This window comes from Rattus norvegicus, chromosome 17, assembly GCF_021556685.1.
Source record: "Rattus norvegicus strain SHRSP/BbbUtx chromosome 17, alternate assembly SHRSP_T2T, whole genome shotgun sequence".
NCBI classification, from domain to species: domain Eukaryota; kingdom Metazoa; phylum Chordata; class Mammalia; order Rodentia; family Muridae; genus Rattus; species Rattus norvegicus.
This window is the reverse complement of record NC_141550.1, coordinates 73,533,016-73,663,551: the sequence shown is the minus strand read 5'-3', so window position 1 is coordinate 73,663,551 and position 130,536 is coordinate 73,533,016. Positions and strand designations below refer to the sequence as shown.

At 46.0% G+C, this 130,536-nt stretch overlaps 3 protein-coding genes, 1 long non-coding RNA gene and 1 pseudogene across 27 annotated transcripts; 2 read left to right on the top strand and 3 right to left on the bottom strand.

The window, feature by feature from the left end:
* Window positions 1-11,860: 11,860 nt before the first annotated feature.
* Window positions 11,861-12,639, bottom strand: Arpc5l-ps2 (actin related protein 2/3 complex, subunit 5-like, pseudogene 2; annotated as a pseudogene).
* Window positions 12,640-17,362: 4,723 nt separating this feature from the next.
* On the top strand, window positions 17,363-47,032 carry Il15ra (interleukin 15 receptor subunit alpha). Of its 2 annotated transcripts, NM_001100801.1 has the most exon segments (7): window positions 17,750-17,952; window positions 30,942-31,136; window positions 32,567-32,659; window positions 35,929-36,126; window positions 36,584-36,616; window positions 44,101-44,176; window positions 46,189-47,032. In NM_001100801.1, coding segments are annotated over 7 exon segments (834 nt in total). In that variant the 5' UTR covers window positions 17,750-17,849; the 3' UTR covers window positions 46,325-47,032.
* Window positions 47,033-61,990: 14,958 nt separating this feature from the next.
* On the bottom strand, window positions 61,991-100,199 carry Fbh1 (F-box DNA helicase 1). Of its 18 annotated transcripts, none has more exons than XM_087590224.1 (23): window positions 99,815-100,184; window positions 95,318-95,457; window positions 89,953-89,993; window positions 88,888-89,043; window positions 86,235-86,824; window positions 83,228-83,358; window positions 83,001-83,136; window positions 82,004-82,194; window positions 79,628-79,720; window positions 78,701-78,795; window positions 76,812-76,980; window positions 75,969-76,191; window positions 75,200-75,287; window positions 75,019-75,105; window positions 74,276-74,412; window positions 71,921-72,020; window positions 71,707-71,828; window positions 70,022-70,097; window positions 69,437-69,634; window positions 68,829-68,954; window positions 67,538-67,644; window positions 63,006-63,137; window positions 61,996-62,430 (listed from the first exon to the last, which is right to left on the bottom strand). In XM_087590224.1, exons 5-23 carry the CDS (start codon window positions 86,757-86,759, stop codon window positions 62,260-62,262), a joined length of 2,907 nt encoding a protein of 968 aa, XP_087446350.1. In that variant the 5' UTR covers window positions 86,760-86,824; window positions 88,888-89,043; window positions 89,953-89,993; window positions 95,318-95,457; window positions 99,815-100,184; the 3' UTR covers window positions 61,996-62,259.
* A 952-nt stretch (window positions 100,200-101,151) lies between these two features.
* Window positions 101,152-117,583, top strand: Ankrd16 (ankyrin repeat domain 16). 5 transcript variants are annotated; one of them, XM_087590772.1, is made up of 9 exons: window positions 101,152-101,594; window positions 102,597-102,817; window positions 104,636-104,678; window positions 107,217-107,325; window positions 108,008-108,169; window positions 109,987-110,065; window positions 112,251-112,479; window positions 114,323-114,398; window positions 115,678-117,583. In XM_087590772.1, the coding sequence occupies exons 1-7, from the start codon at window positions 101,254-101,256 to the stop codon at window positions 112,406-112,408; spliced, it is 1,113 nt and encodes a 370-aa protein (XP_087446898.1). In that variant the 5' UTR covers window positions 101,152-101,253; the 3' UTR covers window positions 112,409-112,479; window positions 114,323-114,398; window positions 115,678-117,583.
* Window positions 117,584-120,944: 3,361 nt separating this feature from the next.
* LOC120097862 (uncharacterized) lies at window positions 120,945-124,956 on the bottom strand. Of its 2 annotated transcripts, none has more exons than XR_015641809.1 (4): window positions 123,701-124,956; window positions 123,172-123,590; window positions 122,212-122,457; window positions 120,945-121,977 (listed from the first exon to the last, which is right to left on the bottom strand). It is a non-coding gene; the product is annotated as an uncharacterized LOC120097862 (long non-coding RNA). The 2 variants fall into 2 exon arrangements; XR_015641808.1 differs by having other exon boundaries at window positions 122,401-122,457; window positions 123,701-123,860.
* Window positions 124,957-130,536: the final 5,580 nt, after the last annotated feature.

Here is a 130,536-nt window from a genome sequence, read left to right as displayed (position 1 = left end):
TCTATGCCCTTCCCTCCAAAACTGAGCTAGAGCTCACCTCTCCTCCCTGCGTTATCTCTGCTGATGGAAAGCATAACTTAAGACAAAGGCAAGGCATGGTTTGGAGACTCATGTGAGCATCCCGGCCAGACTCAGGTGTGGCGAGATGTGGGAATTATCAAGCATGAGATGTTAAGCAATGGAAAACAAACCCTTATGACACAAACTTCTATGGCGCCCTACGTCCACTCTTCCCTTCTTTCCATCGGTAATAAAAGCTCTGTGTTTCAGAAGAACACATCTCATTGGTGTTCTAGGTAGCTCATATCGCCAACGTGGCACAACATAGAGACGTCTGGGATGAGGGAACCTCAGTTAAAGACTCCCCTTGATCAGAAGGTCCTCCCTGATGATTAATACGAGAAGGCCCAGCCCACTGTGAATAGCGCCACCCATTGGCAGGAGGACTTGGGTTATATAAGCAAACAGGCTGAGCACGAGCCTCTGAGTAAGCCAAGAAGCAGTGCTCTTCCATGACTTCCGCTTCAGTTTCTGCTTGATTTTCCTCGATGATAGATTGTGACCTAGAAGTAGAAGCTGAAGTAAACCATTTCTTACCCATAGTTCCATTGGTCACAATGAAACAGAAACAGAAAGCTAATGACGTTTCCCAGCCTCCTTTGCAGCTACACGTGGCCGGGTCATTAAGTTTTGAATGAGATAGGAGCAGAAGCAGTGCACACGATGTTCCGGGTGTGTCTTGAAGAGAATGTAAGCTGCGTTTCCTGTCTTACTCTTCTTAACAGCAGGCACATGCATGGCCTTGTGGTGGGAGCTAGAACTCCCAACGACAGGAAGCCCATTTTAAGTTTGACAAGGAGACAAAGTTGAAGAAGTCTAGACATTTGTCTGATGCCGGGGAGGAGTTGCAACATGGCTGATTGTATTGGACTGTACTTTGGTCAGAAAAGCCACCTCAGTTGAGGTCACTATGACTTTTACCTTGTTAGGATGAAATGAACGGTCACTAACACCTGTACAATTGTCAGCTATACATATACCCTCTTCCCGTACCAAAATTTTTCTTATGGTAATGTTAGCATCAAAATATTTTATGAGAGAGAGAGGGGGAGAGGGAGAAGGAGAAAGAAGTAGAGAGGAGGGAGAGGGAGAGGAAGGGAGAGGGAGGGAGAGGGAGAGGGAGAAAGACTAGAGAGGAGGGAGAGGGAGAGGAAGGGAGAGGGAGGGAGAGGGAGAGGGAGAGGGGGAGGGGGAGGGGGAGAGGGAGAGGGAGAAAAAAGTAGAGAGGAGGGAGAGGGAGAGGAAGGGAGAGGGAGGGAGAGGGAGAGGGAGAAAGAAGTAGAGAGGAGGGAGAGGGAGAGGAAGGGAGAGGGAGGGAGAGGGAGAGGGGGAGGGGGAGGGGGAGAGGGAGAGGGAGAGGGAGAGGGAGAGGGAGAGGGAGAGGGAGAGGGAGAGGGAGAGGGAGAGGGAGAGGGAGAGGGAGAGGGAGAGGGAGAGGGAGAGAATTAACATTTGATGAAGCACTGACTCAAGTAACTAACTACTTGTTTTGTGTTGCCTGGCTCTCTACCTGAGAGTTTCCCCTCCAGCAGATAAGTTCCTGAGACGAGATGCATGAGTTGCTATGGAGACGTTCCCATTGAATGGGGTTTCCGGCTAAGTCACGAATGGGAACGTGAAAGTTACTGGGATTTCTAAAGCCCTTCCTTCCTCTTACTCCCATTCTGTTCTTCAGGGGTGAAGGATAACATGCATTTCCTCTTCGACTGTAATATTAAGGATTTGGATTTTTTTAGTCCGGTCCCTTACCCATATATCAAAAAACGTATAGAAAGGGGCCAGTGAGATGGATCAGTGGACAAGGGTGCTCGATGCCAAGATTGATGACTGAATTCAATCCCTGGAAACCACATGTTTAGAAATAGAGACCTGGGGTTGGGGATTTAGCTCAGTGGTAGAGCACTTGCCTAGCAAACGCAAGGCCCTGGGTTCGGTCCCCAGCTCCGAAAAAAAGAAAAAGAAAAAGAAAAAAAAAGAAATAAAGACCTGACTTCATTAACTTATCCTATGAACTCCACATGCAGACCATTGTACAGGTTTTTTTCCCCAACACTTACATACTACAGGCAGAACTTGGGGAAACAAGCTTCATAAAGCTAAATTGGTCTTTGGAGAAACCTAACACTACTGGTGACCTAGAAGAGGAAAAAAACCTACAAATTTGACGATTTTGTTATTGAGACAGTGTCTCACCATGTAGCCCTAGCTAGTCTCGAGCTTGCAATCTCCCTACTTCCCGGCATTTCAGATATGCATTGGCTTACCCGGCTGTAAACTTGTTTTTCTTGGGCCTTGAACTTCCTATGTATGGAAGAATATCCTTGAACTACTGGTCCTCCTGTCTCTACCTCATGAGTGCTGGGATCAGAGGCACACATCACCACACTCCAGTTACACAGTGTTGGAAATAAGTCACAGGGCCTAGTGGAGGTTAGGCAAGCACTCTGACAAATCAGACTTTAAAAAAAAAAATCTGATGGGGCTGGGGATTTAGCTCAGTGGTAGAGCGCTTACCTAGGAAGCGCAAGGCCCTGGGTTCGGTCCCCAGCTCCGAAAAAAAAAAGAACCAAAAAAAAAAAAAAAAATCTGAGACAGACACCAGTATACACCAGTATATTAGGAAACTCTCGAATCTTCCCTCTTTTCTTCCCCTCCAGAATTGCAACTAGAGTTGTAAGTTCTGCCCCCTGTGCTGAGCAAACAGCCCAGATAAACCTGAACTCTAGTGGTAAATATAGATGAGGAGAACCTCTGTCCCACATACATCAAGATGGTGGTTTGGGAACACTACATGTAGAAACTGTACATCCATAGCTGGGGTGACAGGATGATGGGTGACATTCTGTACTCTAGCTAACAAATGAAGGAACTGGACTGTGTGCACGTCCCTTGTAACCACCTACGCATGAACTGGGGAACTTAAAATCCCTAGATGTTAATCTGCTAGGTTGAAAAATCACCCCGCCTCCAGTATGACCAGGAAGGTGGGGAAGCAAGGAACAACAGAACTCATTTCCTTCCTACCCACTCATGGCCCTACTGCAATGGGGCAGCGGAAAGATGCAGAGGGAGTGGTTTGGGTCACAGCTTCTGTCTTCTTGATGTTTTGTGATTTGTGGAGGAGAGGCAGTTCTAATCCCCGAGTTTCTGTGAAACCGAGGTGCCTGAGAACATAGAACTGTCTAGCCGTGTTTTGAGACCAACCAGCCCTGCAGACTGGATGCAGGAAAAAAAGGGAGAATTAAAGACATCCCTCTGAATGTTCCTTTAATAAATGTGGTCCAAACAAGATCCAAGCATTCCTACCGGCCCAAATTTTGAGGGATGGTTAGCTGAGGGCAGGAGCAGGCATAGCTCTGGGGGTGGGGGGAGTGCTGAGGGATTCTGTCACAGGCCCACAGCAAAGTGAGTCTCCAGGTGGGCACTGTCCCAGGAATCAAGTGGACACACAGACTTCAGGCTGCTGCCCGCTACACTCCCTTTCCATCATAGGACATCTTTGACCCTGAGGTCAAATTTTAAACCAAATTCTAATTGAGTTAATAATTAATCTAGGAAATCACTGAAGTGGATAAAGGAAATAAGCATGGGGTGAAAAGAGTTCAAACCGAGTGCTTAGAATCAGACATCAATGACTATGACTCTGAACGATGATTCTTACCCTAGGTTCTGAGGCCAGTTTGTTCCCTCCTTGTCTTAGAAAAAAAAAAGATATTTTTGCTCCACAAAGGACACATATGGGAGTCATGGCTACGTCCTTTCCTCTCCAACAATTCCCATCCCTGAAGATCTCTTGGGGTTGACAAGAACCATCTACTATAATTCTGTATTAGTTACTGTGATCAAACACTCAACAGGAAGCAACTTAAGGGAAGAAGGGCTTGTCTGGGATGGCTGCCCTAAGGAATGCAGCCCATCCTGGCAGGAGAGGTATGACAAGCGATGCAAAAGGAACAGGTCACATCTAAAATCCAGAAGCAGAAATAGATGAGTTGGTGGTGGTCAGTTTGCCCATGAAATGGCACCACCCACATTCGGGGTGCCCCCCCCCAGAAGCATCTTCATAGACCCACATGGAGATGCGTTTCCATGGTGATCCTAAATCCAATCAGGTGGGCGATCATGATCATGGTTAACAATTACAAATTCAAAGAAATCCTAAAAGGCACATGATGGGAGACATTGGCTACAAGGAGACCCCATCATATTACCTCAGAGTAGGTACAAATGTCCATACGTATTTGGTGGTCCACTTGGGGGAAATACCTGTCACCACACTCTTAAGATCAAGCAAGGCTATACGATTTGACTTAGACAAAAAAAAAAAATATGATAGTAGCATGCACATATGCATTCCCCAAGCTGAAGCTTAAAGAGACAGCACCTGCCTCACCAACTACTCTTTCTGTTTCCTTGCTTGGTAAGTTTAAAGATAAGGTTGGTTTTTTTTTTCTATCAGTGTATCAGGGTGCAAAGACCAATTAGAATATACTCTTAGCCAATATTTGATACAATATAGCTCGAATACAAGACACATTTGTGTGGTTACAAACCATAAAGAAGTGAGAAGTCTTTGTTACTGAAGCCCGCCTGTTGTTTGACTGACACAGACTTCTGGACCCAGGTGGAAAGAAGAGCTGCTTCTCCCTTCTTGCTGGCTTAGCTGGCCTAGTGTTAGAAGGCGCTAGGTAGGCTGTGGGGGAGAATTCTCAACAACAGTCTTACTCAGTTATGAATCCTGTATGTCATACTACTGACCTGGTAGGCAAGATATGTCCACTGGTTCAACAGGGGTATGATTACTATGGGATGACCAACTACTTTATGATCATATTTGAAGCCTGTTCCACTCAGCTCATGCCTGGTACAGTAAACTTGATCAGAAGTCAGAGACCAGGAAGGTCAAAGGCTCTACTGGAGAAGCATCTGCTGCTGTTTTGCCAAATGGACAGGATGTCCAGTCGAATTGCCTTCTGATTATTTATGTTTTACCTATAGAATTCTATTTGGTCACCTTTGGTCATAGAAGCTTCCTTCTGCCGTGACAAGTAGTTATGGTAGAGACATAACTAATCGAAGCTCTGGTGATCAGACAATGTTGAGCTGGGTGGTGGGGGTACAGATCTTTACTTTCAGCACTTGGGAGGCAGAGGCAGGAAGAACTCTGTGAGTTTGAGGCCAGCTTGCTGTGTAGAGTAAATTCCAGGATGGTCACAGTTACATAGTGAAATCCATCAAGAGAGTGAAAGACAGAGACAGAGACAGACAGGGAGGGAGACAGAGACAGAGAGTCAGAGACACAGAGACAGAGACAGAGACAGAGATACAGAGACAGACAGAGAGACAGAGAGACAGAGACAGTGAGAGATGAGATAGGCATACAGGTAGATACAGAGATGCTGTTAAATGTTCAGCTGTACATGTTATCCCACCTCCTCCAAGGTTCATGTAAGAGCAAAGAACAGATGAAGGAAGAATATAAAGGCCAGAGGATGGAGTTGGGTAGGGTTGAGGAACACTTTCTTCTTACCAGCGTTACAACACTGGAGAAAACCTCTCTCCCTCCTCCAGCGATCAATAGCTGTCTGTAAATGCTCAGAGAGCCCCTTACCTCTATGATGGAGTGTTGGCGGGTCCTTTGCAGGTTATGAACATGTATGTAATCACAGCTTCTGAATGCAACACACACACACACACATGTACGCACATGCACACACATGCACACACATACACACATACACACATACACATGTACACACACTCACATACACACACATGTACGCACACATACATATACATACACACATACACATGTACACACACTCACATGCATACACACACATGAATGCACATGCACACACATGCACACACATACACACATACACATACACACATACACATGTACACACACTCACATGCATACACACATGTATGCACATGCACACACATGCACACACACACACACACACACACTCACATACACACACAAACACAATGTGGAAATACAAGGGGAACTATCTGTAGTGAGAAAAGGGATCAGTGGTAGAGGGACAGGAGTGTAATGAGGATGAGTATGACCCAAGTGCACCCTATGTACATGTGTATCTGAGATAAGAAAAGAGACCATCAGCAGGAGGGAGAGGGGTAAAGAGGGTGCATATGACCCAAATGCATTTTATAGACATGTATTAAAATGAAACGCATCATTATGTACAATGAACATTTATATCAACTTAAAACTTTTCAAAACAAGAAATTATAGCTTCCTCATTGGATCTAGAGAAAATATGGCCCCATCCACTAGTTGGCAGGAAAGCAAAAAGTCTTGTCTAGTGTACACAACTCTATTAGGCATTGCTAGCTTTCCACTTCACAGAAATTCTTCTTCCAGATCAGCCAAATGGCTCACCAACGAAGGGACTTGCCACCAAACTTGACAACTAGAATTTGATCCCTGGGATCCATGTGGCAGGAGGAGAGAAACAGTTCCCACACATTGCCCTTTGACCTGCTTCTTCCGAGCAACATGGAGACAGCTGGGGAGAAAAACTGGCTCCTTCCACCTTCACAGTAAAAAGTCAGAGTCCACAGAGGTGGCGGTCCACAAGGCAAAGGTCCACCCCTTTGTCCAGATGCAGACGCTGATTCACCAGCCGGAGAAGAAAGGGTTTATTCACCCTTACAGCTTACAGTTCATCATGAAGGGAAGTCAGGGCAAAGGCTCAAGGCAGGAACTGATGGGGAGTCCTTGAAGTGGTACTGCTTCTTCTTTGCTTGCTCCCCATGAATCCATCACCTCTCCACCTCTCTCTCTGTCTCTCTCTGTCTGTCTGCCTCTGTCTCTCTGTCTGTCTGCCTCTGTCTCTCTGTCTGTCTGTCTCTGTCTGTCTGTCTCTGTCTCTCTGTCTCTCTGTCTCTGTCTCTCTGTCTCTCTGTCTGTCTGTCTGTCTCTCTCTCCCTCTGATTCAGTTATTTATTTTATGCATATGAATACACTAGCTGTCTTCAGACTCACCAGAAGAGGGCATCAGATCCCATTACAGATGGTTGTGAGCCACCATGTGGTTGCTGGGATTTGAACTCAGGACCTGGAAGAGCAGTCAGTGCTCTTAACCACTGAGCCGCCTCTCCAGCCCCCAGTCTACTCTCTTATAGCACCCAGGACTATCTGTGTAGGGATGATATTGCCCACAGTGAATTCAGTCCTCCCACATCAATCATCAATCAAGAAATGCTGGGCTGGAGAGATGGCTCAGTGGTTAAGAACACCCGACTGTTCTTCCAGAGGTCATGAGTTCAATTCCCAGCAACCGCATGGTGGCTCACAACCATCTGTAAAGAGATCCGATGCCCTCTTCTGGTGTATCTGAAGACAGCTACAGTGTACTTATATATAATAAAATAAATCTAAAAAAAAAAAAAAAAAAGAAATGCTTCAGAGGCTCGTACTTCCTTAGCCGAGGTTCTCTCTTCCCAGTGATTCCAGCTTTCGTCAAATTGACACAGATGAACTAGCACAAATGCCATTCAGAGGATTTAATCCTGAAACTGAGAAAAGAGTTCCTCACATGAAGGAAGTTGTGGTGGTTTAAATAAGAATGGACCCCGCAGGCTTACATATTTGAATGCTTAGTCATGGGAATGGCACTATTTGAAAGGATTGAAAGGATTAGGAAGTGTGACCTTGTCGAAGTAGGTGTGGCCTTGTCGAAGGAGGTATGGCCTTGTTGAAGGAGGTGTGGCTTTGTTGAAGGAGGTGTGGCCTTGTTGAAGGAGGTGTGGCCTTGTTGAAGGAGGTGTGGCCTTGTTGAAGGAGGTGTGACCTTGTTGAAGGAGGTGTGGCTTTATAAAAGAAGTGTGTCCTTGGGGGTTGGGTTTTGAGATTTCAAAAGTCCAAACCAGGCCCAGTGCTGCTTTTTGGCCTATGGATCAGAACTTCAGCATATGCTCCAGCCCCACACATACCACCACGTCTGTGCCATGATGATAGTGGGCTAAGCCTCTGAAACTGTAAGCAAGGCCCCGATTCAGTGCTTTCCTTTTTGAGAGTTGCCTTGATCACACTGCCTCGTCACAGCGATAGAACAGTGACTAAGGCAAAAGCACAAGAAGACGAAGCTAAAACCTGATGTGTCGGGGCTGGGGATTTAGCTCAGTGGTAGAGCGCTTACCTAGGAAGTGCAAGGCCCTGGGTTCGGTCCCCAGCTCCGAAAAAAAGAACCAAACAAACAAACAAACAAACAAACAAACCTGATGTGTCAGAGGAAGAAATGGCAAGAAGATATGAGACCCTGGTGGGAACAGCAGGAAAATAGCATGTCAAGCAGGTGACAGTGCCAGTTAAAAAGAATAAAAAAATGGAATCAAAATTAATTAAAGCAAGAACATTCTTAGAACCTCGTGATTAAAAGATATGCCTTAAAATGTGATTCAAAGACAACTTCAAATACAGCACAATTTTGAACTCATCCCGACAGTGTCTTTGTTATTTTGTCTTTTTTTTTTTTTTTTTTTTTTGGAGCTGAGGACCAAACCCAGGGCCTTGCACTTGCTAGGCAAGCGCTCTACCACTGAGCTAAATTCCCAACCCCAATAGTGTCTTCATAGTAGTTTATACTCTTTGTTGTATAGAAATGAATAATTATTCAAAAAAAAAAAAACCCTGGCCCATGCTTAGCCTCTCATGGTTTATAGCCCTCAAACAAACAAACATGGCAGTCTCTCTGTGTGTCTCTCTGTGTGTCTCTGTCTCTTTCTGTCTCTGTCTGTCTCTGTCTCTCTGTCTCTTTTTGTGTCTCTCTCTGTGTGTCTTTCTGTCAGTCTCTGTCTCTGTGTCTATCTGTCTGTCTCTCTGTCTCTGCCTCTGTCTCTCTGCCTCTGTCTGTCCGTCTCTGTCTCTGTCTCTTGTGTCTCTCTGTGTCTCTCTGTCTCTGTCTCTGTCTCTGTCTCTGTCTCTCTCTCTCTCTCTCTCTCTCCCAACATCTATAATTGTACCAGGCATGGATTTTAATTTGTGGAGTAGGCTTTAACTACAACCAGAAAGTAGTTGGTTGTTTCTTTAACCATTGTTATACCTTGAGCCTTGGGGCTATTATACCCAGCAAAACTGTTATTAAAATTGAAGGAGAAATAAAAACTTCCTATGATTAAAAACACATTAAATACATTTATAACATAAAACACCAGAAGGAATATTTTGATCTGAAGATAACGATAAACACACTCAAGAGATCACAGGAAATAAACAATACCAGAATGGTTAATCAAAAGAGGGTCAAGAAAACACCACAAAAATAACACAAATTAATGCACATCACTTGATCTCAGAATTATTTAATTCACAGTGTCTATCCCTAGCAACGGCCAACTGTAGGACAAAAAAGGAAACTTTTGAACTTTATTTTTTTTGACTCTCCCTTCTGTCCTATAGCTACCCCATCTTGTTAGTCAGTTAGCAGCTTTGAGTCTTACAAAGACCACCTCTGTAGCTTTTCTCCCAAATAAACCCCCGTCCTGCCTTAAGTCACCCACTCCCTTTTCTGATTCTTCTTCTCACTAACCTTTTACAAATATAATACACACACACACACACACACACACACACACACACACACACACACGTAGAGGGAAAGTCACTATAAAAGCATCAGAAAACGAAGCTGGTTCTCATGAGGAATTTACACAAGAGAGGTGATAGGTCTTATAAACTGGAGTGTTAGGTAGCCCTAAACCCTATTGACACATACCCTTCAACTGGAACTCTCCTTACTTTCCTAATTCAGGTTTGCATGTCAGAGGGTCCACAACCGAAAGGTATAGGCGTTCATGCCAACCTTCCAGAAGTGCATACCAGCCAACTAGGACTGTTCTCTACAGGTGTACCCTGGTTGTTGCCTGCCATTTCCTTACAATGTGTTTAATAAATGCTTTTCAATCATGATCTAAAGGGCAGTTTCATGGTTTGCCTACCTACTGCTATCATAGACTTTTGGTTCTTTTTTTTTTTTTTTTTCCCCCCGGAGCTGGGGACCGAACCCAGGGCCTTGCGCTTCCTAGGTAAGCGCTCTACCACTGAGCTAAATCCCCAGCCCCTGAGCTAAATCCCCAGCCCCTTATCATAGACTTTTAAAAATTATATAGTTCCCCAGTTCATGAGCTTGGGTTGGAGCCTATAAATTAATGCTATCGCTTAGATTGTTCTTGTATTTACATTCTGTATATTCAAGTTATAAATCATATCAAGCCATGTTTGCTAAAATAACTTATAATGTGTATCTTAGCTAGGGTTTCTATTGCTGTGTAGAGACACTGTGACCATAACAACTCTTACAAAGGGAAATATTACACTAGGACTGGCTTACAGTTCAGTGGTTTGGTCCATTATTGTCATGGCAGGAAGCGTGGTGGCACACAGGCAGACATGGTGCTGGAGAAGCCAAGAGTTCTACATCTGGATCCCAGGCAGCAGGAAGAGAGAGACCCTGAGCCTGGCTTGAGCACTTGAAACCTCAAAGCCCACCCTCAGTGACATACTTTGTCCAACATGGCCACACCCACTCCAGCACGGCCACACCCACTCCACACCTCCTAATAGTGCCACTCCCTATGATTCTATGGGGGCCATTTTCTTTTTTCTTTTTTTCTTTTTTTCGGAGCTGGGGACCGAATGGGGGCCATTTTCTTTCTTTCCTTTTTTTTTTTTTTTTCAAAACTGACATTTTATTTTCTGAAGTTTATCATGATTTTGCAAAACAGAACAAAACAAAAAGCAGGTATCAAAAACAGCAGTTTTTAGTTTCTGTCCTGGTTCTCACCTCAATCAGAGACTCTGGAATTGGCATCTTAGGGAAAGCCAGGCTGATTCCCTCTTGGCCACACAAATTTCAGGTGATTGGTTTCAGAACTACTTTGTAATAACTTTTTACAGGCACCGGTCATTTTTTGAGAACCAATTTGGTGGGGCTGGGGATTTAGCTCAATGGTAGAGCGCTTACCTAGGAAGCGCAAGGCCCTGGGTTCGGTCCCCAGCTCCAAAAAAAAAAAAAAAAAAAGAAGCTAAAAAGAGAACCAATTTGGTTTGTCCAACAAAGTAAACACTTTTCTTTTACTATGTGGCATTTTTCTTTCTTATAAAACACTGAGCTGAAACACACACTATGTATTTGGATCAGAACCACATTTTCTGAGATCCCCGTTACCTGAAGAACACTGAGGACATCATCCAGCATATGAAGTGTTACAGTGAACCCTTGCGTAAATGTCTAAGGCAGCTAACTTATTTCTGACGAAACCATCCATTCAGAGGCTGCTGGAGTCCATTCTCCGACTTGGGATAGTTTCCCCAGGCAGCCTTATTATCAGAAGGAAATGGGATGTTTGTGCCAAAGAAGCGCTTATATTGTGTAAATACATTTATATAGAGCAAGACTTCTTGCTCTGGACCCTGGTCACCACAAAGAGATTGAGAGGCCATGATAATTGCATGCACACATAACAGGAAGTGCACACTTACACTCATCATCTGGAGGCAAGAGGAAAGAAAGCTGGAAACTGGTAGTGGGGCTCACCTCCTCACTCTGGAAACACATTTTGCTTAAATAAGGGAAGTTTTGCAATGTTACTAGCTGCCAGTCATTTTTAAAAATAAAGATCACTTCCTGACCAGCAGTGAGTTAGGAAATTGGCCTCAACTTTGATCACATCTCTCGGTATTGGTTAAAAAGAAAGTAAAACCCTCAAACCAGTCAGCAGAGTTAGAAATTGCACAATCAAACTTGAATGTAAAGTACAAAATGGGATACACATTATTGACATGGTTATGAAAGGATCAAACACCCCCACTGAGACAAAATTTTCCCCGCATTACTTCAATTTTCATTAAAGGAAACTGATATGTAATTTTCTTCTTTATAGATATGAAAAAGGAAGCAAGAAGGCAAAGCTGAGGGAAACAGATGCTATCCCCAGGGCAGAGGTTCCATTTGGTTGCCTTGGTCTTTGTACCAGCATCTCCCATGCCTGCAAACAGTTTCCAGTTCCAGCTGGACTGCACGGTTTTTCTTGCAATCAAAACACGAACAATGGACCCTACTCCTCCAGGAGCAAGTGCCCTTTCATGCCATGTAGTAACATAGCACTGCTATTGTCAGATGGGTTCCCAAAGCCTTTATAAATACTTCATTAGGAGGTCCACGCCATTCTTGTTCAGAGACTGAACAGCCTTTTCAATATCATTAGCTTTAAAGGAGATAAGCAGCTTCAAGACGAGCTTTCAGAGCGGTGTGGAGGGCAGCTCTCCCGTTTCCTTGCAGGCATGAGTCTACCTCACCCTTGTCGGGCCCGGCCTGGCCATTGCTGCCATCCTCCTTATCCACAGACTTATCATCATATTCATCCACATCCACCTCTTCCGGAAGAGGACTGATGACACCGTGTTCTTCGACATCCTGGATCGGGACACGACTCCGCGGCCATTTTCATTCAAACCACCACAATGTGTACATGAATAAGAAACAAGCATGTCTTTCCTGAGGTATTTACATGCTACTAGATTTATAGTAACATGGAGTTTTTGTTTGTTTAAAGTGGCTAGTGTTTTCATTTTAATGCTCTATAATAAATATTTGTTTTCACATAAAAAGAAGATCTAATTGTAAATACACAAGTCCAAACACTGGTCCATCCAATCTTATAAAACCAATACTACCAGACATAAAAGGACAGATAGCACTAGATACTACAGAAGTAGATTATAATACCCAACTCTTATTAACAGATTATCCAGACCAAAAAAAAAAAAAAAAAAAAAAAAAAAAAAAAAAAAAAACTAATGAGTGAGCGTCAGGGTTAGCCTACACCATAGGTCAAATGGCTATCTGACATCTTCAGAACATCTTGTCCAAAAGCTGTGGGTACACACTCATCTTACTGGCCTCTGGAACTTTCTCCAAGATGGATCACAAAGAAAACACAACTAGTAACTTGGATTTCATCAGATCATAATGAACTAAAGTAAAAAGAAAAAAGTCAACAGCCAAAGAAATTGGACCGACATTTTGAGGCAACACAGCATACTTTGAGTGGTTAGCAAGTACTTGGAGAAATCAGTGATGGAGTCATATGTTTTCCTGTTCTGGGAGTATTGGCGACAGAGCCCTGGACTCTTGTGGATGCCAGTCAAGCGCTCCCCACTGGGCTACAGTCTCCAGCCCAAAGATGAAGTTCAACACTGTAAAAGCTGTGGCCTTGCTCACAAGTGCACTTCTGCCCACTGGGATCTACGGAAAGAAAATCAAGTTTAAAGAATCTTAAATTCACAAAGTGCGGTTTATAAAGATACTTTTTAAGGTTGCGTGTGTGTGTGTGTGTGTGTGTGTGTGTGTGTGTGTGTGTGTACATGTGTGCTTGCCCCTGCTAGTGCACATGTCAGAGGTTGATGCTAGACTGTCCTCTCTCAATCACTTTCCCACTTCATTTATTTGAGACACTGTGCCTCATTGAACCAGAACTTACCGTTTTAGCTACACTAGCTGGCTAGCCAGCCCCAGGGATCTACCTCCCTTTGTCTCCCAGTGCGGTCTTTACAGACGTGGGCCACACCATGCCTAGCTTTTACCTGAGTCTTGAGGATCTGAACTCAAATCTCATGTTTTTGCAGCAAACACTCTACCCAGGGAGGCATGTCCTTAGCCCTAAAGGACTCTTTTTAATGTTGAAATGACAGGGGAGGGGCAGTTATAAATTATGTTGGTTCAGTCACACTGACACTTTGGTTTTGGACTACTAGCCTGTAGGCCGAGACGATATTTCTCTTGTTTTATGCTGTACAGTTTCACATCCTAGCAGACTTCTAGCCACTGACGGTGGACCTCTCCTTCACAATCATCATCTTGAAAACTAGGAAGTTCGGGTTGGGGATTTAGCTCAGTGGTGTAGTGCTTGCCTAGCAAGCACAAGGCCCTGGGTTCAGTCATCAGCTTTGGGAGGGGGGTGGAGCACGGGGAGAGAAAATAACAAAAAGAAAACTGGAAGTGAAGTTTCAGCCTCTTAATTACTGGTTGGAAGAATGGAATCTGAGTCCTCTTTTTAGCCTTGGATGGGAACATGATGTTTTAAACTGCCCAAGACACCATAATATTACTTGCAAAGGACAAAAATATACCTTCATCCTCTCCTTTAAGAATTAAGCTGAAAAACCACTGAACTGAGAACGGGACCCCTGTTGAAGGAATCAGAGAAAGGACTGGAAGAGCTTGAAGGGACTTGAGACCCCTTATGAACAACAATGCCAAGCAACCAGAGCTTCCAGGGACTAAGCCACTACCTAAAGACTATACATGGACTGACCCTGGACTCTGACCTCATAGGTAGCAATGAATATCCTAGTAAGAGCACCAGTAGAAGGGGAAGCCCTTGGTCCTGCCAAGACTGAACCCCCAGTGAACGTGATTGTTGGGGGGAGGGCAGTAATTGGGGGAGGATAGGGAGGGGAACACCCATATCGAAGGGGAGGGGGAGGGGCTAGGGGGATGTTGGCCCGGAAACTGGGAAAGGGAATAACATTCGAAATGTAAATAAGAAATACTCAAGTTAATAAAGAAAAAAAGGGGAGGAAAAAAAAAAGAATTAAGCTGCGATGGGCTTAACTCTTAAATCACCCAGGCAGGAGACCACCCCTCAGTAAGCTATGTGTTCCAGAAAGTTTAAGGCGTGCTATAAAGCCTACACATCATCAGCTCGGTCTCTGGCCATTGCTCATAGTCACCCTGTGAGGGAGTTTTCCTCTTCAATGGCCTCTTTGGCCCTGTGAGGGTGCTTCTATGGAAACAGTGTCTTTGGTCACTGTCCAGTCTCAATCCTTGACAGTCACTCACACTACTCTACACTAATTGTCACTGATTTCTGCTCTCCTCTGAATCCATTCCATAAGGGTCACAGGATCCTGAAAGCAGTAACAGGGAAAACTCTACTTCATCGACTGTGGAAAGAAGTCTTTTGGCAGTGAGATAGGTGAGGGTGGCTTTGAACTCTGGATTCCCCTGCCTCCGCCCCCAAGTGCTAGGATTGCAGGCATATATCACATCACTCAGCTCAGGAGTCACTATATATTTTTCTTATGTGTTCAATAATTTGATTAGTTTTATTGGAGACGTTTGATGGTACTAAGAAATATTGTTAATTTTTTTTTCATTTTAATGTATCACCCCTACATACACGTTTAGTTGAAGCTAACCTCGAACTCCTCTGGTTCCCCAGTACTAAAATCATGGGCACGTGCTACCATGCCAGGTTTAGGCAGTATGAAGGATGAGAATTCAGGAACACATGCATGCTGGGCAAACATTCTGCCAACTGGGCTACCTCCACAGTCTTTTTTTATTTTAGATTTTTAGACAGAGCTAGAGCCAGGCTAGAAAGACAAGAAAACTTAAGGAGAAGGAGCACCTCACTCTGGAATCTGGTTAAAGCGTTTCTATCTAGGAAGCAAGACTTCCAACCCAATTGGCATTTGCTGTAAATGTTGCCGACATAGAAATATCATTCCGTCCGTGTGTGGATACATTCTAATACAGTGACAATGGCCCTGGCTTAGGGCTTGGGTGTGTGTGACTTGAGATGGAGCCCCATTCCTCCCTTGGACGTTGTGGGAGAATCTCAAAAAGACTGTTAGCTTTGCGTAGTCAAGGTGTCTTGCCTTCCTATGATCCAAACCATATTTATCAATAGGGTCCTCAACCTCTCTTGGAAGAAAATAGCTTCAACATAACTCTCTATGTGACTATTGTCAAGGCAGTGGGCTCTTAAAGAGCCCCACAACCCTCCCTGTTCTAGTATGCTTGAACTTTCTGAGCTCCTCCTTCCCTGAACCCTGAATCTAAAAACACCTTTATTACACCCAACTCTGTACCACATTGTCCAGTCCTGGCACTTTATCTACCTTGAAGCCACAAATCCCACTTAGGCTCCAAAAGATTAAGGACACTTATTGGGTTGGTGAGGGTGACACTGGAAACTAGGTTACTGTCCCTACATGTCACACACACAACCTCATGTGACCAGAGCTGGCAATGAAGTTACTCTGTAGTGAGTCTGGCTTCTGGTCCTCTTGCTTCTGCCTGCCATGGGCTGGTACTCCAGGTACGCGCACCACCATGCCTGGCTATTTCTTGGTTTTGATATTTGAAAGTGTCTGTCATAAAAGAAGTGTTTCTAAATGTGAAGCACATAGAATGTTGGCGTTCATTGTACTTATTTTTTAACACGTATGGCTGCTGATATACATTTGTCTGTGCACTGTGTGCACGCAATTCAGGGAGAAGAGGGAGGTGGATCCCCTGACATTGGAATTACAGACAGTGAGCAGTGTTGGAACCAGCTGCTTTGGAAGAGCATCCAGTACTCTTAACCCCTGAGTTACCGCCTCTCCAGGTTTTTCATTGACTATAAGAGATTGGAATGTGCAGTTTCTGACCCTCTCTCTGAATTTTTGATTGTGAGTATTTCATATTTATTGCGCCAATCTGAAAAGTTCTTAGGGAAGAGGGGCAAGTATAATGCTCACCTTTTCCTACCATGCCCTAGGGAACGGGCGACTTCAGTCACATATCACTACATTCTTTCCAAACAGAATCAGCACACGGTCTCTCAGTAGCTTCATTATGGTGCTAAATTTTATTTAGGGAAGCTACAGTGTGTCTGTCTTCCTAACGACACAACTACATATACGTGGGCATTTCTGACTGTGCACTCAAAGTTTTCCCAGGACCAGATTTGGTCCTCCACAGTGTGGGACTTAACTTAAAATTCCAATAAAGTTTAAAAAAATAAAGTAAATAAACCCACACACTTAGAAGGGGATTTCTTTCTTAGACTCTGAAAAGTTGTCTACTGCCTAAAGAAATTAAATGTGAGGTACGGAGACGAATAACTTACCTTCCTTCCTTCTTCCTCCTCTCCTTTCCCCCTCTCCTCCCTCCTCTTCTTTCCCTTCTCTATACCTTTTTCTTCTCCTCCTCCTTCCTCTTCCCCCACCTTTCCTCCTCCTTCTTTTCCTATCCCTTCTCCTCGCTTTCCCCTAGACCCCTTTTTCCACCTCAATCATTTGGCATTTTCCTTGAGTTGGAAAGGTACAGCAGGAAAAAGTCAAAGTGACCTGGGCCACTGCCAGAGCCACTGCAGGCTTGCAGCCAGGAGCAGCTGTGTAGAAGCCAGAAGCCAGGAGCAGTTTCTTGGAGTCAGACTGCAACAGGAAAGTGACCTGGGTGTAGACTGCCCATTGGCTGCCCTGGGGCGACACCTACTCAGTCACCCAGGGACGCAGAGCGCGGACAGTCAATCTCAGGGCTACCTAGAGGGAAACTCTGAAAGTTGCGAGCTGAACTGCTGAAGGTCAAAAGCCAGGACAGATCACAAGTGAATGAGGCTATTGTCAGGTGTGGGCGCGAAGCGGCAAAGTGAACCCAAAGGAGCTCGCCTCTGCAGTGAGCATTGAGGAATGAAAGGGAAGATCACCGGCTAGAACGGGTGAGAGCTCCAAGCTTCGGGGGGATAGGAGCAGCCTCAGTGGGGAGGGGGCGTCACTCCAGGCTGCCGGGGCTTCTTCCAAAGTAGGGGTGGGGATGCTGAGTCACAGATCTGTCACCACTTCGCACCTCTCTGCTATCCCGGGGGCTAAAGCAAAAGCGAAAGCGAATACTTCTGGCAAGCCTGCTGGTCCTGGAGCTGAGCTCGCCACCTCCTAGGGACCCCAGCCTTGCGTCCCGGTGGGTCACTGTGAGGGACGATCGGCTATGGCCTCGCCGCAGCTCCGGGGCTGTGGAGTCCACGCCCTCCCGATGTTGCTGCCGCTGCTGCTGCTGCTACTGCTGTTGCTCCCGCTGCGGGTGACGCCGGGTAGGGAGCGCCTTGCGCCGGAACAGGGGAGCAGTGGGGGGCCCCAACGCCCAGCTGAACTTGATTCGTGTTGGGGGGGTGCGGGGGGGGGTCATATCTTCCCGGAGTTGAGCCAGGAGTCGGGCTGGAGAGGATCGTGGCCGGTCTGGGGGATAGAGGAGGCGGGGGAGGGGGAACACGTGGAGGGAACCTGGGAGAGCGCAAATAAGAGAGTGGCCCCTGGCCCTGCTCTAGGCTGGCTCCCGGGTCAGGCGTGCAAGGGAGTCGAGCGACCCCACCGGCGTTTCGGTGACTTAGGGAGAGCAGGTCTGACAAGCTCGGCAAGACTTAAGGGACTTAAGAGAAATGTGCGCCTGTACCTCTGCCAGCCCACTCGCGCAGCTGTGGGGTGTCGCGCCGCCGTGTGGGGTTCCAGAAGGGGCCCGAGGAAAAACCACCCCTCATGACTTTCAAGTCAAAGTAAATTAGATGGACTGGGGTACCCCGGGAGAAAGAAAATGTGTGGGGCAGGCAGGTTGCGCATCTGAACGGTGGGAAACAGGTCCCAGGTTCTCAAGTGCGCTGGCAACTCAGGGCTCAGACTGTTGGAGAGGAGGGGGAACTGTGTTCCCAGGGAAGAGGGGGTGTTAAATGTTTCAGAATGTGTCGCCTAGTTCTAATCTCGATAAGAATGAGTGAGACTCCTAGTTTTGTTCTCCTAGGTCCAGAAGAAAAGAGAAAGAACAGATGGGTCTAGCAACATCCTGACCCGGGACGTTGCATCTTTTTATAATCATGAAATTCTTCAGTCTGATAAAAATCTACGTACTCAGTGTGCAGAAATGTGCGTGAAAGAACATGATTGCAAATGTGCACATGGTTTGGGGATCCAGGACAATGAAGTCATCCATGGACTTCCCTGGGAGATAGCAATTCCTTAGCCCTGAGTGTTTTTGAGCAAGATTTCCTGGTGATGGGCATCTGATTCCCAAGTCTCCTTGGGACTTGGTCATAGTTATCCCACTCAGATTTGTGCCAGGGGTTGGCTCAGTACGGGTGGTTACCGAGTTTCATTTTTCCCAAGGCTGTGATTCTTGGGTCCCCACCCTGCATCTGTAAAGCTGGGTTTTGTTGGTAAATTCCTCTTCGCTGGAGAGCAAGCTGAGAATGGTCCCAAGATGCCAGAAATCGCCTGCAGATATTTCAAATAATCTGAAAGTGAATGTAGTTTTAGTCCAGCTCAGCCTAGAGGAAGCACCTCCCTATTGCCTGAGGAAGGTCTCCCTGCAGCTCAGGTTCCACTGGCACCATCAGCTGGCACCCGAATCTTGGTTTTTAAGAACAGCCTTACTGGGTCACAACTGACTCCAGTAAAGTTGCATATATTTAAGCTGTGCAGTTCGTGGCGTTTCAGGATGAAAGTGTACACTCTTGGAACTATCGTCAAACCAAGCCAGGGATACTAAGAAGTTCCCTGTGTCCTCCAAAATCCTTCTCTCCTGCCCAAGTCTGCAACAGTTTATCCTTTTTCTTCGGATTTGTTGCACTTTCTAGTATTTTATATAAATGGAGTTATACCACATGTTGCTCTTTCTTGTATGGCTTATTTAGCTCCGTCGTTAATCATTAGTCTTTGTTTGTGTTGTAACTTGTGTCAACAGTAAATTAGCACCGAATGTAATAGTTTTGTTTTTTTTTTTAATCAGCTCTGAAGGCTGATGCAGGAGGATCTCTAGTTCCAAGCTAGTCTGGGCTATACACTAAGACCGAAAAGCATAAACAAACAAATAAATAAAGATGTGGCTGGCTACTGAGGAGATGGCTTAGTGGGTAAAAATATTTGCCACCCAGATTTGAGGACCTGAACCCATAGGAGTAGATGTACAACACAGTTTGGTGGGTTGAGAGGTGGGGCAAAGACAGGAGAATTCCAAATGAGAAGACCAGAGAGAGAGAGAGAGAGAGAGAGAGAGAGAGAGAGAGAGAGAGAGAGAGAGGCTCAAACAATATGGCAGGTGAAGAATGACTCCCTGTTCCCTTACCTCAGCCTCCTCAGTGCTGGGATTAGAGGAATGTGTGCACACCATACCCAGCTAAACTATTACTTATTATTAGAGCAATGATTCAGCATTGGTTGCCTCCTGACCGCTGGGTATTTAGGTTGTCGCAGCATAGCAGTATTTAAGAGGCAACATTTTGGGAAACTGTATTCTCTTTTCTCCTCCTCCTCCTTCTCCTCCTTCTCCTCCTCCTCCTCCTCCTCTTTCTCCTCATCCTCCTCCTGCTCCCCTCCTTCTCCTGCTCCCCTCCTCCTCCTCCTGTTCCCCTCCTTCTCTTCCTGCTCCTCTCCTTCTCCTCCTGCTCCCCTCCTCCTCCTCCTCCTGCTCCCCTCCTCCTCCTCCTTCCCTTGAGATAGGGTTTTACTGTGTAGCACTGGCTAACTAGAACTCTCTATGTAGACCAGGCTGTCCATGACAGAGATCTGTCTCCCAAGTGTATACCACTATGCCTGGCCCTGGTGGTTCTCTTTCTTATAGAATCCCTTCACCTGTGTTCTAGGAATGACATTAGTGTTATTTGTCACATAATGGTAGTAGATGTTACTGGAAGGCTTTCTCCTTGGGAGCCTTGATACTCTTCTGGGCAATGCTGTAGGGGACTTTTGGGTCTGTGGAGGAAGTGCAGTGCTAGGCTGCACAGTGGACATGTGCTCTGGGCATGTAGGGAACAAACAAGACAGGGGAGACTGAGACTGCAAGTGAGACTTCAGCTTCTGCAATAGTTCAGTGAGTGACAAGGAAGTCCTGAAGCAGAGCTGGTGTCTCCGGGAAACCGGAGCAAGCAAAGTCCTGCTGAGTTCACACAGTATGGAACGGGTTCCATTCTACAATTGTGGCCACCCAGCCATCTGACCCTTGAAGCTGATTAGGAGACCTAGTGAAGGAACTTGGGGAAGGAGGAATGGCTGAGTTCTCGGGGCAGTGAGCTGAGTGAGTACAGCCTGTATTCACTGCACCATGAGGAAGTGTGATGAGTTGGCTGGCGCTTCAGCCTGGAAGAAATATAGGTCACTGGAAGCCTAGGTGCCCTGGCTGTTTGGGCACGTCGGATTCGAGTGAGCCTCGGGAAGGCAAGAGCCACATTTTCTCTTCCCGGTGTCTTAGCATCCATCCCTTTTCAAGTGGGAGGCTCAGGGAAAGACAGTGCTGGAATGAATGCCAACCTCATGAAAGGAAGGGAGGGGCATGCTAACCTGACCACTCTTGACCTCCAGACATGAGGAGGCCAGGGATCCTTGCCCATCTTAGACTCTAAACCACCTTGATAAAGAAGCCTGATCCACAGGTTCTGGGAAACAGAAAGAGGTGTAGCCTCATGCTTCATGCTAATGATCGTTAGGACTGGCTATGTGAGAACTTTGAAAGTGGCATAACTCTAAGTTAGTCCCAGTTTCCATATACATATAATATATATATATTCATAAACTCCCAACTTAGAAATACCTGTAGTTACAAGACTTAGAATTGTCTAAGGAGTACTAGGGAACTGTGAAATACACTAACCATCTTCATGGTGCTTGAAATCTCCCAGACAAGACGAAACTTGCTTACATTAGATATCTCCCAATCCAAGTACAAACCAGACTCGGCCTCGCTTAGCTTCCAAGACCAGACAAGCCCTATCGAGTTTTGTATGGTATAGCTGTAGACTTACATTGGATGTCTAAGGAGATATCTATCCTTAGATGGTAGGTTAAAAGTTGTACTTAAGGCTGAAGGAAATGGAAAGTTACCGTTGAAATGAAATATATCGCTTCTAATGTCATTGTGAAACCATCCAGCTTTGTAAATTAAATAGCTCGCCACCACTTGCGCTGTTTGGGTTGGCTGCAGGATTTTGATAACTCTGTGCATCTAAATATCAACTGTTCCTATGTTTACCTTGAGGGCCGTTCACTATTGAAAGACTTAATACGGGCTTCCTTTTTTAGCAGAAATACAAAGTAGACAATGCAAACCCCTCTTAGTACAAAACGCTAGGGAAATGATCAGAGTGGCATAAATATCTCTTTACATTGATGGGTGGTAAAAGATAATCTTGCTGTTCAAGCCAAAAATAATAACAATTCCTTCATTGGTGTATTACAGTGTATTTAAAAGGGATGAGTGATAACAGTAACAACACAAAGGCTGGGAAAGGATATACAGAGTTGTTAAGGGTGTGTGTGTGTGTGTGTGTTTACACACACACATGCACGTGTGTTTATGCATGCATTGCCCAAGGGAGAACGTTTAGTGTCCTGCTCAATAACTCCCCGCCTTATTCTTTTGTCATAGGGTCCCTTGCTGAACCTGGAGCTAGGCTACCAGAGATCCTCTTGTCTCCCCACCCCAAGTTCTGGGGTTACAGATGCACACAATCACACCTAACATTCTTACACGCGTGAAGAGGATTTGAACTCAGACCTTCACACTTGGACAGCAAGAGCTCCTATTGTCTGAGCTATCTCTCCAGCCCTGTTCAAGGTTCTTATGCTGTAGGCGTGAGGTAATATGGTATCACTTGGTGGTAAACAGTGATACCTTAGAGCGACCGCTAAAATAATACAATAACGAAGCCGGGTATGGAGGCTCATGCCTATAATGTCAGCAAATGTGACCCCTGGTGGCTATTTATTGGTGTAGCCCATGCTCATGCAAGCAACTGTACTAAAACTCTATGTGTCATGGCTCAGCAGATAAAAACACAGTATATTCTGCCAGAAGACTTAGGTTCACTGCCATCTATAACTCCAGTTCAAGGCACCTAGTGCCCTCTTCTGCAACTACAGGCACTGTGTATGTATATGGCGGATAGATATTTGTTGTGGCAAAATACCATATACATTAAAAATTTTGTTTTTAACTGAAATGTCTTAGTCGGGGGTTTCACCTGCTGTGATGAAATGCTACAGGCAAAACGCAAGTCAAGGATGAAAGGGTTTATTCAGCTTTCACTTCCACACTACAATTCATTATCAGAGGAAGTCAGGGCAGGAACTCAAATGGGGGCAGGAACCGGAGGCAGGAGCTGAGCAGAGGCCACAAAGGCAGACGAATTACTTACAAGCTCGGTCTGCTTTCTTATAGAACCCAAGACCACCAGCCCAGACATGGCATGGTCCACAATGGGCTGAGTCCTCCCCCATCAATCACTAATTAAGTAAATACCTTACCCATGGTGGCAATGTGTCATCCTCCTGGTTCAATGTCTAGTAAGCTTGTGGCTTCACCCCTTTTTCCCAGCAACACGACAGCCCCATGTGGCACACGATAGCCCTTTCCCCCCACCAGTTCCCCCAGTGTTGGCTGTGATTGCTGAAGAAGTCACCAAGATCTGTTGTCTGATATTTTCTGAGCCACCATGTGCTCCACCTTGACCTTTTAAACTGCCTAAGAACCGACCTTGTGCACTACTGTGTGACCACTCCCTGACTGAGCTGTGCCATTCGGGCAGACCGGCCACAGCTGTTAGCATGGAAAAGGGACAAATGTGTGGGACTGTACAACCTGGACTGTGTGTGAGTCACCAGTGTGGGTTCTGATGTCCTCTAGTCAGTAAAAGCAGTATATGGTTACACTCATCTGGGTGTGCCTGGACATACCAACTGCTGTCCAATGGGCAGAAAGATCTGTACTGAGCTCACTATATGAGAATTGACTTGTTTTCCTCTAGCCTTGAATAATTTTGATGCTGGCTTTTTTTTAAAGACTCCAAATAACCCAGGACTCATTCAATTGAGGGTAGTAAGAAAGTCTGGAGGCAGGGGAGGATGCACCAAGGAGTTGGTGGACACAATAGGGCACAGTAGGTACCTGGGTGTTCATGGGATGTCTGCCCCACCATGCACTTGTAATAAACTTTTAGACTGGCAAAAAAGAAAGGAAGGAAGGAAGTTAGAGGGGGGAGGGGGGAGGGGGGGAGAGAAGAGACGAGAAGAAAAATAAAATACCTTACTAGTCTGCCTACAACCCATCTTACGGAGGTATTTTCTGAGCTGAGAGGTTACCTCCTCTCAGCTGACTTTGGCTTGTGTTGAGTTGACATAAAACATTGAGCACAATATATATTATTAAAAGACATGTAGTGAATGAAGGCCTTATTTAAAAGAAGAAGGGAATTAGAGCAAATCTCCAGGTGAAAAGAGGAAGTCCTTGGAGAGTGAATAGTATCAAAACACGTTATATACATACCTGGCCCTGTCAAAAGATAAATCAAAAATATTTTAAAAATTAAACCGTTAGCACATCTGAGAAAAGATATAGAAGACTGGCGTGCTGAAAGCTCAAGGAGAGAGGGCTCAGCTGGAAAAGGTGCTTGCTGCTAAGTCTGAGGACCTACGCTTGAATCCTGAAATCCCTCGGGTGGAGAGAAGTAACTCCTGCAAGTTGTCCTCTGACTTACACACATGCGCAGGAGCTCACTTGCGCGCGCACACACACACACACACCCATAAGCACTAAATACAATACAAAATTTAAATAGTATAAAACACTTTTTATAGAAAACCATGAAAGACTTAAATCAAGGCAGATACTTTGTTTGGGTTTTGAGAGACGTACTGTTACTAAGGTATCGATTTTTCCCTGAGCTGACCTGTAATTTTAGCAATGTTGCTGTGGGTCTCAGCAGGAAGTTGATGTTCTGGGTCTACAGTTCAGTAAAAGGCACAGAATCAGAGTCAACTTTGAAAGCAATTAACAGAGATCACACACACACTCACACACACACACTCACACACACACACAGGCACACACAGGCACACGCACACACACACCAGCTTCAAGACTTGTTAGGAGGAGAGAATGGCAAGTTGATTAAACTCTTACGTTGAAGTAATAGAATAACATGCGGGACGTACACAAGCAGGTGCTTGGTCCTGCCTGGCTCAGGATCCTGGAGAGAGGAGTGCAAGCCCAGCATAGGGGAGCTCAGCTTCCAAGGAAGGAAAGATTGAAATGACAAAGCTCACCTGACTGTGATCCTTAGGGCCCACATGATAGAAGGAGAAATCTGATTTCTGCAAGTGATTACCACACAAAAGCCACAGCTTGGATACACACACGCAAAACAAATAAACAAACAAACAAAAAAGAGGTTGAAAAAACTTAACAAAAAAGGAAGGGTTGAAATGTCAATTTAGACTTAGGGAGGAATATGCTGAGAAGTTAATATAGCACCTCCTTAGGAAACTACAGTAGTGACTTCTTGGAAGGGGAAATTGAGATGGTTTTGGGTAGCCAAGGCTAGACTCCAATTGGCTATGCAACTCAAGATACCTTTGGACTTCTGGTCCTCTTGCTTCTATCTCCTGAGTGCTAGGACCACAGGCATACATCACCATACCTGACTTTAAGGCCAGGCAGTGGTGGCAAACACCTTTAATCTCCCAGCAGAGGTAGGCAGATCTCTGTTAGTTAGCTGCCAGCCTGGTCTACATAATGAGTTCCAGGGTGGACAAAGCTACACAGAAAGACCCTGTCTCAAAAACAAAAGAAAACAAAACATACCTGACTTTAGTACAGCGGTGGCGATCAAACCTAGGGCTCTGTGCATGTTTGCCAAGCACTCAGGAGATGGATGAAGTCTGGGGTAGCAAAAGGGAAGGACTGCAGGGAGGTGTTGGGCCAGGACGTAAATGCAGGCCATGCTGAGGACAGACAATACAGGAGAATCAACGGACTGTGCACAGAGTAGAAACTAGGTCATGTTCACTTCTCTTCCTGTCAGCTCTTCTGTTTCGGTCATCCACTCATTTCATTACTCTCTTTAAGATTTATTTATTTCACATTTTATCTGTCTGTAGGTATATGTCTGTGTGAGTGTCTGCCATGGGCTGTGTACATACATACCCAAGGGAGTCAGAAGACAATGTTAGGTTCTCTGGAGCTGGAGTTCTAGGTAGTCATGAGCCACCTAGAGACTATATATTCAGGACCTCTGGAAGAGCGGCCTTTGCTCTGAACCACTGAGACAGCCGTCTTTTCAGCTCTATTTTTTTTTTAATTCCCATCCTATCAGGCAGTCTTTTCGCAAGTTTCTGATAAAAGAAGATCCTCTACTGGCCAGCAGTGAGCGTGTTCTGCAGGGCCACAGTGACTGAGTCCTTTCCCGGAAACATTCTGGAAATGTATCGACTCTTGTTGACCAGACTGGACGGCTCGCCCTGCTTTTCCCTTATAAGCCGCCTGGCTAATTCTTGCGCATCCTTGAGCTTTTTCAGGCATTGCAGTTGGATGGTGTCTTATCGCTCCCAGCTGGGTCCATCTGCTTCATCTTCTACACCCTGTACACCATGTTCCAGGAGCGCACCACATGTGGGGAAGGACCAAGCAGAGTTTATAGCAATGTCAGCCATCGGGAAGAGGATGTTCTGTGCAGAGCGCGTTGCCTCTGCAATTACAGAGATGGGAAATGCCCTGTGCGAGGAAGGGGTTCTTAGACTCCAAGCTTTCAAAACGACCCATGGCAGGGCCTGCTAGTTCTTTGGGGGAGCAAAACAAACCGTGATCTCACAGGATCCCTGCTGGCCCAAGAAAAGGCATTAAGAAACAGGCTTAGAGCAGAGGAGAAAAAGAGTAAGTCCTCTGGCCTTTTCCCTGCAGAGCTCACACGCCTCTGGAGATACTAATCCATAGCTGGCAAAAGTCCAGCCACAAATAACGTAATAGCCCTGCCACAGGTCCAAAGGTCCAGGCATTCACAGTTCAGGCTTTCTCGGAGGAGGGAACATTTTGTTAAAGAGCAGGCCCAGGTTGTTTCACTGGATTCTCCATTCTGCTCTGCCGACAATGTTCTTAAGATTATTTGAATGGTTTTTACCATGGTTCCTTTCTGCCCCATGCCATTACAACCTCCCTAAGTACTTCCCAAGCAAGGTAACATACAGCTAAGCACCCCCAAATACAGATTTCAAAGTTTGGAAACATGGAGCTGAACACAGGGAACTGACAAGCTACACACACACACACACACACACACACACACACACACACACACACACGCGCACGCACACACGCACACACGTAAATAAATAAATGTATTTTTTTAAAGTTAAAGCCCTAGAGTAGAAGTCGTTTAGGAGGTCATATGAAGAGGACTGTGTAAAAGAACTCTCTGTTTATAGGATCAATGCCATGACCTGGAAGATGGCATGGACAGGCTGCTGTTCACATTACTGTGTCGTAAACAAAGCACCATTTGCTCTACTGGACTTGTAGACCGAAGCTGTTCCCAAAGTACAGGGCTGGACCTGCAGGGCCTGTACTGGCTGGGACTCAGAAATACAGGTTCCTGGGCTCTGCCTCAGCTCCCCCAGCTCAGTAGTTCTGGGCTGGAGCCAGCTAGTTTTAACAAGCTCGTCAGATGGATGCACACAGAACTCCTGAGGATCACTGACAGAATGGACCTGAGGGGGCGGGAGTCCAGCGGTGGCGGAAGCGATCGGAGGTGGCAGCAGTGGCAGTGGCAGCAGAGCAAGGATTCCCCAGGACAGTGATGAGCTCACCCTGGGAAACAAAGCTATAGCTAAGCCTCCACATACAGAACAAGTGGAGCTAACAGCATGGGACCCTGGTCATGGAGGTTCTAAAGGTCGTGAATAGGTGGTTGATAAAAAGAGGGGCTGGTGACAAGTCAGCACTCGAAAACCACGCCTGGAGAAGTAACCAAAGGAAAATCTCCTCTGCAGCTCAAAATCTTGGCTGAACTGTCAGGGCCTCTTAGAGGTTCCTTGGAGAAGAATCCTGGTAGAGCACTTGTTTAGCATGTGCAAGGTCCTGAGATTGATGGATAGCACTGAAGAAGAGGAGGAAGAGGAGAAGGAGGAGGAGGAGGGGGAAGAGGAGGAGGAAAAGGAGGAAAAGGAGAAGGAAGAAGAGAAAGAAGGAGGAGGAAAAGGAGGAGGAAGAAAAGAAAGGAGAGGGAGGAGGAAGAGGAGGAGGAAGAGAAGGAAGAGAAGGAGGAAAAGGTGGAGGAAAAGGAGGAGGAGAAGAGAAGGAGGAGAAGGAGGAGGAAATGAAGAGGAAGAAAAAAGAGGAGGAAGAGGAGGAGGAGGAAGAGGAAGAGGTCCAAGAATAGTTAATTTTCTGTTGCAATAACAGAATACCTAAGACTCTGGGTTCCTGGAGAGTCAAAATATACTTAGCTTTTGCTGCTACAACCTGGGAGATCCTGGCATGGGCCAGTCTCCACGTATTCTAAATTATATAATGTTTTTGCAGTTATATGTGGGTTAATTATACAATGTTAAGTGGAACTACGACCTGGTTATCGCTTTCCTTCAGAAATCCGGCGTGGCATAGGAGAATGTGAACTGTATGTCAAGTTGACAAGACGAGGACTTGTGATGGATACTCCAGGTTGTCAACTTGATGACATCTGAGATCAACTAAAACCCAAGACGCTGGGCACACCAGTGAGGGAGTTCCTTGGTTGGCTCTTCTGAGCCGCACCTCTGGTGGCAGCCTACATAAAAGAACATGACAGAGGGAGTGTTTGCCATTTGTCTGCTTGACCTTGCTCTGGCTGGCAAGTTCACTTCTCGTGTTTCTGAGACATTCCTTTGCTGGTATCTTCAGGGTTCGGTTGTAGACTGAGGACCAGCACCACTCCAGGACTTCCCTGGGACTCTAGTACTAGGTGGGGATGCTGAGACATCCAGTCTCTCATGGACTGAACAACTATCTCTCTCTCAGGAGGTAGCCGTGGATGACTACGCTGAATTATTGCTAACACGCTCTCTAGTTTGAAACCTCTCCAGTGATAGGTCCTGAATGTTTTTTTTTTTTAAACCTTGACCTATGTAATGAATGCTGAGTTGAAAGAATCCTGGAGGAGAACACTTCAAAACCTAGGAGATGTGAAATGACTTGTTGATAAAAATCCCCAAGTCTGAAAGCAAAAGAGAAAGCAGTGGAGATGAAAAAGCGGTCCTGAAAACATGGGTGGATTCACAGTTAAACCATTTCAAATTCAAAAGCCGTTGAACTTTAAGTCAAAATGTTCTAAAAGGAGGTCAGGCAAGCTCCGTGCAATTGGAGACAAAGAGGAAAGATGGGGCTGGAGCGATGGTTCAGCAGGTAACAGCACTTGCTGCTCTCACCGAGGACCCAGGCTCAGTTCTTAGCATCCACATGGTGGCTCACAAGCATCTGTAACTCCAGACACCAAGTTCCAGAGGCTCCAATACCCTCTTCTAACCTTCACTGGGCATAATGCACACATGCAGCATACACACAAATGATCAGGTAAAACACTTAATACATAATACTTAATAACACTTAATACATACTTAATACACAATACTTAATTAATACTTAATACATAAAATAAAATAAAGTAAAATCCAAAAGGAATACCTGGGTAGAGAAATGGCTCAGTGGTTAAGAACACCAAGGATCTGGGTTTGATTCCCAGCACCCACAGAGCAACCCCTTTTGGAGTCCCTGGGCACCCAGGATACATGCAGTTCACATATTCAGGCAAAACGCCCATACACATAAAGGTTTGGGTTTTGTTTGTTTTGTTGTTGTTTTGAGACAGGGCCTTTCTATGTGGTCCTGGCTGTCCCAGAGCTTGCTATGTAGACCAGGCTGGCTTCTGACTCACAGAAATCCTCCTGCCTCTGCCTTCCGAATGCTAGGATTAAAAAGAAGTCAAACAACTATGGTGTTCCCCAGTAGAAATAGCCAACTTTTTGGACCCCTCATCTATTTCTAGAACCCTCAGACGTCATTTCTACAACACAGAGCTCTCCCGCAGAAGCCAGTTTTAGCTGGAGTTTTGCAGGTCCAATTCCGGCTACCATGAGAGATGACCTGTCTGGGGCAGGTTCATCTTTGGGACAGTTGGTCTTGTTCCTAGTTTCTTCTGAAAACGTGAAATAATCAGAGAAAGTGACTAGATAGAAGAAATAAAACAAGCCAGACCAAATCACCCCAGAGGGGCCAACCTCCAGCTTGTTGTTGAAGGAAAGTGTTTATCCACCCTTCAATTCCATTGTTTTAAACAATGCCTCACTATGTAGACTTAGATGGGCTGGAACTCATTAAGTAGACCAGGCTAGCCTCAAACTCACAGGGCTCTGCCTGCCTCTGCCTCCCGAGTGCTGAGATTAAAGGCTTGAGCCTCCACACCGAGCCTAACTATAATTCTTTCCATACATATCTGAGTGTCTGGTATTTCCAGGCGCTCTAAGATCAAGAATACAATGCTAAGCCAAGTAGACTTGGCCAGATATAGAGGGCAAAGTTCACAGAACCTTAGGACCCAGGTTACCAGCTGAGCAAATACAGATTTTCTTAGAAGGCAAACATGGCAGTCTGCAAAGACGGTTGGCAGAAGGCAGTCTGCTGAAAGTGTGGGTCATGAAGAAGGAGGGTCATGGAGCATCACAGAGAATCGTGGAAATTATGGGGACCCAACAGGGAAGACATCGAGAAGGGTAGATTCTGACAAAAGCCTTGTAGATTTCTTGATCCATTTTGGGGTTTTTTTCCTGTGAGAGTAGCAGGCTCCCAAGGAAGAGTAAAGTCGAGTATACTTGGCTAATAGTGATGCTGGTTGCTGGTGAAACAAGGACACTGATGTGGAGACTCTTGCTGTTAATCCAAACCACAGTGGGACATCCCTCAAACAAGCTTGATCCAAATGGAGAAAGATGAATGAATAACTTCCAGAGATCATGAGCTTAGAGACGGACGGGAAAAGGAGGGTCAAGGGAGGGTTTGCTGATGGCTCTTGGGTGTCCGGCTGCACTGAAGGGATGGAATTTAAAGGAAACTCCTAGAAGACTTTGGATGGTGGGTGTCCTTTCTCACCATACTCAAGTGTTTGTGCCTGGCTTCTACACTGTGGGGCCCCTGGGATATGCTCAACCCTAGCTACAGAGCTATTTCTTGGGCTCTCATGAGGATATCCATGAGTAAACCCGGTCTTCTCATCCCTCTCCTCTCTCACGCGCTCTGTAGGCATCACGTGCCCAACACCCATATCTATTGAACACGCAGACATCCGGGTCAAGAATTACAGTGTGAACTCCAGGGAGAGGTATGTCTGTAACTCTGGCTTCAAGCGGAAAGCAGGCACATCCACCCTGACCGAGTGCGTGATCAATAAGAACACGAATGTGGCCCACTGGACAACTCCCAACCTCAAGTGTATCAGTAAGTAGTAGCCGTCTCCACGCTGTCCGTCTCCAACTGAGGCGAGTAGAGTCAAAGTATGGGAGCTGTGGGAGCCAGAGAGATCCGTTCTGAGATCTGGAGCTAAACTAAACCAGTAGGACAGCCCTTCCTGTGACAGGAATATATGGGCAATGGGTTCTTCACCTTGGTTCATCTTCTCTCTCTGATATTTACACAAAATGGGTAACATTTTGTGTCCTCAGGCAAACCCCTCAGCCTCTCGGAACTCTGGTCACCTAGAAAATGGTCCTGATGCCAACAGTGGTTTAAGAATTAAGTGGAGAGGCTGGAGAGATGGCTGAGTGGTTAAGAGCACTGACTGCTCTTCTAGAGGTCCTGAGTTCAAATCCCAGCAACCACATGGTGGCTCACAACCATCTGTAATGGGATCCGATGCCCTCTTCTGGTGTGTCTGAAGACAGCTACAGTGTATAATAAATAAATAAATCTTTGGGGTTGGGGATTTGCTCAGTGGTAGAGCGCTTGCCTAGCAAGCGCAAGGGCCTGGGTTCGGTCCCCAGCTCCGAAAAAAAGAAAAGGAAAAAAAAATCACCCACGGCTGGAGGAAGGCCAATGTTCTTGGGATGGAAGCTGCTTGGTGATGCTTCCAGGAACACTAACCCCCATTCTGCTCCCTAGAGAAAGACAGTGTCCCAGAGTCTTCCAGGAGAGTAATGCTCAAGCAGGAATCGCATGTATGTGAGGATGTGCCCACATATGTGAGGACCAAAGGATGTTCTCTGCTGTCCCTCTCTCCATCTTGTTTTCTGACACACCGTCTCTCTCTGAACTTACTGATTGACTGGGTAGTGGGCTGTGCAGAGCGGCCTGACTCCACTCTCTGCCACCAGCACTAAGGTTGCAGACTTGGACAGTCATGATCAGAGTTTTACAAGGCACTGGGGATTAGAACCCAGATCCTTATGCTTGTAGCACAGCCGTCGCTCCCACCCTGTAATTGGAATCTCAGAACCCAGAGACTGGAAGGATCTTTAAGTAAGTCTCATCTGATCCAAAGGTTTTGCTCCACGGCCATTTTACCACCACCAGCTCCCTTCACTGTTTCCCCCTAGCTCTTGTGAGCTAAATATTTTCCCTAAATAAATGAACTCTGTTGAGCGATACTCTGTTTTCCCCATGAAAAACCAGTATGATAAAACTAACGTCACGTGTATCATTCTGTACAAAAATATTTGATGACTGACCTGTGGAAGATACTAGGAAAGCAGTTTATAGACTCAAAAGTTTACATTTGAGTTGGGAAACCAATATTCACTTCCTGTGCTTTCTAACCTGGTCCCAGGAAGCCAGAAATAAATGTGCATTGATGCATTGATTATTCATATTTGTAGCTAGTTCTGAGATTGCCCTCAGAAACCGTAAATGCCGTGTGACTCTTCTCTCTCTAGGAGACCCCTCCCTAGCTCACTACAGTCCAGTACCAACGGTAGTGACGCCAAAGGTGACCTCACAACCAGAGAGCCTCTCCCCTCCTGAAAAAGGTAGGAACCCTGGGAAAATGTGAAGAGCTATTACCTAACTCAATCCCCTAACATAGATGCCATAGCCCATTGCTGACCACTGCAACCCAGGCAACAGAACTTTGTAAGAGTCAGAACTTATAGCTGGGTGGCAGTGGCCCACCCCTTTATTTTATTTTATTTTATTTTATTTTTTGGTTCTTTTTTTCGGAGCTGGGGAGTGAACCCAGGGCCTTGCGCTTCTGCCACTGAGCCAAATCCCCAACCCTGGCACACCCCTTTAATCCCGGCACTTGGGAGGCAGAGGCAGGTGGATCTCTGAGTTTGAGGTCAGCCTGGTCTACAGAATGAGTTCTAGGACAAACAGCACTACCCAGAGAGACCCTGTCTCCAAAACTCAAAACGGAACCAAAACAGAAAGATTCAGACCTGATAGTGGCTTAGCTTTTCCTTTTAATCAAAAGTTATTTGGTATCTAGAATTCGTATGTCCATCATTCATAATGGCTTAGAGTCGACCACTAACACGTCAGACCATAGCTAGCTGTAGATACTGACCTGTATGGAGAACTGAGAAGCATCTGAGATTTGCTCTCATTATGGTTACCTCCCCCGTGGGGGGCTTTCCCACATGGCACAGGAAGGCAGATGCAGGAGCACGTGTGCATCAGTTCCTATCTCTCTGGCACCAGGCAGCAGGATGCACCAGAATGCAATCCCTGTATGTATGGTGGACTGAACTGTGCCAGAGAAAGTCACAGCGGCAGGAGCTTAAGCAGTCTTGTCACTCCCACAGTCAAGAACAGAAAGGAACGAAAGCCAGCACGTTCCTTTGCATAATCATGCTCTGCTCAAGTTCTCACCCTTAAAAGAGTCCAGGAGCGCTATGCTGCCTACGGAATGGAGCTACGGACAGTGGGACCCATCTTCCCACATCAATTAACTTAGTCAAGACAACCCCCTCCTCCGCAGACCCGTGCACGGGCCAGGGTCGAGATAGAAATACTGCATGAACATCAGCTCTCTCTCTCAGTCCCTGCCTTCCTTCTTTGCTTCCTTTCTGTCAGGGTCTCACTCTAGACCCAAGGCTAGCTTCAAGCTCACCCTCCAGAGTGCTCAGATTATATGTGCCACTGAACCCAGCTCCATGTTTCGTACTTCTCTCGGGTGTGACGTAGGCTACCCCAATGTCTTCAGCACTTGTCTCAGTACTGACATGTGAACCCTGTGCTCTCCACCCTGTGGTGCTCTCGTTTCCCACGAAGCGCTTTGCTCTCTTTATTGTCCCATTATCCCCTTTGTGGTTTCTCCTCGCTTCTTCCTTCCATTCCCCAAATATGGAAACCTCTGTTTTCAATCATTCTGACTCATTCAACTGGCCAGACCTTCCCATAGGCCGGAACTCAGTCTTCAATTCACAAGGAACTTACTGGAAAACTCCAGTTGGTCTGGGGTAAGGTCTGAGAATCAACAGCACTGGTGGTTTCCCAGATGGTCCTGAGGAATCCCAGGGTGGGACTTTTGTTCTAAGGAGGATGGAGAGGTTTCCAAATCTCATGCCACTGTAACATAGAAGGCTCTAGCTCAAAAATTAATAGTAACAAAATAGGGCTGGCACTATAGTTCTTTGGTAGAATGTTTCCCCTAGCATGCATAAGGCTCTAGGCTCAACTTCTAGTACTATTAGGAAAATAATAATAATAACAATAATGATGATGATGATGATGATGATGATGATGATAAAAACAGGGTCTCTTCTGGTGAATATGTTACATGTAAACAGAAGAAAGTGGTAGAAACTTGACTTATTTAAGATGGGAGCAATCCCCAAGTTTCTTTAGTATGAATCACGCCATGTTTACTCAAGAGACAAAAATGATCAATTTGTCTCTCTCAGCCTTTCCTCTGTGTCCCAAATATTTGTTCACATGTTCCTCACAGAGATAAACGTGTACAATCATAATCTTGGACACTAACTGGTGTGACCGCCTGCGGGTGCTTGGATGTGAGCGCTCTGCAGGGTCCGTAGTTTAGGGAGGGAGAGATAAGAACAAGTAGTACCAACAGACTGAAGGGTGTGAGCAGTTCTTACGCGGGCGAATGACTAAGGGAGTGTGGGAACAGGACACGCCCTGCCTCTGGAGCACCAGGATGCTTACCACCGCTTTACTCAGGCTGAATTTCCCAAGCTAGAGTTTGCCACAGTGGAAGATTCATTTTCAACAGGAAGGGAAAGGAGAATAGGGAACCGGCAGGCCACTTCAGTTTAGGGGCATCTGTCTGTCAGTGATGAACGAGGAAGACAGAAACCTAAACCCAGGTGCCGGGTACCCTCCCTGGGAGCGGGAACTAAATCAGAAGAGCCTCCTCAGAGAATGTCTAGGGCATTTGGGGAAGCTGGAGTAAAGCTTCTTATTTCAAAACGTCATGCCAGCATGTGAACAGTCAGGTGTGATGGTGCTCACCTTTGACCTCAGCACTCAGGAGACAGAGAGACAGGTAAATCCCTATGAGTTCGAAGACATCCTGGTCTACATAACGAGTTCCATGTCAGCCAGAGGTACTGAATAGACCCTGTTTCAAGAAACAGCAACAGAACTGAAGGGAAACCAGCATTCCATCTGCCTTTTGCAAGTACAGTTCCACTTGTGTCTTGGCATCGAGTCTTTGAGAATTTAGTATACCTTCTTCATCAGAGAACAAACATATCCGCTCTTCTTCTTCTTCTTCTTCTTCTTCTTCTTCTTCTTCTTCTTCTTCTTCTTCTTCTTCTTCTTCTTCTTCTTCTTCTTCTTCTTCTTCCTCCTCCTCCTCCTCCCCTCTTCCTCCTCCTCCTCCTCCTTCTTCTTCCTCCTCCTCCCCTCTTCCTCCTCCTCCTCCTTCTTCTTCCTCCTCCTCCCCCCCTCCCCTCCTCCTCCTCTCCCTCCCCTCCTCCTCCTCCTCCCCCCCCCCTCCTCCTCCTCCTCCTCCTCCTCCTCCTCCTCCTCCTCCTCCTCCTCCTTCTTCTTCTTCTTCTTCTTCTTCTTCTTCTTCTTCTTCTTCTTCTTCTTCTTCTTCTTCCTCTCTCTCTCTCTCTCTCTCTCTCTCTCTCTCTCTCTAATACACCACAAATAAATGACTATATTATTTGGAGTTATCACAAGTACTATTGCCCAGTGGATAGCTATGCCATCTACTTAGGGAACCATTTTCTGAAAGGTATTAGCCAGGACAGGCTCATTAAAGTGAGTCCTTGGGTCCCACCAGGCCCTAGTCTTAATTTTTATGTCTCTGTCTTGGAATTTCCTGCAGAGCCAGAAGCTTTATCTCCCAAATCAGATACCACAGTGGCCACAGAGACAGCTATTGTGCCTGGCTCCAGGCTGACACCATCCCAAGCAGCTTCTGCAGGAACTACAGGGACGGGCAGACACAAGTCCTCCCCAGCCCCATCTCTTGCAACAACAATGACCTTGGAGCCTACAGCCTCCACCTCCCTCAGGATAACAGGTTAGCTTGAGTTTTGCATGAGGACAGGCCAGTTTCCCACATACTGCTTCTGAGACCTGGGTTGGGATCTTACAGGAAGATGTCTGTATTAGCTTTGGACCACTTGTGCTCAATTTGGGACTGACAGAGTGGTCCTGTCGCCTGTTGGCTGCCATCACAGTTAACTGGTTTTTGCCATCTCCACTGTAAGGATAGCCAGAAAGGAGACCCCTCCTCTCAAATATGATGTGAATGGTAGACAGTGGCAAAAGTATTGTTCCTTTCTAAGGCATGGCCAATGCTTAGATGTGACCAAATACCTCAGCCAATTAATCTGTTTGTTTTGCTAAGACCAATTTGGTTATGTCAGCTCCAAGTCTTTTATGGTTCTAAGATACTAGCTAACCTCTCCAGATTCATGAGACCCCGATGATCTTGGGAGTTCAGCCCTGACTCAGCTCTCCTCTCTCCTCTGCAGAGATTTCTCCGCACAGTTCCGAAATGACAAAAGGTGAGTATTTTCTTTTGTTTGATGTGTTTATAACCAGGGCACTACAAAGCAGACCCAGCATGCTCATCAGCCTGGTCCAGGCCACTCTAGCACAGTCGCCAGCAGTATGCCCTTTGCCTCGCCGAAATGTCTCCGTTAGAGAGTAACTTGTAGAATACCCTAGATACTGAATTTGTTATTAGACGCTATCACTTAAGATTGGTAGCTTCTTACTGTCATACTGGTGGCGTTCAAAGCAGGGAGTTAGTACACCTTAAAAGAGCGTGATGATTCAGCTACTCATAGTTAAGCCCCATTAGGCTCCACCCACATCCAGGCATATAAGGAAACCACAGGAGCCTGCCGCTGCTAAGATAACACCGTTCAGTCAGAAGCTGCGCGGACCTCACCCAGGCTGGAGCACTGTGCGCACCATACGGAGAGATAGCCCAGATGACGCCATCTAAATGGTTTCTGTTGAAAAGAAGACACGAAAGAAGAAAAGGACAGCCACGCGGAAGCCAGGCAGGAGGAAAACAGACAGTGCTTGTGAAAGGGTGGACGGAGATCTTGGAAACGAAAGAAGAGCAGGAGAGAAGGGAGGGCTGGGGTGCAGCTCAGTGCCGATGAGCTTCCTCAACCAGTCTAAGGCTTGAGCTCCGTCTCCAGTGCCATAAGAAAGGGTCCGGGGTGCAGAGAGTACGACGCTAATACTGACGAGCTTTAAAAGCAACGAAAAGCACTGCAGAGATGCTTCAGCGGCAAAGAGTATTTTTTGCTCTTGCAGAGGACCAGAGTTCAGTTCCCGCTACTCCAGAGAGATAGATTACAACCACTTGTATCTCCAGTTCCAGGAGATACAATAGCCTCTTCTGGGGGCACCTGAATACACACACACACACATACACACACATACACTCACTCACACACACACTCACACACACAAATAAATATTTTTAAAGCAGATAATATAAAATGATTATAATTTAACATGGACAAAATTCTTTTTGCCTTCTGTTCCTAAGTTTTCCTGCCTTAGAATGGCTCACTGACTTTTTTTTTTTCCGGAGCTGGGGACCGAACCCAGGGCCTTGCGCTTGCTAGGCAAGCGCTCTACCACTGAGCTAAATCCTCAACCCCGGCTCACTGACTTTTGTGGTCCTGCTTTTACCTGCACTGAGTAACATCTGAAAGTCAAATGTAGCTTTAGATATATTAGCAGTTTGTTGGTTGTGTAAATGATAAAATGCAAAGCCAGGCCTAGAGGTGAAAGTCTGTTCTCTCAGCTACTTAGGAGGCTGAGGCAGGAGGATTGCAAGCCCAAGACCAGCCTGGACAACTTGGTGAAACCCTATATCACAGTTAAAAGTATAAAGAGGACTGGGGATGCAACTCAGTTGTAGGGTAGTTGGTTAATCCTCAGCACAAGGGGGGGGGGGAAGTAGATAGACAGACAGGTGGATGGCTAGATGATAGACAGACAGTTGGACGGATAGATAGATAGATAGATAGATAGATAGATAGATAGATAGGCAGGTGAATGATGGATGGATGGATGGACAGATAGATAGTAGATAAATAGAGATGGATGGGTGGGTGGGTAGACAGGTGGGTGGGTGGGCAACAGATGGACAGATAAACAGATAAGATAGATGGATGGATGGATAAAAGCAAGACAATTTAGAGAGTCTCTTTGAAGAATATTTTCATGGAAAAATTCACTTAATGACAAGGACATGTAAATAAAAACACATTCATGATTTAAGAACACATACGAGAATTAGCCAAACGAATTTCTCCCTACGAAACACAGCACATTGCTCTTTCCATGTGGTTTAGAATTTCTTTATTCGTTTTTCAAATTCTTAATAATTTGCACATGGTCTGAAAAATAAAATAGCTAAGCTAAGCATATGTCTGTGATCCCAGCACTCAGAAGGCCAAGCAGGAGGATGGCTGTGCGTTTAAGATCAACCTAGTTACATAGTGAGTACCACGGCCAGCCATCGTGGCTGCGTAACAATACCACAGCTCAAAAAATTAAAATAAAAAAAGATCAAAATCTGGCACAGAATGAACAGTTAAAGCTTTCACCTCTGACTTAAAGCATCTCAGGAGATAGGAGCTGGCTTCCGTGCCTCCTTCTGGCCAGGCAGTGTAAAACCAAGCACATACAGCCAGAGTGTAAGGACAGAGGGCTTGTCATTTCACGTCTCTCCACTTACCTGCTGTCCTGATTTCCTGGTTGTCACTCTGATAAAACACTCTAACCAAAGTCAGCTTGCATAGGAAAGGGCTTATCTGGCTGACGCTTCCAGCTCACCGAGCATCGCTGAGGGAAGTCAGAGCAAAAGCTCAGGCAGGAGCTTGAAGCGGCAGCCATAGAGGACTGCTGCTTGCTCCCCCACCTTCTTGCACGTGCTTAGCTAGCTTCCTTAAATTTTTTTCAAATAATTTGTTTTTCTGAAAGATTAATTTTTTATTATTTTATTTTTAATATTATATTATTTAGTTATCTTATTGCTTTTATTACTTTATTGTTGCACACCCGGGTGAGCAAGCGCTCTGGAAGTCCAGAGGCATCCAAACCTCCAGGCAATAGTGAGCTGGCAAGGTGGATGCTGGGAACCAACCTCAGATCCTCCACCAGGACCTCGTGTGTTCTTAATGATGGACTGTCTCTCCAGCCCCGTTAGCTAGCTTTCTTATACAACCAGGACCACAGCCGGGGAATAGTGCTTAAGACAGTGGGGCTGGACCTTCTACATCAATGAACGATCAAAGAAGTCCCCCATAGACACGAGCACAGGCCAACCTGATCTAGGCAATTCCTCCATTAAAGCATCTCCTCTTGGCTGACTCCAGGCTGTATCAAGTTAGCAATGAATATGAGGATACTTTAGCATGTCTTAGAAATCCTCTATATCCAAACATAAAAGACATCTTGCTCTCCTTAATGGCTACAGAACAGTATGTCTCCTATAAACCTGAGCACAGTTTGTTTAGCCACCCTCTGTTTTGGATGTATACTTACTTACTGTCTTCAGTTATCTTACCAACGGTGACCGGAGACACAGATACAAGTATATTTGATACATGTATATTTGGATGAGAAAATCTACATGTACAATTTTTTATAGAGAGTTTCAAGCAATTTACGAGCTAACACTTATTTCTCCCATTTATGCAAAGATCAAAAATTATTCTCCTCCCTTCTGAAATGCAAATCAACCAACAGTATCTAGATACCTACAAAGGACATATAATTCTGTGCAAGGGATTGCGGGCGATACTACGATTTTTAAATTTTAAACTTGGCTTCATTTATACATAAGATTTCCTTCCTTAAATGCAGTCCTGGGAACGCCTAACTGCAAGAGAAGCCAAATTTTTAGCAAAGAAATGGGTGATATTGAGTTTTCTATCGTCTGCTCATAAAGTGAATGTTGACATTAAAATCAGACTAGATTTGTAAAAGCATTTGGGACCGTGCATTTAACGTTTGCCATTTAAGTGTCATCCATCGCAGCCCACCGAGATCTCTTGTAACCAGTCATTGGTTACACGCTGCAGATGCTCACTGCCCCACTTAGACACAAGGTGCAGAGATTTTCTCCACGTGTAAGCAGTCAGCTGAGCACATCTCTGTAAGGCAATAGCAGCAAGGTTTGACCGTGGTTGTTGCTTAGTTGATTAACTGATAACCTCCTGGTACTTTGTTTTATTGTTTTGTGATAAAGATGGACCCAAAAGCACGCTAAACAAGTGCTCCACACTGAAGTGTGTCCCAAGCCTATAGTGTTTAACACAGGTTATACAGACGATTCTCACTGCTCTTTAAAAGTTTTATTTTTATGTTATGTATACTATACCTGCATGAATACAGGAAAGTGTGCCTTGCGCACACAGGAACCTGCAGGGGTCAGAGGAAAGCGTCACGTGGATCCCCTAGAGTTGGAGTCACAGGCAGTTGTGAACTACTGTGGGTATTAAGAACTGAACCTGGGTCCTTGGCAGGAGCAGTGTGTGATCTTACACACTCAACCACCTCTCCAGCCCCAGTTACCACGATTTTTAAAAGTTGTTTCGTTTAATTCAACAGAAAGCAGTCCAAAGCTGAGGCTCAGTAAATACTGAATGAATTAGCAAACGAATACCAGGACTCAAAAGATGTTAACATTTTAATAAATCATAAGAAAATGTGGTTTACATTTGCATTGTCTTAATTATCAACTGGTTCATCTGACAGCCTTTCTCGTTTATTTAGTTATTCTAATATCTCTGAGCTTCACCTCTGTCGTTATTGAAGACTCCTGATTTTATTTTAAAAATCTTTATAATTACATTTGTGCACACACAGAGAGAGAGAGAGAGAGAGAGAGAGAGAGAGAGAGGTGGGGGAGGGAGGGAGGGAGGGAGAGAGAGAGAGAGAATACTCAAGACAGTTTGTGGGAGTTGGTTCTCACCTTTCCCCAGTTCCCAGGTATCGAACTCAGGATCTCAGGATGTCGAGCTTGGCTTGGTGACAGGTGTCTTCACCTACTGAGCTAACTCACTAGCCCAAGACTCTTGATTACAGATTGCAAGTCCAGCACACCAGCTGGATAGCACTTCTGCTGCTCTCCTCAGCTTACTAGGGGTGAGAAGGTCATTTTTCCTGAATGATGCCGTCCCTTGACACAGGTTTGCTGAAGTCCATGTGCTCTGCATTGGTGGCAACTGCGCCTGTCATCAGCTACTGTCCAGTGAATATTGAACTCTTTACCAGGGATGGTCCTAAGTTGCCACGAAATACTGATTTTAAATGATATTGAGGTTGGGGGGATGGCTCAGTTGGTAAAAGCAATCGCCGGTGCAAGCATGAGGATCCCAGTTCAACTCTCAAAAGCCATGCAACGCTGGACATGGTAGCTCATGTCTGTGATCCCCGTGTTTCTAAGGGGGGATAGGAGGCAGACATGGGAGACCCCCTAGGTTTTGGGCCAGCCAGGCTGACATTTACAATGTCTCTGACCTCCATGTAATCACTGTGGTGCAGGCATGCCCATACTCGTGCAAAAGAACACACACACGCACAATCTTACATTTACAAAAATTTAAAGCCTGAGCTATAGCAACCCATTTGAACTCAGGACCTTTGGAAGAGCAGTCAGTGCTCTTCACCACTGAGCCATCTCTCCAGCCCGAATCTAACATCTCTTTAATGTATTTGTTTTTGACTCCTAAGGATAGGACCTAGGGCCTCATTACATGGTAGACACGTACTCTAACAACATCCGCAAGTCCTGAGCTCAACTCTTCTTAAGAATCTAGGACAGTAAGGGAGGAAAGTAAAAACCTCAGCCCATGATGAATGAGTGGCTGCTCTCCCTTCAGCACCTTCCTCTGATGCAGACTCACAGTCCTGTGTTCCCACAAGACTGGCCTGGTTTGCTTTGATCTGCTGAGGGCTCTGATCCCTCCCATTCACACACAGAGGTTACGTCAATATCCTGGAATGCTGGCTCTGGCTTCTCCATCTTGGTTCCAACCTATATTGTGGGCTGCTGTGGAGGTGGGAGAGTGGCTCTCATGGCCCTTGCACCATAGCCATCTGTTCTCCACCATCTCCTTCCTTTTCCTTTCTTATATCAAACTTCTATTTCTTCCTTCCCCTTCCCCCAGAAGCACAAAAGGGTGGAGAACTTGACATATGATCTGTTATTCCATTGTCTCCGGAAGTCTGGTTTTAATTTTTTGTCCAACACTGTGTGGATTAATTGGAAAGAGACTGGGGTTAGATCTCAGAATTCAAATGGTTTTGTGATTATCACTGGCCCAGGAGACTTCTTTCCTGACAATGACTCTTGTTGAAAAGCCACAGGGAAAGCATAGTGAAAGTACAATGTCCACTTACTGCTGGTAATTCCTCTTTTCCAATAAGTCGCTCCCCACCAGTAATGGCTGCTCAGCCTGACATCCAGTGTGGGGACAGATTACATGCAACCAATCTGAAAGAAAATAAAAATCAACCTGAGACCTCAAAACACCTTTCATTAATTTATTGTTTCCTAGTATTTTTGGTAACAACGTTGCCATGCTGAGTTTACTGTCTTTCTGAAACAATGTCTGCTTTCTGTGGTTTTACTGCTTCTGATACAGTGTCATTACAAATCTCTGAGGGCAAATCCTCTTGGTGAAGGTAAAGAGTTTCTACGGTCTCATCATGACTTAATACTTTGTACCCAACACCTATCAGACCGAAGAATTTTCTGTGCATATAGTTATGACTTGTTGGAAATTTCTTTTCTTTTTTTTTTTTTTTTTTTTTGGTTCTTTTTTTCGGAGCTGGGGACCGAACCCAGGGCCTTGCGCTTCCTAGGTAAGCGCTCTACCACTGAGCTAAATCCCCAGCCCCTGGAAATTTCTTAAGTGTGTTTTCAGCTAGCTTTCATTTTTTTTCAATAGATTCTCATTTAGTTTATTACGATAACATGTTTTTAAGGTTATTCGAATAGTAAATAGTTAAAAATAATCAATGTTTAACAATCCAGCATACTATATGTAGACAGATGGTCTCCAAAAGTGTCAGAGATTCACAGAACATTGCGTTTATTATAAGATCCTGTGACTATGAGACAAGTCTGCTCCTGACAGTGCCGGTTGTGTTTTATAAAAAGGAAAGAAAAGAAACACATATCTGTTTGGTAGAGGCGCATTATATACCAGCCACACGAAGGATATAGTATGGAATAGAGTTTATTTAGGATATGTGGAGGGGAGTTGAGGAAGTAGAGACAGAGAAAGGCAGGGAGTTGGGAAGAGGGGTAGAGGCTGGCTATGAGCCCCTGGAGATGGGGGAGAGGAATGGGGAGAGAAGGGACAGAGAAGGAAGAGGGGAAGAGGGCAAAGAGGGGGCACAGAGTCCCTATTTTACTGAGTCAGGCATACCTGGCTATTGACAGGTAACTATGTTGTGGAACTTAGAAGGGATGCAAACAGTACCCACATCCCACTTCAAAGAAGGTGATGACCATCTCTACCTACATGTGGAGTTGCCAACCACTGGAAATGCCATAATTTTATCTGCCTGCAGAATGATGTCAAAAAAGGACAAACGGACTTTGGGCTAGGATTTGTTGGACTGCGTGGTTGAGCATCCTAACAATAAAGACTATCGCAATAACCATGCAGTGTCAGATTAGATCACACAGAGGGCTCCTTTGACAGTCTAGCTTTAATTTTTTTGTTTATGGTTTTTAGATTTATTTGTATTGTTTTAAATTACACCGGGATGGGGTGGGAGGAGGGAATATGTGCGTGGGAGTGCAGATACCTACAGAAGCCAGAAGAGGGTACCCTATTCCCTAGAGCTGGGATTACAGATGGTTGTACTCTGTGTGTGTAGTGGGAAACAGTATGTGCTCTTAATAGCTGGCTTGAAATCACCAATAATTTACCAATTCTTGGCCATGAAGGCCTTCGTGGGAGTCAAGTGGCTCTAGCTTAGTTCTGTTCTTTTTCAGTGGCCATCCCCACATCGGTTCTCTTGGTTGCTGCAGGAATTGGGTTGGTTTTCCTGACCCGGTACATCAAATCAAGGTGAGCTGCACAGAACTGCGGGCTAAAAGAAGCTTGATCTTAATGATTCCGAGAGGCCCTCCCGAAAGAGGAGTCCCTCTCCCGACTATAAATACTCCCATTCAGTCGCTTCTGTAGCAGGGAGGAGGAGCCCTGTGAGACTGAGCCAATAGCCATTCACTTTTCCCACAGTTCTCAGAGCACGTGTTCAAAATGGTGCCATCAGGAACTGAGTCCTGTGATACAGGGGCTCCTACCAAAGGCCATGTGTATCAGCTCCTTTCGTGACACACTCATGAATATATTCTCCATGTACTCATCACACATGGTACACCTGCTTATAGACATGTTCCTGTCAGCCTTAATTCTGCATTTCTAATAGCAGAAATTACACACGTGCTCCGTCACGAGTTCCGTCCGCTTCCTGACATTTCAGTTTAAACCTTTCATTTTTCTCTAAGTATATTTTTCATTCCTTCCTTAAAAAAATAGTCCTCACATGGCATATTGGCTTTACCTTGCACTTTTATTTAGTAACAAACTGAAGGAGTTGGTAATTCCATACAGTAAACGTCTCTAGATCCTGCTTCTGGATTCTTGCTTGAGGGACATTAGCATTCTTGAACCGGAGCATGAAGTCACTAGGAATAAATAACTCACATATCAATATAAAATTATAGGACTTCATCTGGAGAGGTCATCAGTTGGCAAAATACTTGCCTAGCGTGTATGAGGCCCTGGGTTTGCCCCCAGAACTTAAAAAAAAAAAATTATATGACTGTTTGAGCCTGGTTTTGATTAAAGAAGACTCTCTGAAACACGGTGATGGATCCTGACAGAACGCTATTAATCAAAACTCCTCATAAGAATTGACAATTATTAATGCAAGATCAATTGATACAAATGTCACAAATCCCAGAAGTAATAAATCATTAAACTAAGATTAGTATATAGCCAAGAATTTTCTTAAAAATCAAAAAATGTTACATGCTAACAAGCATAGAGAGTGATTTTAAAGGATTTTCAAAATTTTTTATAACAGTGGTTTTTTATCTAATATCCTGAAATTAGAGTTATAGTTTGAAATATAATAATTACTTAATATATTTAGATATATTCTATCTTCTTAATGAATAATATATTACATTCTTTAATTAATTGGTAAATTTCATAATACAGCCAATAAACATCATAATAAAATAATATTATTAAGAATATTTCAAAGTGCCTCTCAGTGCATTTTTAAAGCAGCAGTTGTAATGTCTTGGTCATCTGGTGAATCAATTCTTTCCATGAACTGATTTTTCTTTTTCTTTTTTTTTAACAAATTGGTTGATGGGTAGATTTACCATTCCACAGACTGGCTTTTGGTGTGCTCACCTAGATTTCTGGTTTCTGTCTCACACAAAACTCTTTACTCAATCATGGCTTGAAAATGTGTTTATCCTTAAGAAGACATTATATGAGCCATGGTATCACTAACCAAGATACTTAGGGTCTAAAAGTCAAGGGAACTCCAAGACAGGCAGACACACAGACACACAGACACAGTCAGAATACAGAGCCTCCCCTGCTCTTGCTAGCAGGGGCCTTTCTATGTATTTAATGCTAAATGCTAAGAACTGTTTTTAAAGCCTTGTGGATGCCCAGCAACCTCCACCCGTGTCATCAAGCCTGGTGTAGCCACGGGCCTGTCTCCCGTCTCCGTCCCTTCTACCCATGCTGGTTTCTAGCAGAGAAGCGGCAGAGTTGGAGGGAGGGTGGGGTGGCATGGTCTGTTCCAGCATCATTGGTAAACCCTGGTGGATGGGCTGCAAGGTTGAAAATATCTAAATAGGATTAAAACTCTTCTATCTGCACATTCAGATAGTCTATGTTTTCCTAATCTCTGAACAGCACAGATCTCTGAGAGCAGGGCTGATGTTTGCTCATGTAACCCAGACAGTACTGGGCACGCGTGTTCAGTAAGAGATACGTTGACTGAAGAGTGGTCCCGTTCTCTTTTCAAAACCTGTGAATTAACTATTTTATAGGCAAGCTTCTCAGCCGCGTCGTGTTGAGGTGGAAACCATGGAAACAGTACCAATGACTGTGAGGGCCCGCAGCAAGGAGGACGAAGACCACACGACTTCAGAAACTCAGGGAGACCAGCCCACGCGCGGAGTCTGAAGGGAAGGCACAAAGGCAGTTAGTCCAGCTGCGCCTGGACACAGGAGCTGGCACCAGGAGAAAGACTATTGTAATAGTAGAAACCTCTGGTGTGATCTGTTTTACTGAGCCTCAGTGCCTCCCATATGCACACTTGGGTCCCCAGTATCCAGAAGGACACTACCCTTCCTCCTGGTGCATCACCGAGGCTAACTTCGCAGAGTACACGCAGTCTGAGCTGCCCTTGGAGTCGCATGCTCTCTATAAAAAGCCTCTAAGTCCACTCAGACATCAACTCACTTCTGTTCTGCACTCTCCTTTCTATACCCTACTCTGATTTACAGTTTACAGAGATTAGCAAGTCTTCCAAGGCCCCTGTGGCATAGGAGATTTCTGCAAAGACAGAGCAGCACTCGAGCTCCTGAAGGCTTGGCTGTTGGCTGCTTTGCACCTATTGGAAGAGAGCAGAGAAAGGCAGAAGAGATATTGAGCCAATGAACCCTTTTGTATAGGATTCATGACAAAAAGTGAACTCAGTGACCCTGTGTGTGTGTGTGTGTGTGTGTGTGAGTGTGTGTGTGTGTGTGTGTGTGTGTGTGGTGTGCGTAAAAGTGTATATGTGCATATACATTTATATTTATACTTTCTTTTCTATTATATCTACATATTGTATACGGTTTATATTTGAAAGTGCCTTGTATAGACAAAATAAAGTATCTATTTTCAGTATGGAAAGCATTAAAATTATCAACAAAGAAAAATGTTCCTCAAAGGAAAAAAGGAGAAAGAGGGGTGAAAAAGTGTCTAATGTGATTGAACTCAGTTTTCTTTCAAAAAAAAAAAAAAAAAAAAGGAGGCGTGGGAAAGGCCCGAGCTTAGAGGTAGCACAGATAGACCACAGCTTTGGTGGCATTGTTAACCAAATTTCCCAGTGAGTAGAAGCAACAGAAACTAAACAACGACAAGTCTGAGCCCAGCTAGCATTAGACACATACATACATACATACATACATACATACATACATACATACATACATACATACATACATACATCTCTCTCTCCCTTCCCTCCTGCCGTCCTCATCTCTCCCCTTCCTGCCCATCTCCTGTTTATCACAATGATTTATAAAATCATAGGACAAATTCCACATCTTTGTTCCATTTAGCATTATTATTTATCTATTGGAGAGCCATGGATAACAGAGGGCCTCACCCCTCGTAGGCAACCATCCCACCGCTAAATCATATCCCCAGTCTCCTACTTCCAAAATGTACAGATAAAAAAAATTGTAGTCTGGAGAAGTTGGAGTCGCCTGGAGCAGCCCAAAGTCAGATGGCTCAACCAACACTCCCACATGACAAAACTGGGGTGGGAAGTTAGGTAGGAGAGGAGTCAGCTGCCAGTGGACCTCCTGCATCCCTGGGTAAAGGGGAGCCGCCATAAGAATTTGTGAGGTGGGTCAAACACCTTGTTCACAAGCTACCATTCCTTGCTGGCTTCTGCCAGTCATCAGTGTCTGTGATTTCTTTCCTCAAAACTAAATGAAGCCTATCCACACAGGTCATGGGCTTCCTCACAACATGGTGGTCTCCATCTAATTAGGTTGTTTACATGGTGACCGAAACACAATAGAAATGTTCAGTCTCCTTCAAGTAGCTGGGCCAGAAATGAACCCATATAACCTTTGCTATGTACTGATTGGTCACAGCAAGGCACAAGGCAGACCAGATTCAAAGACGAGAGGGAACAAAAGGGAAAGAGGGAATTCACAGAAGTTATCTTTGGTACCAGCTGCTGTATTTGTTTTTGAAACAGGAAAGTATAATTTTCTTTTAATTCTCAGCTCTCAGTCAATGACAATAAATATGAAATGAGTGGACGAATATTATGATCTGGAGGTTAGAACCTGCTAGGCACTAAGAAGTCCGTTTTCTACATTGAGTCTGAAATGCAAAGGTACACAAAACTATGAAGGACTGGAAAATTCTGCAGCTGTCCAACCTTCACCCAAGGTGACCTTCACGGGTTACAGATCTGATTTCCACTTCCTTTTTTACCACATTTCTTTTTTTTTTTTTTTTTTTTTTTTGGTTCTTTTTTTCGGAGCTGGGGACCGAACCCAGGGCCTTGCGCTTGCTAGGCAAGCGCTCTACCACTGAGCTAAATCCCCAACCCCTTTTACCACATTTCTTGTCTCCCACCTCATTAGCCATGAGGTTGGGGGAACACGTTGGTGGCTCATTCTTTTCTATTTTGCCTTGACATCTGAATTAAACCCCTTTGCGTCTTTTCCAGCCTTTTGGATGCTAGGGAGTAATGAGAACAGCAAACAAAAGACACCGTTTTAGATGTATCTATTTCATGTCCATGAGCGTTTTGTCTGCATGTCTATCTGGGCGCTACACGTGTACCTGGTGACAGAGGCCAGAAGAGGGAGTCGGGCTCCTGAACTGGAGTTACTGGCAGTTGTGAGCTGCCATGTGTGTGCCAGGAATTTAACCCATATCTTCTGCGAGAGCACCCAGTGCTTCTCCTGCTGAGCCAGCACCAGCCCCACAGCAGTGGCGGAAGAACAACAGCAACAATAAGAACCCAAACGAATAAAAAAAATACATGTAAGAATCCCCGAGGTCCTAATTCCCCACTCTGCTCTTCCATTAAGGGTCTTTTACTTTTCCTATTACCTAAGATTGCCCCATTCCCGAAGAATGCTGGTTTTTAGGTAACTGTATTGCAGGTTGAGTTCATTTCTGAATATCTGTACTCCCTTCCGGAGTTTGGAGAATTGGACTTCCTTTTAAACCCAACACTGGAACCTCCACATTGTTGGCATACCTCACTGTCCACTGGTACCTGGCCTAGGCCTATCAGGGCATCTCACCTAGCACTCTAGGCTACTGAATAGGGAATGAATGAAATATAGCAGGATGTGCCCTGCAATGGCCTTGCTATCGGTGAACTGGCTGGGGTTGTTTGTCTCCGTCAGATGTGGTGGTTTGAATGACAGTGGCCCCCATATGGTTCTATATTTGAAAGTAGTACCAGGAGTGGGGCATTTGCCGGGACACAGCTGACCATGTTCTGTTTGTTGTTGTTGTTGTTGTTGTTGTTGTTGTTGCATTGATTTTTATTGTTGAGGAATGTGAGAGACTTTAGGACTTTTGACTAGGAAAGTAGTTGAAAGGAATCCCTAGGCCTTAACGGGTCTTTCTAGTAGGATATTGGAAGATAGCAGTGCTGGAAAGTGTGACCTGTGGAGGTCCAGCTCAAGAGGTATCAGAGGTTAACAATCTTAGCAAGTGGGCTAGAACCCATGCTTGGGGCATATTGATGAAGAGTGTAGCTGCTTTCTGCTCTTGTCCTGTTAATCTGTTTGAGGCTGAGTTGAAGCTTTGAACTAATTTCGTCAGAGGAGATTTCAAGACAGCCAAATACCGAGTTTGTCACTTGGTTATTAGTAGTCACTCTGACGCAGATCTACACGCAAAAGGAGCAAGCATGGGAAAACCAAAACATACAGTTTGAGGAGGCAAAAAAAAATAAGAGTACCAGGGATGTTGATGTTGGAGCCATGACTTGTGCATGAAGAGATAAGAAAAAAATGAGATAATGGTGTCGTCAGCTAATCCTGCAACTTATGAAAAGAAAGGCCTAACGCTCTTGATGAGCAAAAACCAAGCTTATGCAAATGTCATCAAGGATAGGGCTGGGCTCCATCCCACCCAGGCAGCAGAACTTGGCAGTTTGGACGGTGTTCCAGCTTTTACGTCATGAAGGATGCAGGAGGAAATGGGTTGTAGAATCTTCTTCTGAGGTAAAGGGAAACTACTGAGCCGGGTACGGAAGCCCAGAGAGGCCATTTCAGGGAACCGTGAAGCCTGAATTGTGTGAGAGAGCCTCAAGCTGTTGGAAGTGGCAGGACTGTGGGATGCCTGCTAAGGAGAGCAGCAGGCAGGAGTGGAACCAGCCTAGGAGAGAGAAGTGTGTTGTTGGTAGCAAAGGTGGGAAGGTGGTGTCAACTAAGCCCTTTAGCATCAGAGATGGCAGGACTAGGAGTTTGCCCTGATAGGTTGGGGTCTTGCTTTGGTCCAGTATTTCATCACTGTGCCCTCATTCCTCCCCTTTGGAACGGTAATGTACGTTCTGTGCCATTGTATGTTGGAAGAAAACAGTTTGCTTTTTGATTTTTAACAGGGGTTACAAGTGAGAGATTGCCCCTAGACTCAGAAGGGACTCTGGACTTGGAAACTATGCTGGGTGCAAAGGGTTATGGGAACTTTCAAAGTCAGACTTGGCACACTTTGCATTATAACATGGCTACAGTCTTATGGGGACTAACGAGTGGGATTTGGTGGCTTGAATGAGAATGGCCTCCAAAGGCCCATGTATTTGAATGCTTGGTCCCCGGTTGGTGTGGAACTACTTCAGAAGATTTGGGAGGTGTGGCTGTCTTAGTCAGGGTTTCTATTCCTGCACAAACATCCTGACCAAGAAGCAAGCTGTCGAGGAAAGGGTTTATTCAGCTCACACTTCCATATTGCCATTCATCACAAAGGAAGTCAGGACTGGAACTCAAGCAGGTCAGGAAGCAAGAGCTGATGTAGAGGCCATGGAGGGATGTTACTAACTGGCTTGGTTCCCCTGGCTTGCTCAGCTTGCTTTCTTATAGAACCCAGGACTACCAGCCCAGAGATGGCCCCACCCACAATGAGCTGGGCCCTCCCACCTTGATCACTAATGGAGAAAATGCCTTACAGCTGGGTCTCATGGAGGCATTTCCTCAAGGGAGGCTCCTTTCTCTGTGGTAACCCCAGCTCATGTCGAGTTGCCACACAGAACCAGCCGGCGCAGTGACCTTGTTGGAGGACCGTGTGTCTCTAGGAATGAGCTTTGAGGTTTCAAATGCTCAAAGTGGCTTCAGTGTCACACTCTTCCTACTGTCGGACCGATGGGGTGTGGAACACTCAGCTACCTCTCCAGCACCATGTCTACCCGTGTGCCATTACACAGTGGTAATGGACTAAACCTCTGAACTCTATGCTCACTCCAGTTAAATGCTTTTCTAGAATTGCCATGGTCATGGTGTCTCCTCACGACACTAGAACACTGACCAAGACGCCAGCCTATTCCCAGTTAGTTCTCTCTCGTGTTTGTGGATCAGATGTGAGCCCTCAGACACTGCTCCAGCACGTGCTGCCATGCTCCCTCCCCACCATTATGTTCATGGTCTCACTCTCTGAAACTGTAAGTTGCCTCAGTCAAGATAGAGATCATGGGTAGATGAGGAGAAACTTCCAGCATTTGGAGTCCTGAGCTCTTGAGTGTCCAAAGCCTAGGGAATGGTCCGTGCATACAAGCTTCCAGCTCGGGGCTCCAGAAGTCTCACGGTTTGAGTTCTCAAGGTGGAAGCTTATTGTTCGGAGTTAACCACCAGTGCCCTGCGTGAGGTAGCTGTTTAATCTTTCCCTTTCAACAGCAGTGGGTGGTGGCGGCAGACAGCCTTCGAGAGTTATAGCTCTTATCCAGGTCTCTGATGCTGGGACCCTCAGCCCTTCAGCAACAAACGTTAGAACTCTCAGGTCTATGGTGCCAGGATCCCCAGTCTTTTGCAACATCTAGGAAGGAAGTTTCTGAGGCCCTTAGCTCTTAAGGCATCTAGAGCACTTCCAGTGACCAGGACACACATCCTGTCAGTGGGGATCATACTAAACGGAGTAGCAGTGATAGAGGTAAAGGCGAACAGGGAAGAAATGACCACATTCAAGACTAAAAGGACAAACTGGTTGGGATATCAGCTATCAAGCCTGATAGGCAGTTAACTAGGACCCAACCAACAGGCTCAGAGCCCTGGACTTCAGGCACACACAAGTGAATTATATATTAGTTACTGCAAATTCATTCTGGGTTTGTGACTATACTTGAATACTTGTCTTCAATATTGAAAACCTAGCATATATGCCCTTGCACAAAAATGCACTCTGGGGACCACCAACCAAAGAGCATGTATGGTTGGACCTAGGTCCCCTGCACATATGTAGCAGACAATTCTTGCCTGCCTGTGGGTCCTGTGGGGCTGTCTTGTCTGGCCTCACTGGGAGACAGTATGCCTAGTCCTGCAGTGACTTGATACGGCAGGGAATATTGGTATCCAGGGGAGGCTTCTCTCTTCTCAGAGCAGGGGATGGAGGGTGGGCTGTTCGAGGGGAACTGGGAGGGCTGTGATGGGGATGTAAAGGGAATAAACAAACAAGAAAAGTGATCATTTGTGTGGCATATGAGCTCATACATCATTTGCATCTTACCCTGAGTACCTTTCACCTCATGGATTATCAGGCCATAATAAGAAACACATGTGTGGTGGTTTGAATCCAAATGGCCCCCATAGACTCATGTGTTTGAATGCTTGGCCCATAGGGCGTGGCACTATTAGGAGGTGTGGCCTTATGGGAGTGGGCGTGGCCTTGTTGAAGGAAGTGAGTCACTGTGGACGTGGGCTTTGAGATGTTATATATGCTCAATCAAGGCCCAGTGTTGCACAGTCTTTCCTTGCTGCCTATAGACCAGGATGTAGAACTCTTGGCTCTGTCCCCAGCACCATGTCTGTCTGGATGCTGCCATACTTTCTGCCATGACAATAATGGATTAAACCTCTGAAACTGCAAGTCACCCCCAATTAAATATTTTCCTTTGTAAGAGTTGCCTGGGTCATGGTGTCTCTTCACAGCAATAAAGCCCTAAGACAGCGTGTAAGGAAAAAAATTGCTTTGAAATTATGCAAACACTTGGTAGAATTAAAAACTTGAGCGTCTGGTGAGTGTGGAACAGGTACACCATCTAATATACCTGGAATTGTAACAAAGGAGTGTGTTGGGTCACACCAAAGAGGCATTTGTAAACTCACATGTCACCCAGGTTTCAGATTCCCTTAGTATGGCCAGTCCGATTGTCACCGTTTTCTGGGATTCTCCAGGAGTTCGGCACATTCAGTGTCAGAGTGGCAAGATTTTGTCTTAGAACTGTTGCTATTACTCGGCAGAGGTAACTGTCAGAGCCTCTCAACACTGAGGCTTGGGCACCAACAACTAACGACCCAGCCTGGAGCCGACCTGGTGCAGTTCAAACTCATTCGATCTTCTATTTATGGCTGTTACCTGATAAGAAGAATCCGCCTGTGTGCTACTGAGTTATATTTAAAGCGTTCCATCCCAGAGCTGGTCCCGATGGGGTAAGGGCGGGTGAGCTGGCCCCAACACTCACCAGCTGTAGCACTAGGGAGAACTGCGGGAGTGTTGAAAGGGGACTCAGGCCCAAAGCTGCAGGGTCTCCATGACACAGGGCAACAAAAGGATATCTGAGAGGAGTCCCGGTGAGGATCCAGTATTGATAATGTAGCAGAAGCCAGAGGCCTTGAACCAGACCAATGAATGACTCATTGCAATGAACATTTGCCAAGCTGGGCAAAGGGGTCACTGTGTGAGACACAGCGACACACTGCAGCTTCCACAGTGAGATGGGTCTTTTGTTCTTTGATTAAATTTTTATTTTTATTTTCTATTTTCTTTTGGGGGAAGGTTGCAGGGGCAGAGGGCAGGTATGGAGGGATAAGAGTGGGATTGAGGTATACATTGTGAAATTCATAAAGAATCAATAAAAAGCTGATTTAAAATCCCATTTTACTTAATTAAAATGATGTTTTAAAAAATGCTGCAAGGGGGGTTGGGGATTTGGCTCAGTGGTAGAGCACTTGCCTAGCAAGCGCAAGGCCCTGGGTTCGGTCCCCAGCTCCGAAAAAAAAAAAAAATGCTGCAAGGAAAAACAGAAGAGTGCTGGGAGTGTTACACACCCGTGCTCCCAGCTATAGAGGCTACAAAGGGAGACCTGTGTCACACATCCATTTGATCAGGAAATTGTAAAGCAGAAGTCTGTGCTTAATCTCTTTAGGAGGTTACTAGAAGGATTGCTCAATAACTGTTAAATAAAACTGAAACAAAATCTTAGAGGGCAAAGGTTTCGCAAGAACTCTGCACAATCAGCAGAACCCTGGGATCCCAGGTCCTCTTCTCTGGCCTCACGTGACCAGCTGCTCCCTCTGGTACATCGCCTCACAATGAATGTGGCTGCTTCTGGGCCAACGGCCAAAAGCACTAATTACAAGACAAGAATGTAATCTTCAAATCCTCTAAAAGGATCTCCATGGACACTTAATTTTTCCAGGACAAAGTGTTTCCTGCACATGGCTGCTGCTGCTTTCAGTGTTCTATGAAATCTTGGTGATTATAGAGGCAAAAATTCTGATTTCGATAGTGGCTCCACTAGATTACATTGCCATCATCCAGACTGTGATGATTAATGTGAATGTGAAAGGTTCTGCAATCACCTAGCAGATTAGTCACTGAGCACATTTGTAAGGGATTATCTAGATTAGGCTAGCCCCTGCTCCTGCCTGTGGGGGATCATCTAGGTTAGGCTAGTCTCTGGTCCTGTCTGTGAAGGATTATCTAGATTAGGTTAGCCTCTGGTGCAGCCTGTGAGGGATTGTTTTGATTAAATTGAGGTGAAGCTAAGTGTAGGATGATGTCACAGGTGAGGCAGGTACAGGATAGAAGGAGGCCTGTCATTGGAGGAGAAGAAAGGATGGGTGGGAGAGAAATTTGAAGGAAGAGGAGGAGACTAGGGGAGAGAGGAGGAGACAGGGCGGAGGAGAGGGGCTGAGAAGCCATGGCAGGACATGATGGCAGGTGATGTTAAGATTCTGCTCTGTGTATTTACAGGTTGTTATTAATGTTCTCAAGGGATGGATAGTACTGGGCATTGTATGTTTAAGTGGGCAATTATATCTTACCAATTGGATCTAAGAGTATTGTGTTGTGTGTTCTTTTATGTGAGGGTTTGAGTGTAGGAAAGTGTGCGGCTGGGATGTGTTTCCGCCAAGATAATCTAGCAGATATCTGGGCACCGCGGTACACAGCTAGCGGGGTAAAAGACACCGTTACTCATTATTATTTTTATATTTCTACAACAACAGCTAAGACTCACCACTCCCTGGTCTTGGAGCAAGCCCAGAATGATTAAGTATTCAGTGCCTTCTTCCTGGCTGCTTATAGGTCTGCCACTCTGGGTTCCCCTCCAGAATGGACTGCGCCTTCAAATTGTTAGCCAGAATAAATCTTTCTAGAATTGCGCGGGCCGGGTATTTATCACAGTGAAGAGACAATTAGTGAGAAAGGCACACAAGGGCTTTGCCCTCTGCCACCTGTACCCTCAGCAGTATTAATACACTCTCAATGACAGTAGCCACTCTCACTGGGGTGAGACGGAAGTTCAACGCAGGTTTTATCTTTCATTTCCTGGAGAGCTAAAGATGTCAACAATTTGTACTTTAATAACTGTCTATTCTATTCATTTGCCTGTGAATTTCAGTGCATTGAACATGCCTGAAATCACCAGTTCCAGAGAAGAAGGCCATGAAACACCTTGCCAGTGTTCAGTAATTGGCAGGTAGCCTAGATCTGACCAACAAGATGCAAAGTCAGCTGAGAGAAGCTTCAGGTTTTATTTCCTGGACATGGTCATGTCTGAACACAGTGCCTCATTGAACACAATGCTGCTGGGGTCACAGCCTGAAAGAAAGCAGATGTGAACAGTGACAGGGGAACCCTCAGGACTCACCCAGTGATGCTAACAGCCAGATGTCCACCTGTGATGCTATCAGCCAGGTGTCCACCTGTGATGCTAACAGCCAGACGTCCACCTGTGATGCTAACAGCCAGGTGTCCACCTGTGATGCTAACAGCCAGACGTCCACCTGTGATGCTAACAGCCAGACGTCCACCTGTGATGCTAACAGCCAGATGTCCACCTGTGATGCTAACAGCCAGACGTCCACCTGTGATGCTAACAGCCAGGTGTCCACCTGTGATGCTAACAGCCAGACGTCCACCTGTGATGCTAACAGCCAGACGTCCACCTGTGATGCTAACAGCCAGACGTCCACCTGTGATGCTAACAGCCAGACGTCCACCTGTGATGCTAACAGCCAGATGTCCACCTGTGATGCTAACAGCCAGATGTCCACCTGTGATGCTAACAGCCAGATGTCCACCTGTGATGCTAACAGCCAGATGTCCTCCAGCTGCTCCCCACTGTCCTCTGCACTCCTGAGTAAAACTGTCGCTTTTCTGTCTAACACTCTTGCGCTTGCTTTTGGGTGAGTTACAGCACACAATGCTCTGATGCTGAATTTGGAATTGCAAAGTAGGGGTGTTAGAACAGATTCTAAAAGGTGGGACCATCTGAACAGGGGAGGCAGGACAGAGAGCTTTGTGTTAGACCCCTGTGTCAGCCTGTCAGGATCCAGAGTAGGAAAGTATACATTAGAAAACAATCTTTAAAAAAAAAAACCAGAACCACTGAAAAATATGACTTCAAAAGGCAAATGAAAAACAAAGCCAAGCGTAGAGGCCATATCTGTAAGCCCAGCACTTGTGAGGCCGATGCAGGGGAACAGAACTTCAAGGGCAGCCTGGACTACACAGGGAGGCCCTGTGGGACAGAGGTGTTAAGAAGAGGCGGGAAGAGGACAGAAGGGGGGGAAAGAGTGAACAAGAGCACAGGAAGAGAGAGGAAGAGGAGAGAAGAAGAAACGGAAGTGATGGTTTTGACTCACAGCCACTGAAGACACATTGGCTACTTCTCGACCTGAAGCACTATCCCTCCCCAATCATCTTACATCCAAAAGTGCTGGAGACGAATTCAGGGACAATCTCTGTAATTAAAATATCACAGAGTAAAAGCGAGTCCCTCTGACTGCTAAGGACATCATTGCATCCTATGTGAACTAAGATGTTTGGAAAGACCCCAGAAAGGGGTACTCACGTAGTGAGGTCTGGAGGAAGTGAGCTGTAGGAACCCTGCCTGTGCGTGCTTCCTCTGTGGCCAGCTTTACCTGTACCCATTCAGTAAAACACCGAAGCCATCGGGTTCCAGTCTCAATGCAAACCACGTCCCTAAAACTCATGGGTAGATGCTGACTAGGGAAGAACCCATGAATCAGGCTTGAGGAAAAATATTCAAAGTCCCCTGTAATCCCATTAGTTGTTCCCAGAGAAAGACCAGATGCTGACCAACATAGGTAAGAAGCAGGGGTAGAAACCAGCAGTGACTATACACTGGATAATCCATAGGGGGCTTTATACCTCCACACTTACTAAGCTGCTTCTGTCCCATCATGTGATCAGGACTGCCACACAGAAGCATCGAGATGAAAAACCACATCTAAGGACGGTGTTAACCACAACTACAGTAACGCTGCCTGGGTATAATGAGCTTCCGTCAGTTTCTGTTCCAACATCTGCCCCAAACTTCAACTCTCTCTCTCTAGATGATCTTATTTCTGACTTCACCAGAAAAATAAAAATTACTAGGTGAAGCCTTGGGTGAGTCTGGCTTTGAGGCGTAATCTGGGATAGCTATTCTGATCTCTGTGGACATGGTTAATGGAAAGCCAGGCTTCTAAGGATGGGGTGGAAGTGGGGTTCCGGGTCAAGGCCTTAGAGGGGAAATTGCAGGCGCTTTGGTGTCCCAAGTAGACAGGATGTTCAGTCTCCACCAGCCTTCCCTAAAGCGGACAGAAGAGCTCCTGGAACTGTCACCGGAGCTACAGACAGGCCAGCTAGGACCAATAGACTCTTCAAACTAAACAGCCAACCTCCACAGTGAAAAATATAAAACCACGCCTACTCAGAACTGGGACAGCTCTGTCCCTTCTGTTCTCCATTTTGAGAATTCTGACCTGCCTCCAGAGCACAGACCACACAGCACCCTCAAATGAGTCCTCCTCACAGTCCTCAGGAGGAGCTGCTGAACCTGGACCCTCCTTCAGCTCTGAGGAAGTTCTCCCCCACTAGCTTGTCTGCTGTAGTGTCCTTCCAGCACTCTCCCGACCGTTCAGGTTGCACCCAGCCTATTTGCTATGCTCTTCTAAGCCTCGCTTCATGGGGTGCAGAGGCACTGTCTGTCTCATTCTCACACTCAGGTTTTAACATATGTAACTAAGGCTCCTTGCCAAAATAGTATCACCCTACCTACCTTCCTATCTTTATCTTTTTCTTTATCTTCGGAGTTTTGTCACTTTCGTTTTCTATGGCAGGGTTTTGTGTAGTCCAGGCTGGTGGCTTCAAACTTATATAGCTGAGGCTATCCTTAATCTCCAGATTCTCCTGCCTCCACCTGCCAAGCTTTGGGAGTTTAACTATGCATCACCATGTCTGGTTTCTGAAGAGAATATTTAAAAGTCTTTTTGCTGGCCGGAAGGTGTTTCTCCTGACATCTATGTAAACTTATACTGACTCCTACTTCCATTTTTTCCAGACACTGTAACTGACCGTCTGTGGGAGCTGATTCAGTTCGTTCTCGCCCAAGTTCACATATTCCCTACTGCCAGCACATGGGAAGACACTGTTACGGTTCCAGAAACCCTGGGGGGCGGGGGCAGGTGGTGGGCCTATAATCCCAGCTGCGGATTTCAGAAATGGAGGCGGGAGGGTCAGGAATACAAGGTCATTGTAAGCTGAGTTCAAGCCCAGACTGTGATTCAAGAGATCCTGTCACACAGACAGAAATAGCCCATAGAACCTCGTTTAGTAATAAAACACGGTCACTTCTCTTCTACATGAACTGATGTCTTCCCAGGTATTAAGAAACGCACCGGAGCTCCAAATGGATATAATTTCAGCCACTTTGTTGACCAGGTGACCCCTGGGATGCTTCCTAAACCCCACTGGCCACCAAGTTGTCAAAATATGAGTGTTTATCTAGGCCATTGGTGCCCAGGCTGCTTCCTAGCTAATGTTTGAAATACTTATTTATAAGAAGGGCCAGTTTCCAGTTGGCCATCACCTACCTTAGTCTGTCTTAGCATATAAACCATTTCCTCCTGCTTGAGCACATAGCCACTTGTCTTCTGGTGCTCAAGAACTGCTTCTGTTTATAAGTGACCAACAAACTGATCTTTTTGCACTCCTTGATTTGTTTGCCTTTCTTTGGTCTCACAGCACTATGCTGGCTGGTCTCACTCAACGTGACCCAGGCTAGAGTTATCTGGAAGAAAAGTACTTCAATTGAGAAAATGCCTCCCTAAAGGAAGCGTTCACTGCAAATGGTGCCATCCCTGAGCTGGTGGTCCTGAGTTCTGTAAGGAAGCAGGCTGAGCAAGCCCAGCAGCGATCGCATGGGCCTTCAATATGAGCACTCGGAGGCAGAGGTAAGCAGATCTCTGTGAGCCAGGTTGTCCTAGACAGCCAGGGCTACAGAGAAATCCTGTCTCAAAAAAAAACAAAAACAAAACAAAACAAAACAAAAACAAAAACAAAAAAGAGAACAAACGGAGCACACCAGTAAGCAGTGTTCTGTCAGGACTCTTCCTCAGCTAGCTGCCGCCTCTGTTCCTGCTTGACGTCCATGACGAAGCGTAATAGAGACGTGTAAGGCAAATACACTCGTTCCTCTCTAACTTGCTTTTGGGTCGTGGTGTTTTGTCACAGTGATATGACCCTAATCAAGATAGTGTTTGCCACCTTTGGTCAAAGGCTCCATCTCTTAAAAAAGTTCCATAATCTCCCCAAACAGTGCCACCAACTGAGGACCTTTGGTGGCTATGGAGGTTTAAACGGCAGCTCCCCCGGAGGCTCAGGTATTTGGACACTTGGTCCTGAGCTGGTGGCACTATTGCGGGAGACTATGACTGCCGGGGGAAGTCACCCACCGGACTTCGAGAGCCCAGAACCTTCATCCACCTCTTGCTCTCTCTTCCCTCAGTGTAGATGGTAATTCAAGCACCGTCTTCTGTCACAGCTGCCTGCGGCCGTGCCTTCCTTGCCATTAGGGCCCCTCCCTCTGAGCTGTAAGCCGACAAACGTCCTTCTGCCAGGAGCTATTATAGGTCATGGTGTTTTATCACGACTATAAAAAGTAATAAAGTAGCCCCTATTCTCATACTCTGGGACTTGCCTTTTTAAATGGAATTTCCATACATTCCAGCAATCTCCTTCTGGACTGTTAGGGAATATCTGGTCTTGCCTTGGTGCCCTATCCTCCTCCTGTACTGCAGTTTCCTTGGGGACACCCTCTGAACCCTGGCTTGTCCCCTCTCGTGTCACTCACTCAGACTCCAGTGCTATGGGGTGAGGTGTGTAGGTGGTAGATGAGGTAGGTAAACTTCATCCAACGGGAGTGTGAGGAGTGCAGCTCAGCTTCTAACGTGAAAAGAGCCCTCCCAGTAGCCCAGGCTGGCCTCCACCTCCTGAAGGCCGGGATTACAGGGAGACGCGAACCCAGTCTCACCTGATGTAACCAGTGACGCCCAGTCAGGGGGCCTCTTTTTGCTTTTATTTCATGTGTCTCTTTTAAGAGGCTGATGCCCACTTTTCCTCAAACTTCCTTCTCTTGAACACAGTGACAACCCCACTGTCATGGCCATTCCCTGCAATCTGCTGTCGCCCACCTCTGTAAAGCCCTTCTGCATTCTTACTCCAAGTCCTTCATCCTCCACGTTGCTTCAGACTTCTGCTCTTATTACTCCTCACTCCTGTTGAGTTCACTGAAGCCCCTCGATTTACCTGCCCCACCCACCACCTACACACTGCAAACCCCATCCTGCATTTCTAGCTCGGGGCTCTTGACAATGTAGAGCCTCATACAAATGCTTCCTGGGTGATTCTCCTTGGATTGCCGTGAGCCCAATCCCATCCAGCACTGCTCGTAGGCGTTTCCCGTGAAAGCTGCCATCACACCCGGAAGTCCAGCCTGAGACTGGGGGTCATGTTGAGATTCTATCACAGTCCTCACGGCCACCTAAGCGCTAACAACTGGCTCTACCTTCTTAACTGCAAAAGAAGTTCTCAAAATCTAGTATAGCTCGGGGTTATTTGTAGGACTTGCTAAACGCTGCCTGCTAGGATGTGAGCTCAGATTTCTGACTCTGGAGATCTGGAGTGGCTTAGAAACTACATGATGCCAGTGGTGGTCACCTGAGAACCATCTGTGCCGTGATACCTCGCCCACTATGATACCATGGGCCAGCCCCTCAGCCGTCAGATCCTGCTGACATTCTAACTCTAGCCTTTAACTTCTCTGACTTCCTTAAAATCCCATCTAAACTATAACTGGAATGACCCGAGACCCGAGGCTGAAGACCTTGGACACTGCTTGGCTGGACTTGAGGCTAACACGGTCAGTTCTCTGGGTGATGCCACGTGCTTTCGCCCACCAGGCACCAGCATCAGTGAAGTGCTCACTGGCAAACATCTCAAAGAGCAGAACAACGTATACCGATACGAACATCCGGGTGGTTCTGTAAGAACGTACCCCTATGGGTACAGTAATCAAGGAACCAATTTTCCATCTCCCCATTAGTGACTCCCTGTCCTCGTCTCCCTGACCTGCAGTGCGTTTAGTCTCCAGCCGTCTCAGCGGGAAACTCAGGAAGCCAGCTACTGTCACTTTATCCATGTCTTCTGGACATGATGCACTTTCCTGTTTATACTGTGACCCTAAATAACAAAGACCCACTATGGCTTGCTCATGTGTCACTCCTCAGCATGAGAACCACGTGGACAGTGACACATGCTGGAATAGAAAACAGGAAACAGAAACAGGAAGAGAAAGCTTAGGAAGGACAACGCTGAAGCGAGACTTCACAGTGGCACGCCACTGGGCGATGCCTGTTTAATTGAAACCATGTAATAAAAGTTTAAATACATAAAATGATTTTTTATCAAAAGAACTTCTTCCACTTCCCTGACCTGATGCATGTGGAGGACAGGCAAGTGGGAACTGGCTATCTGTAAGGAACGGAGAAATGGCAGGACCAACTCTGGCTGGTATCTTCCTCCTCAGAGAGGCTCCCATGAGCAGGAATGCAGCCTGGCATGGCTCCTTCAGCACGGGAGTCACAGCCTCAGAAGACGAGGAAGAGCAGGGCCTCGTGCCTGGGCAGCACGAGGTCTTCCACCGTGCGTTCCATGGCGCGCACCTGCTCTGGGGAGGCAGTCAGGAATGCCAAAGGCCCGATCCGCTGTTCTGCGCAGGAGTGGCACAGGTAGCCACCTTTGTTTTCCTTCCTGTTGCTCTACAAGGATGGATAAGAAAAAGAGGTAAGGGGACAACCTAAGGATAAAGATTTCCCACCAAAAAGAGCAAATTACTGTCACGTCTGCCAAGATGCTGATGCATTGAGGCTGTGACCCTCGCACTCTGTGCAAACACTGGTCACAGCACTATCACCTGGACTTAACTCTGTCCCTGTCCTTAGAGAGGAACAGATCTTCCAGGCTGAGCTAAAGACCGAGGGATGGGAGCTACTGCTGAGTGCACGCTCCATCTCCAGCACCGAGAATAAGAAAGGGATAGAGAACACAGAAAGACCGAACCAGGCCCTCCAGGTAAAAGCTCCCCTCTGTGTCTCGGCGAACCTGCACCTCCCATGCTGCAAGGCTTTAGCACACCCAGAAGTACCTGTCATTCAACCTGACTCCATCTCTGACCAAAAGGCAGACCTCACATCTGCCATGCTTCCACATAAAAAAACTCTTAGGGAAGCATTATACAAATTACTCCATTACCTTCTCATCCAGAACCTAGACAGCCACAAAACTCACAAGCAATAAAATGGGTGGAGTGAATCAGACCCTATAGTGAACGCACATAGGTGATAGGCAGTTTCCTCATGGTAAGGATGGTGTCCACAGGGATGGTGTTGTTGCACTGCCCCACACAGCAGTGGACCACTCCTGTTTTCAAGACGTTACTTGTCAGCTCTGCCTGCAAGAAATACTCCTGTGAAGGAGAGAGAGAATGAGAAGACCAGCAACACCAGCTCCAGCAGCTAGGGGCCCTCCACACCTTCAGACCCCAGAGAGCCACTGTGTAATTCCTCATTTTCTGATGCTCCCAACCCAGTACTACCGCTAAGAACTCAAGACTCCAGCTGGCTTTCTAGAGACATTGCTAGGTTTTTAAAAAACAGACTGATAAGATATGATAAAGCAAGTACCATTTATAATGACATTTCAGGACTAATTTTGACTTCACAGCCCCTATGCCCAGCTACATCTTATTATTTTAAGATAGAATCTCACTCGGGGTGGGGTTGAACTCTAAATCTTCCTGCCTCTCCCCGTTCCAAGGGCTGAAGGCACAGGCACACTTATGTGCGACCCAGAGATTCATCTGCACAAATTAGAAAGCAGGAGGGCTGAAGCTCAGGACGGTAAGAAACAGTTCCCGCCCAGTGAACACAGTTCAGCTCAGCACTCTCCGATGGGGTCCAAGGCCTGGTTCAGTCCCCAGCACCCAAGTGAAGACCAGCCCAGCCCCTCCTGTCTCCGCAGCGCCCAGCTGCCTAGCAGGGAAGGTTCTTGCAGCTTTTTTATCTGCACGTTGTCTCCATAGAAACACCGCAGCACACGGGAAGGGTAGAGCCTGGCACACAGGAGCAAGCACCCGACAGAACGTTAACCATCTCAGGTACAGGTGTCAGCGGGCCAGGGCCCTCCCTCTCAGGCTGCGTGGCTCCAGAGGAGCTCGATGCGGTGTAGACAGATTGCAGACTGCACGTGTTTGCTGACTACTAAAGTGTGACCCCACATTCTCTGGGTAACAACTAACTGCTTACTGAACTTTTCACTATCTGTGACCCCTATTTTGATTCATTTGGTTCTCTCCCTTGCAGGACTTTTCTACGTGTTACAGAAAACCAGAAGAGGTGGAAGCACTGTGATATTCCTTCCTGTCAGGCTGGCTGGTAGAGAAGCTAGGACTACAGATTAGTGAAGCATGCTGCTGGGTGTCTGTGAGGGTAATGCTAGAGACACTCAGATCCAATAGCCGGATCCATAGTATGGTATTCCTGGGGTGATATAAAGGAAGAGGTGGGGACCAGATGGAGCAAGCAGGTCACATCTGGGGCTTGACCTTCCCCTGACCGTCCCTGTATAGCTTTCTCTGCTGCCTCAGTAACAAGGGTGAGCTGCTCTGAGGCAATACACTGGTCCCATTGTGGTGAGCTGTCTGAAACTGAGCCGAGACACAACTGACTTTCTTTATTTAGTGTGTGTTGAGCATGGCACACAAGCCACAATAAAGTGACACAAACACTCAGTTCCTGCTGAGCCCCAACAACTGACAACCTAAACTCCTGAAGTCAGATTCTCGAGAAGGCCTCCCAGAGCAGCAGCACACACACGCCGTGTCTTCTCAGCTCGTAATGAGTCCACACACACGCAAGAGCATTAGGCAACGTTATGAGGAGGGAATCTGCTGACACTTTGGTCCCCTTCTTAGCTATCCAATCCTCCCAGGGCCAGGCTCTCTTACCCCCTGGGCTTCCTCTCCACCTTCACGTATTCTTTTCTCAGCTTTACTGTCTCAAGATGTCCACAAGGCAAAATCCTATCTAATTCACAGTGTGAAATGATTATTTTGCTCTATAATACTTCTCTTGGGATGCTGTGATATGCCAGAATGGTTTGTTAAAGGTCCAACCACTAATGCACAGTAATTCTGTGAGAAAAAACACATGGCAAGTTATAGAAGAGGCTGAAGAGAGGACTTGGTGGTTAAGGGCACTTGCTGTGTGATCATTTAAGAACTTGTTAAGATTCCAGCAGCCACATAACAAGATGGGGATCCTGCAAACCCCTGTAACTCCAACACTGAGGGATCCAATGCCCTCTTTTGACCTCTGCACATGGACAGGCACCTGAAGGCCCGCACACGTGCACCCTCACTAGCACACACAAATGAAGCATTGTGTGACAGGAACTTCTTGCCAATGAGATTGCTACTGTGCAATCCTGTGGGGTACTGGGTTGGAGTCAGCAAACTGTAGGTGGCAAACCCCAGACCTAGGCCTGTCCTGTAAATCAAGTTCACGAGAAGACAGACACACATATGCATGAAGTGGCTGACCCATAGCTGCTCTTATGGCTCTCAGCAGCGCTAAGCTGCTTCTCAAAGCACATGTGGCCAGCAAAATATAAACCATTTACTGTCTGGTGCTCTACAGAAAGTATGTGCTCAGGTGATCCAGGCACCACAGGAAATATGAACTAAGAAAAAGGCTCGGGTTCTAAGTTCTGATGAGAGGGCGGCCATACGCAGTGAGACAGGTCAAGGCTGGCTTTAGAAATCTACAGCTGATTCAAACTCCACAGAAAGACTCTTGGCCAAATAAACCTATCTCAGGGACAAGGAAAAGACAATGGCAATAGAAGGTAAAAGTCTGACTAAAATGCAAGCTAACCAGCCCTGTGCCAAAGGCTGTTGCCCTTTGTTATTTTAGGGCAAGAACTAACTTTTTTAAACTTATATATTTATTTTATGTATATGAATGCCCTATCGGCATGTGGATGTACATACCAGAAGAGGGCATCAGATCATACTATAGATGGTTATGAGCCACCATGTGGTTCCTGGGGATCAAATGACAGTGCTCTTAACCACTGAACCATCTCTCCAGCCCCTGTTCTGTTGTTACTGTATTCGGCACACTGGAACCAAGCCATCCTCATACCTTAGTTTTCTTTGCACAGAAACTAGACACACATGACTATGTCCAGCTTAACTGTGCTGTGCTAAGTCATATAAAGGAAGCACCTGCAAAGGCTCTCTCTCTAAGAGCTGACATTATCTTTCCCGAACACAGGAAAGGAATTCCTTTTGTCTACCTTTTAATCTAGACACAGTTTATGGGACAGGGGTTTCTCTTTTCCTCCTATGTAATTCTCATGCCTAGAAGGTGACTGGCCCACCTAAGAGATCCAGTGAACACCCAATGGTATCAGGGGACTTTTCTACACTATTAGGAACTGAGACTTCGAGTGTCCCTCAGTAACGATGGTAGCCGTCTCTAACATCGATGCCCTGGTGAGGTTCAGCGCTCTAAGGTCTTAGACTGTGGAGCACACACTACGCTGTGTACTTAAAAGAAGGTGCAGTGCAGGTGAATGGCCTCCCTGTGCAGTCTCACACTGTGGGACCAAAAAGCGTCCGGGCTAGCTCTGTGTAAACTTGACACAGTCTGAGTCGTTCTGGAAGACAGAACCTCGGACAGTTGAGAAATGCCTTCACTAGCTGGGCCTGTGGCTCAGTGCCTTGATTGATGATGGACGCAGGAAGACATGGTTCACTGTGGGCGGTGTCATCCCTGGGCTGGTGGTTCTGAGTACTGTGTGAGAGTAGACACAGGAGGCCTCATGGAGGAAGCCAGCACTCCTCCGCAGGCTCTGCATTAGCCCCTGCTCCATGCTCCTGCCCTGACTTCCCGCAGTGATGGGCTACGGTGTGGAAGTACAAGCTGAAGAGACCTGCTCCAGCCTAGGTTGGACTTGGCCGTGGTGTTTATCACCTGGCAGAGACACGAAAGGAGAAAGCACCCTGCCGGCTTTCACCTCAGTTTAAACTTCCAACTTAAATATCTTTGGTTCTGGGAAAGCTGCATGCCAGTAACTGTTAACACAAATTCACGCTTGGGAAGACTGAACTCTTTATACTTATGCCTGTGAAAAGCAGGACAGAGACAGAGATAAGGGGACGAGGAGAGGAAGTAGTCTGTGGAGGGTAAAGGTTGAGAATTACATAAAAGACTGGTATAAACCAGCTCACTTTCTTCAGTCTCCATAAGGGACTTGGCCCCACTGCCTGAACACTTGTGTTCCCCAGAAGGGTGAATTCTTTTTGGAAAGTCTACTGCTGAAGCAGCTGCCATTTCAAAAGGAGCAGAAGGGAGATGTGTAGTTACAGAAAACAAACTTGCCAGTTTTCCCACAGGGCGTGTGAATTAGCTGAGCAAATGCAGAGTTGAGAAATATATGAAAACCATTGACATTTTAAACAGACCTCTAACAGTCTGGCACAAACTCAAATTCTCCTATCACTTGTTAGAGCCTTACCTGCTCTGGTGACCTTGTCTCTACATTTAAAAAGCCAGCACCTTTTTGATTTTGTGAGACACGGTTTCTTTGTGTAACAAGCGCTGGCTGTCCTGGAACTCTCTTTGTGGACTGGGCTGGCCTCGAATTTATAGAGATCAGTCTGCCTCTGACCTGAGTGCCCGGGATTAAAGGCATGCACTACAGGATGGACTGTCTGGAGGACTCTTTAGACCTAGTGTTGATCCCTCAAACCACGAGTGGCTCAAACACGAGGGAAGCAAGTCCTGTCCCCAGTCCTCTTACCCCAGCCAGAGTCAGAATGTTCTCCAGTGATTTGGTCATTATAAGCCGCTTCTTGGCACGAGTAACAGCAACATAGAGTAAATTCCATTCATCCTCAGAAAACGACTCTAAAGAAAGGAGAACAAACAATCAAAAACCTGCCTGCAAAACTCATTTGTCATCCAAATGCTTACAACTCCCCACTAGCTTCCTTACAAACCTCTCAACATTTGCTAACTGTGTATACAAAGTTTTCCTATAAATGCCGAATTGAAAATACCAAGTAAAACCCTCAATAACGCATTACACAAAATACTTGTTTCTTTTTAGTCTTGCTACAGCAAATCTTAGATCTGTGTTAACTGCTCAATACCTGCAATAAACCCACGGGATACTAATGTGTGCAATGGAACCAATGAATACTATTGTCCCCCTTTCCTCTGGTCTGTGAGGCAGATGGTGTTCACAGAGGATATGTCACCCACCATGACCCCACTACTACTCACAGGCTGGAGCTGACTTGAGGTCTGTGCTCCTCCCACTGTCCTACAGTGTCTATCTGGACGAGTTCACTCTTGACTGGAACTGCCTCACATCATCACTTATAAGTCCACCTCCCACCTATCAGCTCCAAGCCTCAGTGCCTAGCAAACTGGGTGAGTCAATCTGTGGACAGACTAGAAGTTCCTAAGCTGTATGTACTCTGAATGGATAGGCTTTGCAATGTAGAAGTCTTATCTCAACACAACAGGTGTCCAAAAAAAGTACATAAATATTGAGAGAGCTTTTTGGTTTGGAAACTTCAAATGCTTTTATTCTGAGATTTAAAATCAAAACAAAAGCACTGCACTACAGACTTTAACGAAGAGCGTCAAGAATTCACTCAAACTAGAGATTGATAAGCAGACCCTCTGCAGGCTGGGATGCAGCGCCGGTCCATGCAGGACTCGCCTGTGAATGCCTAGCATTGCAAATAGTAACACACACAGGGGTTTTTGTCTTGGTAGTAAACGATAGTTTTGAGTCTGTGTGAGGCTAGGACACTTAGTATGTGATGATTCAGACCCAAAGCTGATGGGCATTTGTGTTCACAGGGACATCCCGACTTAATACCTATCAGCTAAGCTACCTGAAAGAAAGGCCCTGTGGAAGCCTGAATTCCCTAAACCCACAGCATTAAAAATCAGAAGTTTAGGATAAGGCATTCATTTGTTCTAGAACAGGAGACCATCTATCCTGTCCAAACCAGAGCAGTCACCTCCCAGCTACAAACAGGAGCATCCCAGGAGCTGAGCGCCCACCGTGTCCTTACCAACTCTGAAGTGAGGAAGCTGACCAAGGTTATGCCTGGCACAAGGCACTTTCACGAAATCATCCAAAACATGCACCGTGTCAAACTCTAACCCTTTGGCTTTGTGCACGGTGCCCAAAATGTACTCTAAAAAACAAACGCGGTAAGTTAGATGAGGGCTCCTCAGGGAAAGAAACTAGAGACAAAGCCTCCTTGCAGGTGTGTCCCTAGAAAAAGGAACAGGGAGAAGAGAAGGGCTGAGAAGTAGAAAATTAGCCGCAGGAACACCTAAAAGTATGCACTGGAGAGGCCAAGGTAGCTTTAACATGCCCCACACTCACTCTGCACACAGAAGACAGCGCAGCTTGTCCAAAGTTACACATGGCCATGTCAGGTCTAGGAAATTCTACTCCTTGGAAGTCGAATAGAAATAAAAAGAGCTGGTGGGAAAACAAGTGCCCTGCTTCCTTAGTTACTCATTATTCAACATGGTGCTGGGGATCAAGACCACCTTTCTCTTCCTGTCTGCCTTTCTCTTAAAGCACAGCCACTGGCGGCCACAGACGCAGACATACTTCAAGACCATCTACTCCTCCTCTTGGAGGGAAGGCAACGGCCGCTCTCCTTACCTGCAAAGTCCAAATCTTCTATGTGGCATCTCTCTATCCTTTCTACCAGTTCTGGGATCCTGACATTGTATTTTTCAACTACTGCGATCTTCGCTTCCAGCTCCTTGTCCTCTGCAGCAGTCACATACCTCTTGAAGCCACTGAAGCCTTCTTTATGCACCCATCTTCTGATGAACCTGTCTTTAATGATGAGGTCTCCTAAGGAGGAGACACATCAGGTGAAATGATCACTCACTGTGTGCCCACAATCAAGTCAGTACAGTGGCCTCTCTGTCCCTGGTTGGGCATCACAAGCCATATGCTCGAGAATCTCATCAATTTCACAGAGATTAGAAACAGTGCAGTCCAAGCAGGAGAGGCACCACAGAAGTGACAGCGTGTATGGCTGCCCAGACAGGCAAAAGAATGCAGGGGAAGAGGCTGAGAGGACCAACATCAGCAGTTAATGAGGCCACTGAGGAGGAGCGGGAAAAACCTGTCAGTACTTCTAAACACAGGCCCTAAGTGTCCCCTGAAGGGAGGAGAGCAAATCCAGGCCCTCAGTGGAAGAAGACCCTGACTCAGGCCCCGCCAACCCTCACTCACGTTTCCTCCGTTCTTCCTCTGGTTGAAGAAGAGTCCAAATGTCAATGATTCTGTCCAATCCAAATGATTTAATCCCCTGAAAAAAGTTTGCAGTGGAATTGTTGTTTTGCTTGCTTTTCATTAAAATAAGACAAATCCAGAGATAAGATCTTGAAATGGGACGATTTCTAGGAAACAGATCTCAAATATGGCCACAGCACAGAGAGCGAGCACGAACAGCCATTGCCTCAAACTCTACCACTACTGTAAGAGCCGAGCTGTGTGCTGTTTGCTCATCAATGCAGAGGCAGGCTCACAGCATCTAGAACAGACACACTGACAGCAGGGCTGGCAGGCAGACACTCACCGCTGTGTGTATGAGAAGCAGCAGGGTGTCTACTGGCCTAGCTCTTCTGTAATCTAAAACCGCTTCCCGACCGAGCCATGTTGGCCTGTCCTACCTAAGAACCTCCTGCTGGTACTGACTGTGTTGTGTCTAGCACTCGGACACCCATGCCCAGCCCAGGAGACAGCTGTGACGAGGGCTCCTTTCCTAACGAGGTCTCACCTTCGGTGAAGGTCAGATCTCATGCTAACAGTGCACACTGTAATTTACATCACGTGTGTGGTTTAGCACCATGACATGTGTCACAGGTAGAAGTGGATGTAGAAGAGGAAGAACGACACACTCCATTTCCAACAAGGATGATATTCCAAAATCACTACATCTTTCAACCATGAAAATGGCTGAACTGTGACTACTAGCTGAAATGAGAGGCGTCAGTACAGTGAACAAATAAACTGACATGCTGAGTGAAAAGAAAAGTATTTTTATGTGTACCATAACAGCAATAATTTAAACTTACACTCTTTTTTTTTTAATTTATTTATTTATTATATATAAGTACACTGTAGCTGTCTTCAGACACACCAGAAGAGGCATCTGATCTCTTTACAGATGGTTGTGAGCCACCATGTGGTTGCTGGGACTTGAACTCAGGACCTCTGGAAGAACAGTCAGTGCTCTTAACCGCTGAGCCATCTCTCCAGCCCTAAACTTACACTCTTATAAGGGCAAAGACAAAAACAACTAGCAAAAATATTTTTAGGTTCCTCTTTTGGTGCTAAAATTTCTATGCAATATTTACTTCAAAACAAAAGAAAAAGATATTTTACCTGAGTACCTAACACATAGTAGGCCCTCAAAAATTTTTCCAGAAACATCCTTTACTCATGTAACTTCCAAGTTAAACACAGCACAAACGTCATTTAATTTTAGCTGTCTGTGAGACGGGCAAGGGCATGGCACTATTTATCTGGAGATGATGGTGAGGCACACAGAGGTGGCTGCCCCGGCATTCATGTTAGCTACAGAGCCAGAGAGAGAGCCCAGGCAGCGACTCTGTGTTCTCAGGTAACTGGTGCTGCCCAACTGTGTTTACACTGACGGTCAACACAGTCAGAAGACCCCCGGGGCCAGAAGCCTCCCTTGCACAGTCAAATATAAGGAGAGTTCTCTTTCACTGCCTGGGGCACCCACAGGACTATTTCAACAGCAGAGTGTCCTGTCAGTGTGGCTCAGAGAAGAATCTAAAACCCAAAGGGTTTCCTCTGCAGGCGACCCTACTGAGGTTAGCTCTTTCCTGGCCTGGCCTCTACTGTTCCTGTGCACAGCATTCATTTACATTACCAACAAATGTACTCACGCCGATCAAATGTATCCGTGCAGGCGATTCTCCTTCTGTCACCCGGACGGCCTCGTCAAACACATTGGCATTGGTCCGAGACAGCAGAGCCACTTGTCCCTTTACATCACCTCTTATGCCACCTTGAGGAGAAAGCACAGAGTCCATGCAAATCAATGTGTAGACCATAAGTAGCTTTGGTGGGGAAAGGCAGAAGACCAACGGAGATCCTTACTCTGATGGTTCCCTCCAACCAGCGTCTTTTTCCTGACTCTCTTGCAGACATCCAAAATGGTAGCTCCCACATAGGCTATTTCCACACCAAACCTAAAGCTCTGTTGGAGAGATGACACAACAAAAGCAGTTAGCCACCTGCCCAGAGATATGTGAGCACACTTCTGTCACTGCCAACAGCGTCCAGGAGAAAGACATGGGAACCGGATAGGCAGGAGCCTAATGAGTGAAAGCTGCTGCCTCCATCAGCAGCAGCAGCTTCTCCTTTTAAAGACTTCTATTATTTTTAATGAGGGGTGTGTGTGTGTGTGTGTGTGTGTGTGTGTGTGTGTGTTAAACCACAAGGGAAGTAGACCCTCCTGGAGCTGGCGTTACAGGTGGCTGTGACCTAACACGGGCGCTGGAATTGGAACTGGGGTTTCCTGCAAGAGCAGCAAGCACTCTTCACCTCTGAGCCATCTTTCTAGCCCCGCTGTCATGATTTTCTACCTACAAACCCTGGAACGGTTTATCATCCACCACACACACCCACACCCACACCCACACCCACACAAAATCAGCATTTCCGTTCCTTCCCACTGTTTTCTGCTTCACTTGACACTGAACTTCTTGTCTCACCTATGTGACCCCTGACTTCTGTTCTCACACTCAATTCTGTCTCCCTCTGTCAGATTAACCTTGCCCAAACACTTTAACTGTTTTCTTGCGGTGAAGAGAAATGTAATACAGAGACAAGGAAATGCCCTGCTCCAAGGATCATCCACTCTCTGGACAATGTCTCTCTGCAGTGATCCTCTAACAGCAGCTGCTAACTTCATTTAAGAAAAGCTCCCCTCGCTGGAGAGATGGCTCAGTGGTAAAGAGCACTGATTGCTTTTCCAGAGGTCCTGAGTTCAAATCCCAGTTGGCTCACAACCATCTGTAATGAGATCTGATGTCCTCTTCTGGTGTGTCTGAAGACAGCGACACATCATGTTAAAGAAATCTGTAGTTGGGGATTTAGCTCAGTGGTAGAGCGCTTGCCTAGGAAGCGCAAGGCCCTGGGTTCGGTCCCCAGCTCCGGAAAAAAAAGAACCAAAAAAAAAAAAAAAAAAAAAAAAAAAGAAATCTGTAACAAAAAGAAAAAGAAAGAAAATGCCTTTTCAAGGCACATCTTGTGAGTTTTAAATTATGCAAAGGTGAAGAGAGGACAGATTTTCGTCCTTGTCTCCAAGTCCTCTTCCAAAATCAATTTATCACCTCTGCTTGTTACATGAGGATTTTTAGGCTGTGGATACAGAGCACACACAGTGCCTGTTTGACAAGCATAGGCCTTGGTTTCATTCCCCAATACCACAAAAAGAAAAATCAAAGCACTTGAAGTCAGGTGTGGTGGTGCATGCCCATAATCCTTAGCACTCAAGAGGTTGAGGCTGGAGGATTGTGGGTTCAAGGCCAATCTGGGAGGGAGACATACATACGTACCTAACACTAACACACACACACACACACACACACACACACACACACACACACACACAGGTCCTCTTTGAAAACAAAAGCCACTGTGGACAGCTGCCACGTTTCTCTGCCTTGCCCATGCTGCCCCTATCTCTCTCTCACCTACACATGCTCCTATTCTTCAACACTCAGCCCAAGACCACATTTTCTTTCTGCTGGAAAGATTCCAATCTTCCCAAATTACATTACCCATTTCTCTTCCCAAGCGTGCATAATATAAAGCAGGGTATACCTTAGTGCATGGCAGCAATGCTGCCTACTTCATCAACAACGCCTACATCTACAGCATGAACCATATCACACAGCCAACCAACAGGAGGAGAACAGGACTTTGCTGCCATAACCTATCCAGAGTGAACTGTGATCAAGCTATCTGTAAAACAAACATCCATACATGACTGGAAAAGAAGCAGCCTTATGCTCACTCCTATGTAACGCAAGGGGAGAAACGAATCGCTCTACATCACGCATCTCTGTGTGGCCGTTGCAGCAGAGGCATCTGAGTGCACCCAGTTACATCACGTATTGGTAAGGCATAACCTGGAAACCGTCCATGCCCTGCCTAAACCTGAGGAAAAGAACTCGACGAGTCTCAGCACACAGAATAGACCTACTTGACCAGGACTTCTAAAACTCTCAGTGCCCTCAAGTCAAGGTTCTGTCTGATCACACAATCCGAGGTAAGGCGGCAGAAGCTACAGGGATGTGGATGACCCATGGCTCTAGCTGTGACAATATACTATTCACTTGTTTATGGCAAATGAGATATGCCTTCCAGTCTGACACAGTCAGACCAGGAAGGGAAACAGAATGCTTGCCTATTGCTCTGGGCCTGAGGAGCAGTAGGAGCTCTTACCTGTGTGAGATAGAAGACGTGAGTGTGGGGGACTGTGAACAGGGCATTCACTGCACCTCGGAAGGTATAGATCTGTTGGTGGGGGTCTCCTACAAAGATCTTCCCGCATGGCTGAGACAGAACTATGTTCATGATAGCTGCAACCAATAGGAGGAAACGTGAGAACTGTCAGGTAACAATGCACACAGCAGATACCACACTAAAGAAACAAAACAAACTTAAACTAAGCCAGCCCAGGGCAGACAATAAAATTTTCTTTTCCTACATGGCAGGCTTTCTATAAAAGGACAAATTTTATCATGGGCATAGTAATGGTATCTGGTCCTAGGGATGCAGATTACTTTTATTCCTGGGTGATTTATTTTAAGAAAATATATAAGCAAATAAAACTTTCCGTTCTAATATTATAACGTCTCCAAAATACCTAGAAAGTTAAATTTTGAATACTGTCTATATTCTCTATCAGTCTACGAGGACCACCCTTTGTCACTCAGCACGAGGCTAGATGCTCAGCATCGTAAGAGCGACCTCGGTAAGCCCTGGAGGAAGAATGTAAATCTACCTCAGGGGCGGGAACAGACAGCCGTTGGAATTTTGGGTCTGATTTCTGAGAGACTAAGAATCATTTGCTCCTCTTCTGTATCACAAATAAGAATAACTTATTTCATATATATGTCCTCTTACATAATCATGATGCTGTTTCTATGCATTTGAGACTACTGATGTCCTGAATAGTTTATCACCTGGGGTACAGTCCTGGGCCTCATCCACAAAGATGGCGTCAAAAGAGGCAAGCAAAGGTTTGCTCAGCTGCCAGAGTTTCAAATAGCCTGGAAGAAGTTGTAACCAGGAGTCACAATCCATAAGCAAAGCAGTCCCCACAGACTCGGGAAGTGTCTAGGACACACACGGGGAACTGCCTACCGTCATGTGTCATTTGGTATGCCTCTTCTTTGCATTCCCCCAGCTTCCTCATGTTGTCCCAGAGTCGGCTTGCTTCAAGAACACCATTCTAAAAAGGAAGTGACACAGGAACCCAAAGTTTAAGACCCTGGAAGAGACAGTACCCTAAGATCACACTTCTGCTTCCACAGTGAGGTGGGAGCAAAGACATCACCCTCGAACACAGAGAGGCCCACCCCTTTCAGTGCTCTCTAGAGTTTCAACCCTGAGATCTCGAGTGCTCAGAGGGTGAGAGGCTGAGGCCCCAGCAGGCACAGCAGAGCAAAGATCAAAGACCCAACTGTATTTATAGACTTACTACTGACAATCCCTAAGTTAAGGAAGAGATTTTCTTTTACGAGCAAAATCTGTATAGAACCATAACCAAAAAAACTGAAAAGGGATTTCCAATCACTGAATAAGATCTGAGCTCTTACAACCTATGGGCGAGTCCTTTCTGCCTTCTCACCTGGTAACGGGAAAACTAAGGTGCATGATACAGTATACACTTGTCTGTATCGGAGCACAAGGGAGGCTGCTGACGCAGGAGACACAATCAGAAACCCAGTGGGGCTGTTATGAGAGTTAAGGGAGATGGATGCAGCGCTCCTTCAGGAGCAGATGCCACATGATCCCCAGTTGTCATGAAAGACACGTGTCTCGCCCACCTGTGACTTCTAGACGTGGTTCTGAGGAAATGAAAGACAAAGATCACAACAGGGCCCTCATTCCGAATACACTGGAGACTCACCAGCTTCTCACTCTGTTCAACCATGACTCTCTGTCCTTGGCTATTCTTGCACCAAATGGGCACATGATCGATAGTAAGCTCTTCATCAGCTGATGCAAAGAAGTTTTCTAATGTCTTACACACTAACTTGGCCCTTATGAATCCACCTTTTCCTTCAGCAAGGACAGAGTTGACCATGAAGGGTGTCAGCTTGAAGAGATTGAGCTTCTTCTTCAGCTGGTACCTGTCATGAACAGCACACCCCAGTGAATGACATGGCTCTTGCAGACACTGTGCTATGCACCACATCCCTCCTCCTTAACCACAGGGCGATTCCAGGCATCATATCCAGGAGAGATGGTTTCACAAGTCACATCTGAACTGGGATGGCCTGCCCTAAACTGTCATGCACTCACAAGCGACAGCCCAGAGTATATAACTAGTATACAATCAGTCACAACAGATGCTATTGGTTATGGTATGGTTCATGCTCCAAACAGTCCCTCCCCCACCCGATAAGATATGCACAGTTCTTTCTACCTTCATGTCCATAAAGACTCAGATACATGGTGGTTTCCCCATTCACCCTCCCTAGGAATGCCTAAAATCTTCAGAATTTTGACAATATTAAATCTCCATGCCTCATTCCAGAGAAACAAGAATGCCTCCTCAGTGAAATAGCTATGTGTGAACAAGTGCTTTTACAGTGAGAAGTGTGGGTCCTCTAAGCTCTTCTTCTATCTCCTGCTTGTACATGGAGAGAACAGCGGGACACTTTCTCATGCTGTGCAGGAAGTATGAGCCTAATGACGTCACATGGAAACAGTGACCAGGTGACATGACACCAGCACTTGCGATGCTCACTTCCGCCCGACGTGACTGTAGGCCATGGAGTGGAAGGTTTTGCAGATGACGTTGCTGGGGAAGACAAGCTCTGCCTGCTTGGCGATGCTCTTGTTGAAGGTGACATACAGAAACCTGCTCTGAGACCACTTCTCAGCATACTTGACCAGGGTAGACGTCTTCCCGGTGCCTGCGGAAGCCAAGAGAAAAGAGCGTGACCCTCTGATTAGGTAAACATGCACCAGGACCCCCAGTCAGGTCTTTCTGGGCACGTCCTTCCTCTGACTGAAGAGCAGAATTGATTTCAATATTGATTAAAGTCGTGTCTTGAAAGGAGTGGGAGACCTCACGTGAGATTAAGGTGGGCTGGGATCCTGGCTCTGGCCAGGCAGGAAAGGACTAGCCACTTGATCTCATGCCTTGTTCTGTTAGTTTGTAAGGACAAAGTAACCAAGGTTCCCAGGAGCAAGTACTCAGTTACAGCTGGATGTTGCTGCACTCATGGTAAACATGTCTCTGAAGCAACAACGTCATGCACTGGGGACTCAAGGATTGTTCTGATCCACTCTGAGCTCCACCCGTTCTACCTTTCCACTGCCCATCTGATCACTCAGCTAATCAACTTGTATTTCTCTAATAAATATCTCCTGAGTACTTTTCATGGTCACCAATGTGTCAAGCATTGAGAAATAATAAACAGATTACAATCTAGTTAGAAATAAACACCAATGCAGGGTGAAACCAGGCAACAAAGTGACAGTATAAAGATAGCACAGAGTATTTGAAGAAGAGGAGGAGGAGGGGGAGGAAGAGGAGGAGTAGGAACTAAAAACAAAACACTCTCATGTGTAAGTGAGAATCTGAGACCTTGACTCCTCCTTCCTAGTCTAACAGGGCTGCTTGAAGATCCCCATGAACAGGTAGACACACAGGTATTACAGAAAAGGACATGTGCTGGCTACTGTTACTGTACGGTTAACAGGTACAGTCAACTAACAGATTAGCCACATTAAGAATTCAGCAATCGGGGTTGGGGATTTAGCTCAGTGGTAGAGCGCTTGCCTAGCAAGCGCAAGGCCCTGGGTTCGGTCCCCAGCTCCGGGAAAAAAAAAAAAAAAAAAAGAATTCAGCAATCTATTTGGGATTCAAGTGTTTAAAAGGCCTTCATCAGAGAGACAGAAATGCTGAGAATCAACACAGCATGGGACAGAAAGAAAGGAGGAGAAATGGGGCAGGGAAGAGAAGGAGGCATCCTGGAGAGACAGCATCCTTTGATTCTGGTCTGCCACTTGCTTATTTAATCTAAAGTAAATCTGTCTGAACGTCAATGTCTTAAAAGATAAGACCATCTAAGCAACCTCGCAGAACACTGCACCATTGTAGGCCACTGTAGGTGTTTAATACATGTTGCTAGCCAGACACTGAAGTAGAAAAACAGCAGGAAGGGGTTATAGCTAGAGAAAGTAACACAAGCAGAAGTTCAGAGAAGACTCTAAATTATTTCTGCACACTCCAAGATCAGGCAGGACACGAGTGACTCCATGTTTAGGAAAGCAGGCTAAACCAAAAAGAGACCTCCAAGATATCACCTATAAACTAAGGAATACTGAACCCAGTTAAGCAGAGAAAACAACCTGCCTCTTCAGAAGACACTGCTGAATGAGAACGTACAACGGTAAATGAGGGACTCACCCTCCCCGACAGACTCCATAAAACAATGTCTAGAAACGACCTGCCTACATAGGAATCCAGTGCAGACAGGCAGTGGTAATGGCTGGCTGCTTTGGAGACTAACTAAAGCCATTCCATGACAGATCAAGGTCAGAGTGCTATAGAAGGGGGAGGGATGGGGACATACAGCAGAGCAGGAAGAAACAGCTACATCATGAACCTGACAGGAGCTCCCTTACCTGCAAATGCCATAATTTTTACCACCTGGAGAGGCTCCATCTTATGGTTCAGAATCAGCTGCTGTTCATGTGTTAGTTGGATAGATGTTTTCTTGCTATAATCATTACAGAAGAAAAATTAGAAAAATAGAGAGGAATTAAAAAACCAAGGGATGGCCAGTTCAAATACCAAACAAGCAAACTGAATACACAACAGTAGACCCCCAATACGCCCTCCTGAGTGGGCTGAATGTTCTGAAACTAGATTAAGATGCTACTGTACAGCTCAGTACATCTACTGAAACCACGAGACTCCAAATGGGTGAAATTTGCACAATATAAACCGTGCCTCAGGAAAGTGATCAAAGCAAACACCTCTTGTCTTCACACAAGGAGTCAAGAAAGGAAGTGAAGCCAGTGTGTTCGTGTCTGTAATCCCAACACTTAGGAGGTCGAGGCAAGAGGAGTGCAAAGTTTTTGAGTTCAAGACCAGCTTGGGCCACACACTGAGTCTTGTCTCAAAAAGGAACAGAAGGGCAAGTACACACCACACACAACACACATCCACACAGCACACACCCACACAGCACACACCCACGCACAGCACACACCCACACAGCATACCCACACAGCACACAACCACACACAACACACACCCACGCACAGCACACACCCACGCACAGCACACACCCACACAGCACACACCCCACACAGCACACACCCCACACAGCACACGCCCACACAGCACACACCCCACACAGCACACACCCCACACAGCACACAACCACACACAGCACACGCCCACACAGCACACACCCACGCACAGCACACACCCACACAGCACACACCCACACAGCACACACCCCACACAGCACACACCCCACACAGCACATACCCACACAGCACACAACCACACACGGCACACACCCACACACAGCAGATACGTACCCTGGCCAGACAGACGGCTCCTCTGTAACTTTGGTGGCCTGAGTACAGGAATTCTCCTGAAGATATAGGCAATAGAAAATGTTGTAGTGAATCCTAATGGGGGAAAAAAGCAGATTTAGAGACTTCCAAATGTAAGTCATCATCCATCTCATTTTCCCTCGATGCATTTCAACTCCTTACTATTTCCAACAAAGAATATTCCTATTACATTTCATCGAAAAAAAATGGAAAGGAAAAAATTTCAGTCTCTACAGCTGAGAAAAGCACTTCTGAGAGTCCCAGTTCAGAGAAACATGCACCATCACTATATGTAATGCCACACAAAGGAGACCAGGACATGCTTTTGAGGGAACAAGGGTACCATCTGTGGCCACAGAGACAAGCAGTCAAAACAGCAGAAGCTGCTGGAAAGCAGGCACCAATACCACTTCTGGGCATTTGAACTCTACCTAAACAACACACCCTTACTGCCAAACTAAGCCATTTGTCTGAACCTCAGCTGCTCTCCTACAGAGTTCTTATGCTGTGGCATTGGTTTCGAAGCATGAATAAAATTCCCCTTTAAAGGTTCCAAAGGAAACCATGGCTATTGAGAAAAGAACACCAAAGACAAGATGTCAGAACAGCCAAAGGAGGACAAGGATGGTGAAACCCAGTCAATAGAGGCACAAGATATAAGCCCAGTCCACCACAAACTGCAAACCACTCGTGCATTCTGAGTTCACCCTCAGCACTGAGAACACTAATTCCCCAAACAAGTGTTCTGCTGCACTCCAGAGCGGGGAGGGCTGACCTCAAAGCATTGCTCTTTTTGATGAAAAAAGATGCATTTAGTAACATTTCAGGGTCTGGACAAGCAACCAGATCAACATACCACACTACTATGAACTGAACTGGGTCCCCTTAAAATTCAAAGGCTGAATCCCTAATTCCAAGCATGACTGTTGGAAGAAAGGAAGGAAGGAGAGAATGAAGATTCAGCAGTGACAAGGCCATGGGTGTGACCCACTAGAACTCCCGACTGTAGGAGAAGAGACATCACCAGGTGCTCTGCATCCCTGTCCCCATCTCTCTCTTGTGAGGAGAAGGTGACTCACCAGAACCCAATCTTCCCTACCTTGTTCTTGGATCTCCAGCCTCTAAAAGGACAAGAAAATAAATGCCTGTCGCTTAAGCCACGTGGCCTGTGGTACTTTTACGGTGTATACACTTGCTTATGATGGCACTGCTCTTCATGTGACCATGGTCTTGGTGGGATCTTACCTGGAGCTTCTTGCCCAGGGCCTCAATGCCATGGAGAGGGCTACAACATAATCCAGCTAAGAACCTAAAAAAATCTTGGGATAAAGCAATAGCCATTGCTGGAGAACAGGGAGGGCTCTGCACTACCTTTCCAAGGAGGACAGGGTCACTGCCATGTTACTCTCAGGGCTCACTAACCCCGGGGGCCAGTCTTCTCCTGGGTTTGTGCTTCTCTCTCTAGGACTGGCTGCATGACAACTGCCTGTCTCAGCACTTCAGAGGAGAGGGCAGGCCATTCCACACATACCACCCACACTTGGGACTTTAAAGATCCTCCCCTGGTCCCCAGACAGAGCTCATAATCTTGCACTCGTCTCTCCCATATTCAATGAATGCCTGCCACACTGGGCTCTTTCCTGGTACTTATCAAATTCTTTACAACTCTGGGTCCTTACATTATCTACTCCTTCTCTTAAAATGCTTCTTCCCATATCTCCAAATGGAGGCTCCTCCTTGACATTCAGACTTCTGCAAACTCTTTGCTCATGCCATCCAAACACTGTCCCCCACATCCCGCCCAGTGCTCTACTCCACGTCTGCTACTGCACACATCATTCCCTAAGTGCTCCCTCCCACGCTTGCTTACGTACTGTTTTCTTGCACTAGGTAAGTTCCTTGATTAGTATTTCCATAGCGGACTCTCTTGTGCCTGGACAATTCCCAGCTCACTCAGTGCTAAACATGCATCCCTCTGAAAACTGACCTCCGCATATGTTATCAATGTCAGTACAACTCTGAATTAGCAACCAACACTCTAGACCTTATCACATTAAGATAGTCGGTCAGATTCCCATAATCCTATAGTCTGCTCCAAAAGTAGGCAAGGAAGAAAGGACATGTTGATGCTTTCTGAGGAAGATGCAGCCAGGTGTGAAAAAGGAAAGCATTTCCCCTTCACCTATGGCTTCAACACTGATCCGAGAAGACAGAAGCTAGGTGAAGAAATCTTAGTTGGCTGGCATAATGTTCACAAAGCGCTTGGAACTGCATTTCCACAGCCCAGTCCCTGTGGGAGAATGGAGAAGCCAGGCCTTGTGAGGTTACTGTAGCATCTCCCTTCCTACAGGATGTTACCTGTTGCTGATGTTAATCCCCTTCTCCCTCATGGCATAGAGGAGCACAGCTATGCAGTATAAGGTCTCGGTGACGTCTGGCATGGTCACTGTGGACCTGGGTCTCCTGAGGCAGAAGAGCAGGTGCTGGATGTCGTTCACACAGCTGGAGAGGAGCACCATGGCGGCCACCAAGGCCCAGACGTTAATGCCCTTCAAAGAGAGGTACAGCATAGGAGGAGAAGCCCAAACCCAGCAGCCACAGTCAGGACTACGAAGGAAACCAGTCAACATTCCCAGCTCATTTCACTGTGTATCTGTAGTAAAACCTTTAATCTCTCTGCCCCTTTCAAATTACCCAATATGTCAGTAAAAGTAGTGCCGCCTTGAGGGCTAGAGAGATGGCACTTGCTGCTCATGTAAAAGACCCTGGTTTAGTTCCCAGCACCAACATGGCAGCCACAATGGCCTGTAACTTCAGTTCCATGGGATCTCTTCTAAATTTCACAAACTCCCACACGCATGTGGTATACAAATGGATTCTTAGATACACATCCACATTAAAATATATAAGTATACATATTGGTAGGGTTGGGAGTGATGTTTTTGTTGCTATAGAGACAGGGTTTCTCTGTGTAGCTCTGACTATCCTAAAACTCAATCTGGAGGCTGGCCTTGACTCAGAGATCTACTGGCCCTGCCTCCACCTCTTGAGTGCTGGCATTGAAGGTGTGAACTACCATTGGGCTATCTTATAGAGTAAACCTATCACTCAAAGTGATCAGAGGCTAGATAACTAGTGTTCAGGAAAATTTCAGAGGTTCCTCAACAGAATGGACTAAATGTTTCTTAAAATTCCTTCCAAATGAATGAAGCTACAAATAAGGCCTCTTATTTCTACATAAGAGATTCAATCAAAAAACTTGAAAATAATCTTTAACTAATTTTAATCACTAACACAGTGAAAAATGATGGCGCCATTTCCCAGAGCACTCCTCACCACGTCTCAGTTCACATACCCCAGCAGCTGCATAGAGGTCAGGTAGTTGTTGACGCATGCACGCCTCAGCCTCCAAAAGTAGAGGGTGATCCCTCAGGCTCCATAGCACCCTCTCAGGGTCCACACTTGGGGAGCACTTGGTGGTGGCTGTGTATCTGTAAAATACTCAAGAGATGAGTCCAGAAGGAAGACAACTCTGAGAAAGGACTTTGAAAACCGTTTCCCAGACGAGAGGACAACACTCACCGTATGAGGTTCAGCACACACAAGTCCGAATCCTTTTCTATGCCGTGGCTGGAGAGAATGCCGTCCACTTTGCTGACAGCCTGCTCTTCGTTGATCAAGTACCGATGATACAGCTTCTTCCAAGGAATGAACTAAAATAACATACATGCCATGATTCTCACCGAGACTGGACTGCCAACACAGAAAACCTACCACAAGTACAAAACCTTCTAACCCAAGCACAGGAGTACTTAATCCTCCCCATCCAAATCTGGACAGACCCAGGAGAAACACGGCAGGAACCTCAGCTGGGAGACAGGACAACTGGGCCTTGGTCTTGGCTCTAACACAAATGTCCCAGGAGCTGGGGAAAGCTAGTGCTTCAGTTCCTTATCTGCAGCACCGGGTGAGCAAGTTCCAAAAGCTGTACCAACTGTAAGTCAACAATGGTCACATAACACAAAGGAAGGCATTATGGAATGATAGCGCTTCACAGTGACATTTCCACCAAGATTGATACCAGAGCAAGTAACTGCATTCATCATACGAATGCAGTTACACAAGAAAGGAAGAAAGAGAGCAGATGTGTAAGGAGATGTTGCATTTAACCAGCACTACAAACTAATGGGCCTAACAGACCATATGGATGCGCCGTCCAACAGCCGCAAACCCATACTCATCCCAAGCCACAGTACACTGGATCATTTATTGGGTTGTGAAGCAGTCACTCAATGATGGCTCAAGTTTACCATGAATCTTTGCAGTAACAACAGGAGGACACTACACATCAAGGCAGCAGGAAAGCTGAGCTACCACAACTTAAATCAGGCACTCTGCTCTAGAGGAAAGGTGTCGCCGTGTAGCCTAGGCTGGGCTTGAACTCAGAATCCTTCTACCACCACCTCCCGGGTACTGGGATACAGGCATGTATCAGTGCATCTGCCTACACAGTGGACTCTTAGAATAGTCACGGTCAAAGAGGAAATCATAAAGCACCTTAAGACAAGTAAAAACAAAGACACAATGTGGCAAAGCTTACAAGACACTGTAAAAAACAGTTACCAGCAAGCTCAGCTAAGATGCTTCTTTTTAAAACAGAAAGGAATAGAGCACTCAGTAGAGTATTGTGGTTGAGCTCATTTGCCTAGAATGTGCAAGGCACAGGTTCAATCCCTAGCACTTAAAGAAAAGACCTGAAAAGAACAGACTACTTTCATACCTTAAAGAGAAAAAAGAAGAAAAAAAGGAACTAAAGTCAAAATCAGCAGAAGAAAGGAAATTACAAAGACCAGAGCAGACATGGGCACAAAAGTGCATCTCTGTAATCAGGCTGGGCAGGCAAAAGCAGGAGGATGGACGATCTGAAGCTACCCACAGCTAGACCAACTAAGAAAAACAAAAGGACATTAAAATGAATGCCACAGAAGTGAAAGAACTATGAATGGCAAAGATGGATGAATTCCTAGAAACACACATCCTACCAAGCCTCAGCAATAGAAGCAGAGTGTCAGAAAGACATCGAGTGAAGGAACAGAATCAAAGCTCAAAACTTGCATCAGAGAGAAGCCCAGGACCAGATGGCTTCAGTGGGGAATCCTACAGAACGTTTAACGAACAATCAACACCAGCATGCCTCAGACTCTGCCAAAAGACTGCAGAGGAGGGAAAACTGCCAAATTCCTTTGTGAAGAATGTTATGGTAGTGAGGCCAGCACTGCCATAACATGAGAGTGAGACAGTGAGACACAGACGCTACAAGAACCTGCAGGCCGTGGACTGTGGCGGACTACTGAAAATACCCTGCTGTAGTCGATGACCAGAATGACATCACTATGACATCAAGCTTGGATACGGTCCCAAGAAATCTTTGTAAGCAAACCCTTCCTTCTCCCCACCCCACCATGCTCAGCCCATACAAGAGTTTGCCATTGACAGACATAGTGTAAGGAAGCAGGGCTCACACCTAAACTCATAAAGACACTGTTCTGAAATCAGGAATTAGACGCCACAATGGAAAGCTAGTGACATTTCTCCCAATGGAAAGCTAGTGACATTTCTCCCGACCTCTTTTGTACTCAGAAGAAAACTTAGCTTTCCTCTTTCAGGCTGTATGAAGCTCAGGGTATGGGTGCCTGAGATCTGAGGGAGGTTAGCGTGAAGCCTGTACTTGGCAGCTGGCAGCTGCCACTATGCTGCAAAATAACACAACAATTGTACCACAAATACTACTGATAGTGTTCGGGTCACCACGCGAAAAAGAGAAAGGAAATTCAAGAGTCATGAATGTGCCAAGAAATGTCCAAAGGATGGTCTCAAGACTAAGCTTCCCATAAACAGCATCATACCGAGAAGGCACAAACTATGACGATTATCAAGACCCAGACAAAGTAAGAGAATACGGTAATTCTACAGGGAGCAGACACCTGTCTCCCCGACAGACAGAGTCTGAGCAAAAGTACTTTTCTAGCATGATTAGGCAAAAACGGAGAAGGCAGGAGAACAGGCAGTCACTCTGCCCAGTTTGTGCACAGAAAACGCACGTATTAAGTTAGTCAAACAGGGAAACGAAAGGCATGGAAGAGAATGGGTTACTAAACCAAATGCAGTAACACAATTACTCTAAGGGAGGGAGGCATAAGATGCTGAAATGCAGAGAGGAAGTGATGGACCTCGACGAGACAGGATGAGAAGGCATGGTTGTACAGTAAGAAGTCTTGAAGAACAGGTAAGATGGTAATGTGTGTACAGTGACCTTAATCTAAGTGATTACACCACTTGGTGCCAAACACATGCAGTCTATGGTCGGGGCACAGCAAATCACGTGCTTCAGATAAAAGCAGAGATGTGAGAAGGAAGGAAGGAAGGGTTCTGGAAGACTTGGTAGGGAAACCTGGATGGCCCCAGATGCCTGGGAAGTCTGTACTTTATTCATGAAGCAAACAGAAACCGCCCTTTGCAAAGGCCCTCTCCCAGGAGTCTGCATTAAGTGAGGCTATGGTAGGCTGTGAGGACTGAGCACTTAGCTTACCAGCGGGTCATTGACTATTTCCCTCCACAGGTGGCACACCAGGCTGAGGTTCCAGTAGAGGTCCTCCACTGGCAGGAAAGCAAAGATGTGCCTCAGGACTTCACTTGGCAGCCTGCAGATGTGGCTGGGCACTTCCTGGCAAGGCAACGTTCCAAGAAGCCCATAGTATGAATCAGGCAAGGGATCAGGACCAATGTCCTCAATGTCTTGGGCAGCTTCTCCATGTACTGGAGAGCTCTGTGACAAACCATCCTCTGCTCCTTGCCTGACCTCCCTAAGCCTTGCACACGATGGGAACAAACGATGGCGTGGCGTCTTCTTAGTAACCCCATCCCACTGGCCGCTCTCTGTGGCTTCCTCCAAGGAACGAGGCCGCTTCCTGGCGGGCTGAGCAGATCCTGGTGAGCCCAGCCTCACTTCTCCATTTTCCACCTGAGGCAGAGAACAACTGCTCTCGGCAGGAAAAATCATATCATTCTCAGAGTCCTGACAGCTGTCCTGGCCAACAGAATTGCTTTTGGCCATGTCATTGGTACAATGCTGGTGGCTAGCTAGGAAGAACTCAGAAATGTATCTCTGACATCCTCGACCTGTAGAGAGAACCCAAAACAGAACAGAAGGAAAAAATTCAGTGGCCGCTGACCCACTGTAGCCCGGAGTAATACGATCTAAGTATCTATGCCAACAGAGAGGAGTGCCTGTGCTCATGGGTCACATGGCCATATAAATAGCTAGTGTAAAATAATCAGTCATATTCAGCAAGAGACAACTGCCGTGTAGTGGTCAACACTCTAGCCTGTAAGCACAGGTATGTATAAGGTCAGACGCTGCTCACCGGACACCGGAGTGGGCAGACAGACAAGAAATGGCGGCTCATATTCACATAGCAGACACAATGCAGCTCCTACAATGGGCTTGGTCCACAACAGCAATGCTCAGTTTGCATGAGCAGAAAGAAACATGCTCTATCTGGTCCAGAAGGACCTATTCTGCATCTGACCCTGCATATAAGTTTATTTTACTTTTATTTCCTATGGTGAATCTGTCGTTTTTAAAACAAAGAGCTGAAATTTTCTCACTTTATTTGCATAATCCCTTCTCTTCTTCATATGAACTTCATCAGCATTTTCTAAGGACATTTACTTTTTTTTTTCTTTTCTTTCTTTCGGAGCTGGGGACCGAACCCAGGACCTTGCGCTTGCTAGGCAAGTGCTCTACCACTGAGCTAAATCCCCAACCCCGGACATTTAGTTTTAAGAAGACTATGAAATGACACTCCCTGACCTCACCACCTTGAGGACAGGGCCCAAACAACAGTGATCTCAAACATCACTGTAGGATTTTCTTAAGAAAGTATCAATATACAACAATGTGTACAGTTCCTTTCTAAATGGTAAAGCCAAATCCTTGCTTTGAAAAGAAAGAGTGGCAGAAACCAGAATTAGCCGTTAGATGAATTAATGAACATGAAAATAATGTCACACTGGGGAGAAGAAATAGCAACTATGATTGCTTCCAGGGCAATTTAAGAGACCAGAGTTTGGATAGTTCCTAGATACCAAAGCCAGACCAGTCATACCACAGTGAAAACAGTGCAACAGAGGCCTGAGGAACTAAGAAGGCAGGTGAGAGGCTGGCTTATCCACAAGACAAGCTAAGCACCAGAGTTTGTAATTAATCTGAAACGGCCTCACAGAATGGTTACGTCAGTCCCCAAATTGAGAAATATGGATTAAACTAGATTGGATTAGGAAATTAGGTGTACTAAGAGGAAAAGGACCATCTAAAATATGTATTTACACAAGAAATTTGTCTGACATAAAGAGGGATGACAAGAAAAAAAAAATCAAACTGCTAGAAGCCGACTTTCATGTATTAATGATATCAAAATTGAAGAAATTAATAACCTGTATTTAATCATTACACATTGTATACTATAAAATTATCACACAAAACTCCATTAATAAGGACAAATACTGTGTGCCAGTCAATTCTTTACAGTAACAGGGAAACATTGTAATAGGCTCTGAGAAATAGCTGTGACAAGATCGAAGATCGCCATGTTGAAGAATATTAGCTCAATAATACATATTTTGTTGGAGAACGAAAGCCTGGATATGGAGAAGGTTAACTGAGACAGTCTAGGCATCAGGGAGTGAGGGGCACAACTGGTGAGGCACTGGGAAAAGCCCAGACTTGTAATCACAGACACTCTGGAGGCTGAGGCAGGAGGATCACAAGTTTACGGCCTGCCTCAGAAACTTCGTGAAGAGCACCATTTCAGTATGGCACAAAGAACCAGGGTGCAATTCACAGTATTCAGTACAACCACCAGAAGAGGAACACTGCAGGACGGGACATTTTAAAGGGAAATAATGACCCTGTGGATCTCCTGAGAAACTAGAAAATCATGACACCTGTAGCCTGGATGACGGCCTCCGTGTCTTTTATTACTTCATAATTAGCTCTGCTGATGACAGGCTTGCTTGAGCTCTAACATTAGAGAAAGAATTTCAATGGAAAACATACAAATAATGAATACAAGTGCCAACAGGGCAGGAAAAAATCAAGCCGTGACATTTGCAAACACTTTTATGAAACCAGAAGACATTCAAAGGCACACTAACCACAGATTTTGAAACAGAAGCCGTACCCCTATTCCGTCCTTTTGTTCTGGCTCTAGGATAGAGACCATGGTTAGGGTCTCTGTTTGTCCATCTCTGACTGAAGGGCTGAGTCGCAGCCAAATGACTCCGGGCCAGTTGCTGGCAGTCGACCACTGTAAGATGCTTCCGCTTAAACCGTCTCACTGTTTTGTAGGGAGAAGAAATGGGAGTGCGTTAGTTCTTCCCAAACACAGAGGTAGCCAGTGAACTATACTCAAATTACAGAAAATACCAAGGACTGAATTGAAGATCACCACAACCACCGTTCTTTCCCCTGTGAAATGACTGCGTTAGTCCAATGTCTAAGCATATCTTTCAGAATTTAAGAACATTTATGGCTGCCATCTCTTGAACATACCCAGTTGCTGAGCTTGTCTAATACTTAGGAGAATTTCTGTTGTTGTTGGGTATTTTTGGTTTGGTGTTTTGAAAGTTTCTCTGTGTAGCTCTGGCTGTCCTAGAACTCACTCTGTAGACTAGGCTAGCCTCAAACTCACAGAAATCCATCTGCCTCTGCCTCCTGAGTGCTGGAATTTAAGGTGTGTGCCACTACACCCCAGCTACATAGGAGAGTTTAAAGCAGCCCTCCCAGGTGACATTTTAAGATCCAAAAATGACTTTTTCTTTTATTTACCTATTCAAAATATTTAAATTTATACTTTATAAAAGCTTTGACCATGAAATAATCAAAAGAAGTTGTCCAGACTGTAAAGACAAACACTGCACACTGGCTGTCATATGTGGATCCTGGATTTGAACCTTCAGATTTATGTCTCTAATTTAGAGTCTGTACAAGTCAGGAAACTAGAAATGGCCCAAGAGAGGGAACAGGGAAGAGACCTTAAGGGGTAAAGGAATGTGATACAAAAGAATTCACCACTAATTAATGGCGGTTAATCACCAGTAAGAAAATCACCATTAATCAATGGATAACAGACTTAGAACTTTCCAGCCTTCATTCAAGCCACGTTTACACAATAATCAGAAAATTAAGAGCTGGCTATAACTTCACTCTAGGAATAAAAATTTTCTGTATGGAGAGAGAACCTTACCAATGCTGCCTTGGCTGGCCTCAGCTCAGACATCCTCCTGTCTGCCAAAATGAAAATTTGTACAGTTTACTTTCTATCAATGGAATGATTTAACTACTTCTTTTATATCACAACTTTTAAAAAAAGGCAGGCCTGAGGATCTGAGTTCAGATCCCCAGAACCCACGTTAAGGGAGGTAGGATGGAGCACAGCAGCTTAGGTCTGTGGTCCCAATCTGAGGACGCTAAGACAGGAAGGTTCCTGGGGCTTGCTGGCCAGCCTGTCTATCCAATCAGCAAACTCTGGGTTCCATGAAGAATGTCCCACAGAGTATGGAGGAGAGTGAGGCGTGAGACACTGACATCAACCTCTGGTTTATGTGATTACATGTGTGCAACACACATGCATGCACACACACACACACACACACACACACACACACACACACGCACGGCACTGAAATACAGGGCAGAGAGTGGTAAAGCACTTTGCCTAGCATGCACAAGTCATGATACCCCAGGTTCAGGAGAGGTATTAAAGCCCTGGGTTAGTATCAATACATGATACTGAGTATAATACAGACCATGCTTCCTATGACTATTTCTGCTCAGTACCCAGTTGAGAAATAACCCTTCCTACTTTTGGCTAATTCGTTGAAGTTTTAATATAAGTTTTTAAAACCTAAAATCCATGAACACTGTAACATTTCTAAAAATATTAATTCCATATACACTAATGTTCAGGAGGATGCTGGAGACCTTATGGCCATCTCAATTCAGAAGACGCAGCACTACTGTGTGAGGAACAACAGAATGTACAGAGCTCCAATGAAGGAAGCGCTGGGTAGCTCTGACTTAGGTCAGTCAATTTTATCTAAGATGTGTCATTGATTAATGAGAAAACACAAATGTTAAATCATATGCAGTTACCTACCTACTTCTCCATTTAGCAAAGCTTACTGAACTAAATAAAACACGGAAATATAAAGACAGGAAGTACGTGGCAGGCCAACTGCAGCCAATCCTGTGTTCCTAGGAATACCTTTAACCATAGCAGGCAGTAAATCTCAGTCACATACTTAGAATGGAAAAATCAAACACTTAATCCCCGCCCATTCTTGGGAACAAGAGGCTGTCGGGGTTTGATGAATTCAAAATCAACCTAGTCTACGTATGAGCCCAGGCTAGCCAGGGTTACATAGTGAAACCCTGTCTCAAAAAAACAAACAAAATCAAATCAAGTATCCTTTAAACTTCCAGTTTTATTAATACCCTCTGCTTTTGTTGAAACCTCTGCTCGCTAAACATGAAGCTGAATACGCCTATAAGAAAGAAAAGAAATGAATTTTTCTAGATTAAAAAAGTTGCTCCTGGCCCGCCCGAGCCCCTCGTGGGCTGCGGCCTTGTGGCATTAAGGACCGGAGCATTGGGCCATCAGAGCCGTGTGGGTCAACTCGACTTTCGTGGGTGACCCCAGAAAGCCCCTGTGGGAATCCCGGCGTCGCCCCGCCACCATCATCAAGACTAAAAGAAAACTTTCTGCCCAGATCCTGGCATAACTGTCCTCTTAGAGACTCCACCCAGCAGCTGACTGAAAGAGATGCAGAGACCCACCGCCAAACATTGGATGGAGCTCAAGGAGTCTTGTGGAAGAGTCAGGGAAGGATTGAGGGACCCAAAGAGGACAAGGACTCCACATGAAGACCAACAGAGTCAACTAACCTGTACCCTTGGAAGTTCCCAGAGACTGACTCACCAACCAAAGACCTAGACCCCGCACATATGTAGTAGATGTGCACCTTGATCTTCGTGTGGGTCCTCCAACAGCTGGAGCTCGGGCTGTCCCTGACTCTGTTATCTGTCCGTGGATCCTGGTCCCCTAATTGGGCTTGTCTGGATGTGCCTACTCCTGCAGAGACTTGACATGCCAAGGTAGAGTGACACCCAGGAAGGGGACTCCTCCCTCTCAGATGTGAAGAGGAGGAGCAGGGGGAAGGAATTATGGGAGGGAGGACTGGGAGAAGAGGAGATATTGAGATATAAAGTGAATAAATAAATTAATGAAAAAAAAGTTAGGCTGGGCGGTGGTGGCACACGCCTTTAATCCCAGCACTCCGGAGGCAGAGACAGGCAGATCCCTAAGAGTTCAAGGCCAGCCTGGTCTACAGAGTGAGATCCACAATAGCCAGGGCTGTTACATAGAGAAACCCTGTCTCAAAAACCAAAAAACAAACAACAAAAAAACCTTGAATTTTTCTATAAACTTGAGGATAACAATAAATGTAGATTCTGATTGTTATCTTAACAAATGAGACTTTACACAGGTGGGTAAAAAACCACTTGCCAAGCAGGCCTGACAAACCAAATTCTATTCCCATAACCCATGGTGGAAGAAGAGCTTGTCCTTTTACCTCAGTCTGCACTCTGAATATTCATGGCATGGCATGTACACATCCACATTTACACAAACATATACAATGAAATAACTTCTTTTTAAAATGAGACTTGATATTTTACCTCTCCTGTCAGACTCTTGCATATAATACACAAAGCCCAGCTCAAATTTTGGCAGCAAAAGGAATGATATGAGGGCCGTTCCCAAGTACAGACACATCTTCAGGGACAGTGCTGGCTTGTAACCTGCAAGGCAACTGACCGACCCTGAGGTCCAAACCAGGAGTCTCTCTGCTTAAGTCTCAATACATCTAAGTGCTTCAACACTGACATGCACAGAGACTGCCCAGAACTGACTGACGTGTCAGAGATCAGTTATCACTAGTCTAAAGATACGTCACACAAACTGGCCTGCACAGGATATACTTCTATGGATAATATCACCAAGTAGATAGTACTCAATTTATATAAATCTCGGATCTGGGTGCCAAATGCTTATCTGAAAGGAATAAGTTGAATAATAGAAAGCTTCTGAGAACCGGCGAAGAGAAACAACTAATTATCACACTCAGCTCTGTTTAGAATTCTGATGCCTACCAAATCTGCAACACAGTCTCTGATTTCTATGACTTAGGCAACAGAAAACAGGCCAATGGATTCCTCTACCTCTGTATACATGCATATCTAATAGCAACCTTGGGACATTTCGGTAAAGCATGGATGAATGACTTCATCCCAACCAACCAATTAACAATGCCCTAATTAAAAGAGAAAGCTAAGGCGCTGATAATGACTATAAACTGGACATATGTCCTAATCATATGCCTAGGAATCGAAACACATGTAAGTGTGCTTCAAGGTAAGCAGCTCATCTGTCCTTTCACTGCTGTGCCCTCTGCATGCAGCCCTGTGGCGGGAATATAGTGTATTGTAGGGGACTGAGTGCTTGTGTGGTCTCCAAACTCTTCTGTTGAGATCCTAACCCCTAATGTGATGCTACTAAGAATCAGACCTAACCAGGTGTAGTGGTGCCTGCAGCCCCTGCACTGGGGAGGCAAGGGCAGGAAGCCAGCCTTGGCCTCAAAGCCAGTTCACGTTTGTCTTAGGCTACATGAGACTCTCTCCAGGGAGAGGGAGGGGAAGAGGGAGAAGGAGAAAATGAGAGTACATCAGGGTGACTAGGTCATAAGGGTGGAGCCCATAAATGGGATTAAGATTTTAGGAAAGAAAATCCAGGGGTCTGAGGTACAACTTAGAAGTAAAAGTAAAAGAACTGTCTACCATGTGTAAAGCCTTGGGCTCAGTCTCCAAGCCACAAAAACAGACGCAAACAGCAATCCAGAGTGCTCCCCTGCCACTTCAGTCACAAGAGTGAAGACAGCCATCAGTGAACCAGGAAGCAATCCTTGACCAGACACCAGACAGGTGTTTTGATCTTGGACTTCCCAGCTTCCAGACGGTAAGAAATGTGTCATTTATAAACTAGCTAGTTTGTGGCCTTTGTTATGGAAACTAAATGGATTGACAGTGTACATCACTGCAAAGGCGAAGGATGGGCAAGAAGCTCCGCCCTGTGACCATGGCTGTCCTGTGACCAAGGCTGTCCTGCTGAGTTTTTATTTTCAAGCTGACACAAACAAGAGTCCCCTAGAACAGGCTCCAGAACTGGAAAACTACCTCTAGCAGACTGGCTTGTGGGCTCATCTGTGGGTCGTTTCTGATTGCTATAGATATGGAAGGACCCACAGCACTGTGAGTGTCCGTCTTCAGCATAAGAAAGGTAGCTGTCATTGAGCAGTCAACAAGCAGGCATTCCTCTAGTCTCTACTTCAGTTCCTGCCTCAAGCTCCTGCCCTGGCACTGATGGAAACCTCTGAAGTGTAAAGTGAAACAAGCCCTTTCCTTTGGACCATGGTTTATCACAGCTATGGTAAAACAACCACAACACTGCCCTAAGGCATCCCAGCCCACTCTGACCGACTTCCAAGTCCTCCAGTGGAGACCACACCTTTGTCAGCTTACCTTGGACCATAATCATTACAAAGCCTGTGCTACTGGTCACTGAACCCAGAGACTCCATCTCACTATCATCTACCCCAGTGCTTAGCACACGAAGCACTACAATGGCAGACATTTACTTAGCTGTTCTACAGAAATTCTTGACTCTAACTGCCAGCTGGGCTTCATTTGCCTTGACTCATTTTTACTTTTTATTAAAAATGAGGGTTCTGTGGCACAGGCTATTTATCATTCCTCCTCCTCAGCACAGCCCCTCTGCACTTCTAGGTTCTGCTGCAATCGGTCTCACTCCAGGCCTGCGCCCTTACCAATGCGGAGTCCATAGAAGGATGTGTATCTTGTGTGCTCCCATTTTCCCTACACCAAGTCAAACAGGCAGCTGATTCCCGTGGATGCTGATAGAACACTCTAGACCATGATGTGTTCTAAGGACACCCTGGGTAAGAATTCTCCTAGCAGCCTGAGTACTTAAGATTGCTGCTTTAAAAACAACCTCCTCCACCAAACATCCATGTGCACACACAAACACCCATGTGCACACACAAACACCCATGAGCTACCGCCACCCGGAACCTTTTTAGATTGTTATGCAATTTAAAAAAAATAAAGTTCTACCATTCAGTCCTTCTATGTTTGGAGTTATTGGTTATTACAATAAAGGTTATGCTAATGATTCAGGATTACTTGAAATTGACATCAAGTAATCTCTTTGTCCCTCTATATTAAATAGAATTCATGCTAAAAAATCCTCTAGAACTTAGAGTTTATAGACCTACATAGACAAGATGAAGACTAATTTCTTAGAACTCCTGGAGAAGCTGATTATTATTAAATAACTGTTCTTAGAAAACAAACAAACAAACAAACAAACAAAGCAAGCCAACTTCCTAGTACAAGGGTTCCTCACTGGAGAGAATACTGCTCCAAACCCCAAATTTAACTTTGCTAATTAGATAACGTGCCCCCGACCTCACCTGTAGCTTCCCTAAAAGCGCCAAACAATTCTCTGACAGATGGGCTTTGAAGACGCACAGGTAGACAGGTGAGGTACTGCGTGACAGTCCATTATTACTGTGACTCTGGTATTCGAAACGTCCAGTGACAGCCAGTGAGCCTGAGAGTCCAAATAAATATGGCCAACTGTGTTATCCCTCAATTCCAGAATTCTTTTTTTTTTTTTTTTTTTTGGTTCTTTTTTTTCGGAGCTGGGGACCGAACCCCGGGCCTTGCGCTTCCTAGGTAAGCGCTCTACCACTGAGCTAAATCCCCAGCCCCTCAATTCCAGAATTCTAAGGCTGCCACTCAAGCTGGGAAGTACTTAGTGGTGATCCAACACTCCTGAGACACTTGTAATGCTTTCATGAATGTCTACTAAAGTAGGCTTTATATAGATTATTGTCTTAATATTTGTTGTGTTATATTATTAAAAGCAATTATTTACATAATGACAACTTGTTTTCACTCTGAGGCTGTTTTCTGTAAGGTATGTAGGGAAGACAAGTGGAGGATGTATTTCTACCCAGCATCCTTTGTTTATGACCTCATAACTAACTGCTAATTAAGTGAAAAGCTGCACAGCTATGGGACTGCCTTCTACAGTTGGGCTGAGGTGGTTTCAGCTATCTCACAGCTCCTTAAGCTCCTTACAGCCCATGGCCTGCTTTAGTGTTTGCAGTGCCTTCTCTACGTTCTCGGTTCATCAGCAAAATATGGTTCAGTTAAACTGGGGCTTAGAAAAGACCTGCTTCAAGCCACAATGCAGCTCTTAAGCAATAGCACCAAGGGCTGGGAGGAAAGGTCAGTGGTTCGAGTCCTTGCTGCCCTAGGAGATGACTAGAATTCAGCTCCCAGCATCCATGTGTGGGCAGCTCCAGGGATCAATGATTCTTCTGCCCCTGTAGGCATTTGCACACTCTACATTCTGCTGTCCACATACATAAATTTCAACCTTTGTTTTATTTTTTTTAACTAATAATACCACAGAAGAACTTGGCTTGTCTGACTTTTTGGCCTAGTGTGTTTTTGACTCTAACATTCTCCCTTTCTAGGTCTAAAAAATTTTACAGGAGGTTGGCAAAAAAATCTCACATTAGTGGAACATAAAGATATATAACTAATCCCAGTACTCAGGGATTGTGGGCCAGCTTGGAGGCAAAACTTTACTAAAAACGAAACAAACACCCTTAAGTTGAATTTTTATATAATTTTAAAAACATTGTTCTATGTCACAACCAAAGACAGTTAATAACAAATATTCAGAAGCGCTTAACTGTAAAGAAATGTCACTATACAGTCTATTGTACACACTCAAAATGGGAAAAACTTTTAAATACTTTGCTCTATTTAACTCTAGAAAAACAAACAAACACCAGACACAGGAGTGGACACCCCGTTCTCATTCCTCTTTCTGTCATTCAGGATTCATGTAAACCTAGCAGCCACTTCCTGCTTCTCTAAGCCCAAAGGTCCACATCAGGTGGCCCAATCTTTGCTGTGAGGACTGGGGTGGGGGAAGGATGCTGGTGTATATGAATCGGGAGGCCAGGTCAAGCTCAGGTGTCAGTTCTCAGAATCTGTCCTATTTCTCTAGCTGAAACCCAGCGCTCACCTGATTCAGTTAGACTAGCTGGCCGGTAAACTCTGGTACCTGCCTTGTCTCCCAGCGCTGAGATTACAAGGCATGCAATCTCATGCCTTGCAGGGTTTTTTGCTTTTAATGGATCCAAGGCAGGTCCTCATACCTGACTGGCAAGCACTTGACCAACTGAGTCAGTTTTCTCAGCCCAGCGGCCTCAATCTCTTGCGGCCACCTCATGCCCTGAAACACTGGGTACTTCCTTAAGCTCAGCACCCATTTATTACTTCAAGGACAGAAGGGCTAGGCTGCTCATTCCGTGTGCCTCGTTAGGAACAGCAGAACACAAATCACTATATACTGTCCACAATGTATCTTTATGTATTTGAAAATTATATTTATTTCTATTTTCTATTATTTATCTATTCATTCCTCAACCTCTTCTTTTTTTCTACCATATCCCAGATTTACTATGAACTCCATGAGGGCTTTCCTTATGGTATCCTTGTTGCTAACGCTATTTTAGACATTGGAGAGCATACAAAAATAAGTAAGCCTGACCATAAGGCAGCTACCAAAACAAACACAAATTGCTAAACATACAGCAATCCAAGCGCTACATAAATATACACATAAGGGCCTACGGTAGTAAATATAATTAGGACTGTTAGAAGAATCTCCATAAAGAGATGAGCCTTAAATGATGAATGGGATTCAGTTAGGCACACACAAAAACAAAACAAAACAAAAAACAAACAAAAAAACCTATATGAATAAAAACCAAAGGAATGGCAAAATGTGTGACAGAAAAGTTTCATTTCTTCACAACAAAAAGCTAACTCATGGGCAATGAAAAAATAACAAGGCGGGAGAATGAACTTGGGCCAGAGACTACAAGGGTCCTCTTACATACTGCTAAAGACACTGGCCTTTATTGCACAGGCAACTCAGAATAACATGCTGTCTTTTAAAAGCAAGGCCATCACACAGCCAAGTTTAGACAGACATGGAGATTGCCAGCAAAACAAATCAGAAAGTCGTGGGACCAAGCTAGACAAGAACTGGAGAAGGCCTGAGAGCAAAAGTGGGGTAGTGAGGACACGTGAGCATCCACAAGGTGTGAAGACCAAAAGAAAAATGGAGGACAACTGACTCCGCTTGTGGACCATGAAGAGAGCCGACAGCATTAGCTATGTTAGAAAGCAAAGGAAGAAATGTCTGCTTTCATCACTTTTCAAACAGTGGAAGGCCTAAAGTCTCCATTTCAGGGTTTCTTCCTGTGGTTTTGATGTTTTGGTTGGTGGCTGGTCTGCCTTGCTTTGCTGAGGTATCGTCTTAAGCTAACTAAATGCTGGGCTGATCAAGTGTATGCCACCAAGTCCAGTGTATTTTGTTTTTAGAGGTTCTGTAGTATACCCAGTTAAAGCTCCAGGGAGTTCTGTGAAACCTAAGAAGAGTCTTCAAAGAGCATGTAAATGACAGCTCTGACAATGTAAGAGCTGGCTTTGGTGATAATTTGTAGAAGTTTTGTCAAATCCAGAACAGCACAGACAAAAGCTACATTTGTCTAAAAGTCAGCCTGGGAGGGGACAGAGAAATATAAGAAGAGTGTGTGTGTGTGTGTTAGAAACACATTTGAAATTAGAATTCAGGGCTGGAGAGATGGCTCAGTGGTTAGGAGCACTGACTGCTCTACCAAAGATCCTGAGTTCAAATCCCAGCAACCACATGGTAGCTCATAACCATCTGTAATGAGATCTGACACCCTCTTCTGGTGTGTCTGAAGACAGCTACAGTGTACTTACAGATAATAAGTAAATAAGTAAGCAAATAAAAAGATTAATCTTTAAAAAGGATTAAAAAAATAGAATTCAAATAGTTTTATGTATTCACAAATCAAGAAAACAGTTAAGGACTGATCCCTCAACAGCGACACCCAAGTACCAAAGATCCACGAAACACAACAAAAGTCAGATTGAAAAATCCCAATCCCAATGACAGTTACAAGGCAATTGAGGCAGTAAAGGCCTCAAACTCCGAGGACCTTCACTGAAGAAATAGACAGTGAGAGAAGCAATAGCCCTATTCATAAATTTAAAACATAAATATCCATCCCTCTCCAGAAAAATCATTAGGGCTATAGGGTAGATTCACAGAAAATATATAGTTTCTCAAAGGGAAACACAGACCAAAGTAAATTCATAAAGCAGAGGAGAGGCAGAATCTTATTTGGAATACTAATTAAATAACCAACTTCATCCTCTTGTGAACCAGGATTCTCAGTTTTGTTTAAAGGACGGGAAACTTAAGAGATATAAAGTAAGAAAACGTGAAATCATTTCTAAGGGAGAAGTAGGTAGCCCAGACTAGCCTCGAACTCAAGACCCTCTTGCTTCAGTCTCTCGAACGTTGAGACATAAACCATACAAAGTAGCAAAAAGTTTGAAACTATCAGACGCCTCAACTTTCCAATACCTGGTTTAAAAAAAAAAAATCACTAACTTCATTAGGCCTCAATGTCCTCGCCTCTAAAACCTGAATGCTACCTATAGATCGTTTATGGAATAGACAATGTCAGGCGCTCAGTGAACCACAATACAGTGCCAAATGCAAAGAAATTGTTTTCAGCCTGGCAGTGGCGACTTCCATTTTACTCCCCAAACAGAAACACCGTCAGGTTAAATGCCTAGTTCTTCGAAAGGAAGCCAATAAAGGTTGCTTGGATCTCAAAGAGCCCTCCAAAAGCCGCCCCCAGGCTTTCTCGCGTCCCCTAAATCACCATCACCTGTTCAGGTGAGGGGGCGGGAGACTACCAAGGCAAACACAAACGTCAGGAGCAGCATACAATGACTCGCCCAAGGTCAAAAACATTACAGTGGAGACAAGCCAGGTTTACCAGCAGCTGAGGCTATATCTTCTCAGGTGCTGCCCCTTCCGGAGCCTCAGGGAGCGGCGAAGGGATGCCGGTCTGCAGAGAGCTTCCGGCCTCCTCCTGCAGGCCCACTCCTGACCACCGCGGGCGCGGCCAGCTCCTACACCCACCCTCAGCCAGGGCCCCACCCCCCGAGGCCAAGACCCCTGCGCGGGGCCCCCACAATATGAAGTTTGCCCGGCTCGCAACCCACGCCAAATCCACGGTCTCACGCACTATGGCGGCCCGGCCCTGGTCCCCGCCGCCGACACCACCCGGCCGATGCCGCTGGACATCCAGCCTTTCCCCGACCAGCAAGCCCCTCCTTCGGCCCAGGCAGCGAGCAGAGACGACTGCAGACTTCCTCCGCGAGCTCCGCCTCTTCACTGCCAAGACTCAACCTCCAACCGGAGACGACGGACGGACGCGTGAACCAATGGGGACTCCGAACTGGAAGGGTCGCGCGGAGAGACAGACTCTAATGCCAATCCGCACGCGAAGCGGGAAGGGGCGTGGCTCCGTTTTTTGAGCCACGCCCCGTCTGTGCTTCCGCTACCGCGGAGGAGGCGAAGAAAACTTTCCCAGAGTTCCTTCGAGCTCCCTGGGTTCCCGCGGGGGCTGAGGAGGCAGCAGCGGGTGGGGAGGGGGCTGGGGTCGGCTGTGGATTGAGTGAGGATCGGGCGGAGCACAAGGACACGGCCCGGCTCTGAGAGGCCCCAGAAACCCTTGCTGTTGGGAGCTGGGTCAGCCGAAGGATGCGGCTGTGCAGCCCTGCAGACATCCTTGCAGCAGACGTGGGCCAGCTATGCTCCAGAGTGGTGGGCAGGGTGCGCCCGGCTGCGGAGAGCTGGCCACACTGCAGCTCGGCTGCCTGTGCAGCTACCACCAGAGCAGGCCAGCAAACATCCCCATAGGCTGTATGGTGGAGAGCAGACCACATCTGGGGTGCGATGTCAGGCTGCAAAGCCCTTCTGCCCCATTTCAGGGCATCGCGGTACACCGACACACTACATTCTGATAGGTCTTCCATCCCTAGATCACTCGGGTACAAGGGACAGCTCCAGGATGTCAGGTGCACCTCCTTACCCCAAGCTGCCTGAGGCCCCACCCTGGCTAGTCGGCATGTTTGGAGCGCGGTAACCAGAGTGACCTACGAGTGTGCATGTTGTCGCCAGAGGAGACACCATTCTACATTGGAAATTGTGACTTCCAAACCTGGGCAAGAGGCATAAAAAAAGAAGCTGGCGGACAGATCCGGCTGGGGGGGCGGGGCGGAGAGTCTAGGGAAACCGTCACGTGCAGGAAGCGGAAGCGCAAGTGCCAACCTTCTCTAAGCTTCTCCCAACCTATCATAGCACGGGTCTGCATCTAGGAAGACTGGACGTGGGTCTTCCTCTTACTTTTGTCCACCCTGGTCCAGGGCGATGGCTCCGCCTGGGGATCCGAGGCGTCTCTGCAGGCTGGTGCAGGAGGGCCAGCTGCGCGCCCTGCGGGAAGAGCTGGAGGTAGCTGGAGGTTGCTGGGATCCAGAGATGTTCCGAGGCAGCCAAGGGCCAGCTGGGGACACCCTTCTCCACTTCGCATCACGCCACGGGCGCCAGGACATCCTAGTGTACCTAGTGGAGGCTTGGAGTATGGACATCGAGGCCGCCAACCGAGACTACAAGCGGCCTCTGCACGAAGCTGCCTCAATGGGCCACCGGGACTGCGTGCGCTACCTCCTGGGCCGAGGTGCAGTGGTGGACTCCTTGAAGAAGGCGGACTGGTAGGTGCCCAGCCTAGGGTCCAGAACAGCTATATCGACACTCCCTGAAGAATCGCAGATTTTCATGTATGTTTCAGTGTGTTCGTTAGATGTATAATCTTCTCAGCTTCTAATCCTCTTCCCGACCTTCTTTTCTTGTGTGTTTGGTTCTTTAGTTGAGTCAATCCCTTCCTGTTGAAAGAGTATGTTGAAATGTAATCAAGTAGAGTGTAACGGCTGAATTGTACTACTACTAGTGTGCCCAAGATGCGTTTTTTTTTTTTCTGAAGACATTTCGCTAAATTACCTAGTCACGATTACAGTATTTTAATTTGCATGGCCACAGCGGATAAGTACTGTTGACAAAATTCAGTTGACCATGCACCGAATATTGAGTTCTTAGGTAGTTTTGTCACGAAGAGCCTTTCAGAGCCACCAGCAAGAATGTTGGTGGATACTCTTGCACCACACAAAACAATTTCATTTCTTGCTACATTGGCATCTCTTATTTTTAGTTCCGTGTCTAGTTTCTAGGAGGCTGTAAACTTCTTTAGGCTCATAGCTTAATGAAGTTTCCTGCCTTTAAGTCTGTCACAACATAGGGGCTAGGACATAGATCAGAGGCGGCACACCCTCCTAGCATCCGTGAGCTTCTTAAGTTTGACCTCAGCACATTAAGGACAAGAGAGAACCATATAATTGAAAGTGTGTCTTTTGTAAAGATGTAGTTCCGTTATATCGTGAGGGTTATCTGTGGATTTTTATCAGTCTTCTGCTTGGTTCATAAATGGACTTTGCCTCTCAGACAACCTACTAGGACAACCTACTACTGTGTATGTACATTCAGAATCAGTTTCCCCTTGTTATTCCTCCGTGGTCCTCAGAGAAGTCAGAGGCCGATCATCTAAGGTGTTTTCCTGCCACGCCCCCCACCAGACTCCTCTAGGTTTTCCCCCTGTACCAAAGACATCCATAATATGAAGACAAATGCCTCAGCTCCTTTCCATTCCTGGTTGGCCTTAGGACTCCTCTGATGATGGCTTGCACAAGGAAGAACCTTGAGGTGATCCAGGACCTTGTAGAACACGGTGCCAACCCACTCCTGAAGAACAAGGATGGCTGGAACAGTTTCCACATTGCCAGCAGGGAAGGCGACCCTGTGATCCTCCGGTACTTGCTCACTGTCTGCCCAGACGTTTGGAAAACAGAGAGCAAAATCAGAAGAACTCCTTTACACACTGCAGGTACACCCTGCAAGCTCTGTAGTCTGCAGCTGGCTCTGCCCAAGCACTGTCTCCAGTTTGTAGTTCAAGCCACCTGCAGGGGAGTGGAGGATTTGGGAAAACAGAAGTCAAGGCAGCAGGACATCTTGTGCCCTCTTGGCAAACCAAAAGTTTCTAAAGTGACAAAACCTGCGGCTAATAGGTCCTTATGTCAGTCCAGTTTTCCTGGATATCTCTTACCCTTTCTGGTTAGTCATATGGTAATCTGCTCTGTTCCTTCTAAAGTCCGTGACCCTGGGTCTTGGCCTGTATTTGGGCAAATGTCCTCTTTAGCTTTTAATAGTGGTAATGATACCATGCTGTCGAGTCCTAGGGAAAAGCAAAATTAGAGTGGAATGTGTGGGTAATAGTCCCACGTGTCTAATCACAGGCAGTCACAGGTGGCATAGTGCATGCCTGTAATTTTTGCATTCGGGGAGCTGAGGCAGCAGGATTAAGACCAGCAGGGCAATGTTGGGAGACCCTGTGTCATAACTCCTAATACCCCACCCACCCAAAGAGAGAAACTTGGGAACTAATTAGTGTAAGAGGCAGTTCATTGACTCAGAATCCTGAGCTCTTACTTCTCTGGACCAATCCCTGAGACAGTCTGGATAACAAATAGCCAGCGTGGGCTGGAGAGATGGCTCAGTGGTTAAGAGCACTGACTGCTCTTCTAGAGGTCCTGAGTTCAATTCCCAGCAACCACATGGTGGCTCACAACCATCTGTAATGGGATCCGATGCCCTCTTCTGATATGTCTGACAACAGCTACAGTGTACCTGAAGACATGAAATAAACAAATCTTTAGAAAAAAAAAAAGCAAGCAGCCAGTGGTTCTCCAGCCACAGCTGACCCTTAGGGATCAAGAAATTCTTTTTGAAACTTTTTGAATAAGTAGGAAAAAGTCCTCCACACAGTTCATAAATTACTTAGCCAGCTCTCCTATCACCCCACCCCCACCACACACACACACAAGATTCCCTTGGAGAACCAGTCAACAACTTATCACCAAAATAAAGGAAACGGAGGGCAGATAGTCAGAATCTTTCCTGTTGAATGTAGGCATCTTCAATAGGAGGAGTAACTTTCTGGATAATTTTCATAGAGTCCTATAAAGTAGATTACAGTCAAAATGTTTTTTGCAGTTTTCTGGCGGAAGACCACACTGCCCTTTGAACCTCACAGTGCTAAAGGGAGGAAATAATAAGTTTAAAATTAAAAGTTTGCCGTGCAAGTGCTCATAAAGATGAAATACCAGATGTGTAAAGTGAAACCATCATTCTCTACCATATATTTAGTTGAATTTTTCCTTGTTGGGACAGCAATTGTACCTGCTTTAGGTTTGCCTCCGCGAGAAAACCAGGGCAGATGTGGCTGAAGACATGACTTAGTGGTTAAAAGCACTTATCACTCTAGCAGGGGACCCGGGTTCAGTTCCCCACACTCAAGCGGTGGCTCAAACCCATCTCTAACTCTAGATCCCAAGCTTCAAGGGATCCATCACCCTCCTCTGACCTCTGTGGGTATGATTCATACATGTGACACACATACAAATGTGTAGGCAAAATAGTTACGTACAGAAAATAGAATAAAAACAGCAAAGTTAAAAGAAATGATGGGCAGAACAAGTTAGAGGAATACGAATTGTGCTTGTTTTTAATTATTTACTTGTTGTGCTGGGAGAAAACCCAGGGTTTTGCACACACTCAGTCAGTGTTTAGACAGTGTGCTGCCTCCCCGTCAAAGTTTTGAGTACATGCTAAAATGTTCCAATTGTCTCCATTCTTCACCCCCCAGCAATGCACGGCTGTTTCGAAGCAGTCCAGGAGCTTCTTGAGAGGTAAGCACAAAACGGTAAGTTGGCAGAAAGTATTTCTCAGATATAACAAGGAGCTAGTCCTCCTTTTACATAGAGAGCTCAGAGTCCGCAAAGGACAAGGCCTGCATACCAATGAGCGTTGCAGGGAGTTCATTGTCCCCATAGGAGTGTGTGGTAGGATGCATTAATAAAGTATATAATAATAAAGTATATATTAATAAAGACCCTGAAAAAGTAAATGTCTCAGCACTAGCCAAACAAAAGCTGTTCACCTGAGAACAACAGCTGCACGTGAGGAGTCAGGGAGCTGTTTGCACCGAGAAAAAGTAGAACGTGTTTGAGAGACTGGAATGGTTCACAGGATGCTGAAGTCTAAACAGAGAATACGGATGCTGTGGACCATTGTGAAAAGTTTGCATCTTATTCCGAGCATGTGAGGTAACATTGAGAAGTTGAGTTGGTTGGTTTTGAGGTTTCTGATATTAAAGGTATGCACCACCATGCCCAACCTCGTTGAAAGGCTGGGTTTTCCTCTTTTGCTTTGTTTTGTTTTTTTAGATTTACTTATTTTCGTGTTCTGTGTACGAATGTTTCGCTTGCGTGCATGCCTGGTGCCTGTGGAGGCCAGAAGAGGGTGTCAGAAGGACTCAAACCCCAGTCCTCTGGGAGAACAGCAATACTATCACCACTGAACTCTCTCTCCTGGCCCCTTGTTGAATGGTTTTTAAGCCAAGGGTTGTAAGAAATCAGTTTTCTGGGATCACCTGGTTATAAAATGTAAATGGACCTGGGATAGGAACAGGTTTCTGTGAGATTGTCTCTTAGGTTGACGAAGTGAAACAGGAAAGTAATGGTGGTGGTGGCAGGGCTGAAGAGATGAGACTAGAATAGTGTGGTGGTGCCACATGAATGGCTCCATATATTTGAATGCTTAGCCACCAGGGAGTAGCACTATTTGAAAGGATTAGAAGGATTAAGATTAGCTGCCCTGCTGGAGGAATTGCATCACTGAGGAGTGGGTTTTGAGGTTTTGAAAGCCCATGCCAAGCTTAGGCTCTCTTTGTCAATGGATCAGGATATAACTCTCAGCTACTGCCCAAGTGCCTGCCTGTATGCCACCATGCTCTGCAATGATAACAAGTCAAGCCTCTGAAACCGTAAGCCAGCTCCGAACTAGATGCTTTTTTTTTCATAAAGAGTTACCTTTACAGCAGTAGAACAGTGACTAAGGCAATGAAGAAGAGGTGGGTTGAGGGTTTCTCTTAGAAATCGAATCAGGGGGTTGGGGATTTAGCTCAGTGGTAGAGCACCTGCCTAGGAAGCGCAAGGCCCTGGGTTCGGTCCCCAGCTCCAAAAAAAAAAAAGAACCAAAAAAAAAAAAAAAAAAAAAAAAAGAAATCGAATCAGTAGCAAAAGCTGAATAATTTGATAGTGGGATCTGAGAGGGCCTGGGGAGGTAGCTCACTGGGAGAGTGCTTGCTTGGCATATTTAAGGCCTTGAATTCCATCCCCGGCACCATCGAAAATAGATAGAGGAGAGGCAGGGGAACCCCAGGGGTGACTTACAGTGTGGGGCCTGTGCCACTTGCTGAGAGATGTTGAACACTGGAAGAGGAGCAGGTTTGGGGGAAGCATAAAAATTCTACCTTGGGACAAGCGGAGTAGTTCCATCTCTGTGAGAGATCAAAGCAAAGAGTTCAGATAAGCAGAGACAAGATGGGCCAGGTACAAATGGGGGGCTTTGCAATCTACGCGTGCTGACGTGAGGTCAGAAGTGGGAAAGAAGTCGGTCAAAGCAAAGAGCGTCCCTGCGTCCTAAAAGCATGTGTCAAACACCTAGAGCCACAGATCTGCTGTTCTGCACATTTGTAAATACTCTTCACTGAAGAAACACTCCTCGAGTGCCTTTGTAGGTTAGGTCTGGGTAAGGAGCTAAGCATAGCTCCCCTCCAGTGGCCTTCGTAGGCCAACGAGGAAGACTGTGGGTAAATAATAGTCCCACAGAACTCCAGAATTAAAAAGCTGCATGCAGTGTTGCACATGTGTAGTTCTAGCCCTCCAGAGACCGAGGCAAGAGAAGCATGAATTCCAGGCCAGGCTGGACTGCACAGCAGGATGTCTATGGTTGTTCCAGAGGGCGAGGGCAGAAGGATGGATGTGGGTGGGGATCATGAGGAGAAGGTAGTGATGAGAAGAATGTCAGGAGGCTGTTGTCAGTAGACTTGTGCATCAGTGTGAAAGCAGAGAGGGAGAGGAGGAGTTGTAACTAGCCTGGATTCAGAATTAATTATATTATGTATGTAATGGGTTGGGAGAGAAAAGAGAAGACAGTACTAAGGGTGACTACAGAAGCAGCAGCTGAGCAGCTGACAAAAGGAAGGGTCTCACAGACATGGTAGGGCTTAAAGAGGGAAGTCCCCCAAGTCCTAGAGCTCGGTTCAGAGGCTGTCACGGATTATCAGTGAGGCACACAGTCTGCCCTTAGGCTATCATGTCACCTCTCTTGGGTTTGAAGTGGTGATTATTCACAGCTCTGCCATTTTCTGGATTTGGCTATAGATGTCACTATGAACCAGACTGTAGAGACAACTGTGGCGTCACACCCTTCATGGATGCAATTCAGTGCGGCCATGTCAGCATAGCCAAGCTGCTCCTTGAAAACCACGAGGTATAAAGGGGCTTTGCTTATTCCTTTATTTCTTCTTTAGAAGTTTTAGATCTGGGGAATAAACAATATGTCATTATTCATCTGCTGGCTTCAAATTCTGGCTCCTCTGAGTTTCCCTAGTGGGAGGACCTTTGGCCTTTGTACATATCAGTACATTACTGTTCCCATCTCTAAGATGGTGACAAAATGTACTTTCTTCAGAAGGCTCCCACAAGGGTTAAGTGATGCTGGGTTTGGGACTCAAAGTAAAGTGCTGACATAGTATAGCATAGCACACTCAGGACCCTGGACATATTCCAGGGAGAATCCAGTAGTCCAACATACAGAATGCAGTTAAGGAACTAAGGATTAAGTAAATGGTGTCCTTTAATAGTAATAGCAACGGGGTTGCGGATTTGGCTCAGTGGTAGAGCGCTTGCCTAGGAAGCGCAAGGCCCTGGGTTCGATCCCCAGCTCCGAAAAAAAAAAAAGAGAATAGTAATAGCAACAAAGTATCCTGACAGAGCCGAAGGCCACAGCATTGACCACATTTCACTTCAAGTCCTTTGCTAATCAGGCAGAAATCATATGCTCTGTCCAGAAGAACCACTGAGAAAGCTAAGCTTCCCCAAAACATCTACAGGACGGACCATGGGCCCAGATTCCTCTGCATTTGACACTGCTCCTCTTTCCTGCCTATTAGGCTTGCTCTTCAGCTACAGATAGTCTGGGGGCCCAGGCTCTACACCGAGCAGCAGTCACTGGGCAGGATGAAGCCATCCGATTCCTGGTGTGCGGTCTTGGCATTGATGTCGATGTGAGAGCAAAGTCAAGCCAGCTCACAGCACTTCTTTATGCAGCGAAGGTCAGTTGCTTCTCCCGTCAGCACTCCTTTAGGCTTGCTTTGCTCCAGTGACGGACAGCTCTGTAGTCCTGGCATCTTTGGCTCCGTGTGTATTCTACATTCCTGAGATGTTGGTGATTCCAAGTCTTTTATCTTTTCTTTTTTTTTTTTTTTTTTTCTTTTCTTTTTTTCGGAGCTGAGGACCGAACCCAGGGCCTTGAGCTTGCTAGGCAAGCACTCTACCACTGAGCTAAATCCCCAACCCCCCCTTTTTTTTTTTAAAGATTTATTTATTTATTACATATAAGTACACTGTAGCTGTCTTCAGACACACCAGAAGAGGGCATCAGATCTCATTACAGATGGTTGTGAACCACCATCTGGTTGCTGGGATTTGAACTCAGGACCTCTGGAAGAACAGTCAGTTCTCTTAACCACTGAGCCATCTTCTATCTTTTCAAATAGAAACCTGACTTTTTTATTTAAAAAAAAAATGGAGAGATAAGGGCTGGAGAGATGGCTCAGAGGTTAAAAGCAGTATCTGCTCTTCCAGAGGTCTTGAGTTCAATTCCCAACAACCACATGGTAGCCCACGGTGCCCTTTTCTGGTGTGCTGGCATACATGCATGTAAAATACTGTATACTGAATAAATAAAAAGATAACTTTTTTGTTTGCATGTTTGTCTGCTTGCTTGCTTTTCAATACAGGGTTTCTCTCTGTAGCCCTGATGGTTCAGGAACCGCTCTGTAGACCATACTGGCCTTGAACGCAGAGATCCTGTCTGCCTCTGCCTCCCAAGGGAACTCTTAAATCTATCTCATGCTTGGGCTTTATGTACCCTTCCCCCTCTTGTTTCCAGGAATAATGTTATTTAAAACCATAAAGATGTTGAAGGGTGATGGAGGCTTTCTCAGTTGTCCCTAAGCACTTGCAAACTGCAAAATTCCACCTCAGTATAGCCATGCCGAAACTATTAAAAATAAGTGAGTAGGAGGCTGGAGAGAGAGCCCAGTGGTCATGGTGCTTGCTGCTCTTGTTCCCAGCACCCACAGCAGACAAATCACAACTGTCTGTAACCCAGCTCCAGGGGAGTGTGTGACGTCATGCCCTTCATGGTATAACTCAGTTCAGCCATGTTAGCATAGCTTGGAAATATCCTTGGAAAACACAAGGTATAAAGTAGTTTTGCTTATTCCTTTATTTCTTTAGATATTTTAGATCTTCTAGCCTCAACAGACACCTCCCTCTTCCTCTCTCTCTCTCTCTCTCTCTCTCTCTCTCTCTCTCTCTCTCTCACACACACACACACACACACACACACAGTTCTGAATACAAGGGATAGGGACCTGAATGGCCTGAGTGCCACCTACAAACATGGGAAGAAGAAAAGCTAACATTTCCTCTAGAAATCTTGACTTTAGTCTCCCACTGACCGGCTAGACGGTGCGTATGAGTTACTGTGTGAATGGCTCTGGCTGTAGTAGGATCTCTCTTCTGAGAGCCTCAGTCTTTCAACTCCCCTCTGCCTTAACAGTTTTAAACAAAAAGTTCATATGATCGGGAAATTTTGGAATTGTGACTTCCCTATAAACCACAAGGTTTTGTTCTGCTGACCTTGATGGAAACTCAGTTGTATGATCCACCCTAACAACTGAGCATTACCATTGTCAAGTGATTCATGATAGAATCATAGGGGATATAAGCCTTCCTTAAAACAGGAAGACTGAGCATTCACAGTGGCTGTGTCAGGAAGAGTTCCCGGTACATGCTAGAGGATGTCTTTAAAGCTTTGGCTTTGTCCTCGTCACAGTGGTAATGAACTTGTTTCAATACTCAGGAAGGACAGACGAGCACAGTTCAAACTCTGTTGTCCTTGGGTGCCGACATCAACTCCACAGATGAACGAAATCGCTCAGGTAGGAGTACAGCCGATTCTCGGACGTTTCCCTTTGAAGCACTGATGTGGGCTACACACCCAAATTGCACACAGCTCTACATTCAGTCCCTACCCCTGAAAAAAAAGTCTCTTCCTTAAAATAGCTTTTCATTTGTAAATACTATTAGAGCTGTTGGTATTGACGTCATGGATTTTTGGTTTTACATTTTTGGTGTTGAAAATGTTAGTGTGTGTGTGTGTGTGTGTGTGTGTGTGTGTTGGTGTTTTGCCTGCATGTATATACGTGTACCGTGTGCACGCCTGGTGCCTGTGGAGGCCAGAAGAGGGTGCTGGGTTACTTTGAACTGGTTTCAGAATGTTGTTAATTACCACGCGGTTGCTGGGAATTGGACCCCTGGGTCCTCTAGAAGAGCAGCCAATGCTCTTAACTATTGAACCCTCTCTCCCTTATTCTTTGTTTCTAAGACAAGATCTCAAAAAAAGAACCTATGAGGGGTTGGGGATTTAGCTCAGCGGTAGAGCACTTGCCTAGCGAGCGCAAGGCCCTGGGTTCGGTCCCCAGCCCCGGAAAAAAAAAAAAAAGAAAAAAAAGAAAAAAAGAACCTATGTAGACCTGGCTGGCCTCAATGCCAGAACTAATGTTTGGCATCGTGACCGTGGTGGGGAACACTAACCACCATCCTGTGACTGTGGTTGGTTGGTTTCTGTGGATTTTTTCCCTCCAGATTTATTTATTTATTCTTACGTGCACGTGTGTTTTATGAACAAGTGCCACATATGTGCAGATGCCCCAGAGGCCAGAAGAAGGCACCAAGTCGGTTAGAACTGGAGGTGCTGGGAACTGAACTCAGGTCCTCTCTAAGGGCAGCAAGTGTTCTTCACTGCTGAGGCCTCTCTCCTACCCCTGAGACTGTTATTTGAAGCCATAACAATGTGTGTAAGGTGAAAGCATTTCCTATCTCCTCTATGAGGACTTTAAATAGATTTAAAGAGATAGAGTCCGAGTGCTTTTCTTTCTGTGTATACTAGGGACCAAGCCCAGGGCCAGTAGACATGATCTAGCCTTGAGCTGCATCCCCACTGCTGTGCAGAGCTGATCCTTTATAGCTGACATTAGAAGAAAGCGCTCAATTAGCATGATTCTTCCAGCCAAGGACCATCTTTCCGGCTCAGTGGGATCAGGCTGCAGAGACTCACAGACGACCGGATCTCACTTGCAGGGCATACAGGATAGCTGCTGCTAGTTAGAGCAGGCACTGGGACCCGCTCCTAGAGACCAGAAAGCCTTTGGACTCTTAGCATGCCTGGACCTTTTAGTGCTGATTTCTGCACATGGAGTAGAAAGATTGGTCAACAGAGTTTTAACACTAAGTCATGGTAATTCAGCAAAATATTAAGGAGTTTTTATGTCCCGTTAAAACCATGATTAAATAGCACGTAAGAGTGAACCTAGGGAGAAACCGTCTCCTCCTGCTCGCCACTAACTGGAAAAGCGTCTTAGATTTTCTGATTAATTTTAAATAGATTTTTCTTTTTTTTTTTTCTTTTTGTTTTTTTGTTTGTTTGTTTGGTTGGTTGGTTGGTTGGTTGTTTTGGGGTTTTTTGTTTGTTTGTTTGTTTTTTGTTTTTGTTTTTTTTTTTTTTTTTTTTGATTGTTGAGACAGATTTTCTCTATGTAGCTCTGACTGTCCTGGAACTCAGTACATAAAATAGGTAGACCCAGAGCTCACCGAAATCTGCCTCCCCTTTGCCGGGATCAAAGGCGTGTACCACCACACCCGGCAGGTTTGTTTTCTTTAGAAAAAATTGTAACCCAGTCTGCCATCCAACATGGGCCACCATGGGTGGGTATGGCGGTGTGAAATGTGTGTAACTGGAGAGCTGGCAAGAGGACACAGTCAGTGAAAGCACTTGCAGCCGAGCCTGGTAGCCTGCATTTGATCCGCCAGGGCCTGCACGGTGGGAGAGAGGCAGTTCCTGCCTGTTGTCCTCTCACTCCTCTCTCCAACAGGCACTGCGGCAAGTGCACACACACACACACACACACACACACACACACACACACACACACACAAACACACACACACACACATCCACACCCAGAGTGCACAGACAGGCGTAAGCTCTGTAGAACCGAATAATCCAACATTTGTTTCCGAGTGCAGAGCACGTTCTCAGCGTCGATCACCCGTGTCTCCCTTTAGCCCTGCATCTGGCCTGTGCAGGTCAGCACGCGGCTTGCGCCAGGTTCCTCCGACAGTCAGGGCTGAAGGATTCTGCAGACCTAACAGGCGCCTTGGCCCAGCAACTCACGAGGGGCGTGGCTATCCTTCAGGACTTTGATCCTGGTGTGAAGTCATAAGGATGCTTGGAGACGGAGGCTGCTGAGTGCGTGGTCATTCACGCCATGCTTCTTCAGTTGCTGACGGATCAGTGAGTTACTCTTCAACCGTGTTTCCATCTCCTCCTGCCTTCCTTCTGCACTGTTCTTCGACTGAATGGCCAGGAGTCGGGGTGCCGGGCATGTCATGTGATCTTAGCCGGGTTTCCGTTTTCTTTTTTCAAACCGTAATGAGGATTGAACTCAGTGCCTTGCCTGTGCCACGCAAGGGCAGTGTGGCTAAAGGACAGCAGCAGCCCCAGATCTTGGCTTTTCTCCCCTTGCAGGGAGAATGAGATTAAATGAGGCATGTGCATCCTCAGGGAAGTGAAGGTGACAGATCTGTCTTTTTTTTTTTTTTTTTTTGAGCTGGGGACCGAACTCAGGGCCTTGTCAGGCCTTGCTCTTGCTAGGCGAGCGCTCTACCACTGAGCTAAATCCCCAACCCCCAGATTTGTCTTTAAATATATGAAAATCTAATAAAGCAAAATATAAACTGCTATTTACTTGAGCTATAAAACGTAGTTGGCCTATTCAGTTTTTCCCTTTATAGCTTGCACGTGTCCCCGCGGCTTCATAGCCAGGAAGGACGTGTTTTTGCCGTTTACAACAACATTTATAAGGACGCTTAACGGACAGATACTTTTCTTACACATGAGTGGATAGTTTGCCTGCGTGGATGTCAGTGTGTCACATGCATGCCTGGTGCCCTTGGAGGCCAGAGAGGGCATCAGAGTCCCTGGGACTGGAGTTAGAGTTTCGAGCCTCCAGGTCTTCTGAGAGAACAGTCAGTGCTCTTAACCACTAAGCTAAGCCATCTCTCCAACCCCAGGCAGAAGATCTTAAACGTGAAGGAGTTTCTGTTTGTTCGAGTAGACAAGTTCTGTCACAAGCAGAATTTGACCCATTAGTTTAGTACTACCACATTCCTCCCTCACTCTGTATTGTTCTTACCTTGCCGAACAGCAAAGACCTCCAGCTCCTCTTAATTTGTCTCCTACGGAGTTCATACCCCCACCACCCCTGCCCCACCCCGTTTCTAACCACCAGATAAATGTTAAGTAGAAACACGATCCTACCTGGTAATCCCTTTGTCCTACACTTTACACCCATGCTCTTCCCAGACGTGATTACCATTCTCCCTTGTGTCAGAGGGCTCTCTGTTTCGATGCCTTTGGGGTCTGAGGATGATACTGGTGATATGTTGGGGCCAAAAGGTCATCCTTAGCACACACATAAGCATTCTCTCTGTTCCCATTCATATTCTCTCTCTCCCCTCACCCTCCCTCCTTCCCTCCCCAGCACGAGCCTCTCTGTGTGCCTCAGATTCATATTATTTCTAAGCTCTGAGTGCTGAGATTCGAGGCCTGAGCCTCACTGCCTGCTATCTTGTTTGCTAATCTTCACTCATAACTAATTCCCACGAATCCCGTTGCTTCTGCCCTTCCCAGTATGAGACTGTAAACGTTGACTACCACAAGCCACTGCTTAAATTACTCAGCAGCCAGAGGTGGTAGTGGTTATCACAACATTAATTGTAGCAGAGAAAGTAATAATAATATACGATAACAATACACTTTGGCTGTAATACTATATTAGAGATACTAATAGCAGTGCAGATGGTAATAATTTACCCCCTTTACCCTCCCCAAATTATAATTACTTTCTCCATTTCCTTTGGGTAAGTTACTTTCCCAAGACTCCCTGCCTGAAATTTTATCCCTCTTTTGCAGCATTTGCTACTGCCTCCAAGATTGCCCACTGTGGGTGGCACCATTCCCTATGGGGCGTGGTGGGGGCAGTCCTGAACTATATGGGAGGGGAGAGATTGAACTGGGCATCAGCAAGCAGACAGGTAGGCACGATACGTTCATTTCTCTCTGCTTTTAACTCCAGACGTGCTGCAGTAGCTGTTTGAAATCCCCGCCTGGACTGCCACACATTTATGGAACTGTGCTGTGACTTGGCATTTGTAAGTGAAATAAACCTTTCCCCAGGGTTGCTCTTTTTTTTCAGAGTATTTATTTTATCACAGCAACAAAAAAATAGAACTAGACACACACACACACACACACACACACACACACACACCCTTGTTGTTTTATCTTCTTGGTATTTAACACTAGCAATTATACCATATAAAGTATAAGTAACTTTTTTATTATCTCTTTCTTCCACTGATATTTAACCTGCTTGGGTCAGGAGCGAGGCCTAGAACAGTCCTGGCACAGAAGGTTTGTTACGGTATGGTTAGTGAGTACGCGAGAGTAGTGATGTATGTTTATGGAGTGCCGCAGCCCTGTAACGACCACTTCTGCCTCTACCTGTGTTCTCAAGTCCACCTTCCGTGTGGCTGCCCGAGAGCCCTCACTAATTCACATCCATTGTCAATGGTAGCTGAGCCCCTGTCCTCCCAGAAAGTAGACCAAAGACTTTGTTAAGAGGTCCTTTCTTGGGCTGGAGAGATGGCTCAGGGGTTAAGAGCACTGACTGCTCTTCCAGAGGTCCTGACTGAGTTCACTTCCCGGCAACCACATTGTGGCTCACAACCATCTGTAATGGGATCCGATACCCTCTTCCGATGTGTCTGAAGACAGCGACAACATGACAGTGTACTCATATAAATAAAATAAATAAATCTTGAGAAAAAGAAGAGGTCCCTTCTTGCAAGATGTGTTCCCTACCATTGATTATCACCTGTCAAGGACCTAGAATCACCTGAGACACACCTCTGGGCACATGAGTAAGGGAATTTTTAGATTCAGTTAATTGCGGTGAAAGGCCCACAATTGTACTTGAATTTTAGATGAGCCATTGTACCTGATGTTTACTCTGGAGTGATGGCTCCTTAGGCCTTGTGGTAATCTCTTAGGAATAATCGATGATAGTTATCTGAAATTTATGGGGTTGCTCTTTCTTGGGAATTTCAGAACCTTAGCATAACCTCAGTTATAAGGCACTCCTGGCAAACCTGGAATTCCTACAGTGACTATGTTCGCATAGGTAATGGTTCCCTAGACAACTCCTCGATCTGATAAGAGATTTTGGTATTCGGGAATTGACTTTTATGTGACAATCAAAAGGCTTCGTCAAAGCTGCAAGGTGTTCCATTCATCAGAGCTGTTCCACTTGCTGCCAGGAAGCCTTAATACACCCTGCAACCAGTCTCTTTCTCTCTCTCTCTCTCTCTCTCTCTCTCTCTCTCTCTCTCTCTCTCTCTCTCTCTCTCTTACCCTGGTCTGAATTAAAAGGAGAAAGTGAGAGATGGACTGAGCGGCTGTGTTCATCCTCTGCATCCTGACTGAGGATATGGGGTGATGGATTGTCTCCAGTTCCTGCCGCCTTGCCTTTCCTGCCATGACAGTCTGTACCCCCGGGTATTTCATTCCAGCAACAAGAAAAGTAACTAATACATCGATGGCACAAGGTCTCACTGCAGAGCTGAGGCTAGCCTAACTTGCCATATAGCCCAGGCTAGCCTCAAATTTGTGATCCTCCCGCTTCACCCTCTTGAGTGCTGGGATTACCACTTTGCCTGGCTAACTGGGGCTTCTGACCCTTGCCCTAAGACCTGCTTCCACATGAGCCATCTGTCTGTCTGGAAAGCTCAGTCAGGACAGAAGTTGTCAGGGATAGAAATAGATAAAAACTGCAGTCACTTGAAAACAGATCCGATACATTGCTTCCCATACAAAGGGAAATCTATGAGCCAATATTTACAAAATGAAAGGAAAATCAACAGCAAGATGGGGAAGGAATAGAACTCTGGCTGAAGAAATGAGAGAAGCTTGCAGAGAGAGAGGGGCCGGGGGCAAAAGGAAAGCCGCCACTGGATGTAATTTACCCTGCAGTTCACCAGCAGGTGGCAGACCAGAAAAAAAGTCTTTTATTCTTACAAAACATAAGGTGTAGACTTTAAAACATAGAAAATGCTAAAGGAGGAAACCAAAATCACCAGTAATCCCACTGCTCAGTTACAGTTAGTCTCTTCTTAGAATAAATATCTTATTGTTGTTGTGCGTATGAAGCGTGTGCATACAGGCACTTGTGAGTGAAGGTCATAGAGGAACTTGGAGGAGCCACATTTTCCTTTCAGTGTCGGGATGCAGGGGATCTGACTCGGATCCTCAGGCGAGCACAGTGTGTACATGGCTTTCCTGTTGCTGTGAGAGAGACCGCGGCCAAAGCAACCTGGAGAGGAAAGGATTTAGTTCACCTTACTTCACATCTTTCCAGAGGCTTGACGCAGAAACCACGGAGGTTCACTGTTGCTCCCAGGTTCACGCTGAGCTACAGCCCAGGCCTACCTCCCTCAGGATGGATCACCCACGTTTGCTGGACACCCCACACACATATCAATTAGCAATCAGTAAAATGCTCCCACAGATACAGTCGCAGGCCCATCCGACCTACGAAGATCTTCACTTTTCTCAGGTGACTGCAGGTTTGTATCAGGTTGACAACTGAAGCTATGACGTACCAGGCGCTTATACCCACTGAACCATCCCACAGCACAGTGTCCCACTCTGATTCCTCCCAGCCTATCAAAGTAAGTGTGGTCAAGACAGTGCAGTACATGCAGCTTGCCCCTAACTTTATACTGAGAACTTTGGGCACTCTGCTTTTCAATCTGTCAAGTACTCCATCCATCACGGTACTGTCTGCATTAATTATATTTTACAGAAAGGTCCATTCGTTTGCTGCATTAAGGATCGAACTCAAGGCCTTGCTCATATTAGACAACCACTCCATCACCGAGGTACATCCTGGGCTTTTGGTGAAGACTTGATAACCTGTAAACTTTGTCCAATTTAGCAGAATGGTAGCCATAGCTTATCGATGTGTCAGTGTCTTGGGAGATGGGGAGACGTGTTGGGTAGGGGGTTAAGGACAACGAATGATGTTTATATACTCTACAATATCAGCGAATGTGAAGTCACATGCAATAGTCTTTATACTTTTAAAAGTGACTTTCGGGGCTGGAGATGGCTCAGTGGTTAAGAGCACCGACTGCTCTTCCTGAGGTCCTGAGTTCAAATCCCAGCAACCACATGGTGGCTCACAACCATCTGTAATGGGATCTGATGCCCTCTTCTAGTGTGTCTGAAGGCAGCTACAGTGGACTCATACAATAAAATAAAATCTTAAAAAAAAAAATTTATAAAAGTGACTTTCGGTCAGGCCTGGGGACACAGGCCTGTAATCCCATCTACTCAAATTGCTGAGGCAGGAGAATTCCAAGTTCAAAGCCTGCCAGGGCCACAAAGACAGCGTTCAAGGCCTGAGGATGGATGCAGTGTGTGCCAGGACAGCCTGGGAACTTAGACTCCATGTGATGGTTAACTTTATTAGTGACTTGATGGGATTTAGATTTTCATGGTTGCCATCTAGGAAGGTGTTCACAGGCAGGTTTGACTAAGTGGGGAAGACCCTTCAAGAACGTGTGGCACCATCTTAGGAGCTAGGGTCCTGAGCTGAATAAATCGGAGACAGCAGGATAAGCATCCTCCTCGTTCCTGACAGCTGAGGCAGTGTGAACGGCCTTCCTCCTGCCCCTGTCACCACACTGCTCCAGCCAGCTACCCTGTCTTCTCCGTCATAATGGACCCCTGAAATGTGAGCCAAACAAGCCCTTCCTTAAATTCTGTCTGATACTTTGTCACAGCAGTGAGAAGTAACAGATGCAGCCTTGTCTCCTTTTCAAAAAGCGAAACACAAAAGGGCAGGCTCAGAACATAATAGGGTAAAGCACTCGCTAAGCATGAACAAAGCAATAGACTCCATCACAGCTCCCAAAACGACATTGTTTTCATAACCCAGAACTGTGGCAGAGGTCAAAATCCAGTAGGTGGGGGCTTCTACAGCAAAGCAAGTCTTAGCTAGGGTAGCAAAGAGGCAGTGAGGGTTGGGTGCTGGCCACTAGGCAATTCCAGACTCCTAACTCCTAACTCCTTACACCAGTCCTGAGAAAGGTAATTGGCTGCTCCGTGGCATCCCTGAGAAAGCAGTAGGGGATAATCACACTTATGAGTACCTCAGTTTACACCTTTTCGGGCTTTCTTGCCTGAACACATCAGCCTGCCAACTTGGGCGGCCAAGCTTGCTCGGAGTTCACCTCCCCCTCTGCTGTGTTAAAGGCCCAGAACATCCTCGAGGCATTTGAAACAATGTTTACAAAACAGCAATGATAATTGAGCTTAACAGGGTTTTGACTGTTTTGGAGGTTTTTAAGAGTTTCACAGCTTAGTTACCAGATTTAACGGAGCCGATTTAACCAAGTTACTGGATTTAAATCCCAGCTTTTTCACGGGTTAAGTGTGTGGCCTTGAAAAATGTACCCCATGTTCCTAAGCCTCGGCTTCCTTATCTCAAGAATAAAAATGCAGTAAGAGGTCTTGTGGACACACATCTGATCTCAGAGCCCAGGAGGGGCCCCGTTTCTAAGTCCGTTTCCTGGACTACATAACAAATGCCCACAAACTGCGTGCAGAGAAATAGCACTGCCTACCATAAGGACAGAAAGGGATCATTAGTGTTCAGTTAGTCAGCAAGCATACTGGGCATTTCACTTATTTATTTTGGTGGGGGGGGGTTGTAGATCAGGCTAGACTTGAACTCACAACAAATCTCTTGCCTCTCCCTCCCAAGTGCTGGGATTAAAGGTGTGGACTGGCACTCCTGGCTATTGTGAACAGAAACGATTCAGTATGTGTCGGGCATATTTAGCACCACACGGCCAAGATGAGCATTTCTGGTTGTTGTTTTGGTTGGTTGGTTGGTTGGTTGGTTGGTTGGTTGTTTGTTTTTCTTGCACTGCTGGGGATAAAATCCAGAACCTCAAATATTGCTAGGCAAGTACTCTACCTGTGACTATGCCTCCTCTCTCCCATATGTGGGGGGGGGGGGGGGGGGCGGCGGCATTGGTGGTGGTGTGCAGACATCCCCTACCTCTATGGATACTTTTTACTTTTTATCTCTCAGAGAGTTGCCAGATGGGCCTTAACCTTGGCTACCCTGCTTTCTCGGCTATCCTAACAGCTAGGGAAACAGGCCTGTGTGCTAGGCCCAGCTCCCAGACGAACATTTTAGACACATGGTAGTTAGGGGAGACAGTCCGTTAACCAAAAGCTTGTGAAATCTGGATTGTATCAGGTGGGTCAAAGTTTCCCAAAGGAAATAAAATAGTGAAGGGGACAGGAAGTGTCAAGGGGTAAATGTGTCGGTTCAATCCGTGACAACATTCTAAGCAGAGCCAGCTGTGCCTGCCTCGGTCCTGAGGAAGCTGCGGGCTGCTGTGTCAGAGGACAGGACAGGAAACCAGGGTGTCAGAAATGAGTAAAAAGGCAGAGAGAAGAAGATGAGGTCAGAGCTAGACACAGAGGTCCCTGTGCAGCACCATCTCTGGTGAGGTGGAGGAGGAAGCCATGGCGGTTCTCAGCAGAGGACTGATTAAATCTGACCTGATTTTTAGCAGGGTGGTTCTGAACATTGGGCAGAAGGCCATGCGGTAACGATTGAGAGACAGGGTAGAAATGTAGGCCATGGTGATGGGTGAAGCATCAGAAATTCTGTCTCTGCCATGTCTTAAAAGTAGAAGCTGTGGGGCTGGGGATTTAGCTCAGTGGTAGAGTGCTTACCTAGGAAGCGCAAGGCCCTGGGTTCGGTCCCCAGCTCCGAAAAAAAGAACCAAAAAAAAAAAAAAAAAAAGTAGAAGCTGCTGGTTTAGCTGTCAGTTGGATGTGGAAGGAAAGATAGAAGGGTTAAGGTTTTGGGTTGCACAGATGAGAGGGTGCAACTGCCACTCCCTGTGCAGGGAAGAATGGAGGGTGGCAGAGGGTGGCAGGGGGGTGGCAGGGGGTGTTGGATCTGTATCCACTGTGCACTGCCCATGTGGAGGAATCAAGAAGGCAGCCCAGGGATGACCTGGGAGCAGGGGCAGCACACAGGTGCTAGGGAATGATGAGGTCTCCAGAGGCCACATAAAGAGAAGCAGCCCCAGAACTAAGCCCTGGGCACCAGAGGACACAGGCTGGAAAGGGACAAAAAACCCAGCAGAGACCTAGGAGGTAGCAGGGATCCAGCAGACAACCAGGAGAAGCTGGAGCTGGGCCTCATCCTTAAAAAGTATCTGGTTAGACTGATGCTGTACGGATCAGTCTGCTCAAAGTCCTAGGAGCTGTGCAGGATGGGGAAGTTCAGAAAGTAAGAGTACTTGCTCTGGGTTCAAATCTCCAGCACCCACATACTATCCAAGCACGCCTGTACATGCCTATGACCCCAACATTGTGGGAAGAGGCGGGCAGATCCCAGGAGCTGGCTTAGCTAAAACATCGAACTTCAGGTTCCGTGAGAGACCCTGTCTCAAAAAAGGTGGAGAGGAAAACAGTCGTCCTCCCTCTAAATGCACACTCACAAGCATGCACACATGTGCACATGTGCACACATGCACATGCATGCACACACACAAAGGGGAGAGGAGACCTGGGGCCCATAAACGAATGAATAAAAGGAACAACTGTGCAGGCACATTTTCTTTAATTAGAGGAGCTTGCATTTACAGTTCGAATGGTGAGAAAAGGTAGAAATATGTTGGAAAAAAAAGAGGTGTCATCGTGGTGGTGTGAGATCCCAAGCAGGATCTGTACTCATGAGGCACCTGGTCTTGTTAAATATAAATCTAATTTGAGGGCCCCCAAGAGTCTAATTTCCAGCAGGTTCCCAAGAGAAGCCACCACCCTTGCGGACTGTTCCCCAGACACTGCGTGGAGTATCTTGCTGACAGAAGGAGTGGGAAGTTGATGTCAGCACCAAGGGCTTCTGCCCAGTAAAGAGAGGGGAAGTTGCTGGAGGAAATAGAAGGGGGGTCTTCCAGTTGCTTCTGTTTACTTGTCGGCAACAAGTAGAGACTGAGGGCTCACCGTGGACATAGAAGGAGAAGGAAGTGAGGTACTAAACATCCATAGAGGTTTGCAGATGCCCACTGGGAGCCTTTCAGGCAGCACAGCATCAGGCCTGGGATGGAGTCGAAGAACTTGCGATTCTTTCCCTCCTTGCTTATTTCATATATGTCTGTCTGTGCGTGCAGGCGTGGGTGCGAGCGTGTGTACCTGTGTGAAGCAGGTGCCCGTGCCTATGAGTACCCAAAGCTAGAAAAGGGTAGGGTATCTGTGATGGCTATTCCTGGTTGTCAACTTGACTAGATCTGGAATAAATGACAATTCAGAATTGGAGGGCTCACCCGTGATCCAGATCTTGAGGCTGGGAGACACAAGTTTCTGGATCTTGGCATGGAGTTCTTGAGGCACAGTGGCCATGAAAAGCTTAGGCCCAGGAGAGGTAGTACACACCTTTAATCCCAGGGGACTGAGGGGAGGAGATCTCAGAATTCCAGGTCAGCCTGGGACAAAGCCAGTCCCAGATCCAGGCGTGGTGGTACACACCTTTAATCTGGGCCACACCTTCTGCCAGAGGCCCACGTAAGGACATTGGAAGAAAGAAGATTCACTCTTCTTCACCTTCTTGCATTTACTTGCCAGCACCTCTGTTGGAACCTACAACAGAAGACCAGTTCAAACTGGGACTGAGCAACTGCTAGATTCTGGAACTTCCCATTCACAGCTGCCCACTGTTGGGTTAGTTGGACTGCAGACAGTAAGTCACCACAATAAATTCCCTCAATATAAAGAGACATCGCGTAAGTTCTGTGACTCCAGAGAAAACCCTGACTAATACAATCTACGTCTGTACCTGTGTGTGTGTGTGTATGTGTGTGTGTGTGTGTGTACCTGCGTGCACATGTGTGCACACGCTTGTGCACACGTTAGGCAGGTGCAGGTGCATGTGAGTTCCCAAAGAAACCAGAGAAGGGTAGGGTATCTGACTCTGGAGCTGGAGATGGAGGCATTGTGAGCCACCCGATGCGGATGCTGGGGAACTGAACTTGGGTCCTCTGGAATAGCAGTGAATGCTCTCACCACAGAGTCATCTCTCCAGCAGCTCTTGTCCTTTTTAGCAGCTTTACTGAAGCAAAACTGGAAAACAAAACAAAACAAAACAAAAAAACCACACACGTACTGCATGTAAGTTCGGATAAGTGCATACCCACATGGAACCACCCCTACACCGAAAGGTAATAAACTTCTTGATTTGTATGTGTGGGGCAAATATTCCATATGGGACACACGCACGCACGCAGGCACGCACGCACGCACGCACGCAGGCACGCACGCACGCACGCAGGCACGCACGCACGCACGCACGCACGCACGCACGCACGCACACACCTTTCCCCACGCCATTTAGTGCATGGTACAGTGTTCTTAGCTGTGGGCACTCTGCTGCACACAGATCTCTGGACGCTGTTCATGTCACACAGTTAAACCTTTCCACTGCTCTCCTCTGGAAGTGTCTATGTCTTCCAAGTTCCCCGGCCATGTGGACACGGGTACTCCCAGTAGGTAGCGCACACTTTCCAAACCAATGGTATCGGGGAGGGGATTCTAGATCTCAAGAATTAGCTGAAGTCCACTGGCCTGCATTCTCCCCCACAGGGTCCCCTACCTTTGCCTTCCAAATACCTCGATTACACGAGGCTCCCACACCTACCTGCAATTATTTTGGTTACCTGGCAGAGTTTGAGGATGACGATTCATACTTGCCTGGCAAGTACTTCATCCACTGAGTCAGTCCCCCATTTTTAACTCTAGTCTGTATGGTTCCCTGACTCAGGTGCACCACAGTTTTACCTGAAGTGTTAGCCTCTGTGAACACGAGAATGTGTGTGGGGTTCTTCAAGATATCGTTGTAAGCTGGAGTGAACACATCTCCGTGTGCTCTGAACAACTGGAAGGTAAAATTCCCGGAAGCGGAAGGTATGTGTGTTTTTGTCAGCCGCCACCGCCGCCGCCGCCGCCGCCGCCGCCGCCGCCGCCGCCGCCGCCGCCGCCGCCGCCGCCTCCGCCATCATCTCACTGTTGTTTTAAGTGTCAGTCACTGGATCTGCATCTGTTACAGTTCAGTTGGCAGAAATAGCGGATGTTCCAGTCGATCTCAGCAGTTCCTAGATGGAATGCATTCATAGTCACCCAGAGGGCTCAAGAACAGATCTAGGTTGAACTTTTAAGGGGAGACTTCAAAATTCAGATTGCAGTTCTCAAGAAGTTGCCTTTTTTTTTTTTTTTTTTTTTTTTTTTGGAGCTGGGGACCAGACCCAGGGCCTTGCGCTTCCTAGGCAAGCGCTCTACCACTGAGCTAAATCCCCAACCCCGAAGTTGCCTCTTTCAATCAGGAAAACCCTTCCCAAGCCAGGGAGCTCACTGCCTTGAATTCTCAGCCCCACAAGTCCGCTGTCTCTGCTTCAGTCAGAAAAAGGCAATCATCAGGAATGCTCCATGGGGAAAAAAACCAGTCGCTTACAAGACAGCCTCTGCTGGCCGAAACTCAGAAATGTGGCTTCCTCTTCTGTCTTCTAAAACTGGGTTGGTTAGCAAAATCCAACTCAGGTCTAGGAGTTGAGCTCTGTGGGAGCCTGAGGGATGCTCATCCTGGTGCTCTGACATCTGCAGTATAAGTCTTACAGAGAGGAGTTTGGAACGGTATGCCTCAGGATCCACCACGCTGGAATGCTCCAGTGCCCCCTGCTAAACTTCACACAGTGTGTCAGAATGTCTGATTCCTCTGCACCACTGCCAAGAGTAACATCTTCTCGTCTGGCAGGAGAAGAATTTTGGGGGGATTTTTTTAGATTCTGAATCAGACTGAAGTTTTTGCTTGGCTTGGTCTTATTTCATTTTCTTTTTATCTGTACTGGAATTCCTAAGTGACAGACTGCCTCAAAACCCATTGTGGGGCAGTGATCGTACACATCATTGATCCCAGCACTTTTGAGTCAGAGGCAGGCAGAGCTGTGTGAGTTTGAAGCCAGCCTGGTCTACAGAGCAAGTGCAGGACAGCCAGGGCTGCACAGAGAAGCCCTGTCTCAACAGAACGAAAGAAAACAAAAACAAAAATCAACAAATTAAAAAAAAAGAATTGGAAAATTAAAGGTTCTTTGGAAAGTTGGTTGGATGTCGTTTTGTTGGGACAAACGCGTCAAGGAACGTTTACCTGAAGGGGACACAGATGAAAGACTGTAAGATAGACTCATGAAGGAACTTTTCTCTGAAGCAGACATAGGAGAAAAGGTGTTCTGCTAAAGCAAGCAGGTGAAAGGACAAGTGATGAAGGATTCTTTGCTAATGACACGCATGTACTGGTCCGCCTTACATTGTGTAGTTGAGCTCCATTTGTTGGGACTCCATAGAGAGAAATGCATTTAAAAAAACAAAAACAAAAAAAAAGTCTGGTGGTCTGCTGCAGCCTCCTGCCACTTCCTCAGACTCAGGCTCATTGGCAGAGTAATGTCAGCTGAGGCAAGACCCTCGGAGGACACATGATATTTGGAGGATATAGAGAGATAGTGGCTGGGGCTGAGCTCGGCTTGCTTATAGAGCTAGCTGTGCAGCGCTTGTTAGTTTCGAGTCTTCTCTGATCTTCGCCATCATTAAAAGTAGACATTGAAAAAAGATTAAAATTACAAAAAAAAACCCAACGCAGCAGATTATAACATGATTTTTATAAGTCATCTGGATGATCTCAGGCTGAGCCAGGGGCGTCTTCAGTCAGCTGAGGTTGTAGGATGGTGTTGCCTGGTCATACTTGACTCTGCTCGTGGGGGACTCCTCTGTCAGGCTTCCAGACACTGAGACTGAACACATAAAGGAGACTCGGATACTTCCCAGCCAACAACAAATCCCTCATCTGGCATATATATCTATAGATAGATAGATAGATAGATAGATAGATAGATAGATAGATAGATAGATAGATAGATAGATAGATCTATAGATAGATTTATAGATAGATAGATAGATAGATGATAGATAGATGGATGGATGGATAGATAGGTAGATAGATAGATGTGATATGTGATAGATGATAGATAGATAGATAGATAGATAGATAGATAGATAGATATAGATGACAGAAAATAGAGATAATAGGAACATGATACATGGATAGATAGATTTAGAAAAATGGATAGATGGTAGATAGATAGATAGATAGATAGATAGATAGATTAGATAGATAGATAGATAGATAGATAGATAGATAGATGATAGACAGACACACATACACACACACACAAACCACACACACATACACACACACACACACACACACACACACACACACACACCACCTATAACATCAGCAGCATTTGGGAGGCAGAAGCAGGAGAATTGCCATGAGTCTAAGGCTAGCCTAGGTTGTAGAGTCAGACCCTATCTCAAGCAAAACAAAGCAAACAGTGGGGAGATAGTTAAGATGCTTGGTTCCCAACACCTCCGTGGTAGTTGACCACTGTCTATAGCTTCAGGTCCAGGGGATCCAAATCCTCTTCTGACCTCCTTGGGCACCAGACACACAGACATGCGGGCAAAGCACTCATCCGTGTAAAAAAAATCTTAAAAACAAAGCAGCAGCTCAAATAGATAGCAGGCATACACAGAAGCTAACTAAGGCGCTTGGGTTACTTGGATGAAGTGCACAGATTCCTTGGGTAACACATCTCTTAGGCGACGTCTCTCTTCTGGTTATAGTGAATGGCACCAAATACAACCATCAGTGTTAAGCCTGTGGGATGCCTGGTCTTAATTTTGGGTAGTTTTGTGGAAGACTTACTAACCAGGATGTAAATGAACACAACAGTCATAGGAACAGTTTCCACTTGTGGGTCTCCTTGCCTGTGTTGGTTAATCCTCATTGTCGGTTTGATTGGCTTTCGAATCACCCAGGAGAAGGGTGAGACAGTCTTCTCGTGTGTCTCTGAGAACCTTTCCAGAGAAGATTAACTGGGGAAATGGGAGACCCACCCTGAATGTGGATGACAGCATCTCACGGCCTGGCTCAGACTGAATAGAGAATGCCTGTGGGGGTTCTGCATTCTTTTCTTTCTGAGGTGGGTCTGAGTACACTGCCTGCTTCTGTGGTAAGCCAGGAATGGGAGCATGAGCAAAAGAGAGGTCACGTACATATCTGCACCTTTGCACATCTGTAACTTCCAAACGGCACTTTCTACTGGTGGTAGCCGTATCAGGTGATCACGGGAAGAGAACTGGAATTCAGGCCATAATAGGACTCTCTGAGAACAAGCCTTTATCCGTGCTGCCTTAAAGAAGATTATTTGGGTGAGATTACCTTTGCCCCCCTTTCCTCTCTTCCCTTGTAGCACTTTTAAAGTCTAGGAGAGCAGAAAGCAATCCATTTGTTTATAGACGTGTAAGGAATATCAGAATCGTCCTCTGAAGACAGTATCAGGGACTGAGAAAAATGTCATGAACCCCACACTACTTGCATAAGGTCATGTTGATCCCCACACTACTACTGTCCAGCTGGGGACCTTATGCAAGTTACACTTCCTGCCACTGTTTCCTGCTTAACAACAGAGTAACAATGGGGCTTCCTTCCTCGATTCGTTACAAAGATTAGCTGAGCTGACATGTGTGACGCTGGCGTGTAGCAAGCGCCCAACGTGCATGCCTGTTGTTCTTGGTGGATCCCAGCAGCAACAGTAGAGGCTCAGTGGATAACGTACATTCTCAACAAAACCATTGTGGTTAACAGCAGCCCCAAATCAGGAGCAAGTGCTCAACTACAGGAAGTGGCTAGGGAGACACCATTTGTACTTTGTGTTCTAATTTGCCTTTCTCTTTTGGAGGATATGCCATTAGCTTTCTTCTTTCCTTTTGTCTTTGGGGGGACAGAGGATCAAATATGGGAACTTGTACTTTTTTTCATTTCATGAGTATTGGTGTTTTGCCTGTATGTCTGTGTGAGGGTGTCAGATCCCTTGAGACAGGAGTTACAAGTCCTCTGGAAGAGCAACAGAACTCATCACCCCCAAGCTATCTCTCTAGGCCCCCTGTTGAAGGGTTTTTATGCCAAGGGTCATAAGAAATCAGCAGTCGAGCTTTCTCTCCAGCTGGGAACTCATACTTGTTAGACGAACTCTCTGTTGTTGAACTCCCTTGAGAAGAAAAATTCTGATTTCATTTTAAAATCCACCCTAGGGTGTTAAGGCACAAAAAGAAAATTAGTGAAGAAAAGATCAATTGCTTCTTTTTTTTAAAATGAACGAATCTCTCAAAAGAAAAAAGCAAATTAATTAAAAATAGAAGAAAAATTATTTTTCAAAAATGTATTCTAGGGCTGGAGAGATGGCTCAGTGGTTGAGAGCATTTGCTGTCCTTACAAAGAACCAGAGTTCTATTTCCAGTGCTCACACAAGGCAGCACCAACTTACCTGCCACTCCCGTCTCAGATCTGATGCCCTCTTCTGGCCTGCATAGGTATTGCACACATGATGCACATATAAACAACCAGGCATACACATGCACATAAATTTAAAAATATATTAAATTAAAACACTCTATCCTTTCCTTCCCTGGCATCTTTATAATCAAGATATTCTAGGTCCCTGCCAGGACATCTTGTCCACACCAGCAACTTCCCTGATAGGTCCAAGTGTCTGTCTGCTATGCCAATTCCTTGTTCCAATCTGACAGCTGTTTGTCACCATCTTGGATATTATGGGGTAGGGAACTCAGACAACAGGGATATTTGCCTCTGATCCCCAGTGACTGGGGCCTCAGCTGGATCCGAAAGCTGACTTCACACAGGCAATCTGGCAAGCAACATTAGCAGTTGTCCGGGCAACCTCAGTTCCTTTTTAAGTGATGGTCTTTCCAGAGCCTCTCCACAGTGCAAGGTGCTGAAGAAGCCAGACGAAAGCCACATTGTCTTTCATAACCTAGCTTTGACAGCAACGCAGTGTCACTTCCTCAAATCTCAATCGTAAAAGCCATTGAGAACTTCACCCAAGTTCAAGGGGTGGGAAAGACTCCACCTCTTGATGAGAAGAGGTGTTGTTCTGGCCCAAGCGACTTCCAGAGTGGTCTAGCTACTTCTGCTTTTGAGCTTCCCTTCAGGCAGCCTGGGAAATTTTATTTCATTGGTTTTTAAGTTCTCTCTCTCTCTCTCTCTCTCTCTCTCTCTCTCTCTCTCTCTCTCTCTCTCTCTGGGCAAACTCATCTTCATCTGTGAATGCTGGCATTCATACGGAGATGAGAGAAAACACCCCTGGGTGTTGGTCCTTGCCCTCCATCTTGTTTGAGACAAGGTCTCTTGTCTGAGTGCTTGAGTCTGTCTGGCTCTCGAGCCTGGAGATGTGCTCTGTTTCCTTCTATCCCACTGTAGGCAAGCTGGGATGACAGACGCATGCGCTCTACCACACTGTTACAAGAGTTCTGTGGACCCAAACTCAGATCCCTGCATTTGTGTGGCAAACATTTTTGCCCACTGAGTCATCTCCTCGGCCCTAGGGAAGCGTCTAACAACAGGTCATGAATGTCCTTCCCTCACACAGACTCTTTCACTTGGGAAAATGTGCTCCTGCAGAAAATCCCCCAATCTGACAAGGCAGCGGCAGTGGTGGTGGTGCACACCTTTAATCCCAGCACTGTGTAGCAGAGGCAGGTGGATCTCTTGAGTTTGAGGCCAGCCTGGTCTACAGAGCAAGTTCCAGGATGGCCAGGGCTGCACAGAGAAATCTTGTCTCAAAACACCAGAAAAAGAAAGAACAAAAGAAGGAGAGAGAAAGGGAGGGAGGGAGGGAGAGAGAGACAGAGAGAAAAGGAAAGAAAGAAAACCCCCCTCCTCAAACCTCATTAACAAAGCACAGGTTTTTCACTTCCTCAAACAGAACACACTAAATCTTCTTCCCCTCAGTATCTTCTGGGAAATTTCTTCTCTTGACACACCATGTGCTTTCTGTTGCCTTCTGTTCCTAGCCTAATAAACACCACGCCTCAAGGGCCATTGTCCCTAATCCCTTTTAAAGCCCGTCCTTAAATACTGTCATTTGCAACAAGGTGAGCAAGCCAAGAAGACATTCTAACTTTTTTTTTTCTTTTTTTCGGAGCTGGGGACCGAACCCAGGGCCTTGTGCTTGCTGGGCAAGCGCTCTACCACTGAGCTAAATCCCCAACTGTTCTAACTTTTTTTTTTTCTTTTCTTTTTTTTTTTTTTTTTTTCAGAGCTGGGGACCAAACCCAGGGCCTTGTGCTTGCTAGGCAAGCGCTCTACCACTGAGCTAAATCCCCAACCCCTCTAACTTTTTTTTAAGGGTTCATTACATCTCTATTTTTTTTTAAGATTTATTTATTTATTTATTTAAGTACACTGTTGCTGTCTTCAGACACACCAGAAGAGGGCATCAGATCTCATTACAGATGGTTGTGAGCCACCATGTGGTTGCTGGGAATTGAACTCAGAACCTCTGGAAGAGCAGTCAGTGCTCTTAACCACTGACCTCTCTCCCAGCCCTTGCTTATGGGATTTTTAAAGGTCATAGTGGCAGAGGGTAAATGTTTACTTAAGGAGGCTGAGGGAGGATTCAGAGAAAGGGAGGATGCTGGCCAGAAAGTACGGCACAGCATGGTGCCTGCAGTTACCACCAGGAATGTAAGCCTAAATCTGGGCTAAGTGTTGAATCTGCTGTTAAGTGTTATGTGTTAGCTCGCTTGGATTGCTTTGGGGAAACACAGGAAACAGAGCAGCTTTTAAACAGCAAATCTTTCTCAGTACTGGAGCATAAGATATGCAAGAACAAGGCGCTGGCCCTGGTCCAGCCTGTGCTGAGGGCCACTTTCTGGCTCACAAGTGGGGATCTCATGAGAGGCTCTATGTGCACAGCAATCCCAGTTCTCAAAGGCTCCACTCTCATGACCCAGCCACCTCCCAAAGGCCCCAGCTCTCAGTGCCATCCCCTTGGGGACAGTTTATAGACATTTCAACCGGAGCAGCATAACAGCTATGAAAATAATAAGAGGGCCATAGAAGTGTTTGGAGTGCTGGACATGTTTACCACGTAGATTAAAGGGGTGATGTTGTGATGCCCCCAGTTCACCCAGTTGGGGACACTGAACCTGTACAGTTTCAGTGCATCTGTCATACTCCAATAGAACCATTTCAAAGCAATGGAAGCAGGCCATCCAGTTTGCACTTGAGTC

Excerpts from the sequence above, each read along its gene's own strand:
- Ankrd16 (XM_087590772.1), top strand. The coding sequence starts at position 101,254 with ATGGCTCCGCCTGGGGATCCGAGGCGTCTCTGCAGGCTGGTGCAGGAG. Across the intron at positions 104,679-107,216 it reads GTCCAGGAGCTTCTTGAGAG|ATGTCACTATGAACCAGACT; the intron begins GTAAGCACAAAA and ends ATTTGGCTATAG. Across the intron at positions 110,066-112,250 it reads AGATGAACGAAATCGCTCAG|CCCTGCATCTGGCCTGTGCA; the intron begins GTAGGAGTACAG and ends GTCTCCCTTTAG.
- Il15ra (XM_087591559.1), top strand. The coding sequence starts at position 17,850 with ATGGCCTCGCCGCAGCTCCGGGGCTGTGGAGTCCACGCCCTCCCGATG. Across the intron at positions 32,660-36,583 it reads CCTCTCCCCTCCTGAAAAAG|AGATTTCTCCGCACAGTTCC; the intron begins GTAGGAACCCTG and ends TCTCCTCTGCAG. Across the intron at positions 36,617-44,100 it reads CAGTTCCGAAATGACAAAAG|TGGCCATCCCCACATCGGTT; the intron begins GTGAGTATTTTC and ends GTTCTTTTTCAG.
- Fbh1 (XM_087590224.1), bottom strand. The coding sequence starts at position 86,759 with ATGGCCAAAAGCAATTCTGTTGGCCAGGACAGCTGTCAGGACTCTGAG. Across the intron at positions 76,192-76,811 it reads TACAGTCACGTCGGGCGGAA|GTACCAGCTGAAGAAGAAGC; the intron begins GTGAGCATCGCA and ends TGTTCATGACAG. Across the intron at positions 72,021-74,275 it reads ACGTCTTCTATCTCACACAG|AGCTTTAGGTTTGGTGTGGA; the intron begins GTAAGAGCTCCT and ends TCTCTCCAACAG.